We start from the raw sequence: 143,605 nt of genomic DNA, 5'->3' as shown, positions 1-143,605 counted from the left end.
TCTTCGCAGGTGCATCTTTGTTCCTAACTACATGTAGGCAGGTTGAAATGCATTGTTTTCCTGCCTTGGAGGACAAGTCATCAACAGAGACAGTGCTAGTATGAGTAGGAGCCAGGTTACAATGTATTGTGCCATCAAGAAGTGCAAGTAGTTGGCAAAAGTTCTGCAATATCTTTCTGGATTGAGTCAGCCGTATTTACAGTGAGGTTTAAGAGGATGGGTCACTTTGATTGCCAGATGTGTTTTCATGAAATGATGCCATGCTGGCTTTAAGGGTTAAAATAAGTCTCAAGGTCAAGTTGTATTTCACTATGAAAAGTACCCCCCACACAGCAGCTGTCACTCACTTTTGCTCATGGTCTTAACTTTCCTTGCATTTACCTTTGTTCCTTCCCCTCTACCCACTCCATCAGTGTCAGTGCTTTAAGACAGTCAGCTTTTAACTCCTCTTTTTCTTGCACCTTACCAAAGTGCCAGGTGTGTTGGTCCCCACAGGGGAAACTCCCAGCCCCCTCTCCAACCACTAACCTCAAAGCTTGCATGTAGTAACAATATGCATGTGGTTTGAAACATGCCCCATTTCTCTACCCCAGAGATCAGAGCCCACTCAGACCTTCTGGAGGACATGAAATGACAGCTGGACAAACATGTGGGGATTCCAAGCTTACCCCTCTGCTTGTTTCGTCTTTGGATATACATGTGCCATGTGTCTAAACTGTGTTTTCAGCCATAAGTTATCCACTTATTTACTGAAGTATGTCTTTGAGGCACTCTGCCATGCTCCTACCTGTGGTAGGTGGCCTTTGTCCTCTAGTTCGTGCCATTCTGGTGACCATACTTCTCCAGAGACCCTTGAAACTCAGGGCTTCTCTGAGTGCTGGTCTGACTCATTTTCTGCAATTATACTCCTTACATTACATGCTACAACCTGGGAACCTGGGAGCATGGAGCATGTAATGGGGGAGGAATGGAGCAGAAAGTAAGACAGGCAATAATGCACCCTGGCAAAATACATGGTACTGGGGTGCTTTCCTTTTAACAGCTATATGCTGAGCTGGATGTTTGGAAGGAGGGGTCATTTCAGTCACGTTGTGTCACGCCTCATCTGGAAGGCTCCTTGCCCTTGAGGTGGAAGAACAGATACCCCCAGCTCAGACAGGGACGTAGACCACATTCCTCAAAGGAAAGAGGTACTGTGCTTTTTTACTTCGCCTTTCTGAATGAGAAGAGGGAATGGAGGTCTTCAGCTTTTTTGCTGCTTATCTTGTGTCCCACTGAAGTCAGTCAAGTTAAGAGCTCTCACCAGGCCTTCCCAAATAGAAGCCTTTTTTGGTCTTCCCCCTCCTGAAGAACCCTTCTGAATGCAGCTGTGGTGCAGCTTCTCAAGGGTCAAGTCTCTGGCTTTGAGACTCTGCCTCTTCTCTGTCCCTGGCTTCTTCGGTGATCTGTAGCGCCTCTGCCTTGGAGAGCTCCTTTCTTGTCGTCAGCTCCCAGAAAGGGGAGGTGTTTTCTTCTACAAAATGGCAGGTCTGCATGCGGACACCCTAACCAGCATAGCAGCCTGCTCAGCTGCAAACAAACTGTCTTTATTGCATCACAGCCGTTCCCTGTGTTATGCCTTGGACTCCACTTTACTCTTCACTCTGTCCTCCCTGGGTCTCCCTTTCTCTCTCCCCAGCTCTTGCAGCCTCACTCTTTTTCCATAGGCCCAAGAAGCCACACTCAGGAGAAAACCATTACAAAATGACAGCATTAACCAGGACACTAAAACACCCCCAACCAAATTAAACATAAAGTTGTGGAGAAGCAATCAGGGAGCAGTCTCCGTGACCTGCTCCCAGGCTCAGACTACCATCTCCTCCTGCAGTGAAAAGGGCATCTAGACATCCTACCTATGAGACTATTAACAGCATCTACTTACATCAACACAGGCTCATGCTGGGGCCCCCACAAACTGTTCCCCCCTAGAGCTGCAGGCTAGACCTCAGCCCACTTGCCCTCTTCCATCACATCTTTACCATGGCTTGTTTTCTTCTCTCAAGCGTGCTCCAAGAGAGGAGAGAGAAAAGTACAGGCTCCCACAAGTTGTGCCCCTGCCTGGGCATACTAAAATAACAAATTAAACAACATAACATTTGCTGGTGCATAGTCTCACCACTTTCATGGCCCAATAGTGTTCTGGGGCTCAGCCTTTGTGCATCTGTGCCCTTGCATCTACCCTTTCTCTCCTGCCAGGTACCTTGCTCTTTCTCCCCAGGCCTCATCAGCCCCACTTACAACAAAACCACTACAAAACTAAAGCATTAACAGGGGACTAACACCCCCAATCAAATTCACCAGAATGTCCTGGGGGACTATTGCTTCATGGCACATTCCTTTGTTCATAGTCATGGTCTGTCCTAGGAAAGGTTTGCCGGTTTTACTACACTGGCCAACCTTCTCATTGTAGACACAGCTTATAGCACTGAAATTGCTTTAGTGGATACAACTTTCATCAGTTGCCTGAGTAAAAATAAGTCTTCTACAGTTGCTCTCCCATATGGAGTTTTGCTGATGCTTACCCTTAGTGAACATTCTCTATAACAGCAACAGTGAAGTGTAGACTTTTGTGAGGGGCCAGACAAAGCAAAGGCTGAGTTTCTATCACAGAATAGTCTGGTTGGAAGGGACCTCAGGAAATCACCTAGTCCAGCGCCCTGCTCAAGTAAAGATTTTTCAAAGTTCTGGTAGCATCAAACTCTACAGCATGAAGAGAGAAAGAACAGACAAGAATAGAGAAAAAATAATTTAATTTGTGAGTAGGGGAAAAATGGTTTCTACACAGAAGCTAAGACAAATAAAATAAAATAATGCTATTAATGATAAGAAGCTGCTTGATACACAGCTTTATGCCTGGGATACACATTACATTGAAGTAAAGCATAAACACAAGTCTGATTCACAGTAGCCACAAACAGTCCCTTTATATATCCCATTTGTAAATACTACACGGTGGGAGAACTGTCAAAAACAAATAATGATTTTTCTAGGCAGTGCCTTTTATTGGTTAAACTGCATGCTTGGGACTGACATAGACAAGTTTCTGAAGGCAGTGCCAAAACCCTTGCTTCTTGCATATTTCTTGGACCATCATGGTTACAGTATCACTCCAATATAAGCAGAACAAATATGGTGATTACACCTTTTGTGGCTAATAGGATATTAACCTTTTTGACCTATTCAGTTATTTTCCTATATAACTGCCTCTCTAGCGAGCTGAAAACCTGGTGCCTAACTTACCCCCTTTGCTCATGGGAGAATGAACCAATGTTACCTCTCAGCTCCGTGTTACTGGGAGACCCTGGCACAGGACGCAGCCTGTCTGACTCACAAAGAACCCCCCCCCCCCCCCCCCCTTTGCAGTATATCTGCTATCCATAGAAATTTCAAGTTGACTCCTAAGTGTCTGGTTACTCCCTAACCTTATGTTTTTCCTGATTATCAATCAGTTTCTTGAAATGTTCCAAACCAAATAACCCCTTGTCAAGAGAAAAGACAATGATTTACACTATTGAAAATGCTTCGAAAAAGCTGAACTGAGGGTATAAAAATCTGTAAAACAGCAGCAGAGTGTGTGTGTGCTTCAAGAGGAGAACTCTCTCTCACACCAGCTGCTGTATTCTCGAGAGTCTGGAAGAAACAGATCATCTCTCTTCAAGGATCGTGCTGAAAACTTTATCTGTCAACATTGCAACCCATGTGCCTTTGGCTGGTGAGATCCCAGTTCTCTCTCTCTCTCTCTTTTCTCTTTTCTCTTTTCTCTCTCTAGGCATAAATTTCTGAACCTGAACTGTATTATTTAAGCTTGAGCTAAGTTTCCCCAAATACTTAGTGAAACCAGGGTAATACTGTAATTGTTTGTGTTTGTTTTTCCTTTGCATGTCTATTACTATTAGTACCATTATATATTTCATATATTTAGCAATAAATAACTTTTATAATCAAACTGGTAGTAACTGGGTATATTTTTCCATCTCTACTTCTCCTTCCCCACTTGCTCTGCAGCAATGCTTCTTTTACCTAAGGTAAAGATCCCTGTGAAGCCCAAAAATACTGTGGGGTCTGCTCATCAAGAAGCTAAAGATTGGGACGTGCTGAGTTTGAAACACATAAGGGGATCAGCTTGTACAGGCTGATTGACCCAGTTTGACCCAGACATGCCCTAATGAACTGAATGCTGGCCTATGAGGGTGTCAGCTGGACACCCAGCCAGATTCACAGGGATTCTGTTTACCTGTGTGCTTGTGTTTGGCTTCAGTTTATTGTTGCTCTGATGAACTGATTCTTAGCATATAAGGGTGTCAGCCCGTCCATGCTGATCAACCCAGCTGGGTCAGGCGTGTCACGTTAATCTGTGTGTGTTTGTGTGTATGACTGATTTGGTGGTTGGAGGAACCCAGCCCCATTGAAACTGAGTCCTGCAAGATAGCTCCATTGGGGGTGAGGACTTGCAGAAGGAAGATATACAGCTCCGTATAGAAACACAAGTAACACAAGCAGTACATTGATAGAATTACCAAGACCCTAGAAACGTACCCCTAATAAATGAGCCCACCCCAAAGTGATGAGCAAATCTGGTAACAACAAAGAAAAATGAATTTTCAGAACACCCTAGACTTATATCTCCAGCTGTCCCACATCTACTGCAGTCCTGTCCCAGTCACGCGTTCTCATTCTGCTGTTAAAGTTAGTTGTGGTGGATGCCCTTTCTTCCCCTCCTGCCAGAGGTAGTCCTGAAATCATGCAGAGTTTGTGACAGCAGCTAAGAGCCTTCTTTGGAAGGTCCTTCAGAGTGCAATGAGGCACCATAGAGTTCCCCAGATTTACGCTATGCAGAGAACATTTGAATTAGCTGGGGAACAAGACCTGTCATAAAAGCACCTTGGTGTGAACTACTTCCTGTGTAAATGACTGGCTGAGTCCCAGATCTTCCTCATAGTCAAACCTGTGAGCAAGCCATTCCTTCACTGGTACCAATTTGAAAGCTGATTTGTTTTCAGTTTGCATTTCTCGTCCTTCCATGCAGGTAGCAGAGGTCCTGAAACCAAAAGCCCACTCAGGTCTGCAAGAAAGGGTGTGAGCAGGTAGGAGAGCTCTTGTGTTTGTCTTTGTGTGCCTGGTTCCCAGCATCTGATGGTAGGTGGCCTGTGTAGGAGTGTGGTCGCTTGAATGGGAAATACTGGAAAAGAGAGGCACTTGTGACTTAGGGTTTCTTGGTGTGCCAGTCCAACTCACTTTTTTTCTGCAATTGTACTCAATAAAATGCTCCATGTAGCGAAGGTTTATGAAGCAGCTTCTGAGGAAAACAGAACACAAAGACAGGCAATAATGCATCCTAACAGAATATGTGCTGCTAAGGTTTCTTCTTTTCAGTAGAGAAGTGCTGAGACTGGTGTTTCAGAGGAGGTTTCAGTTGAGTCAGGCCCAGCCCCTGCCTCACCTGGCAGCACCCCCCTGCACCTGAGGTAGACCAAGAGAAATGCCCAAGCTTGGAAAAGCACGTGGAGCACCTTCCTCAGCTCACAGAGGTACTGAGCCCTTTTGTTTGCATTTTTAAACCAGAAAATCACATAGAAATTCATAGCAATTTAAACTTTTTGCTGGTTACCTTTGTGTTTCTTGAAAATGTGTTGGATTAAGACAGAAAGAAATGCAAAACTCTAGGACTGTTGGTTCTGAGATGATAACTTTTATTAGACCAACTAAGAAATTGCAAAAAAATATATATCTTTTTCTGCATGCTTTCAGGCACACTTGCCCTTCCTCAGGCGCAAGGAAAATTAAAGATAGTAAAAAGTCCCCATAGGTAGAAAATAAACTTCATTTTTGCACAAGAGGAAGCTGAAAGTAGAAGTTTGTTTCTCTGGGTCCATGACAGTGTCTTTGTGAGTTGCGCTTTGACATGCAGATAAGGCAGAATTCCTTCCCTGGTGGTGTTAGATGGCAGAAAGGCAGGGAGATGCAGAAATCTTTCTTGTTGTTCAGCAATGAATTTTAATTTAAATTCAGCTAAAATTCAGCATCTTCCTTGTTTCAGGGATATATTTGGTAGCCATGTTAGTCTGAGACAAAAAGAAATGTAAAACTCTAGAACTCTTGGTTCAGAGATGATACTTTTTATTAGACTGTGGCATCCCTAGTGGGCAGGGTGAGTACCACACCATCCCCCTTTACCGGAGCGCCCCAAAACTCATCTGCCATGACTTGATGTTAATGGAAAAAGGAGGGGTTCAGTGGAGTTCTTCCCGGGTGTCCCGGTGACGGGAGTACTCACATTTTTTTTTGTGACATGATGTTCCTCAGGGCTCCACCTCCCCTACACCCCATCCACTCGCCAACTGCTTGAGCGTTGGTCTCACTGTTCCGTCACTCACTGTAAGCTGCTTTAGTAAGGGGTTCAGTGTCAGATTTGGCACTGGTCAGTTGCCCGGATGTTAAGGCACCTGAAGCCCCAGACCCTGGTGCCAGAGGGCTAGGCAGGTGTTATCTTGCACCTCTCTCTCTCTCTCTCTCTCTCTCTCAGCAAGAGAGATGCTCCTAGGATTTCCACAACTGGGGCAGCCAGGGACCAATCCTCCCTAGCCTAGCTCAGGGACGCTGCTCACCCTGCTCCAGGTTCAGGCACAGCACCTGCAGCAACATTCCTGTCAGATACCGGAGTCCCTGCCTGCCCAGTGTACTCCCTGCTGGCTTTCTCCCTTGCTCCACTTCCCCTGCCGGCTTCTGGCGGGGTTTTTAAACTGCCCGCGGCTGCAATTAACCCGGGGCTTCCCCACCTCGGGACCAGCTGTTTAAAGAGCCAGCATAATGCTGGCTCGCGTGGCTGTGGCTCCAGTTCCAGCTCCAGCCATGCACCAAAAGGTGAGTTTCCTGGGGTGTGGGCAGTCTGTTTGTTCCCCACAGGGGCTCTCAGAGTTCCCCCCAGCCAGCTTAGGGCTTGTGGGGGCTTCTCACCACCACATAGACCAAATAAGAAATCGCAAAAAAAAAATATTTTTCTGCAAGCTTTTGGGTACACATGCCCTTCCTAAGGCTCAGGGAAAATTAAAGATGGCAAAAAGTAAACTTCATTTTTGCACAAAGGAAGCTGAAGGTGCTCTAACAAATGATGCTACTAAGGTTCCTTCCTTCCAACAGAGATGGTCTGAGGCTGATTTTTTGAAGGAGGTGTCAGTTGGGTCAGGCCTGGCCCCTGCCTCATGCAGCAGCCCTGCACTTGAGGTAGAAGAACAGAAATGCCCAAGCTTGGAAAAGAAGGGAAAACCCCTTCCTCAGCTCACAGAGGTACCATGCCCTTTTGCTTCCTCTCTTTGAACTAGAAATTTGTATTCATCCTTTTCATCATTATATTTGTGTTCCTCTGAAGTCTGTTGGGTTGAGCTTGCATCTAGCCATCTACAAGGGTGAGTAAATATTTAGATACACAGAATGCGGTGGGAGCTGAGGTCAATTTAAATGGGTAGCCCCTAACCTGGGTGACATAGTTAAAGTTGTAGAGTAGCTACTTGGTTCATTTGCTGGAGGGCTACTCCAGACTAACCTCTGGGCAATTGAAATCAGGATCTGGCTGACCGAGGCTTGCTTCATTCATTGCAGACTTAATACTAATTTAGGTGTGTCCAGTGGGGTGCCCCTTTAAGATGAAATCTAGCAGCTTTTTGTCCCTGGACTCAGTCCTCTGCTCTGTGGGAAAGAAGCCACTCCTCATTAGCTCACTGTCATCTGGCCTTCAGAGAGGGTGACAAAATAAAGAACTGTTTCTTCTTATCACTTGTGAGCTTCCTAATGCTCCAGGTCCACATCACCAGTGTAGAAGGAGCAGGGGATTCCCCATGTCTTGTCCACTCCAACTCAGTCAAAAATTGTTTCCACAGATTAAAGTTTTTGCCCTGGCAACAGAAATTAAAATTAAAAAAAACCACCTGGCAGTAAAGTAGTACTGAAAGGGCAGGAAGGTAAAATTGTTCTGATGTGCCCCTAGCGCATTTTATTAGTTATAGTATAATAAGTCATTGCATGGTAAATCACCCCCATGTTACTTATGTAGCCATCTTAAACTAAGAAAGAAAAATTAAACAAGCAACACTTTTAGCAACTAAATGCTGAGTATGCGTACAAGGGCCCGAAGTATTGTATTTTCACCTGTTTGCATTTATGTTGCCTTTCACTTGTGGCATGTGACCAAATTCAAAATACAGATATTATTTTCTGGCTGACACTAACACAGCCACTACCTCTTTTCCCCTAGATTCTGCCCTTTTCAGCCCTGTCTCCCTGAAAATGCCTGCAGGGATCCTGAAGTATGTTCTGAAGTTCATGAGATTTCAGACTCTTACGAATGCACTTCCTCCCTGCTACCTGGCACAGAGAGTGCTATGTGGTGGTTGGGTCTGGACTCCAAATCACAACAGCTGCATTACTGTGTTTGGGAAATGCTTTTCTCTCCACTCCCTTAGCAGTGCTCTCTTTCATTTGCTCGTGTGTGAGTTCTGCATAGTATTTCCTGCTCATTCAGTGTTCTTTGTGTGAGTGGCACAGGATAGTCCCAAACACAGGTGGTGCCAGGTTTAGGTTTTATGGACTTGTGTTATGTGCAATCTCTTGCACTCCTATAATACTTAGTCTTTGAGAGCGAACTTCCAAACTAAAGAGTCCGTGTGACTGTATCTGGGCTCTGATATGAGAAAGTATTGGCTAATCCAAGTGAGTGAAACAATGTTTAAAACAGTCTAATTGTAGGCATTCCACTTAGTAACCAGGAAGTATAGAATATTGTTAGTGGCTATGGATTGGATGAATACACATATTAGCAGAAAATTCTGCCACAGCTGGTCTTCAAAACAGCACTAGCTCATGTCCTTGGCCTCCAGCATTGCCCTGCGATCCATCAATTGGATCCTACACAGGTGTTTCCTGGTTTAATGCTTTGCAAACTGGCCTGCTCAGTGTGGTCTCACTAGTCACCTCATGGAATTACTTGTTTCAAGACATGGAGAGAAAGATCAAGAATGTACTTGGCCATGGCCAGCAGGATGAGATCCTGAGCAGGGACATCCAGTCTCTATGGAACCATTAGTGGCTGAATGATGAGGTAAAACTCATCCAATGGGAATTAGTTTGCTTGTGCACAGATTAAACAGTATGCCCCAAACTTCATTCAAACTTGTTTGCAAGGCTATTTTCTGATTCTTGCCTTGATCCTGCAGAAAGATGTAAATTTGGGCAGACAGGAAATCCAACATGACCTCCTTTTTTTTTTCTCTCTTCTCAAAGTGGGTAGTAAAGCACTGAAACAGGTTACCTACCAGAGAGGTTGTGGACTCTCCATCCTTGGAGGTTTTGAACACCCGGCTAGGCAAAGTCTTGACTGGGATGATATAGTTGGGGATGGTCCTACTTTGAGCGGAAGGTTGGACTAGATGTGACCTCCTGAGGTCCCTCCCAACCCTCATTTTCTATGATTCTATTAAATATGTTCCCTCATGTGCAGGTGATCAATTTTTACATGAATCTTCAGGTGGAGAGAAATAAGAAGCAGGGGTTTCCAGTGCTTCATGCTTTCGGTACTTTTTTCTACCCTGAACTAATTTCTGGAGGTTATGAAGTATTGGGAAGGTGGACAAAAAATGTGGATATATTCAGTAAGGACCTCATCTTGGTGCAGATTCATCTCCAGGTGCACTAGGAATTACTGATGAGTCAAATTGGCCCTTCCTTTGAAAACAAAAGCCTTTTGGTTTTAGCTTCTTTTCTTTTCCAGTTCAGTCTGATATGGTTAATTCCTGTCCTTCCATAACAGGTGATAGATGTCAGAAGAAAGACCATTAAATATTTAGACTCCCTGGGTCAAGATGGCCACCAGATATGTGAAACTTTGTAGTAAGTAAATGCTTCCTGCATGCATTCCAGACACTTCTCTCCTAGGAGAAGGACTTTCCAGAATCATTAGCTGGAATGGGAATTTCTTATTAGCACAAGACTTGCCCTTGGAAGACAGAAATCTCCATTCCCAATGTATTTACTCTCATTTTCCCTCAAGAAACTCTAGTAACTTATATTCTGCAATCTTCCCAATGGGCTCACTGCTGAGAATACAGCTGGAATTCTGGGACTGTACAGGTGTCACGTGGCACAAATGAGTGCCCTGTAAATCACTATTCTGCAGAGCACTGCAGTTGCCTGTGCTTACCAGGGGGACCTCAGTGTCCATATCAGTGCCAAAATTAGCATGTGCAATCATAGCCATGATGAAACCCCTGAGCTTGTTGTTCAGAGTGAGGTGCCAGTCATTCTGCTGGTCCCAGTGTCTTCTTTGTCTTGAGAGGGTGGAATCATGGCCTATTACTTGGCCCTTAGGGTATAGTGTGTCACAACCCAAAGTTGTGAGTTTTTGTTTGTGTGCGCTTTGGCAACGCTAAATTATGTTCCCGCCAAATTTACAGCTTCCTTGCACGGCGGAGTTCTCTGCTGCGGGAGAGAATTCCGGTGCAACGGGGAATTTCCCGCCAAATTTGCAGCTTCTTTGCATGGTGCATCTTTTGCATCTTTTGCATCTCAGAGATGCACGGTGCAAAGGAGTTCCCGCCATTTGTATGGGAGTTCGTGCCACATTAGTGGACAACTCTAATATATGCATACATGGTGGCCAGCGATTGGCTTGCTAGCCGTATAAAAGGCTTGGGTGGCTTCCGCCCAAGCCGGAGAGAGAGGAAAACTGGAGAGAGAGAAAACTCGCCAGGAGGAGGAGACTTCACACTGTGTGAAGATCTCTAAGCGATGTGGACACTTACGGACGCAATGCGCCTCTCTTAAGAAGGCAACAGAGGTCTAAATAGCCTTTGGCCTCTCCCCGTCACCGAGCGCAATCCTAGACGTATCCCTTTCCTAAAAAAACCCAAGCCAGATCCGCGGAGCCTTAACAACTCCGTGGTAGAGGGAACCGAACCAAGCCCACGGAGCTTTAATAACTCCGGGGAAGATTAGTGCCGTACAAACCCACGGAGATTCAGCCACTCCAGAGGGAACTGAACCCACGGAGTCTTAACAACTCTGGGGGAACTGAATCCACGGAGCCTCGACAACTCCGGGGAAAAGAGCTGACTTGTCGTAATCCTCCAACAGGGATTCAAGCGGAGCTGTGCCTGGAAAGCTATCCAGCCTACACCACTACCATCTTTTGGTGTAAGTAAACAATCTTTTAATCAACCACTACGCGTCTGTAATCAATTCTAGTTCGCCGCGGTCTTCTCCGGCCCCGCGTGCCTGGGCTGCTGGCCACAGCTCGCGTGCGCAAAGACGGGCCCCGGCTCGCCCCCGGTCGGCCCTCACATGGCGACAAGGATGGGATCAGGAGAAAACACGTTAGAATTAGAATTGGTTAAGAACTGCCCTTGGCGCAATAACCAATGCCAAGTGAAAAGCTTTGAGGAACTGGAGGTGCATATCGCTTACCACCAGGCGGGCGGAATGGGTGAGAGATTTGTGAACGGACTCCTGTCGCTAAAAGGAGAAGAGGGAGTCTCCAAAGACGGAGCCCCGAGGGAGAGGGAAGTGTTTTTGCTCCCTGCGGCGTTCGGGTGTATAATGAGAGACGAGCGGGTCCTGTTCAGACCCCTCGATACTGTGTCCCTCGCCGGACCCAACCCGGCGGGCGAAACGAACCCAACTTTCACCTGGGAATGTGCCCGATGCCTACGATATGCTCGGGAGAGTGAAGAACTGGAGTCAATCGGCCGGTTCCCTCCCTTCATGGCGGCTAGATTGAGGGGTCGCGAGCTACCATCCGAGCTCTGCGAAGACCTGGAAGCGGAGGAACGAGCCTCAGATGAGAGGGTGACCCCATGGTACAACAAGGGGGGAGAATGTAGTACAACTTTTTGTACTGTGATGAATCTAATGCAAAAGAATTTAAGTTTAAAAACCCAGCTGCAGATGGCCATTCAAGCGGTCAAAGAAATGGCTGAGAAAAAGGAGCCTGAAATGCCAGTCCAAGATGGCGCCGAGCAAGAGGGAGACTGCGTGGAAGAACTGGAAAAGAAGGGTGGAGCTTCGGAAGAACCCGCGAGAGTTCGGTCAGCGACTCCGCCCATCGACACAGCATCGTCGCCGGCAACCCCGCCTAGCGACACAGTGACACCTCTACCAACTATGCCTTCCTGCCAACGAAGGAGAGAGTCAAGCGGAGGAGTGCATCCGCCCCTCCTGCCTGAAGCAGTAACAGCAGCAGTGACCCCTGCGGCAGCAGTTCAGCCTGTAACAACATCAACTCCCGAAGGAGCAGCTTATTCTACAACAACAACTAACCGAGTTGCTACCACCTACTATGCTCGCACCAGAGCTGAATTGCAGGATTTGTGTAGAGCATCAAGAATCCAACCAGAAGAGACTCTAGCTGTATGGTTAGGACGCTTAGTCATGGAACTTGGATCCGACCTGCTGAATCAAGAAGAAGCAAGCTTCCTAGTCAGACAAGCTTCATGGAGTAGAGGACATGTCACCGACATCGACATGATAACAGTTAATACTCACTGGCCTATTCCACTACCCACGCTTGTTGCAGGACTAATTAGTCAGAAAGCCCACGTGTGGCATGCAGGATGGCCAGAATATACTGGCGCAGAGCATCTTATGCTAGCAATCATCGGCGTCTCGTACTGTGCCTGGAACCCCAGAGCATGTGCGCTGGGACTGACATCACTCCAGCGAATAAGACCATGGCCTCATTGTCACCTACGAGATCCTGGAACCGTTCCACTAACCGTTCACAGCCTAGACAGTTGCCTCGAGGTTTATGGGCGAAAGAACATCGTCGTCCTCCAGATTCTGCTCAGTCCAATGGTAAACCAACCTGTGAGCAATCTTCTTTGTCAGTTTTCACGACTGCATATCCTGATGGAGCCAAGGTTATCTCTTGATCGGGACTCTCAACACCCGACCGGACCTCAAGGCACCAGACGTCGTGAATCCGATCTTCCACCACTGCCACCGAGAACCCTAGAGGAGCGATACATGTTTGGATTTCTCCTACAGCGTTCCGGACTCAATAAGCAGCAGCTTCAGATTTTAGGAGACACAGGCCAATGGCAATTGGCTTATGAGTTAGGTTTTCGTTATTTAGAGGAACCAGATGACAAATCCTCAATGATTTCATCCAATTGAAAATATAAGAGAGAATGGTTCCATAAAAATTGTGTAAATTTGTTGAATAAGATCATTAATCTATTTTTTGAGAGTTTTTGTTTACAGATCCGAGATTCAGAGTGCGTGGCGAAGAGGAGCCCTGAGAAGGATGACATCACCGGAAGAGATGAGGGCCTGACGTATGACTTTGCCATGACACCTACTGAAGCCCTGATCGTGCATTTTGTTATGAATCAGATTATGTGTTTGTGTTAATTGTTGATTCTTGATTATTATGTAACTCAAACCCAGGACAGCAAATTTTATGTTTGTTTATTTGTTTGTTTGTTTGCTTGTCTGCTCATTTGACGATTTACAACAAGGTTCTAGATCACTAGAAGAGTATGCCATAATTTAGCTATGCTCTCAGCAAGGGGGGATGTCACAACCCAAAGTTGTGAGTTTTTGTTTGTGTGCGCTTTGGCAACGCTAAATTATGTTCCCGACAAATTTACAGCTTCCTTGCACGGCGGAGTTCTCTGCTGCGGGAGAGAATTCCGGTGCAATGGGGAATTTCCCGCCAAATTTGCAGCTTCTTTGCATGGTGCATCTTTTGCATCTTTTGCATCTCAGAGATGCACGGTGTAAAGGAGTTCCCGCCATTTGTATGGGAGTTCGTGCCACATTAGTGGACAACTCTAATATATGCATACGTGGTGGCTAGCGATTGGCTTGCTAACCATATAAAAGGCTTGGGTGGCTTCCGCCCAAGCCGAAGAGAGAGGAAAACTGGAGAGAGAGAAAACTCGCCAGGAGGAGGAGACTTCGCGCTGTGTGAAGATCTCTAAGCGATGTGGACACTTACGGACGCAACGTGCCTCTCTTAAGAAGGCAACAGAGGTCTAAATAGCCTTTGGCCTCTCCCCGTCGCCGAGCGCAATCCTAGACATATCCCTTTCCTAAAAAAACCCAAGCCAGATCCGCGGAGCCTTAACAACTCCGTGGTAGAGGGAACCGAACCAAGCCCACGGAGCTTTAATAACTCCGGGGAAGATTAGTGCCGTACGAACCCACGGAGATTCAGCCACTCCGGAGGGAACCGAACCCACGGAGTCTTAACAACTCTGGGGGAATTGAATCCACGGAGCCTCGACAACTCCGGGGAAAAGAGCTGACTTGTCGTAATCCTCCAACAGGGATTCAAGCGGAGCTGTGCCTGGAAAGCTATCCAGCCTACACCACTACCATCTTTTGGTGTAAGTAAACAATCTTTTAATCAACCACTACGCGTCCGTAATCAATTCTAGTTCGCCGCGGTCTTCTCCGGCCCCGCGTGCTCGGGCTGCTGGCCACAGCTCGCGAGCGCAAAGATGGGGCCTGGCTCACCCCCGGTCAGCCCGCATATAGTGAATTTCTGTCATGGGTCTGCTGCTCAAGACTGAAACAATGTCAAGTTGTTGAATAGACGGTATTACTAGTGGACTCTAATCAAGCAGTGTCCTGCTGCTACTGGAAAAGGTTTGAATTGGTAACCAGTTCCAGCATTGTGATCCAGTACTGTACTTTTGTTATCATACTCAACCCCCTGGCACAAGCACAGTAAGTTCTACAGATCTGTCAGGCTGTGCCTCTTTAAATCCAAGGGGAGACTGAAGATGTACTCATTTGGCAAAGCTTGCCATAGCTGTGCCCTGTTATGTGGTCATGATGTTGATGGAAAGGCTTTCAGTTCCTTTAAAACAGTGGTCACCAACCCAGGGATCCCAATCTACAGGTAGATCCAGGAGCCTCTTTTGGTAGATCCTGGGCTGGGGGGACAGCTGGGGATGCGTGCACATGCACAACCACCACCCCCAGCTCCAGCAGGTCAATTTGTGGGGGAGGGAAGGGGCAAGGGCCAGATCGAGGCCCCCGTGGTGAGCGGCGACTGTGCAGTCCAGCCAGGAGCAGGGGAAGGTAAGTGGGTCCCCAGCCTGGCTGGGTGGTAGGAGGATTGGAGCCTAGGGTGGGGCTCCCTCCCCATCTCTGCGGAGGTGGCAGAGGCTGCTGGCACTCTGCCTTGAGTCCCACTGCAGCTGACCACATGTTGTTGCTGCTGAGCTCAGCAGTGGGGATTCACATGGTGGTGGCCCATGGCCCAGCTGGGACTGGGAAGATCTGGTCATCCAGGGGCACAGGAGAGGCTGTGGGGAGGGGGAGCACAGTAGGTCATGGGATGCCCTTTAGTTCCAAAAAGTGATTTTTACCATACAAAGGTTGGAGGCCACTGATTTAAAAAGTTTTAAACACTCCCAGAGAGTTAAAGCAGTGGTCTCCAACCTTTTTATAGTAAAGTCCCATAAGAAGGTTTAAGTTACTGTAGCCCACTTGCAGCATTTGGGCCTTCACCCCCTCTTTTACCTCTTTGAAATTAAGTCACCTTCCAAGCCTCATTAAACAGAAAATAGTATAGTCCACAAACTCCACATATGCTGCACTGACAAGTTATATACAGTTTTTAGTATGTAGAATGTGTTCTGTATCGTGCCTGCCACTCATTGTCCCTCTGCACCTGGAATCATTATCTTCCTTAGAGTCTATTAACCCCCCACCCCTGAATTCTACTTCCGCTTCCACAGCTAGCAAGTGATTTCTGAGGAAAAGATTTACAACAGCTTAGAACAAAGAGCACCTGCTTGTAAGCTGTTTTCCTGACAGATTTGCCAACCCAAGGAACTTTTTTTTTTTTTTTTTTTTTTTTTTTTTTTTTTTTACTGATGACCTGCAAACTTTTTACTGGCAACCAAACTTTTTAACTAACCTAGGTTTGTATTGACATATTTACAATGTAAATTCAATCATTCTGGCAGGTCCTGCACAACAGCAACAGGGCTGTTAAGCCAGGGACTAACCTAGGGGTTGAAAACCAACCATAGTAAATAAAAGTTTGCTGGTTAGTAAAAAGTTTGCAGATCAATAGTAAAAAGAAATCTTGTACTGATAACCATGCTTAATTTCACCAATGGTTTTAAAATATGCTGCTCCCACTCTAGGGACTTTCTATTCCCCCCATAATCTGATACCCACAACTGCACTGTACTCCATGCTGCTTCCCTCTCCAAACCCACCCCCCAACTTTACTCTGGCCAGCCCTGTTCCTCTCATCCTGGCATGGACCCCCACCCATTGCCTCTCTCCCTATCGGCACCATAACTCTGTCCTGCCTGCAACATCCCCTCTCTGTACTACCTGGGGCTGTGTGACCCTGACTGTGAGGCAGTGGTATAGGTAGGTGAGAGGGCACAGCAGTGGCAGCACATGGCTGGTGGGGAGGAAGCTATGGAGACTCCTTTGGGTCACAAAGCCCTGGCAGAGCTCCCTGAAGGATTCTGTGCCCCCGCTTGGACCAGGTAGTGCTGTCTTGCTTTGTCTGTCCATCAATGCTTCACTGCCAGCCTCCATCAATCATTAGAGCTCTATTCAAGCTCACGGGTGCTTAATTTTTATAGACAGCTCCATTTTTTAAGGACCTTATGGACAGGTGATTTTAGCCTTTTTTTATGGACTGTTCCTGCATTTCCAGACAGGTGGCAACCCTGCTTCTTGGTTTGAATTGGAGATGTAGTACATTACAGTAGCCTCATAGATAATGTTGAGCTCATACTAACTTGTGATTTGAAATCTCAGCTGTCATATGCAAAACTTTAGGATTGTACAGATTTCCTTTTGAAATGATACCACATTGTACAGCCTTTCTTCTTAGCACCTGTAGTCATTGGCAGGTTATTTGTAGAGATAGTCCATCCAAGAGCTATACAAACTGTTGGCTTCACACATGAAGATGCCTGACACTTCTTTAACTTTTTGCAGAGCCAGTACCTACTGAAAGAAAGTAAAACCAAGAGGAATATAGAGATCTGTCTTTCAGAGAGAACCCTCTACATCATGAACTCACATGTATGTTAGCATTGTTTGTCCACAAATGTCTTTGAAGTGTAACAGTTGGAGGCAAGTTTATGGACTAAGGGACAGAGATCACCACTGGTGGTTACAGGCAGTTTCTGTCCAGGATCTGGTTTTCTATGCATCACCTTTGTGTTTGTGCTAGGATGATGCTGTGGACGAGTTTGAAGGCTTGATAAAGTCCTTGTATTATGGCAGCTGTACACAAAGCTGTCTACAGCATAAAGTCACCTTGGGAACAAAAGATCTAAGTCATGGCTTATTTGAAAGGTGCATTTTTTTTAATGAAACAGTTCTAGCTTGAGTGGGACTTACATGGCTGATTTTTCTTGACAATCATTTGATGCAACTTGGCCACAACCTTTTGCAAGCCACACAGTTCAAGAAGCACAGTTCTAATTCATCATGCATAGAGTGCCACTGTCATACCCTCCCCTTCCCCTGCAAAGACTAAGTAGCGTTGCTGGATTCTACTTGTCAAGCCTGGTGTGTATGCAAAGCGGTTGTAATGCTACATCTGCTGAATGTCAGAAGGTTGGGCTGAAGATTCATGGCAGTTACTGGGAATAGTAAACTCCATGACAGATCTCATTCATCAGCTGTTCTTGGATGTGTCATGAAAGATTGGGGCAGTGGGGCTCCTGGGACCTGATCCTGAAGGACAGCACCTCCGGGTACCTGATCTGGACTTGGGGCTTGTGTCTGTGGGCTCAGAGCAGGGAGTCCCAAGGGCTTGCTTTGCTTTGCAGTGTGAACCATGAACCCCAGCATCCCCAGCCTGGGGTAGCTGGAGAGCACAAGCAGCTCCAGGCTATGAGAATCACCCCATGACTGAACAGACATCCACAGCAGTGAAGTGACACAAACTATTCATAGGAATCCTCATGCTCACATTTTTGGGCCCTGGGGTTGTGGTGGGGGGGCATGGACATCTGTTCACTCCCATTTTGGGCTACCACAAATATTTTCCTGGTGTGGCAAGGGTGGTGTCTGTCTGCAGCCCCAGAACTCTAACTTCCTTGCTCTGAGCAGCTGGATAACAAGCTGAGACAGGATTTCTTCTCCACAAGTCCCATTGAAATCCAATGCCAAAGCTGGCCCTTCATTAGCTTGAACTCTACAGAGGCAGACACCAGGAAGTGATGGTGAGAGGGACAGAATTAAATTGATGTCTCCACTCCAAGTTGTTTTTGGTGGAGTCTATAAGTCCCAGGTGGTACCAGGGCCCTGTTGTGCTGGGCAGTGTCCAAGGCAGGAATTGACATCCTTATGGATGCAATGTAGGAGACATGGGAGCATGAAGCATCAGCCTGGTGTAGTTACATGGGTTTAAACTTGGTGTGCTGGGGTAGGCCCATGAATATGCTAGGAGCATACTGAGGATATGCAATCCTGCACCTGTGCCTGACAACAAGCAGGTTTGAAGTGGGATGGAGGAACTTGTGTGCAACCTTTTCTCGCTCTCGCTCTCTCTGCCCCCCCCGCACCTTCCCTGAGTCTTAGGAGATTCCCCACAGTTGAATGGTAGTGACTGTGGGATATTTACCTGTAAATATGCAGACTGTATCTCCAGGGACAAGCCCATCATTTTTACTCAGGTGAGCGAAGCTCATAAATAACTTGATGCTTCGGGCAAGTAACTTCTTTTCTTGCCTCTTGTCCAATTCCTGGACCATAAAGTCTCTGGGGCAACAGCGTTGAGGGTGGGGTGAGGAGATGGTGAGTTGTGGCCATGGGCCTTGTCTACACCTCATCTGCCACCACTGCAGAGCTATCTAACTGCATGCAGATCCATTTCCTTCTGGTGACTCGCCTGGGGTTCTATCAGCCAACCCCTTGTGTAGACCTGGCCTTGCTACTGTAGTAGCAAGAGATGAGCCTTTGCAGGGCTGTGCATAGATTCATAGATGCTAGGGTCAGAATGGACCTCAACAGATCATCGAGTCTGACCCCCTGCCTAGGCAGGAAAGATAGCTGGGGTCAGATGACCCCAGCCAGATGCCTATTCAGCCTTCTCTTAAAGACCCCCAAGGTAGGGGAGAGCACCATGTCCCTTAGAAGCCCACCCAAATTTTGACCACCATGTAATTGCTTGGCCACTTTCTGATGCCCATTTGCCAAGAACAGCCTGTCCAGCTCCTCTGAGACAAAGTGCTGAAGCTGAGAGATTAGGAGTATGGTTGAGGCTTCAGTCAGGATCTTTCCTGGGTGAATGTTAGCTTTCAGGTGCTCCAGGCTTGTTAGCTATCAATTGTTGACCCAGGTGCTGCCATTTACAGTTGACATTTGCCTGGGCTTTACATTTTCTATGTGTTTAGCAGAGAAGAAAATCTAATAGCATCAAATATAGCTTCATGGAAAGTGGCGAATGTTGGTTGTTCATAAAAACGCGTAATGTGAATGTAACATATGTAAGAGCATGAGGAACCGGGGGGAGTCTGCAGAGCTTGTTAATTTGGACTGGAACTCCCCAAAACCCCCAGAAGCTAGGGGGAGGTGGGGGCACGGAAAAAGGAGGAGGACACTTGAGACTGGAGTTAGAGGAAGAGGGAGAGCAGCCTTCACATGAAACCTGGTCAGCCCTACACAGAGGAGTACACAGTGGAGTTGGCTCAGTTAGCTGCCTTGGTCAGCCAGGACTGTGTGAGCTGGACTCAGACTTGGGGGCAGCTGCAGGCTGCCATTTTAGTGCTCTGGGGGCTAAAGGCTTATTTGGGGACAACTCTGGAGGTGTGGGGGGAATTTAATGTGCTAAGTGTCTGTTACAGCTTTGATGTTTCTTCACCTTTTACCTGTTTCCCCCCCTTTGGCCTGTTGGCTTGTGACCCTAACCCCTATGATTTTTCTATATAAAAGTGGGAACTCGTACTTGCTGCTTGTGCAGGTAGCAGATTTAATCCTGCTTAGTTACTGTGCAGTAAGGCATGTGTAGATGCCTTACTGCGCAGTGACACTGTATGTGTGGAGTAACCAAGTCAGTGCACACACAGCATTACTGCACTGTAATGCCTACACCTGTAGATGCCGGTCTAAAAACTGCTTACTGTGCAGTCAATGTTTTTAGACCTCAGTAAGTGACCGCATATTAAATGCATGTGTAGATACGCCTTTTATGTCTAATAGAAATTGGTTTTTTAATCTTTTTTAGCACCAGGTGCCTTACTTCCGCAGGAAGATGGTGTGGGAAATACTCCACCAACAGTTGCTGTGATTTCAGGAGTTGTTTTCTCTGTTTGGAGAATAGAAGATCTGTTTGATTCCTGAAAATGGTTTTGCAATGATCCTACGAAGATGACATTTAATCTCTTCAGTTGTAACAAAATCTTAATGAAGCCCTTATGCCTGGAGTTTAATATTTGTTTTTAGAATCTATTGAATGCAAGCTGTATATTTCTTTCTTGTATTAAAATGTGTGTTTCACTTACGTAAGGAGTCTTACCTGAGCTCAAATCTCTAGCAAGAGAATGTGGATGCATTTGAAGTTACCATTTTAAAAAATATATGTATTTTTGCATAGCAAAGACATTTCCCACTCGCTTCCTTGAAATCTGCCTGTTTCCTTCCATTAGGAGGTTGCAAAAAAATAGAAAAGCCACCAATAAGCTGTGTAGCAAGACCAAGTTCTTTTGCTGCCTTTTCACGCCTGAAATGTATGCATTGTCAAGCTGGAACCCTGACTAGCAAATACCTCATGAAGATACTAGGGTGAATTAAAATGAGAGACTGTGTTGGCTTACTTGCTCAGGGGAGCAAATTTGGCCAACATAGAGCTCTATGCTACTGCAAATACCCAGGCTTGTGTGCAAACTGGCTGTGCACTGTATTTTCCTACATATAGCACACACCATTTTTTTCCCCAAATCATCCCCTTCAAACTGGGGTGTGTGCTTTAAGCAGGGAAGCTATTTTCTTCCCTGGAAAAAAAGCAAGGCTGTGCCACTGGACAGCTGCCAAGATGGAGGCGTCTTGTGTTAAGTGTCTCATGGCCATAGCTGTTGGCTGAGCACTGCAGCTTCGCCTAAAGCAGCAAGTGACCTGCTGTTAGTATCTTGATGAGTCTTGTAAAATGGAAACTCTGCTTTATTTATGGGAACTTATATAAAGATGTAGCAGTCCTGGTACTGCCCTTGGAAAAATCTGGGGCCTAACCTTAGTTGACACAGAGTAAGTTCTCCTGGAAACAGAGCGTGTCCAGGAAGAATGGAGGTGACAATCTGGATGAGGCAGCTGACAGGAGAAACTTCTTGGTACCACATTGCCTGAACACTCAATGTTCCCAGGGGGGATGTTCTCTGTCATTCAGTTGGCCATGACTTTTGAAAAGCCTTTCTTTTCTGCAGTCTGCCTTCTAGAAACAAGGTGGGTGTTTGATTTGAGGTGGTTATACTCAGGAAAATATGGTAAACAGATGTGCAACTCTTCTAAGACTGCACTGAGCACTTGCCCTGCCACAGTTATGTGGGTTCACAACAATGCAATGTGTCCTTCCTGGGCCTGACTCTCAGATCTCAGACTGCTCTAGCGTGGCCAGGACTGCTTTTACGTAAGTGCTTTGTAAGCCACCTTATTCTGCCAAGGGAAGACTTGAAGTCAGATGGTGCTTTAATTGTCTGGTTCATCACTGCTATTGGGTGCAATCTCCTTCCCCTCTTGTCATCCTACCTGTGCACACTGTCTCCCTCGGTACCTTCACCCATCAATATAAGCTCTGTTTACTTGCAAACAGTGGCTTGCAACTCAGAGCTGTGCCAGGAAACATGTGGTGGCCAACTGGTTGAGCAGTTCATGTGTGCAAGAGGTTCCAGTCCTGCCTGTTGTAGCTTTCTGAAGGCAAGACCATTAGTTGTTCTGGGACAGGGCACCTTTTTAGAAGCATCACCCTAAGACCAAAGCACCAGGTTTAATATCTGACCTTTGTATCTGTGAGTGCAGAGATTTGTTCTGAAAATCCCCTTACCTCCTCAGGGCTGCCAGAGAAGGAATTGTGCAAGTTAAGGGTCCTTGTGTGCAACAACCCACATGCTAAATGCTCCGACTGCTTTGACACTTGTGTGCATAACAATAAGATTGCTTGTCCCAGTAAGGCCTAGGGGTAAACTCTGGGCTCATTGGGATGGAGAAACCCACTGGTATCACTGTGTTCCTAGAATTACACCATAGTACAACTCCTTGTGTGAGCAGTCTTAACCCAGACTAGAAGTGACCTGTTCCAACTGAGGTTCTGGTGCAGTGGGGGGCATATAAACTACACTGGGAAAAGGTTCCATCCTGAAATAAGGGTCCATGTGGACTCCATTGTTTGAACTGCAGTGGTAAAATGAGACGTAGCCATTTCCCTGTGTGCAGAAGCTCCTATGGTGAACACCCATGTGTTGATGAGGTCAGTTTTCCTTCCTCTCATCTGTTCCACCTGCCATGTTCTCCCCCTTCTACAGCTCCTGTTCACCTGGAAATATCCTCCTGAGCTGAGTAGGCCATTTCATACCTTGCTGAGTTCCTTGCACTGTGGAGGGTTGAGTCCATACATGCTCACGTTAGTCCCTGGAGCGGAGCATGGAGATTGGACCTACTCTCCTTGCTTCCCTTTGCTGTCCCCAGCCTGTAGAAACTGATGTGTTCCTCCGTGCTTCCCCCCATTCCTTCCTCCTTGTGCTGCTGTTTGAGCATAGACACATGCCATAGGGTTTGCATATGAGCAAAAATGAATTGCAATGTTACATTCTTAAGCTGCTCTTAGGAGACAAATGATCTACCAATCTTTTACTGCTATCTTACACGCCCTCGAGCCTTCACTCAGATATGGAACACAATCCCCCAGCTCAGGTAGGCCATGCTGAATAAAGGATTTGTTTTTAAACTTTTGGCAACTTGAAAGTGATAAAAAGATGTATTAGCTTTGATTGCTGATGGTAAGTCACTGAAACATAGTTGTCTAGTTTTGCATTGACCTCTTCCCTCAGCACTTTTGGTGCCCATTCCTTGCACACAGCTGCCCTCTTTCTGGGGATATGTGGATCATGATTCATATTCATTTGGGTGGCAGGTTGAGCTTGAGATGGTCCTTCTTATGCTCCTGGTGAGGTAGAGTGCTGGCCTGTTGCCTACCCACCCCTCCAGTGACAGCCATGTCCTTGCAGCAGTGATGTTGGCCGTGCTCTCAGTTTTGGTAGATTGCTTTGCTGTAAATTGTGTGTGGCCATAAAGCACTTGGTTTCAGCCTATTTTGGCTTGGTTTGCACAAAAAGTGGCATCAGTTTATTTAGTTAAAGCAATGACAACCCCTGGATGCATGGACAGTCTCTCATGCACACGTGATAAATGGTACATATCAGTCTTAAGGAGCAGCCTATGCCAGCACACACAGAGACACCTCCCCCCCTACCCCCCATAAAGCCGTTGTCCTGGAAGGGACCTCCAGAGGTCACATCTAGTCCATCTAGCCCAGGGGCGGGTAAAATGCTGCCCGCGGGCCAGATGCGGCCCACCAGGCCATCCTATCTGGCCCGCGGGGCCCCTAAAAAATTTAGAAAATTAATATTTCTCTGCCCCAGCTGCCTGTCATGCAGCCCTCGATGGCTTGCCAAAATTTAGTAAGCGGCCCTCCGCCCAAAATAATTGCCCGCCCCTGATCTAGCCTGAGGCAGGATCATTCCCATCCCAACCATCCCAGACAAATCCATGATCTAAATGTTTAATAATGCGACTGTCAACCCTGACACAATACATGACAGATCATCCCAACTTGCCATGGGGAAAGCACTGCAGACATCATCCTGCTTCTATAAAAGATTGTTATTGCATGCCATGCTCAAGAGTTCCTGGGTAGAGGGCCACTCTCCCCCCACACCTCCCCACCCCATCTCTCCCCTCCCCAAGAGTCTTTACCAATCTGATCATGGGGTAAATGTCTTCCTGCCCGCTAATATGACATCAGAGTGGAGGGGCAAAACCCTCTTTAATGACAGTGGCACAAAAGGGGCCAAGCGCAATGCAGCCGATCCAGGGCAGTCAGCCACCTTCATCATGCCCAAGCACTGACCTTGCTGAATGCCTTCACTCATGTAAGGCTGACAGGACTCATCCAGAGGGTTCCCAGAATTGCTGCATGCTCTATTTGCTCTGGGCCAAAAGCTCTGGGGTAAAACCTGGCAGAACATTTCCTCAGCTGAATGTTTTGTTTAAAAAAAAATAAAAATTGGAAACAAGTTGATGCCAAAGCTTTTCAATGCCTTCATGATGGGTCTTGGACGTATCCAGAATGGGGACCAAAAAAATAAATAAATAAAGTCACACTAGTTTAAGTCAAATTTTTTTGAAATACACACTTAACATTTTGATAGTGTGTGAAGCATTTAATGTTGCCATCTGTTTTATTAAAGATTTTAAAGCCTCTGCAGAGTCAAAAACCAAATGGTTGTTTTGAGCCAAAACTTTTTTTTTATTTCTCTATTGGCTAAAAAAATGTCCAAAACTCAGCCTTTTAGGGTGTCCCAAATGGCTCCCTTCTTCCGAAACACCCAGAAAGCTGTTGACTTGGTCCTCCACACATCTCTGTTGGGGGGTCAAAGCCGCACAGAGCACCCCAAAGCTGTGGCACAACCCATTTTCTACCCCTCCTACTGCCACCTGCTTTTGGAGCATGTTGTGGCTCTTCTCTTGGGGCTTTTGGCTGCCTGGCCTAGGTAGGGTATATGGCCCCAGTCAGGAATGGAGTCAGATGAGAAGCCTCACCCACCTCATCATGGTCCATCACCCCCACCCACAGCCAGGCTGGTGGCCTACACGTATCCACCATCACTGTCCTAGCCGCTTAAACAAAACAAAATAAATACCAAGATCAGGCTCTGGTTAGCTGGATATATTTCTTTTCTTTTTTTTTCACATAACACTGTTTGCAGTAGAGGAAACTGGCATTGCAGTCTGTTGGTACAATGGTATGTTCACGTAAACCAGTACATGTTCATCCCTTAGCGTAGAAACTTCTAATGGCGTGTACCCTATCAAAACTCAGGAGTTCTTCTCCAATCCTTTCTCTCTCTGTTTTGTCTTTTTTATCAGCATTTTTTCTTTTCTTTTTTTTTTTTTTTTATAAACTTTTTTTTTTTCAAGATTTATCCAAAGGAAAGGCCATTGGCGCTCAGCTCGCAGAAAGAGAGTACAGAAGAATCGATGCACGCTTGGGTGGGTGCTTTCTCCCGCCTGCCTCGCAGCTGACTTGGTCTAGATTTTTTTTTTCCAACTCGTTTTTATTAAAAAAATAAAAAAATGCTCCAACTATCAGTTTTACAAGGCATACAAAATCTCTAAAAGGGAAACACAAGAGCAAGGTGCTGAGGTACAAAAACACCTGAGGTAGTTTTTTTTTCTTTTTATGTGTGTGTGTCTGCGTGTGTGTGTTTTTCTTCTTTTAACAAAATTTGCAATTTTCAGACCCTGGGCCAACAACCTCTTGTCAATGACTGTTTTAATTCCCCTTGCCTCCCATCCCCCGGTTAACAAAAAAAATAGAGGAGAAAGACGCAACTTTTCCCTGATCCTGGTGGCAGTGTCCTCGTGGGAAGGATGAAGACTAAACTTGGCTAGTCTCAGGTGGGGCGGGGGGTATTGCGGTTTCATGTGTGTGTGTGTGTGTGTGTGTGTGTTGGGTTTGGTTGGGGTTTTTTTCCAAAATGCTAGAACAGGTACCATGGTGACGTGGGCTGTTGATAACCAAAGTGGAAGTTGTGGCTGGGTGTTTCTGTTTTCTGCGGTGTGTTGCTTAGAGCACTGGTTTGATGACAGTGGAACTGAGAGAGAGCAAAAGAGAGAGCAGGAGAGAGGAAAAAGGACAGGATGCAAAACCAGTTCGGTATCCGTGAAGCAACAAGAAAAGAGTGAGTGAGCTGGAGAGAGAAAGAGAGACAGAGGGAAAAGAGAGAGAGAGAGAGAGAGAGAGAGAGAGAGAGAGAGATTCCTCTTTTAAGAGACGGTATCCCTTCTGTTGGCACAGACAGGCACTCCAAACGGCACATGGCTCGTGCTGCTCTTCCTAACGCCCTTTGAGAAATCGCCACTGCTTACCCACCTTGAATTTTGCTGCTGGCAATCCTAAAGCTCCAGTCTACTGTAGGTTAGAGATCCAAATATACTAGGTTCTTTCCTCAGATGTCTAGAAAAGTCTGCTTCTTCTAAAAAAAAAAAAAAAAAAAAAAAAAAAAAAAAAAACCCAAAAATGAAAACACCCCTCCCAAAGAAAACAAATACAAAATTAAAAATAAAAAAATTAACCTTTTCCTTTAAAAAAAAAAAATTAAATCGGAGTTAGTTTAGTTATTGATATATTAATTCTAAAATATATTAATACTGCGAATGCTGCTGTGTGCACTGCGGACCCCGCAACGTAAAATCTTCTCATCTAGTATGTACATACATGTACAGAGAAGGGTTCCTACAAGAGTTGTCAAGAGGTTGGTTTCAAAAATCTCTGCCTATGTTAGTCCAACTAAAGGGATAGCGTCGGTAGTGAATAGAGTAACATGGAGGCTGTGGATTGGAAGAGTCTGCAGAGCCCGGGATGGGGCAGGCTGCCCTGCCCCGCTGTGCGGCTTCTTCATTGTGAATGGATCTGAACCCCTCCCCTCCCCACGCACTGAGTCCTCTGCAGAGCCCAGCCTTGGGCAGACTGTCATGCCTCAGGATGGTCTTTGGTTTGCTCCCCAATCTGTCGTTCCGTCAGGTGTTGGAAGGGCTACATTCATCAGTTGTTGCTGGCTGGCACTGTGGGAGCCTCACTTGCTACGGTGTGAGGAAGGGGCCCCCTGAGCGTGTTTCTGCTCCTGCTGTTTCACGTGCTGTACGATTTCCCTGATCTTGCGCTGTGCAGTCTGTGGACAAAGTGAGAGAGGTAGCGGTCAAGACACAATCAGCTCCCCCAGGCTCTGCTGGGCTAGGTCTGAGCCCCCCAGCCTGTGCCAGGTGCTTGCATGGGGAACTGGTAGGTGGAACTGAACATGCTTTTCATGGGCTGACCTCCCCCTACTGCGAGGCCCTTTGGCCTTCTCCTACTTTACATCCTGAGCCACTGCTTGGGGCAACCATCTGCAGGGGTGTCCACACTCCCTAATGCAGCCAACTTTGCTTCCAACATAGGCAATGTTCCTAGAACTGTAACTTATTTAAAAATGGCTAAGGAACTTTGGTGTCACTACAATACAGCTGTTCACTTGCAGATGGTAGCAGGGGCCTCCAATGTGTGGGGCCTCTAGTGACTGCACCAAGCTACATGCCTTGAAACTGGTTGATGGTAGAAGACCAGGTATGTAGAATTTAGATGATGGTTTGGGTATGGTATGGGATGGAATGGGATGGGATGGTTTGGATAGGGGTGATCCTGCCTTAGGCAGGGAGTTGGACTAGATGACCTATGGAGGTCCCTTCCAGCCCTACTCTCTGACTCTACAAGAGGTGGTAGAATCTCCATCCTTGGAGGTTTTTAAGACCCAGCTAGACAAAGCATTAGGTGGGATGATCTAGTTGGGGCTGGTCTGCTTTGAGTCCCGACTAGATGACCTCCTGAGGTTGGACTAGATGACTTCCTGAGGTCCCTTCCAACCCCCATTGTCTATGATTCTGTGACTCAATGACTGCTTAGTGCCTATAAGAAGCCAGAGATTCCATACTTCTATGACAGGGATAAGGACAAGGGATGTGTATGGAGAATAAAGACTTGATCCAGGCTGCCCAGGGTCTGACAGATTCCTTCTTTGGAATTAAATAGTGTGTGTTTCCCCCCCCCCCCCCCCCCCAAAAAAAAAAAAAAAAAAAAAAGAATCAAACAGCTGTACCTGACTGGCAAAAAAATGCCCGATGATTTTAACAATGACTTCCTCGTTCTCATCAGGAGTTTGGTCACGTGGGACAATAACTTCCGCACTTGTTAAGTTCTGCAGTTCATTCACCTGTAAGAGAAGCAGCTTGTATGAACCTCACCAAGGGTCCTTCCCCATGGTGCTCGCACTGAACTATGAGCCTTGTCTGTGCTTTCATGTGCTATGGCTGAGTCTGAGAGTGCAGCCCTGGCAGTCCCAACAGCAGCAGAGCTGGCTGAGGTCAGTTCTGGTTTTTGTGGGAGGTTTTGGAAAGGCAGTGTCCCTCCCGTGAACTGTGCCCTGTTATGCAGGGTTCCCTAGGGGCATGCGAGGCATAGTCCAGGGCAATGGTCCATATATAGAGGCTCAGGGTCCTATGGCCTGGACAGCAACAGATGGAAGAAGTGTTGGCTGTGTGCAGTTTCTGTGCAAAACCTACTTAGTTGAGCTTTCCTCTAGGCACTTGCACACATGTGTGTGTTCAGAGCCCTGAAAAGCTAAACAGGATCAACTCCACTACTGGGGCCACTTGTGGGTCCCAGTTGGATGGGACATAAGCACATCATCCCCTCTCTAATGAAGGATGCTACCCTAGAAGGCATAGCACTATGACTAATGGCTCGACAGTGCCACCATGTGGCCAGCAAGTCCAGGGAAGAAGTCAGCATGTTTCTTGTGTCTGGGACAGAGTGAGGCCATTCATACTAATACCCAGCAAAAGCTGGAACCATGGGCTGCGGCTCAGGGACCAGCATGGATTCTGGATGAGGCTGCAAGCTGGTGTCAATTTCTTGCCATTGCTGGAAAATGCCCATGGGTTTTTATGCCGGTTTGCATGAAGCTGAATGTTGCTAGGGAGAATGCGATTCGGGTTGATCTGTCAACCAGGGGTTTGAGTAGACCTTTAACTTCCCTCCTGATAAAGAGAACTGGTTGGAGGCCCAGCTGCAAAGCCTGCAACCATCCCTGACTGAGCCCAGACATGTCCTTTGCTTTTGTTATCTTTTCTTCCAATGCTCACCTGCTCCCCAGAAAGCCCTCGGAGAGCCATGGATACACTGGTCTTTGCAAGTATGCGTGAGATCACCACTGTTCATCATTCTTATACTGTTGCCTTCTCCATGCCTGAAGATGGCACTGCCAGGCCCCCGCACCATCCCCCTGGAAGATGCACAGCATCTGCACAATGCTGGGATGAATTGAGGGTATAAGGTTTTGGCACAGACTTTAGTGGAAAAGGCCACGAAAGCAGCCACACTGCCTAGCTCTGGAGTGGGTGATGCTACTACATGTGCTGCAGCCCAGAACTCAGCTTCTTGGGAGAGTCCAGGATTGGGGAAAGGAGTGAGGAAGAACTACAGCCAGAATCCTGTTTCACCTAGGGGATGACCAGATCACAGCTTGAGACAAAATTCCTAGTTCCCGAACTCTTGGCTAGGATGGATCCATTTCTCCCTCTGAACGTAGCAGCCCCGGTTGCTGTTTGTCTGACTGAAGCAGCTGGGGCACCTCCCACAGCCCAAGCAGGGTATACAGTCAGAGCTGATACCGTGTGTGAGAGGTGGAACAGCCTAACACAAACCTTAGTGTCTGTGTGGTGCCCCATCTCCCACAGCCCCTGCTTGGGCTTGCCACTCTGTGCTGGCAGGCCGACGTACCGTTTTGCCACCTTTGCCTATCACGCGGCCGGCTGCAGAGGAAGGCACCTTGATGTGGGCTTCAAGCTTCACCTCTTCTTTCGGGTTAAAGAAGTTTTCTTCTTTCAGTTTTCCAAATATTCGGCCCTGGGCCTGGAAAGGAAGAGCAGGCAGTAAATTACTGGAGCATTTGACACTAGGCCCCACAGTGGTACGCCTGTGTCCGAGGGGCAGGGAGAGAGTGGATCTTGGCCCCTGTCATGGTGGATGTCAACCTATTTGTCCACATTGGATAGGTGGAAGAGTGGACTAGTGGGCAGCACTGGGCTGGGACTCTGAAGACAACATCAATTTTCAGTTGTCCTATGCTGTATGTGAGATTGGGCCATACCGTAGAAGTGCTCAGACCTCAGCAGCTACCTGAAGGGGCCCGGTTTTTCAAAGCTGCAGCTCCTGGGTGCTGGGCACCTGGGGAAATCCTGCCCTTAGCATCTCTGGGCCTCATCCCCAGCCCGCACCAATACTGCTTTCCACTTGGCTTGGCTAGATGGGGAGGCCAAGATGCCCAAAGGGACTTGGGCTTCTGGGAGAAAGTCCTGAAAGGTGCTGAGGCACTGTGACACCCCGTGAAACTCTGCCCTACTGAAGACCTCTGTCCTGAACCAGCTCCCCTGGGTCCCTAAGGCAATGGGTGGGGAGACTGGCAGCTCAGGTAGGTATGGTATGCCAGCCAGCATTGACCAGCAAGGGCAGAGTTTGGGCACCCACAGCCAGAGACAAAAATCAGCTCTAGCCAGGCAGGTGCCTCCTGCACTGCAAACACTCTCCTAGAGCTGCCACCTGAGTCTGGATTTCCTGCTGCTCAGTCTTGACCTTTCTGGTTCACAGACCTGCTCAAGCTGGCTTTAAACCATCAAGCTTGGGTACCACTGCCAGTCTAGCTGTGGGAGCACAGGCCTGCCACAGCCTGGGACTCAGATCCCTTATCTCCCAGGCTGTAGGAGTTTCCCCACCTCTCACTGCCTCTAGAGCCAACTGCCAGGGGAGGGGCTGACCCAAAGTTTTCAGAGCTAAACTCAACATCTGGGCAGTTTTCCCTGGCTTCTCCAGGCCTGTGAAAATTTGAGCTCTGGGATACACTGTACAAAGCCACAGATCATGAACACCCCTCTCCACAAGTGCCTGCATTGCACTGACCTTGAACTGGGCTTCCGGTGGCCCAGTGATGATGACCATCCTCTCACTGGCATCTGGCCCTTCTGCTGGGGCGATCTGCCAGCAACAGAAAGGAAAGTGTGATGCATGAGGACAGCCCCAGTGATGCCTCCCAGCCCCAGCATCCACCCACAGGGGTGTCCCAGCCATGGGCCCTCTCAAGCCTAAGGATCAAGAGTGCAGGCATGTAGTGAGTGCAGAGAAGTCCCTCCTGGGGTTTTGAAAGCCTGATAACAGTCTTGAGTGGTGCTGAACTGAAGCTGAGCAACAAATGCCATTTCCCTCCAGACAAACTTAGACATAAATTACTACCCTCACAAAGAGAGTAGTGAAGCACTGGAATAGGGTACCTGTTCTGTCAAGAGAAGAGAATACTGTGGGGAGAGGGGGAGCAGGGGGAGGTGAATAGCAGCCTTCAACTACCTGAAGGGTGGTTGCAAAGAGGATGGAGCTGGACTGTTCTCAGTGGTGGCAGATGATGGAACAAGGAGCAATGGGCTCAAGTTGCAGTAAGGGAATTTGAGGTTAGATATTAGGAAAAATTCTCTCATGAGGAGGGTAGTAAAGCCCTAGAACAGGTTACCCAGGGAGGTTGTGGAATCTGCATCCTTGGAGGCTTTTAAGACCTGGATAGACAGTCTCAGCTGGGATGATCTAGTTAGGGATGGTCCTACTTTGAGCAGGTGGTTGGACTAGATATGACCTTTTGAAGTCCCTTCCAACCCCCATTTTCTATGATTCTAGGTTGCGATGTGTGGTCAGCTGTGCAACCTCTTGGCTTCTACTGAATTCAGGGAGAAGGATGATCTCCCACTGATCTCAGGGGGAAATGAACTGGGCTACTGTTCATGGTGAGCAGTGTTTGCAGAAACAAAACCTACCAGTGCTGCTGTCTCAAAAAGAAAACAAGGAGACAGCCCAATTGCGTTTGTTGTGCTACTCACAATGCCCTAAATAAGGGAAGATTTCTAAGTTTGCTTACAACTCATGCTGAGAGACCAGCTTTATTGCTCAGAACACACCACAACCTGACTCAGCCCCCTCATGGGGGACACACTACCTGACCCATCCCATGGTGGCCCCCTGCGTGGCTGCGTGCGAGTGTGTGTGTGTGTGTCCAGGTCCATATGCGTGCACAAGCATCTCTCTGCATCCCAGAGCTGCTGCGCAAGAGTATCAGCTACCTGGTACATAGCAGCCAGCAGCTTTCCTGGGCCCCAACCTGCTTCACATGTGGCACACACACGTGTTTGTATGTTTACACGAGTGGGAGGTTAGCTGTGGATGGAAAGCATTTGATCTCTGGACACTGAAAACTGGGATGGTCAGTGAAGGGAAATGGGCAAACAGCACCTCTTTCTCTCTCGCTCTTTCAAGGGCTGTATGCTAGTGGAAGGGGGCAGTCCCCACTGCCAACCTTTGTTCAACAGACAAAGCCTATAGAAGAAGCCCATTCCTCATAGGAGACTGAAGGCTGCACCCAGAGGCTTGGCTTGTTTCGCCCTCAGGGTCTGGCTGGCAGTGAGCAGAATACACCCAGCACCAGGGAGGAACAGTTTGCAAAGCAATTCAACGAGCGGGTATTGCATTTTGTGCCCCTTGATACTGGGTCTTCCTGGGAGCAGGGGCCTAAAGGGATCAGTACCTACCTCCTACCTGACAGTGGTGGGCAATGAGAGCAAAACCTGCTCCCAAGCTAGAAAGAGGGCTGGACAGCAGGGAACACACAGATGGAGCTCTCCACCTGGCTGTCAGGCTGCTCTAGAAAATCCAGCCTGACTGGCGTATGCAAGTACCCTCCAAGTACCATTCAGTTCCAGGTGGGCATGCATGTTGGTACCCTCCCTGCTCTGCCATAACTGTCCATGCTCCTTTATAACCATGCCAGACATGGAAATAACTGGTCAATGCATGTTCAGAGGATCCTGGAACAGAACAAGACCTATACTGCAGGAGAAACCACAGCACCCCACAGGCCTGGCTAATGTGACCTCGGGACCAAATTCCTTCCTGAGCCCAAATCTAGCAACTGGTTTGATGCTGAGCAGGGCATAAAACCAGAAAGGCCTTGAATCTTCTAACTGGCAGGAGCATCAGGACGCTGAGGCAAAATCCTCCAGCCACAGCTGTGTCCCAGTGCTTCAGAGGAAGGTGAGGTACCTGCTTCCTTTGGGAGGGAAAAAAATCCCCTCCTGGCCCCAACAAGTGATCAGCAGGACTGTCCAACTCCAGAGTTACTGCATCCCAGCATCCCCGCACCATGTGATTCTCTCCCACTGCACCCCATACTGTACCATACTGGCAACCTGTGCTATGCTACATGGGGTCCCCTTGAGCCTCACAGCTGCAGGTTCTCTCAACCCCACTGCCAGGGTGAGGTCAGGCAGTGCAAGCCAGAGAATGGAGGGGGAGCCTGAGGACTGCGGTGGCAGAAACTGCTGGAGTGTTGGGGGGTAGCAGTGCCCAGACTGGAAGCCTGGGGCCACATATTAACCCCATGGGCCATGAAGTGAACAGCCCTGCCCTAAAGCATGGGATTACCAGAGAGCTTCCAAACTACAAGGGAGATACATCTGTGCTCCAACCTGGGGGCTACAACTGCATGACACCACACATCACACTTGCACACTTGGCTGAAATGAGAACACCCTGTCCCAGCACACCAATTCTTTCATGACCTTGCTGGGCTCAATCTTAATGCAACAGAAGATGTACAGACCCATCTGGAGTTCCTGCAGGGTGCTGCAAGACAGGCAGCACAGGGAGGGGAAGGTGACCACAAGCTCATGCTTCTTTACCTTAATAGAGGCTCCAGCAAATCTTGCCAGCTGTTTAATGTGTTGGCCCTTCTTCCCAATAATGGCACCCACGGCCTGTGTCGGGATGAATAAATTCACAACCTCCTGTTCCGGTAGCTGGGAGGGAGAGACATGACAAAAAGGCATTTCAGGGACAGGAAAATGAAGGACTTGAGCTTTCCCCACCACCGGGGGGGCGGGGAGGAAACGTATGGTTCAAGGGTTCCTCCAATGTACGCAGCAGCTCTCTGTGGGAGCAACAACCTCTGCATGTTGGCTGGTTATAAAGACTTGGATGTCAGAGATACCACATCCTATTTGGGTACCTACGTGTCTGAATCCACCCTGCGATTTTTTAAGGGGACAGGCAACCCATGGAGGGCACAGAGCTGCTGCAGAGAGGCAGGGGATCTGCAGGCATGGTGTAATGCATGGACTGACAGTGCAGGAAAGAGCACCGCTGCAACCTGGAAGGCAGGTGAGCAAACAACCTCCATCCACACAGCCATGTGAACCTCTTCTGCTGCCCCCAGTGCTCAGAGCCACCAAGAATGAAGCATGTGGAGTGAGGGCCAAAGGGGCTATTTTAAGCATCCAGGCTGACTCCTAACCAGCACCGTGCTGACTCTGACAGCACACCCAAGACTTGTGCATGAGCTGCAGCAGAAAATTCCTGATCTTGGCACCAAGGCAGCCAGGAAGACATGGAGGTAAAGGCCCTTCACAGAGCTACGACAAGCTGAGGCTGCCCCCTTGAGCTGGTGTCCAGGATTCTCGGCTTTAAAAAACCTCTTTAAACCTAGCTTGGGGACGGGAGTCTCAGCCCCCTACCTGTGAAGCCAAAGCAAGGTTTGCCGAAGAAGTTTTAGAAGATCTGGAGAGAATGCTTGGACAGCGTGTTCCCCTCCTGCCAGCATGGCCCCAGGAGACGAGAAATACTTGAGAGGCCCTGTCACTGTGCATCTGCTTACAGGACATGCCTGCAGGTGGGACAGTCCCAGGTCATGCTGCCCTGCACTAAAGACACTTGCAGCAAGGAAGGACCTGGGGCTGCACACCTACAGCTAGCAGCAATAGGACTACTCAGCACCAGTCAGGATGAAATGAGGCACTGAGTTGGCTGGAGGGGGGGGTGGGGGGCTTGACTAGTTAATGGCTCTGATAACTATCAGATAACTGAAGATAACTATACCCCCTTGCAAGGTTAACTGAAAAGGCCAGCTACCTAAGTTCACTGGTTTGTTAAAGTGCTTGGCAACCTTTCAAGGGGGAAAGGTGTTTGCGATTATGGCCAAGTATCAGTGTATCTGCATAACTGCAGGCTTAGCACATAACCTGTTTGAAGCATGCCCTGCATTAAACCTGCTCCTCTGTGACATCTATTCTTCAGAGCCAGCCACAAAAGGGCTGGGTAGGTTCATAGCCAGTGTCTGATCAAAGTTTCCTTGAGGGTCCATGCCAAAGTTGAATCTTTCCCCCAGCCCCAGCCTTATCCTTAGCTTGGACTTACCCTCTGTCTTCCTCTCAGATTCCTCATGGGTGGCCCCTGATCTTGGCTTGCTCTTTGGACTTTGGTTCTGGTTCAAATCCCCAGCTTTCAATTCTGTCCTAACCACTGACCTGGATTGCCTATGCCCCCATCTCTGACAGTACCAAAATATAATACTAGTAGGCACACAACCCATTAAGCCACATACTCATTGTACACAACTGAGAGACAGCAGTCTCAGAAGAACTGGTCCCTGCACAGGCTTTATTTTAGATACACACTCAGAGAAGTCAACCAGGAGAGGGAGAATCCAATCTGGCTCCTTTGAAATCAGTGACAAAACTCTCCTGGATGCCTTCATCTGGCTCTACTTTACCATAGCAGCTCAAAGAAGTCAAACAGGGCACATGATAGAAAGAAACACATCAAGATGCCACATCAGCAATGAGATGTGGAATAACTGTGATACAGACTTTCATCTGGGGTCAGCATCCAGTATCGCCCAGATGGGCATCTCTTTAACATCAACTGGTTATGTTCCAAATCCACGAAAACCAGCAAATCCATCACTGAAACTTAACACGCTGACAATTGTAATGTGCACCCACGCAATGGAAAAGCTTCAGGTCACACTTGTCTGCTTCTGTGAAGTGTATGAAATGTTTGGACTCACTGCCAGCTTAATGAAAATCAAGATCCTTTACCAACCCATGCAAACCAACCAGCTGCTCCTCCACTTGTTAGAATCAGAGGTCAATCCTTAGAGACTGCCCTACCTGGGTAGCCACCTTTCCCAAAAAGTAAACATAGACAACACTATTCAACATAAAATCTGGATAAAATCTGCCAGTGCTGCCTTTAGACATCTCTGAAATCATGTCTTTAACGATCATGATATTGGGACCCAATCAAACCTCTTATCTACCAGGATATTGCCATCCTCACCTTGTTGCATGGTTGTGAAACTTGAATGACATATTGGAAACACCTGAAAGCTCTGTAATGTTACTATCAGCCATATGGTTTGAACAGAGCTGATCCTGCCTCAGGCAGGGGGTTGGATTAGATGTGACCTCTGGGGCTCCTTTTCAGCCACTCTGTTCTGTGATTCTACACATGTCTTCGGAAAATCCTCCATATCAACTGGAAGGACAGAAGAATGAATGCCTGTTCCAGCTGACTCCACCACCGGCATCAAAGCCATGTTTATATGGCACCAGCTTCATTGGACAGGACATGTCATAAGGATGCCAGACAACTGGCTCCCAAATCAGGCCTTATACTCCCAGCTCACCAATGGTCGCTACTGTAGCGGTGGGCAAAAGAAGAGATTCCAAGACACCTTGAAAGGCAATCTGAAGAAATGTGACACTGAAGCACTGAATCACCCCAGTGGTTTTGAGCATAGATGAGAGATATCAAGGGAAACAGCTCACCTGACATCACTTGGATTTCTTCCTTCCTCCTTGAACTACTTGCCATATCTGCATTCAAACATCCAGATCTCAGATCAACCTCGTTAGTCATCTACAGACTCACTGATGACTTCCCAAATATTTACCGGGAGTCTGTCATCCTCATGTTGAAAGGCTGCCACCACTAGCACCAACAAGATGCAACAGGAAAAATAATTGTTTCCTTACAGATCCTGGACCTGGTCTCCCAGCTTATCCATGAATGATGCCCTGAGGTGAGCAGGATTTCTCAGCACTGTGGGGTCATGCCTCATAGGAAATGTCATACCGCAGGTGTATAAATGACACTTCTGTCATCCACCATCTGAAATGCCCAGCACTGAGAAGACTGGGACTCATGGAAACCAGCACTCTCTGAACCTGGTTGCAGCAGACTCCTGCTCTTCAGACTCCCCCCTACTCACCTTTCCCTCTCTAAGGATCATCACCTTGTTGTGGTGGAGAGGTCTGCATGTTCCAATGACCCCGAGAGCGATGCTGTCTGGAGGTTATGCTCCTGGTAGGACTACCCATGGCAGTAAGGTTGAGAGGGAGGTTCCAGACAAAGAGTAATCTAAGAAGTCCTCAGCAGTGGAGCAGGTGAAGGAAGGCTGTGGCCCCAACAGCTGTGAAGGTGGAAGAAGGCTGCAATGGAAAAGTGGCCTCAGCCATTGTGGTTCACCATGCCACTGAACCCGACCACCAACTGCCAAGACCACGTGGACTTGACTGTGCACTGAAGTCCCCACGCTAAACGTGCCACGCACAGGCTTCCGTCAGGGTGGAGAACCTGAACAAAGGTTCTCCACCAACCCTCTCCAGGCCAGCTGAACATCCCTTGCGCTATCTGCGTAAACAGGGAGGCTCTGGAGTACGTGGAGCACTTTCCATATCTTGGCAACCACCGCTTTCAATGGGCTATCATCAATGAAAAAGTCCAGCACCGGGTCAACTGTGCCAGTGCTGCTTTCTACAAGCTGTGACAATGTGTCTTAGAAAATAGAGATCTTCGAAAGTTGATGAAGGTCCTGGTTTTTAAGGCTGTCGTGCTGACCACCTGGCATCGAATCCTGGCGATCAAATGGGAGGATTGCTGGACCAGCACGAGAATGCTTCACGAAGCTGTGTCCACCAGCATCGAAGCCTTGCTCTTGAGAAATCAACTCCGATGGACAGGCCACTACGTCTGGATGTCCGAGAACCGCCTCCCTCGCCAGATTCTCTTCTCTCAGCTCTCCACTGACCAACACACAAAGGGCAGCCAAAGGAAATGATACAAAGACACATTCAAGGTCACCCTCAAGCACAGAGGCATCGACACCAATGGCTGGGAGAAGCAAGCTGCTGACCGTTCAGCGTGATGCCAACTGGTCCACAAAGGCGCACGTCACCTCGAGGACCCAAAACTTGATACTGAGGTGGCGGCAAAGGAAGGAGAAGACAACCAACCTGAGGCTGCAAATCCCACTCACCCATGCAACAACATGCCCCCATTGCTGACAAACATGTAAATCCAAAATCAGGCTCCTCAGTCACCAACAGACCCATCAAGCCTGACGGATGTCATCCTTGACTTCGAGGGACTGCCACCGATGACTCACCTTTCATATGACAAGGTTGCAAAAAGATCACTTTGACATTTAAGGCTCTGAGGCTGTGAAGGTCAGGGCAGACCAGTGTGACAAGGGAGCCTGTCTTGCCTCAGGCACAGCCATCATGTACCTTGCCAGTCCCAGAGATGCTATGAGATGCATAAGGAACACGCAGCTAGGAACACATCATGATCCCTGCCAGAGGTACCCCAGGTCATTTGCTGTATCAGCAACCATGGCTGGTCATGGCACTGAGTGACTCTAGATGCACAGCCATTCCCATGTCATTCCACCAGGTCCTTGGGAGGCCGAATAATGGTCCTGCCTGACTGATCCTCAGATTACCCCACCAAAATGACTTACCTAGGATATCAGAATGCAAAAGCCATATTGATCAACTCAGCTCTCTGCTCCCTTGTACTGACACGCACCTAATTCCATGTCTCACCACACTCACGCTCAGTGTTGCTACTGAACAGCAGATCTATGAGCACAACACCAGCAATTGCGAGGCTGTGCATAGCTCTTCACTTGCTCATGCATGTGATGCTCAGATCCTTCCTAGCAGTGTGGGAGCTCCCCTCCCAGTGCTCTGCTGTGGCTGGCTGGCTGGCTGGGTTGGCAGTGAGGACAGGCTGCCTTCCTCATCAGGCCAGATCAGCACCCTGCTGCAAATTCCTGAAGAGAGTCTGCACGGCTGCAAGAGAGGGGGCAGGAGAAAGGGCTGGAAGGGAACACAGTGTCGCTCCTGCACTGGGGTGGAGTGACAGAGATCTCACCCTGCCACAGCTGATGAGATCCCAGCTCAGGTCTGACTGCCAGATCAGTCTATCTGTCATATGTCAAAGTACAGATGTCATTTGCAAGTGGCAAGAGCAGCCCCAGAGTGCATGGTTCTTACTCTGCATGGGCTTCACTTTTCCCTGCTTCTCCTCATTTCAGTGATCTTATGTGGAGGCAGTTCCATGTGCTTGCTCTAAAGCCACAAGTGCCCTGGCTTTCTGGGTACCCATGGCCAACACTGGTACACCACCAACATCAGCACAGATTCTGGCTCATACTCAATAGACTTGCCACTTTTCAATCAAACTCCCAATGAATCTTCCAGAAGCATTTCTCACCACTGACAACAGTGCTGGCCTGAGACACTGTCTTCCCTATTTGTCCTGCACTGTTCCTCTCCATGGCCCTGTGCAACATTTAGTTGTTTAAAACCAATAATTGATGCATTTTAAAATGCTGTGCACGGGTCAGTGACGCGACAACTACCTGCAACAGGACATGGCCTCTGTCCTCCATGCTACAGGCAAAGTTACAGGACAGAGGGGGTGGTCAGGTCATATCCATTAGGACTGGCAGCTGGTAACTGTACTGCCTTGCTCTTGACCAGTCAGGGTCTCCCAAAAGAGGCATAATAAACTCCTTTAGTTGCCTTTGGCAGGGGTGGAGGGAGAAGGGGGAGTGAAGTCGTAACAGCCTTGGCTCTGCATGCTGGCAGCAGGTGCTATGGCTGTCGCTCTTGAGCAGCACAGGCTCTTGTAGCTGCAGCTGGGGGACTGGCCGGTTACACGCTGGCTGCAGCAGCCCCGCAGCAAAGACTCCCCAGGTGCCCTGTTTGCTCCCCCACCAGAGGAACTACTGAAAGCGGGGCTGCACCTCCCACAGCAAAGCCTCACAAGGGAGTCTCCGTGCTAACCTCCCCCTCATCGTTACATTCCTGCCTCCCAACAGCACCATAGCATGGAAGCAAGAGAGAAACAAACAGCACCTACAGAACAAACATCACATCCCCTAGCCTGAAGAAAACACTGCGACTGTCCTCGTTCACGGGACCCCCTTGCCGAGAGCAGGCTGCATGAGAGGTTGGGTTTGCAAATGCCTGTTGTTCCCCTGTTTTGGCCAAGGCTGTGATCTTATCCCATCGTGAGCTTCAGTGTGGATCCACATTTACTGGTAGGAGGGGAAGCCAAGCTGAGGGACACTAATCTGAACAGCTACAGAAGATGTTCTGCCTCAGCTCTACCACAATGGCTCCTGGCAAGGGCAGGTTACACTAGGGGTTACACTAAGCTGGAACAAAGCCGCAGTCTGGACTAAACAGCCACAATAGCATCTCGGCCAGCATGCTCCCTGCACTTCCACTTTACAGCCTTCCCCTGCTCAGTGTAACTTCCCCATATAGAGAGGTCCTGCTGCCTCTGCCCTAGGGGTTGGCCTGCTTCAAATGTGTCAGGCTCCAAACCTCTGTGATAACACTGGAACAAGCCTGGGTGCAGACTAGCTGCTGGCAGGTGCCAGACAGGACCCAGGGCAGATTCCTCTCTTCCAAAGGGCTCTGCCCAGTTTCATGCCAAAGGGGCCCTAACCTAAAGTTTGCTCCTTTCCCTCGGGGATTGGACCGCTGCCAGTGTTGGCTGCTTGCCTCTGAAGACTGGTCCCTTATTGGGATGCCTAGGAGCTGAACATCAAGCTCCTGCTTTTGGAAGCCTGGCTCTTGTTCTTTCCAGACATCTCCCACATCCCATCTAGCTCTGCACAGGAGTCCAAATCCAGCCCATTTCTCCACTGGGATGGTATGAAGTGTCTGGGGAGCACAAATATTTGCCTGAACATGCAAGCCCATGCTGTACTGTGCCCATAGCTTGACACATCATCAGGGAAGCTCCTGGTAGGGAAGCAGTGAACCTGGAAAGGGCACGAGCACTAGCAGAGGTGGGAAAGCAGCAGACACAAGCAGCTAGGAGCAACAAAAGGAGCAGGAAGAGTAAGACCTGAGAGGCGATCCATGTGCCCCCACAGCAGGCAAAAGTTGTTTGTGTCATGAAGTGTCCTTCCCCCACCCCACCCCCTGGACCAGAGTGCCCAGAGGCCAGAAGACAGAGGCTGTTTTCTCTAGGCTGCTGGCACAAATGGGCTATGCGAAATGTGTGGCCAGTGAAAAGAGCAAGCAACAAAGCCCCAGAGTGATGGGGATGAGCCTGGCGCTAGCGCCAAGGCACACCTAGGCACAGGGAAGGCACATAGGCTGTGCCAAGGAGCACCGGGAACTCTGCAGCCTCAATTCCAATGGCTGAGTCTCTGCTGCCGGGAGGGCACCACCTCCCGCTACACCAGCTGCAAAGCCGCAGGCTGAAGGGAAGGGATTGCAAAGAAGCAGCACAGCCCTGGCCTTCCCGTGGCAGAGAAGCATTGTGGCTAAGCGAGGAGGGAGAGTGCCGGCACGGCAGGGAGAGGTGTGGCACTTACGGAGTGCTGGTGTGGGAACGCGCCAGCCGGAGAGGCTCCGTACAGACCCGAGAGGTATGCCGGGGGGCTCTATGGCAGGAAAGAAAAGGACAGTCAGTGATTGTCACCAGCCACTGCAGCCTACTGACAACTCTCCGCTCTGCTCCATGGGTGCCAGCACTGCCCTGGGTGCCAGCACGCTGGCCTCCCAGCTCCCTTGCGGGGAATGAGGCCATGCCCCCTCACGTTTGCTAGCACAGTGGGGGCTCTAAGCCCAAGTCCAAGGAAGAACTAAACGACCTGCTGCTGCCCCTCTGGTAGAAATTCCTCTGCCCCACCCCACACCCAGCAACTGAAAGCTGTGGGACTCATGCAGTGTTGCGAATACCCCCCCCCCCTTCCTTCGGAGGTCATTGCAGCACAGGAGCCTCGGGGGACTTTTTGAAGCCCCTAAAGCAGGTGAAAAATCCTCTCTGCTCAGAGGCATGCCCCTTCCCTGCTCTCCCCCACACCTGAGTTTCCCCACTGTCTGGGGTGGGGAAGTACCAGAGCCCTTTCTGCTCCCTGCACTGGGCTCAGCTGGGGACAGGGACAAGGGTAGCAGGGATGGATGGGAATCCCTTTCCACTTCTCCATGCCTCCTCTCGGCAGGGTAAAGGAAGCTATTCTCCTGCCACCCTGCTGCTGCTGTCCCCTCCCTAGCTGAGCCCAGGATCCAGGCAACCCAGTTGGCTCTGGAGCTTCCCTGCCCAGGAGCAGTGTGGAAAGCAGCAGCAACTAGCAGGGGAGTTTGGGGGTGGAGGAAAAAGGGGAAGAGAGGGGACCCGCCTCTCAGCAGGAAGGGGAGGGGAGGGGGGATTTTCACTTGCTTTAGGGACTTGAAGTCCCCAGCACTCTCCAGTGCAATCTGCCCACAATAATGGGGACAGAGGGGGGTGGGAGCAGAGAGTACAGCCCACTTTGCAGCCTGGGCTGTTGCTCCTGCACCCCCCCCCCCTTTGGGAAATCCTGGATCCACCCCTGGCTTCATGCAAATTCACATATAACCACTGACAACAATGAAGAGATGCAGGCTCCCACCAGTCCAAGACCTGCTTTGCCAACCTGACACATGCACCTGAAGGCACCCACAGACCAGCATCTATGGATCAGCATCTCTCAATGGTTCATGTGACTGGGCTTCAGGTAGGGGTGCTCCCGTTACACTGCCAGTCCCCCAAGCCCTTTATGCTGTCCTTTCAATGGAGTGCTTGCTCTTTCCTTCTAGCACAACTGTGACAGGGGACAAGCCTGCAGAGACCCACCCACCCAGGACATTATGCAGCTGCCACTTGGTTAGATGCACACATGCTTCAGGAAAGGTCCATGAGACTGAGTCAGGTCCATCAGTAAGGATCCATAAAACTTTCCGTCAGGCCGTATTCCATCTCTGGCATCCAAGCTGTCTGGAAGCAGGGCAGCAAGGGAGGGGTGGAGGACAGATATTTGCTTTTGGTTCAAAACAGAAGCACTCCCTAACCCTCGGACCCCACAGCCTGCTGAGGGCAGCCACTGAAATCCCCCTCAGAAAGAAACAAAGCCAACCAGTACCAAAGGAAGGGCAGAAACAAGCCCTGCCCCCTTCTAGCCCATCTCTGCAGAAGCTGGGTGAGGGGTGCCATGAAGGAGATTGGCACCAGTCCCTGAGCAAGAAGAAAGCCCAAGTCCTCTTAGGTGCACAACAGGTCTTGTTCAGGCTGGCCCTGTTCCCACTAAACTCCTTTCCCTTGGGGAAGACTGGCTCTACCCTCAGCCTGTGGTCGGGCTGGGCAGCGGGAGTCCTGCCCTCCACTGGGATGACCAATTGCAGTGTTGTCACAGCATGAGCTCTTCTGGGTGGCAGTGTTTGCACAGGGTCCCACAACTCCCACAGCAACACCAGCAATACATTTTCTGAGTGGGAACACTGAGACACAGTCTAGGTGGCTCACCAAGGTCACATAGCAGGTAAGTGGCCATAGCCAAGAACAGAACCAGGAGTCCTGGCAGCCTCGTCAGTGCCAGCCCACTGGGCTAAGGGAGAGTACGATACACTAGGAATTATTAATGCAAAAGGGACCTGTTGCCCATGGATGTTTTATGTAAATCCCACAGACAAATGCCATTTACCACAAAGATAATGGCCATTATTCACTGCTTTTGCTGTCTAATGGGGCACTTCTCCATTCATCTTGAATGCTTTGAAGGTATACAGACCAAGGGCACGTGAAGTGGTCAGGTATTGACAAATAAACAACTTGCATTCACGGGATGTGTACACACGCACACACACACACACACACACACACACGTGCGCATGCATGCATAGGATATTGCCTCTATGACAAACCCACAGCAGATCTGCTGAACCAGCCTCACCTGTCTTTATATGCATGTAATGAATTATCTTTTTTGCAGTCTCCTCAATTGTAGGGTACCTTGTCATATTTTATGCTTTAAAGTTGCACCTGTTTATAGAGTGGTGAATTACAGTATTGTTTAAAGTTTTCTTTGATATTCACCCTAAAGTTCTGTATAGCTTCACTGTTATCTGAACTTTTCATTTTGTTGGTGTTTGTGATATCAACTGGCCTTGCCTCTTGCAAGCAGCTTATGGCCTTGTGTTTGCTCACATTATGTTTCTTTCCTTTTCTATCACTGTGAGAAGTTTTTCTAGCACAACATAGTAATAGTTTTGTTGCCAGCTTAAATTAATTGAACTTGGCACTAACCAGAGGGATGAAATGATTGGATATGTTAATGAAAGGTGATAAAGGAGACCAATGGACAATGCACAGAGTAAGACACGGGAAAAAGGCCAAATTAAGAGGTGTGCTCATGATGGGTCTGTTGAGCAAAGAAAAAACTTGGGATTGGGTGAGATCACTGTACTAAGTGCGTTTCTCTCCCTGAACATAGAAACTGCTAAGATAGTACTTGTTGTACTAATTAAGTTAGACTTTGAATTTAGGACACTAAGTTGTCTGTGTTCATATTTCACGTTCCATTTAAGGATTAATTGTGCTTTAACAATCCCTAAGCACTATTTGCTGGACAGTGGTGCTATCAGTACCCTTGCTGAGCTCTCTCACTCAGGTTGCAGCCAGGGAAGTTGATATTAGGAATTACTTTCTTATGAGAAGAGCACTAAAGCACTGAAACAGGTTACCAGAGAGGTTGTGGACTCTCCACCCTTGTAGGTTTTTAAGACCCAGCTAGATAGTCTTGGCTGGAATGATCTAGCTGGGACTGGTCCTGCTCTGAACAGGGGTCTGGACTAGATGTGACCTCCTGTGGTCCCTTCCAACCCTCATCGTCTGTGATTCTATAACTAGTGCTGACCTGAGGCAGCCTCCAGGTTCGGGCTTCCTAGTATATAACTCACTAATGCAAGAAGTCTTTGTCTGAACACAGAGCATGCTGGTCCTGTAGCAGCAAAGACTGGAAACAAACTTTCTTCTGGTCCCTGGTTTATACAAGGTACCATTTGTGTGTGCCAGCAACTTTTCTAAGGTTTGATCCAGAAACCAAAGTAAGCCCCCACCCAGTTCCTTTAGTGACTGTATGTACTAAAACCAGAATTCAGGATCTGGTAGTGAGTGGCAGTCATGGAACGACAGAAAATGAGAGTTAGAAGAGCCCTCAGGAGGTCACATCTACTCTAACCCCCTGCTCAAAGAAGAACCATGCCCAATTAGATCATCCCAGCCAAAGTTTGTCTAGCTAGATCTTAAAAACCTTCAAGTGGGAGATTCAACACCCTCTCTGTTCCAGTGTTTTACTATCTTCCTAGTGAGAAAGTGTTTCTGAATATCTAAATTTCCCTTGCTGCAGATTGAGACCGTAGGCTCCTTCTGTTATTCTCATCTGCTCCTGCAGAGCTGTGGGCTACAGAGCTGGGATCTTTAACGAAGCTTGTACATGAGCAATTATTTTGTTTCTCAACAAAACGGTCAAAGTTGCAAAGATGGAAGAGTACTGAGCAGCCTCACTAAATTGAGACTGTGCACGAACCTGCCAAAATGTGACTGACGACTTCATAACAAAAAGGGAAAGTACTTTGTTGACAAGGTTCTGGCCCAGGAACTGAAATGGGTTTATTTTATTTCAGTACAGATGAGGGCAGAGGTGGATGATGAAAACTCTTTTGGTTTCTTGATGAATGACACTTCATGTGTCAACGTGCAGTGGTCGGGACACGTGGCCAACTGGAGTGTGGCTGTGCAGTGTTCTATTGTATCTTCACAGAGCTTAGGGCGAGACAGAACTATCAAATCACCTCATCTGACCTAAAGTCAGAGATCACATCCTGTGACACCTCCTATGTCAGACTTCCTGTATGACACAGGCTATTACATTTCTCACCAGTTACTTAAGCCTAGCAGTTTTTGCTTGGCCAAATGGATTTTCCACAGCCATCCAGTCCAGATCTGAATCCATCAAGAGAAGGCCAAGCCACCTTTCCCTTTGAGAGTCTGTCCTATTGGTTAATTGTCTGTAGAGTTAAAAACACATGCTTTATTCTAGCTCATAAAGCTTCAGCTTCCAGCCATTGGCTCTTGTTCTGCTCGTCTCTGCTAGACTAAAAGCCCCTTCCGTTCCCCATGTCTTTGCCCTGTGAAGGTACTTGAATGCTGTAATCAATCATATCCCTATCAACTTTTTGAGCCTTTTAATAGACACATCTCCTGAAACCGGTCACTGAAGGGCAGCTCCTCCAGCCCTCAAACCAGCCCCATGGTTCTTTTCTTCACCCTTCCCACTTTTTCAACATTCTATTTGAAAAGTGAATGCCAGAACTGGATGAAGCCTTGGTCTTGACCATGGGGGTGAGCACTGAGAGGAGGGGTCCAAGGGGTCCAAGTGCAGGTGGGGCCCTCTCCCCCACGTTTGTACAATATAGCTGCACTCATTTATTGCCATTCTCTGCTGCCATGGCTAATTCTTGCCTTGCAAACTGACCATTTTTGCTTATGCAATGGAAGGTACATAGAGCTAAAAGCAACCACTTGGCTGCTCCCACAGCTGCTTGGAACAGTTATGCTAACTCTTACAAGACATCCAGCTCTTGCAGGAGCTGTGCTAGTTACCCTGGCTGGTATTAATCTCCTCTTGGTGCTTTTCCACTCTGTGTTTAACTGATTTCTCTTACATGATATGTGCATAGCCAATGGACACACTCAGGGCAAATCTGAGAGTGTAGTGATGAAGTTGCATACCCCCCACCCTGCTTGGATTCCTGCTCCACTCAAACTTCAAAACCAACAGCCTGGGAGAGGCAGCAGAATTTCTACTCAGGCAGCAGTGAGGGAGTCAATTGAGTTAATGAGCTCATTGTCATCTACCTGACTCCTGTTAATCTCTCTCTACTCCACAGGTGTTAATGACCCTCTCTCCTTTTTAAAATGATCTTGATGCTTCATTATGCAGACTACAGGCAGTCCTCGATTTATGACTTCAAGTTCCAATGAACGGCATTTACAACCTTTATTATCAGACACCCTGTTTCGAGTTCCAACACAGGTTTCAACTTTAGCACACTTGAAACAGCTGTGGCCAGCTGGTACATCTGTTTTGGTGGTCTGGGAGGTCATGGGGGAGCGTGTGCCCCCAGATCTGTGCAGGGCAAGTGGGGCCAGGGCTGCACCACACTGCACTCCGGGTGGGCATGGCGGCACTGGTAGCCGGAGCTATGCTCTGCTGCCACTGGCCCAGTGGGGGGGTGCAGGACGGAACTGCAGCTCATTCGGGGGCACGTGGAGGGGGAGGGCAGCTCTCACCACTTCGTGCCTCTCATCTGGAGGCAGCACAACAGCTCTGTCCTGAACCCGCCCCACTCCAGCTGGGCGAGCAGCAGAAGGGCACAGCCCTCCCTCCCAGTGCTGCCACACCCACCTAGAGCAAGCCACGGCTTCATCCCATGTCCCACTGCCCTGGCTGGTCTAGCAACTGCAGGGCATAGACCCCACTTCCCAGCACCGCTGCGCCCACCTGGAACGCACCACAGTGCAGCGCCAACCCTGCCTGCCCCACACAGATCAGGGCACATGCCCCTCCCCTCCCCACCCCATACCCACCCAAACCAGTGGCGTGCAGTGGCAGAAGCTACCCCCACACTCCCCGTACAAGCTGCGCCTTCGTCCCATGCCCCCCCTGCCCCAGCTGGGCAGTGCTTGCCCCAGCCCCTGTCCTAATCCCTCCTTGGATGCCAAGGCATTGATCTGCCCCTTCCCCTTCTACCACACCAGACTTACAAGCTGGATACAACTGTATCAAGCGTCATAAAGGAACCAATCCCCAATTTGTAACATTGTTCCTATGGGAAAATTGGTTCCAAGTTATGAGGTTTTGACTTATGACACATTTGGTTCCTGAAAACCATGTCGCAAGTCTGAGGACTACCTGTATCCTTTCGTTTACAATGTTGCTGTCTGTTGGCCATTCCCGAGAATGTCTCCCTTCTAGGTCACAACCCCACACACTGTTTGAGAGTAGATTTTGTTTTACAAATCTGAATAAGAGATGACCATTTAACTATAAGTACAGGACCAATGAAACAATCTCTTTTGACTATTTTGACTACTATTGCCTATTTTGCTGTGTTTTTTAAACTTAATATATAATCTAGAAAATTAGCACACCTTCCAATATAGTTGTGTGTGTTTCTCCTTTGATCCTAAACTGAATAATACAGTGATAGGCTCCTAGCACATTAGTAAAGCTCAATAGTTTCTCTTTAACTGGAGAAAAATGAGTTGCTGTATATGTGATGCTCTACCACACTACCTTCATGCCCTACCCCTCACCTTTTCAAAATCTGCCCCAGGATACACTATTCTAAAGGAAGGTAAGCATTTACATGCACAGTTCACTATTACACACAGGCACAAGTACACCAGAGCAGCAGATGTGTACACATCATGCACACACACACACACACACACTCTACACATACACCCAATATTTTAATTCTTTTTTGCATCGCATCCATAGAATCTAAGCTCCAAATGCCGGAAAATTCATCATTCCTCTCAGACTGCTTAGCTACTATGACTTTCAGAAACAACAACAGCAGTAAAATACGTTTTTTTCCTTCACTCTAAATACATTCACAGTATAAGAACCATCATATTTATTAGTGTGTTAAAAATGCACCAAGGAGTTGATAATGGATTAAGCTACAAGAGTTAAATAGCACCACTGAGATTTCCTGAGGCTGCTGCTATGAAATAAATATTCAACCCCAGCAAATCAAACTGATAGGGCAGCTTCCACTGTACATCATTACCATGTGCTCTTTGTACTTTATTCATATTTGCTAAACAGAAACATTAGGAGGGCAATCCCTTTGAACACGCAGACATTCATTGTGTGCGTGTGTACATGTGCATCTATGGGAAAGAGCACATGAGGCTCAGCATCCCTCGCAGATCTGCTGCTGTGGTGCTTACAGAGCTCTGTGGGAAAAGCAGAGATAATGGAGCCAGGAGCTTGCAGAGCATGTTCTAAAGAAGTTGTGGGATCTGGATCCATGGGATTATTCAAGAGCAGGTTAGAAAAAAAACTTGCCTGGGATGGATTTGTCAGGGATGATCCTGTCTAGAGCAGGGGGCTGAACTAGATGACTTTACGAGGTCCCTTCCAGCCCAACTTTGCTATGATCCTACGTGCTTCAGCAGGAAAACTCTCTCTCAGGTATAATACTCAAGGCACGAATGATCAGTTTCTAAACAAACCCCACTCAAGATGATTCAGAGGGGCTAGGGACAGACATTAAAAAAGCCAGACCCTAAAGTGATTCGGCCTTTGCAGGTTAGTCTGACCCACCTAGGCTGAATCGGTTTGTAAGAGGACAAACAGTCTCTCAGGACTGGGGGAATGCAAGCACTGTGTGTGCTGGGGGGGCGTGGCCAGTCCCGGTTTAACTGGCCAGATAGGGGTTTAATTCTCTCTCCTCTGCCCCACCCACAAGGACCTGAGCCAGGTCTGCAGGCCATTCCCCCTCACTGCAGCAGCAGCGGGGCACCATGGTCCCCAAAGCAGAGGGGAGCAAGGAGGAGAGCTAGTCTCCCCTCTACCTCCGCTGGCAGGTAGGTCTGCTCGCTGTCACCGCTGCACTTGCTTCCTGTGGGGGAATAAATCCCCTGCTGTCCCCTCCACTGGATGCCAGATGGAGGGGGAATAACCCCTGTCCCTGCCTCCCCAAAGGGGCCCTGCTGGCCAGCATCTGGCCATGCCCCCACCCCGCCACTTCAGCAGGAGGGGGCAGCAGCCCCTGTCATAATGTCACAGAGCACGAGACTCTTCCCAGCGGGGGGCTGCACTCTGGGGCAGGCAAAGCTGCGGCGGGCTGTGCGCTGAACCACCAGTGTCCTGACTGAGCCAGAGCCCTCCAAGCCCCCTGCAGTGCCACTGTGTTCTGCAGCAGCTCTGCCAGCCCTGCAGTGTGGCTCCCCACTGGGAAGAGGCTAGCGCTTGGGAAAACTGTGGCAGGGCTACTGCCCGCTTCTGCTCCAGCAGCTGGGCGTTGACAGGGCCAGACACTGCCGGCACAACCCTGGGAGGTGGGGGCAGGGAGTGGGTTTATTCCCTGCTCTGCCCCCAGGGCACTGCAGCTGGGTCTGCCCAGCCTGGCCACAGCTGCCAATCAGCCTGTGCTCGGGGCCAGCCCCCTCCCGGCAGGAGGGGGCTTATTCTGCCAGACGCTACCTTAAGTGAAGACCGAGCAGCAGCTGTGGCCAGGCCAGGCAGACCTGGCTGTGGTGCCCCAGGGGCAGAGCAGGAAATAACTCCACTCCCTGCCCTACCCAGGGGCCCTGCTGGCAGTGTCTGGCCCCACCTCCACCCAGCTGCTGGAGCAAGGTGGGAGCGACTTTGACAGGAGCTGCTCCCATCACAGTTCCCCCAAGCGTGAGCCTCTTCCTAGCAGGGGGCTGCACTGCGGGACCGGCAGAGATGCAGTGCAGCACGGTGGCACTGCAGGGGGCTTGGAGGGCTCTGGCGCGCTGCAGACGCTGCCACGGCTCTGCCTATCCCACAGCACATCCCCCCACCAGAAAGAAGCTAGTGCTCTGCGACATTCTTGGGGGCAGCAGTCCCTGTCATAAAGGCCCTGCCCCCTCCCGCTGCAGCGATGGGGCAGGAGCATGGCCACACACCGGCTGGCAGGGCCCCTTGGGAGGGGCAGGGAGGGATTATTCCCCCTCCCTCCAGTGTCTGGTGGAGAGGACAGCAGGGGGCTTATTCCCTCACAGGGAGCAAGCATGGCAGCGACAGCAAGCAGACCCAGCTGCCAGTGTGGGTAGAGGGGAGACTAACCGTCTTCCCAGCCCCGCTCTGCCTCAGGTGCCATGGTGCCCCACTGCTGCCTCAGGGAGGGGGGGGAGCGCCCAGCAGACTCTTGCTGGTGGGAGACAGGGGGGAATTAAACCCCACTCCGGGCAGACCCCCGCCCCTGCCTGTCCCTGCTCTGGCTGGGGAGCAGAGAGGCGGGGCCAGCCCTTCTGGACTGGAACAGAGAGTCCAGCCCAGACAGTAGGGGTGTGCGAAATGGGCCGTATTCAGTTCAGATTCAGATTCAGCCTGAATCGGGGACAGTGATTCAATTCATTGGATTCGGATCACTGTCCCGATTCGATTCGGCCGAATCCAGATCTGAAGATTTGATGCTGATTCAGATAATCAGCAATTTGGCCATGAACACAGTTTTAAATGTTTTTTCTACGTACATCGAGGTACCAGGCACGGCTCATGAACGTTGTGATGCTGGGGTGCATGAAGCATCCCACAGAAGTGCAGGGGGGCCCCCCACAGGCTTGGCAGTGGACATACTTCTGGTCCACTTCCAGGTCTGCCACCAAGTACTCAGGGGGACCCCAGGTGCCTCCCCAGAGCCAGGAGGCACCAGTCACCGAGCTAGGGGCCATGGGGGTCCCCCCGCACACACTCCCCAGTGGACCCGGAAGTGCTTTTGGTCCGTTTCCAGGTCCACTGCTGACCACGCTGGGGACCCACCCACACTCCCATGGAATGTTCCATCCACCCCACCATCTCAGCATTCACGAGCCACCTGGTACTTTGAGGTATGTAGAAAAAAACATTTAAAGCTGTGTCTGTGTCCAAATCACTGAATCTTTCCAAATCTCTCCAAATCAATTCAGAGGGTTCTGATTCGATTCAGAGAGATTAAAGGTTCTCCTGATTCAATTTGGATTCTGAGATTCAGCTGCTGAATCGGGCAGTATCTCCACCAAGTCGAATCAGTAACCGAAGCTTCACACAGCCCCACCAGAGCGCATGCCGGGATGGTGGGGGAGTCTGGCTTAAGTTAAACCAGGAGAGGTCTGGGACAGACATTGCATAAACCAGTTTGAGCCAAATCAGTTAAGTCTGATGCTACATTCAACCAGGTTCATCTCAAACCAGTTTCGGTCATTTTGAAACTGGTTTATGTGTACTGCATGTCTGTTCTGTTACTAGTTTAAACCAATTTCTGATCACTTAAACTGGTTTATGTGTAATGTCTGTCCCTAGCCAGGATGTCCAGTGTTCTTATACAAGAGTGCCCACAGGAACCTCCCAACAAAGGGACATTGGCCTATCCACCAGAAGTTGAAATGAACATCTTCTCTGTGCCTCTCACGCAAGCTTGCAAAGCTGTAGCATCTCTTGCCACCACACACACGCGCACACAGGCCAAGCCTGCTAAGTTCTTACCGCAAAGGTATGGTAGGGGGCTGTGGCAGCAGCTCCATGGGCCCCAGCTGCAGAGGGAAGCATGGACAATCCCGTTGAGAAGATCCCAAGAGCACTAAGGTTGAGCCCCGGGATCAGGTTGGCTTGTTGCTAGAAATACAGACAGAAGATAGAAACAGGAAGACACGGAATGAACAGAGGAGAAAAACCACAGAGGCAAAATACCGAGCTGACTTCTACTGTCCTGGCCAAACAGCATCAATATGGCAGGGCCTGCCCTACATTGCCTTTGGGGGGACAACAGCCTTCTCCATGGCTGCAAACCACCCTGCAGCCATATGTGGCCTGGTCTCACTGAGGCCAGCTCTGGCTAGGGCTCTGAAGGTCTGAGGCCCCTGTAGGAAAGGGTGGAAGCAGCAAGAATAGGAGCTTACGCTGACGGCCACAATGTCATTCTCATAGGCTTCTCGCAACTTCTTCATGATTTCCACTTCAGCATTGGAGCAGGCGTCAATGTTGCCCTTCACTGTGATGGTCCGTTCAGGGTTATAAATGGTTAAATCCTGTAAACTAGCCAATTACATGAAAAAACAGTCAGTGAACCCTCACTCAACCCAAACAACAGAAAGAACAAGCAGCTTCTGTCATCCTGCTAAGACCAAAAGAAGTTGCTCTGTTGAGCCCTCTTCTCTCAGCAGCTATGGAGAGCCATATCCTACAGACCCCAGTCTGCCCCTCTGGCCAGCGCTGCTGGCCTTCTGTGTAAGGCAGCACATGTGGGAACAAGTGATTGGAACTATTTGTCCATTCCAAGTCTTCCCAACACATCCCTGCCATGGCTGTTCCTAAAAAGGAGAGCAAAAAGCCCAGGACTGCATCAAGCCACTGCAGCCAGCCAGTAGCCAACCTCCAGGAGCTCTCTGCTGGGCACCTCAGCATCCACCAGGATATCGGCACTTACGGAGAGATGGTGATCTTGGTCCCCGTGTCTTGCTCAATTTTCTTTAGGTTTCGTCCTTCTTTGCCAATCAGTCTCCCAACCAAGCTGTTGTGGGCTAAGATTTTCAAGGGAATCTCTTCAGCTCTAAGAGAAACACAAGGCATTCAGTGTTATGTTGCATGTTCTTTTCACTCAGCATGCGAGGGGCAGGGCCCCCCAACCCCTTAGCTCTGGCACCTCAGCATCCTTCAGGTTCGGTTTTCCTCTGGATTTTACCCAGCCCTCCCTCTTCCTGAACACAGGAACAAACAACAGACACTGAGGGGTGTTTTAGGGGCACAGCCAGGTACTCTACGTCAAAATGATCCTCACAATATCTACAACAGCTCAGAGCATGAACGGAGGCTGAAAATATGGTACCTATTTCCCTCCCTCCCAGAGGAGACCTCTGTAGAATCACAGGGAAAATGCTAGCTTTTCTCTCCATCAGGCTAGCAGGCCTGGTCAAAACTCCCTATGCTGTCATGACCTTCTCATCAGTCCTGGAAGAAGACAGCAGCCCTACGGGACAGGAAAGGAAGCAAAGGAAGATTTGAAAACAGTTCTAACTACCCGCCACATTTAGCTCCTTTAACATCATGGTGCTGCCAGCTCAGGTAGCACAGTTTGGTCTGACAGCAGGGGGTCCCATTTCAATGTAATGATTTGCCTTCAGGGTTAGTAAGACATTTGCTTTATCTCCAATGAGATCTGCCTAATGAGGGACAATTTTGCTTGGCATGAAAGGACTGTTTTGGATGAGCCTACAGAAATGCACATTTCTCAGATAAAGCCAAGGAACATGTAGCGCAACAGAGCATGGGGATGACCCCCTTCTGGACTGACTCTTCTCACAGAGGGCCCCCCTGCCCCCACAACACTGAGATATATATTTACATGCATTTTAACAAGGCTGCTAAATGTGAGAAGTTATTGATGGAAATGTAACTATTTAGAAAATTCTGACACCCATGAAAAATACTTTGTAGCACTCCAGCTGTGCATTCACAAAGATGTGCAAATTCTCAAATGACCAGAATAGTCTACAAAAAAAGTAAAAAAAAAAAAAATCATAGTGACATTTTCTTTTCTGTTGCAAAACCCATATATTTTTGATTCTTTAGCATGTGAACAGTCTAAATGATTTTTGTTATGTACTGACAGAAAATAGAGAAAGCTCCTTTAGCTAAATGTTTATGGCAGGAGGGGAAGGCAAAATATGCCTTATTCTGAAACACCAATTGCAAGCAGGGCTGGTCAAAAATTGGTAGGCATTTTCCATACAAAAAGTTCTAATCAAATGAAAAATTGTCATTTGCTTTGAAACATTTATAGGTTTTTTTCAGTGAAACAATAACTTAATGGATAATTTTCATTTTGAATCATGACTTTTCATTGAAAAAAGTCAACAAAAAGTTTTCAAGCAGCTATGGTTATCACCTCTTTGGTCCAGAGGGAAAGGGGGAGGAAAAGAATAGAAAGGGAGACTCCAAGGCAGAGATATCTCCCCCAAAATGATGATCTAATATCCATGACTTTGGATAACTTTTCTAAATAAATAGACAGATGTATCAAACCAAACCAGCCTCTTTCACAGGGCAATTGCAGTGTCTATCCCAATCCATCTTTCGGCTCTCTGAAGATGTATTTTCTAAGCTGACTGCCTTTTTCCATAGGTATTTGATTAAAATGAATTAATTCTTCATCATCTCTGTCTGCCTCCTTTCCCTCCTGGGTGTGGGTGTGTGGCAGTCTCCTGTAGAGGCGAGTAAAGCAGGTGGCATACTTACGATTTAGTCTCATCGGCTTCTTTCTGCATGATATCAAGGATCATGCGGCATGCCTCCGAGCACCCTTCTGGGGTGGCATGGATGGTGATTGGCTTCTCTGCAGCACCAGCATTCTCCTTACGATGGATGTCTACCCTACAGCGAGAGAAGCAGCACAGAGAAAGCACTGTGCATCAGGTTGATGTTGTCAAGAAGCATTTTAACAAAGCATAAAAAGCAAAGCCATCTCTTTGTTTTACAATCTGAACGTAACCATAAACCAGAAATTCACCATTATGCAGCTGAAGCCAGCTCAGCATCAATTCCCCCTGAAGGTGGTATCAGGCAGCTGGAACAGGGACTTGTCCCTATAATTTTGCAAAACCATGAAACCCTCACCAGACACGCTCAGCAGTCAGGAAAGGTTAGTTTCAAGGCCTGCTAAACCTCTGGAATGAACCTGGCCCATGTTCTGGGTGACCAGTGGCTCTGCTCTGAGCAAACCTAAAGCAGTTTATAACAAACATATGGTTTCAAGAGGCTTTGGCATCAAAGCAATTTCAGTTCAGGTTCTGCCCAAGTTTGCCTTCCAGATCTGGGTTCATTTGCCCTGGGGCATCAAAGCAAATGATTGAGGGGAAGGAGCTGCACCAATGCAGGTCAGACCAGAATACATTCTGCAGAAACGAAGGAGAGATTCCCTTCTCCCCACTGACTGGCATTATTGCTGGCTTTTGCATCCACAACCACAACATGGTAGGACTTCCCCATTCTGCTGCCCAAGAGCAGGGAGGGTACCTTTACAGCTGCTATTTAAAACCTGTCTTTCCAACAGTGCAAGTGATAGGTTAAAAACAAATAGATTCATCAGGAATTAGTAAAATGCAGGACATCCTCCCTCTGTAAACTACAACACCAAGCATCATGCAGGGGAATGTTCATGTTTAGACAACTTAAACACTACACACAAAGAAAAGGATCTGGCCTGTGGTTTTCTATAAGCTTTTATATGCTTCAAGGCACTTGGAGTTTAATAAGAGCTTTCACCCTTCACATACCAGCTCCTCTTTCAGTAGAGCTTGAATCCTAGGTTTACAGTCCTGACATCCATTGCCATGGATGGTCTTGATGCCACAGACACAAAATGACTTCCCACAATGGAACAGGCTAGCCTAGATATCCTCCAGGAGCAGATGAAATTGAGTGTTCTCCAAAAGAAGACCCAGTATCCCAAAATGCCCCTGGCCAATTAAGCAATTCATTAATTATTTCTCATTTGCTCAGACTAGAGATCTGTTTTCTGAGCAGCAGAACCATTTGACCTGGGGCTGGGGCAGACCTATGAAGAAGGGTGCAGCAGGTACCTCCCTCCTCCGTATGTGGCTCAACTCTGCTGGCCAGTGTGTGGGAGCCACCTCATGCCATTCCACCTTCAAGAACAAGAGGCTGGATCCTGCTCTTGGTATGGGGAGGGGGACCTTGTCCCAGCCCTCACAAGGTTTAAATAACTTAGCAGCAGCTGAGATATTTGCCTTGTAAACAGGATCACCTCTTTTCCAGGATCCCAAAATGATCACTAACTTACAAAATACCTGCAGTAAACTGAACAACTCAACTATACGACTGCAGGTTGGGTGAGTGTGGGGACCCTAGTGGACCCGGTACTGGCATCTGCTGATATGACTGCCAGGCTAACACTATCAGGGTTACTGATAGTCAGTAGACTTCAGAGTCCACAAGAAATTTTGCCCCAGCTGGTGCCTTCTTGGGGTCTATTTCCTTTTGAAGCACCTCTCAGAAATGGGACACTCCACATGAACTATGTAGCTTGTTCCTATATGAGAATGCCTGTATCCTGGTATGATCATGTGAGAGATAACAATGGATTTGGGAGAACAAAGCTTTGGCTTAAACACTAACAGGCTTGGGAAACAACCAACATGGGATGAAAAAATGGGAAGGAAACCAGAGTTAAATACATTCACAAACATTAATGCGATACATTTGAAAGATATCGCCAGCAGGAAAACACTTCTTGAAAACAAAAGATTAGATCAAGGAAAAAAAGTGTCAAATCTGGATCAGAGCCTAGGAACTGCAACCTATTCGCAGTACATCCATTTCAAGACAATGCACACTTGATCGAAAGCTGCCCTCCAGCACGCCTGTATCTCGTCTGCATGCTTTAGAATGGACACTCCACATCTTGACGTGTGCCCTCTGTGCAAAAGACCAGGTAGGCATTGCTCCTTGTTTCCAGGATTGCTGTTTTTTTTCAATACCTATGATTTCCTGGGTAGAGAACTGAGCTCTGATATCTCTCTGAGCCTCCCACATTTCCAAAGACATGCTGTGTGCTTGGTCACAGGATTGGCGAGATGGCACTTGCTCTGTGCTCCTCCCAGGGCTTTCGGTGTTCCTTAGAACCATTCAACGCTGCAAACTCTAGCATTCCACTTCTGGGTGTCAGCAGCATCTGGCTTTTTGGACTCTGCATTATCTTGGAAGTATCCCACATAAATTTATCAGAGGCCTGGGCCCCAGTTACTGACCCATTTTGAGAAGGGACTCCAAATCGTGTGGCCTCATGAGCTCATCTGAGCCAGAAGACAGTTTTTGATCAGACAGGAATTAGATTTAAACTAATGCATTTAGTCCCCTGCTAACTCACGGGTAGCAAAGGAGCTGCTCCACTCCAGGGTGGAGTTTGGGAATGGATGACACAGTCCATCCCCTGGTGGCAAAGGGACAGTAAGCATAAGGGGTGCCAGCTCAACACCTCTGAGAAGCAGGCTTCCTATTTCAGGGCCCAACTCCCCGAGCTGGAAGTTCTGGCTCAGATATGCTGTAATTGCCAGTGGCCAAGCACTGTTCCTTCCCTGCTCCCTACCTTCCACTAATGCCTCCTACAAATAAAAACAAGACAAAACACAATTGACCAAAAGTCATACAGAATAATCTGTTCTGCACTGGACCCAGATATGAGGTATGCTGGGGACCTACAGGCTATACATGGAGTCCTGTGGAAAGAAACAAAACCATTCAAGGTACTTACTTGGACTGGGTTTGCTTAGTAAGATTCTTTATGGTCAAGCCCTCCTTTCCTATGATCGCACCAACAAATTGCGTGGGGACCAGCATCCGCAGTGGGAAATCGAGCTGTTTGGGCTGTGAGGAGCCCCCCGGGGAGGGGCCCTGCTCCCTGGAAGAGTGTCCCCCACGGCGGGATCGCTGAAGGGGCTGAGGGGAGCTCACCTCTTCATCCGGGATGTAGGAAATCTTGAAGGAATAGTTCTCAAACTGGTGGCCACTGAGCTTCTCAATTGCTCTGGAAAGCAGAGAAAGGAACCAGGTTGTTAAGCCGTGACCCAGCTGCAGAGCTCCAAAGTTGGGGTATCTTAGAATCATAGACAATGAGGGTGGGAAGGGACCTCAGGAGGTCACATCTAGTCCAACCCCCCTGCTAAAAGCAGGACCAGCCCCAGTTAGATCATCCCAGCCAAGACTTTGTCTGCTCAGGTCTTAAAAACCTTCAAGGATGGAGTTTGCACCACATCTCTGGGTAGCCTGTTCCAATGCCTTACTACCCTCCCAGTAAGAAAATTCTTCCTAATATCTAACCTCAACTTCACTTGCTACAACTTGAGCCCTTGCTCCTTGTTCTGTCATCTGCCACCACTGAGAACAGTCCAGCTCCATCCTCTTTGGAACCTCGCTTCAGGTAGTTGAAGGATGCTACCAAATCCACTGCTTTCCACAAAGCCAGTCATCTCATCCTAGAAAGCAACCAGGTTGGTCAGACATGACTTGCTCTTGGTGAATCCATGCCGACTGTTCTTAGTCACCTTCTCCTCCAAGTGCTTAGAAATGGATTCCTTCAGGAACTGCTCCATGATTTTTCCAGGGACTGAGGGGAGGCTGACTAATCTATTGTTCCCTGGATCCTCTTTTTCCCTTTTTTAAATATGGGCACTATGTTTGCCCTTTTCCAATCATCAGGGACCTCTCCTGATAGCCATGAGTTTTGAGAGATGATAGCCAGTGGCTCTGCAATCATGTCAGCCAACTCTCTGAGCACCCTTGGGTGCATCCCGTCTGGCCCCATGGACTTGTATACATTCAGCTTTTCTAAATAGTTCCTAGCCTATTCTTTCACCACAGTTGCCTGCTCACCTCCTCCCCAAACTGTGCTGCCTGGTGCAGTAGTCTGGGAGCTGACCTTGCCTGTGAAGACTGAGGTGAAAAAGGCATTGAGCACTTCAGCCTTTTCTGCATCCTCTGTCACAAGGTTGCCTCCCCCATTCAGTAAGGGACCCACACTTTCCCTGCTCCTCCTCTTGTTACTGACACACACTTCTTTTGTTACCCTGCCCATCCCTTGCTAGCTGCAACTCCGATTGCACTTTGGCCTTCCTGACTTCATCCCTGGATGCCCGAGCAATGCTCTTTATACTCTTCTCCAGAAAAGGAACCATTTAGCTGACCAGGCCACAGTGGCTGTCCCCTGCTCCCAACTCCCTCTCCATCCAGCCTGCCAAATCAGGCATCTGCTCACGGACACCCACATGCTCAGTCCTAACCCAGTCTATGCTGTTCCTTTAAAATCACAGATGGCCCTAAATTGAGACCTAATATCTCCCACCACTCTGGCCTTAACCTCTCTTGGGAAAAGTAATTCGGAGACATCTGAATGCCTCAGGTAAAAACAGTATGTCCTGAGGTGTGTGGTGCCCTCTATGAGCCACATACAGATTTTTACAGACCTGGACTCATCTTGGCTACCAGAATTGGCCCTCTTAGCTGTGTTGCTGAGTCCTAGGTTCAAGCCCTGCTGTCGGAAATCCACCCACCCACTCAGTGCTCTCACTAGACGCCCAAAAAGGTGGCTCTGCAGCTCATGACAAACTTCCTTGGCCAGGAGGCTTGCATACCCCATATCTGGGCACTGCATACTCTAGTCCCCTGTAGTTGGGGCTGGACATGGACACTGCAGCTTGGGCTAGCTGATGCTTGGTGTAGACAAAGTCAGTGGAGCTGGACAAAGGGGGCACTGGCCTGGATTCTGACTCAGTAGCTTGCTCTTCGCCCCCACCAGGACTATACCTTCTTAATCAGCAGGGGCTCCAGGGCACCCACCACTGAGGGAGAGGCTGGAACACAGCAGCAGGAGGAGAACCCCCTGAGATATAGCTGTCAGAAGAAAGAAGGGTGGCTCCTGGGACCAGATGGAGCACACAGAAGTCAGACTCCTGCTCTACCCTTGGTGGCTGTACCCCCAACCAAATGCTGCATCCTCAAAAGTACCCTGGGAAATTCAATATGCATTGGCAACATGCCCCTGGAAATGAAGCATGCCCCATCCTCCCCTGCAGAGTCACAGGGGCCAGCTGTGCTGTCCCCACACAGCCTTGCACCTTCTATCATGAAACCCTGCTGGACTGTAGCAGTGAGGATGCTGTGGAACAGAAGGACGTTAGAGAAGGGCATTGTTTTATAGCGAACTGGATGCCTCCCTCAGCTGCAACCTCTCTGAGCAAACTAGGTGAGACGTGTGTTCACTCTCACCTACCTTGTTCTGAGAATCCAGTTACATCCTGCTAATAATGATCGTGCATGGGCTGCTCCATGGCTCCTGCTCAGAGGTGGTGGGGGGCTTCTGAACATCTCAAGCACAGAGACAAATTCCTCTCCTCTGGACAGGCAGCAGCAGCCCTCCCCTATCTGCAGGAGAAAGGATGGGACCAGACCACCACAGGCTGGGGTTTGCTAGAGTGGATTATTTTGGAGGTGTTTTACCCCCTTGCTTCATCTGGATCCATTGACAATGACTACAGCATTTTCCCAAAATCAAATGGATGGGAGCACGTTGGAGAAGATAGCTAAAGGCACAGCTTGGACAACCTTGCTATTTAAAGCAAAGGAGAAAAATGTAGAGACCTAGCTGAGCATTCTTTGGCAATATCAAATCTGCAGCATCCGTTAGAGCACAATTTTAATACAGGAAAGCACTGGGGAAAGGGGACAGCTTGTTAAGAAAAACAGTTGGTGAATGAAACTGCAGAGGCTGCGGAGGCAGGGAGCTGTTTTCCAGCCGCACCAGTAGGAAGGGAGTTGTGAACGGAGGCGATGGTGCTGACAGAGCTGAGGGCAAAGGAGAAGCCTATTGGAAAGTGAGGGAGCAGCCAGCCAGCCTGCACTGTGGGCAGCAGGTGGAAGCACATGGAACCAAGCTGGGAAGGACACGATCCTGCTGGGTTATAAGGCTCCTGAGACAGTCTTTTTTTTTTAAGGAGCAGCGATTTCGGGGGACTGCTAACACAGAACAGCTTCTGTATGTGAATCTCACCTCCAAAGGTCCCAGCTCTGACCCCTGCTCTCACCCTCCTCAGGACCTGCTGCCACAAGCAGCCCTTTGGTTTTCAAAGGTGCTACTCATGGAGTAAAGGGCTAAGCAGTGCAAGTAAGAGTGGCAGAATCATGCCCTAAGTTAAAGTCACTCAGTATACATGACCTAACCACTCCTTGGGGTTAACAGACTTAAGCTATTAAAAAAAAAAAGACAGAAATCAAGACGTTCTGTCAGGTTCTTCCAATAGACTTAATCGGAGACTAAAGATGGAGCTTTTCTGACTCTTATGGAGAATATCTACGTATCAGACAATGCCCTGGTACATTGCATGCGGCAAGTAAAGGCGGAAAAGGATCTTGGAGTCATTATTGACTCCAAGATGAACATGAGCCACCAATGCCAGACCGCAGCCAGCAAGGCCAGCCATACCTTGTCATGCATCCAAAGTTGCATCTCAAGCCGGTCCAGAAGGTGATCCTCCCCCTCTATGCAACTTTGGTCAGGCTGCAGTTGGAGTACTGCGTCCAGTACTGGGGGCCGCACTTCAAAAAGGATGTGGCCAGCCTGGAGAGGGTTCAGAGGAGGGCCACCTGCTTGGTGAGAGGACAGCAGGACAGGCCCTATAAGGAAAGACTGAGAGACCCGAACACATTCAGCCTCAGCAAGAGGAGGCTGAGGGGGGACCTGGTGGCTGCCTACAAACTCATCAGGGGAGATCAACAGCAAATAGGTAGAGCCCTTTTCTCCCCAGCACCACCTCAGATCACAAGGAACAATGGTAATAAGCTGATGGAGAATAGGTTTAGGTTAGAGACCAGAAGGCATTTTTTTTACAGTTAGGGTGGCCAAAATCTGGAACCAACTTCCCAGGGAAGTGGTCCTCGCCCCTACCTTGGGCAAATTCAAGAGGAGGTTGGACGATCACCTATCTGGGGTCTTGTGAACCCAGCATTCATTCCTGCCTGTGGCAGGGGGTCAGGCTAGATGATCTGTTCAGGTCCCTCCTGACCCTAGCTACTATGAAACTATAAGTTCATTTCTATAGCATCAGTAAGATATTGTACTTGGAAGTACTAGGGCTTTTCTAGTGACTGTTCTTCTAGGGTTGCTCTTTCCCTAGGTGTGGGGTGGAGCCATTTGGTGTTTTTTGTTGAAACCCTGCAGAGTTTTGGAAACAGGTACAGCTGGAGGCATGACAACTTCAAATTCCTCCTTCCACAACTTCTCACTTTTGCTATTTATAAGTGCTCTTGAGAATGTGTCACTGGAAGCAGCTCCTTGCCATCCCTCTATTTCACATTTAATGACTATGTTTGCAGTCTCATAGTCGCTTTCTTAAATCTGGGTGGTGGGCTTTGCAGTCAGGGTTCTGTACTAAGACTTGCACTCAGGTGGCCTTTTTCTATTACAACCAGTTTCCACCTAAATTAATATATATTCAATGTGAATGCTCACAACAGCAACCACAGCAAGGAAAACCAGCAGTCAGGATTTCTCCTTTGGCCCAGGCAGCATTCTGTTGTGTGGAAGCACATAGCACTGAATGATTTCCCTGCAGAAGGGAAGCCCTCAGTCCATGCAGACCATGTGCTGACAAATCTTAGAACCTTGGATAATCCCAAAAGGCAGCAGTACCGGTGCTTCTGTGGAAACTTGAAAATAAGAGTTACCAAAGCTTTTCTTATGTGTCCTCCAAGGATACCCAGTGTGGGGTCTTGCTTGGTGATGGGTTAGGGAAGAGATTTTCTGAAATGTAGTCACATGTTTATAAACCTGTGAGGCCTCCTTGTTCTGGGGCCTTTCCATTTGTATACTTGCAGGCACTTGCTTGAGTCCACCTGAGCAACTTGGCAGCAGAATGTGCCTCCTGCAGGACTTGTCTCAGACAGCTCAATCCAGCTGTTTTGATTCCTGTTCTTTCTCTTTGCTCCTGCAGAAAGCTGCAGCCTCTCATTCAGACTTCCCAAAAGCAGAGGACTACTGACTGTCACTTCCAGGTTCTCCACAATCCAGGGACAGAGACTTTGGTGCACAGCGGGAGCAGAGGTGATCCAGAAGTGACACGACCTACACACGCACCTGCCAAAATGGGATTCAGAGGTGCAGGGCTGTGCCTTTTCTGTTACCATTAGGACCCTTGGCTGTGTCCTGAACTCAAAATAAGTTTGCATCTGAGAGTCTAGATGTGCCCTTAGCTGCTTTCAGGGTGCAGGACTCATTTGATAGCTCTACCCATATGCATTTTGGAACTATACAATCTTTACTTTGGTTTTACAGCGGCTAGGCAGAAAGCAGGGGCAAGGGTGGCATGCTACAAACTAACTCATTCAGCAAGGCATAAGTTGTCCCATCTTCATGTTTATTGTACAATCTCTTTTGCATCCTGTCCTACACATGTATCGTCTTCTGCGTCATCCTGCTGCATGCTATCCGTTCTCACACAGACACATCCGGGTGACTGATTCACTTTGTATCCTACCTGAGAAAAAAAGATGCATTTCCCATTTTAGCTCTGGGAAACACCACTCTGACAATGAAGTAGGAGGACCAACAACAAAGCAAACGAAAGCAAAAACAGTTTTCTGTCATCCTCTGAGTTTTGTCCTCCAGCAGCCTGTTCACAAAAGGGCTTTGCTTTTATGTTATAACAGACCGTCTTCTGCAAAGTAGCTTTTTTTATTGTGTGCATGACATGCTTTTGTCCTGGGTACATTTGTGTTCACTGTGATTGCCTCTGCATTTATTGTGCACTGGTAAGGCCCCTGACTTTAGTTTACCAGTGCATTTTGTCTTCTGTTCTTGGTTTGTGTTTTAATAAAAGGCTCTTCTCTTCTCTACAGGTTCTTATACTGCCGTCATCACCACAGTCTGTCAGTGCTTTCCAGCAGTGGACTAAGGAAACGTGACTAAGATTTATTTGTCCCACAGCTTGTTAACCCTTTCATTCTGGGAGCAGAATCTTGGGTTCACATTTGGACCTTGCCACTATTGTCCGTGTTTTTGTAACTTTGAGGCTAGACTATTGCAATGCACTCTACCTCAGGCTGTCTTTGAGGTCTGTCCAGAAGCTGCAGTTCGCACAGAATGCAGCAGCCCACCTTCTAATGATTACTCTAGTGCTCCAGAGTCTATACTGGCTTCCAGTAACTTTTTTGGGTGCAATTAAAGGTGTTGGTTTGGACCTTACATACCTTTGTCCCTTATGTTCCAACATGATCTCTTATGTGAACCAAGAGCAAACTCTTGTGTAGGTGACTGTTCCTCAGCTCTGGAACCCCTTCCTCCTTGTCCAGCATGAGCCTGGACATCTTCCAAATTCTTCCTAACTTAAGTTAGATATTAGGAAGAATTTTCTCACTAGGAGGGTAGTAAAACACTGGAACAAGTAACCCAGAGAGGTGGTGCAACCTTCATCCTCGGAGGTTTTCAAAACCCAGCTAGACAAAGCTTCAGCTGGAATGATGTAGTTGGGGCTGGTCCTGCTTTGAGCAGGAGGTTGGACTAGATGTTACCTCCTGAAGTCCCTTCCAACCCTCACTGTCTACGATTCTATTTTCTTCTGGAAGCACTGCAAGGGCAGACTTTAGCAGCTGAGGATACATTTCAGGGCACTGTCTATGGAGCTTGTCCTCTGCAGGGCTGTCCTTGTGGGGATGCAAATTGGGGCCCATGTTTTGAGAGGCCCTGCGGAGCAGAGTGGCCGCAGCAACTCAGCACCGCTGCTCCCAGCTTCACGTATGGCCGCTTGCCCCCCACTCCCGCTGTCTCCGGCTTATCTGGGGCAGGTGGGGGCGGGGCCCCGCACAGGCTGATTTGCCCCAGGCCCCACACCCTGCTCAGGTCATCTCTAATTCTATCACATGTCATTTTATTTTAATATTTTTATCTGCTTCTTATTGTAAGGTGTACTGAGCCCCTCTTGGGGAGGGTGGCATATAAATTTAATCCAATAATCAATCAATAAACAAACTAGCTTGGTGAATACCCACAGTTCTTTGTCCTTCCCTTGCAATAGCTTTACTTTGACCTAGCTATCAGTTATACCATGAGCATTCCAATCTCTAATTAGCCCATTTGACAACCATTCATATTTATCTGCCTTGAATTTACTGTAGACCTCTGTAGCATGCTGGTCCATGGGCTGTCCGGGCAGCTAGTTTCTGGTAAAGAAAGCATGCTTTTCCTTAGCCACTGTGACTTGGATCAAAGCACTCGTGAGATTTTGACATGAGTTTATTTGACAAGCTGCCTTCATAACAATACACCTTCCTGCTTCGCTCTCCTCTTGACCTCGTAGAGGGGAAGAGCTCGGTCAGCTCTTCAGGCCAGTGCCTTGGGCCAAGGGTGTGTGAAGTCAGGGCTCTGCCTGCTCACCACTCCATCCTTCACCACCAGGACTGCACTCTCTCACGGGCCCATAGCCATGAACCAGCAGTCACCATACAGCTGTGTATAGAGAGGTGAAGTGTAGGTTCTCAATACAACTGAAAAGCCTCTTTGCTCCCTTTTGATACCTCAGTGTGAAGGTTAGACTCCAAGGAGAGCTAAGAAGAGTCTGGTTTTTATGTTCTGGACCTGGCTATGCTGTGTCACATGGCAGTAATGGAAGAAGGGGAAAGGTGAGGTTATCAACAGGAGGGAATAGCTGGAAGCTCACCCTGCACCACCAACTTTACCAGCTGTGCAATGCAAGCAAGAGGACGGACATACAAACCCGTATGTCAAGTGCAGTCTTTGGGACCTCCATGGAGTTGGCTTTGGAGAATGCCATGAGCTGAAGGGGTCCTGTGATGAAGAAACTATGCATGATTTTGCATGATTTGTGCAGAGACAAGAATAGCGGGTCCAAAGGGACAGGAAAGGAGGCTATGTTACAGGGGTGATGGACATGACCGTGAAGCCTGGAGTGGGGCATTTTCACCATGGTAGAAGAGGGGAAAACCCAACACTGAGAATAAGATGAAAGTACCGGTGGGCAACAAGGTGGAGGTCGCTGAGGTGAAGAGGAAATAGCACAGCTGTGATGCTGAACTCATCTTAAAATCAGTCTTCAGTCAGAAAGATACAGAAAATCAACTGGGAAAAGTAGGAAAGAGACAGAATAGAGTAATGACATAGAGAGCAACTCTAAGGAAGCCTGTGGACTTACAACAGTGAGGGAAGGGAGGGAAGGGTGGCGCCTTGGAGAATAACTGGTTCAGAAAGGCAAAAGCTTTCTTAGGTGGCAGCCTCTCTCATCTGATGCCCTACCTTCTGCCTGACTTCAGACTGACACAACTAATCACCTCTCTACCAACAATGGGAGAAAAATGAGGATGTGGGGCCAGCACTCCTCTTTCCTTTTTGAAGATATAACCAACTTTTTATCCTCTTCTGGCACTTCCCCAATTTATAATTCTCAGTGGTGCAGTAAGGTTATTTCCCAAGTCCCTTAAAGCCTATTGTTGGAGCAGAACATGGCCCTAAGGTTGAACTTCAAAGTCTATTACTGGCTCACTAATGTAATTAACAGTGAGAGCAAAAACAGGTTAACCTTTCAGAGAATAAAAGAACTGCAAGCAATACAAAGAGCTATAAAAATCAGATCTCACTAGGCAAATATTTTGGCTTTATTTTATACAGAGTGATGACATCAGAAACTTTTGATTGACCCACTTAGAGTTTAGAACAGCATCTGATGGAGTGTCTAACAAAATCAGACTTTCAAATGAATTCACATCACCTTGCATACAACCACTTGCAGCCACAATGAAAAACAGCCTATGAATCATAATGGAAAGGTTGAGACAGGTGGCAAATCAATAACTTAGGGGGAGGCATTTCAGAAAGTGAGTAAGAATCAGTATTAGATCCAGTCTTAATCCCCCATTCTCCAAAAGCTCCTGGCACATCATTCACTTCACTCCTGTGACCAGACCCACTGAAGTCAAAGGGATTATTCCCATAGGCCATGTTAAGGCCACATGCAGGCCACTCTAAGATTGGAGCCTGGAGCTAGCAGGAAGAGGAAGCAACACTTAATAAAGCTCACAGGTTACACTACAGTGTGGGGACAGAGTAATAACCCACAGAAGCCTAGAAATATTACAAAGAACTGGCAGAAACTACAAAATCAGACGCAGTTTGGAAATATGCTCCCAAAACATGTAGGAAAATCACCTTCCAACACTTGAAGAATGAAAAAAATAGGCTGAACACTGGGGAAAAGTTGCTGTCTGTTAGTCAGACACAGTCCCTTCACTTGGTGCTTCTAGAGAGGCACTCTTTCTGCCCTACCATGTCTGTCCTTCCCCTTCCCCGCAGTCACAGGGCAGACCACCATTAGCGTATTGCCTTAAGGAAAAAACATTACATCTGTCACAGACAAAAACGTCATTCATTAGATGGAAATAAACAAGCCCCTCACCAGTGACATGCAGTATGACCAAAGGTGAATACAAGGAAAGTCAGCTGACTTGGCAAACTCGTGGCCCCTGCCAAAAGCTTGGAAACATTGCCAGGAGAGAGAAACAAAAAGAGAGAGACAAAATAAGGGTAAAAGAAAACAGAGGCCACTTACACTTTTGCTTCTTCTTTTGTTGCATATGTTACGTTGACAACTGCCGTTTCTGTGTCTGTGTTGACTAAGGGAAAAGCAAAACACGCTGCATTAGCTCATGGAAGGAGGAGGCCTTCACCATTTTCCTCGGTCAAAGCTGCTATGGAGGTCAGCTGTTTCTGACAAGCTGGGAACCTGAACGGTCTTTGCAGCAAATGGCTGGTAGGGCAGACTGGCACAGAACCTGTACCCCAAAGAGGACCTTACATCTTCCCTGCAGTCCAGTCCTTTGCTGACTGCCAAAGGCTTGCAGATACCTGCTCAGGCCCCTGTACTGTGTCCAACGCAGGCGCGCCTGAGGAAATCCAACCAGCGTGGCTGTGTCCTGGCCCAGAGGCAAGAGGCCAAGAGGACCAACAAACAGCACTCCCCTTTTGCTGGCTTTCCCACTTCTGCACATGCAAGGATGAGGAGCATCTCCTCCCCTGGCACAGTGACATTCTTTCCTTTATGCCTTGGGCTAGCTTGGACATGCCCACCCCACCCCTGGGCTCTGTGCAAAGGCCCTGGGCTTTCCCCAGGCCTCTCCCCCATTTCCTCCTTCCATACATGGAGTGAGTGGGTGCTCAAGGGTTAATCTACAGGTAGCTGCATTTTCACAGCTCCTGTGTGAGGGTGCTTGTTCAGGAGCTATAAGGACACAAGCCTTGGGTTCCAATCCAGAACAGGCTTTTGTTTTACTCTGTGATTCTGGGCAGGTCACTGTGGCTCAGATTCTCCCTCTGAGCAGAACAGCCCTTAGATACCTCCCTGGAGGGCTGAGAGAATTCATGAACAGCTTTGCAACTGTCCAAAGCAAATTGCTCTACAAACTCTGGGCACTGATATCATGCAATCACAGCACCCCCTGATGATGGGTTTTACTCCACAGGCTAGTTCAGGAACTCCGGACAGATCCTGTGCTTAGGATACCGGTCCCTGGCACCTGCCCATGCCAGGACTTGATGCTGTGGCTACAGGGAAGAGTCCCTTCTGGGGAGGGAGAGCTGGTAGCTGGGCTGGCAGCTCTTTTCTTTAAAGTCTGGGTTTATATGTGGAGGCTGAGATTTGCAAAGCTGCCTGGTTATACAAGGTAGGTGTGAAATTCTGAGCCAGAGTGCCCAGATTTGAAGTCCTCACTCAGTTAAACATCCCACTGGGAGTTCTGCTTGGAGGAGAGCTGGGCCCACAGACCAGCAGGCTCCAGTTTAGCTTCTCTGAGGCTGCAAGCTGCTTCTTGGGATGTTTGAGCCTGCAGCACAGATCAGGATCTATCTGAAGCTCACATCTCCAAGGTTAGCCTGTAAGACTCCCTCTGCACTAATTTCTCAGTCACTGCCTGAAAATTACCCCCTGTTTTTATTCACATCCCGTAAGAGTGACCCCTGGAGTCCTGTAGGGTTGCATCAGATACATTTTTTTTTACAATCCAAAGCACGGAAAAATCTCATGACAAGCACATGACGAAACCACTACTCCTGCCTGCCATGTGGAACTGCTTCAAAAAAGGTCCAGCAGAAAAAGAAAATATAGCCCTGTCACACATGAAAGCTAAGCTTTTAGGTTATGATCTTGTTTAGCTACAAGGCCTTGGATCCCTGTGTGTGCATATGTATGCATGTGCGGGGAGAGGGGGGTGAAAGAGAGAAATTTCCTTGTCTTGTCTGTGTGCAATACCAGGCTTGCCACTCTTGGCTTTTGCCTAATTCAGCTATCACAATTGCACAAGAAAGCCCAAGCCCTGCCAGGCTCTCTGAAGGTGTGTGCAACTGGCCAACAGGTATGGGGCTGCTGGAGAAATTCAGCACTGCTGCTCAGCAGGTCTCAGCTCTGAGAGCAGGCAAGTGCCCTAAATGAATAGTGCAAGCTGCTTTAGTCTAAGGGTGCTAACACCAAGGGCTACTAGCAAAAACCAACCCAGCACCTGGCCTGGAGCTGGTCTGGTGCCTGCGCAGCGTGGGCAACCCCACACCTAGGAGCTAGGGAATATGGAAGAGACCTTTGTAGGGGTTGGTTCTGTGCATTTCCTGGAATCCCACTGGGTGTCTCATTGGCTTCTGGATTCCAAAAGCATATGCCATCCACAGCCTTCCTACCCTGTGGTCAAACAGCTGCTAGCCAGTTTGCTCTGTGCTCCACGAAAGCTGTTCACAGCCCAGGTAATGGGGCTTGTGGCCAAGGAAAAGCATTTTTACCTGGCCCAAAGTTACCAGGGAACAGATTTAACTTTTAAGATTTAACTCTTAAGATTGTCTATCTGAAAAGATGGATGGAGCTACTGGGAGAGCTGAACTCTCAGAGGCAATGGGCAGAGTCTTGTACCAGGAGAAGGGGAGTCCACACTCTGCTTTCTTACCTTGTTCCACATTCTCTACAGTCCCATACTGAGCTAAAAGGCCATCCAGCACCTGAAAGAGAAAGCAGCAAGCAATGCAAGTGAATCCAGCTCCGAGGGAAGTCTGGAGCTAAGGATGCAGCAATATGGATGCGTCTGCCTGGCCGGGAGGGAAAGCAGAGCAGAATCAGGCCCTCTCCACTCTACCCCCTGACAACTTCTGTGCCCACATTGCCCCTGCTTTTATCTAAGGCACATTGTCAGGGGTTCTGGGTGCTTCTGGGCTTGTGCCCTGTAGTCACATGTGGGGATTTCTGGCAGTTATTTGGGGGATTCCTCAGATAAATGACTGCCTGTGAACAGGGAGGGCTGGATCCCTAGCTCAGGAGGCCCATTCCTGTTCTACACTCCTACACAGAAGAATGGCCCGTTGCTGACCTTGTCTTTCTCTTGCCCAAATAACTGCTAATGGAGCCTGGCTGCTACTGTCCCTGCTTAGCTGCATGCTTGCAAAACTGGTGATCAAGTAAAAGAACACCAAGTACAGACCACCTTCCCAAGGACTCTCCACATGAGAAGACATGCAGATGCGAGACTAGCAGAGGTAGCATCGCTGTTTCTTCTAGTCAAAGCCACCTTCTGGAGATGGGGCACCTCAAGCTATATCCTCCCTCACCCACACTGTAAGATTCAGGATAGGAAGTACAGGATCTCAAGCCCCAGCACCCTCAACCACTGAAAAGCTGCCTAGCAGCAAGATGCAATAAGGGACATTCTGCCATTGCCCTAGAGCCTCAGTCTGTTCTTCTCTTCAGATTGTTGGGGAGGTGAAAAACAGGACAAAACTCAGCTCCCTCTTAGAGCTCTTGCCACAGCCCTGTACCTCCTATCCCAAGTTCAAGCCCCAACTCACTATATCCAGGGCAAACATGATAGTTCGCTACATGGACCTTTCAATGCTCACAAGAGCCAAGACCCCCACTTCAAGACTTTGGAAAGAAAGACATAGGCTTTAAAATGGTCTACAGAGTGGACAGCCAGTAGCACCTCAGTTCTCAGAATCTGGGACTAATCCTCCCCCTATGAAGGAAGGGAAAGTAAGGAAATAAACTAGAACATTCTTCAAAATGCAAGCATCTTGGAGGAGAGAAGGAACCAGCACTGGAGAGCTACTTACCTCCCACTGTAAGTGAGGGGGGATGTTCCGGATCTGAATTTTCCTGCTCCTGTAAGGAAAAACACCTGGATTACCACTCACGTGGGAAGCTAAGCCTACATTTTGGGGGCGTTTGTTCACTGGTGCTATCATCTCATGTTTCTGAGGAGCCTCTCAACCTTAAACCCCCTGTACATTGCTAGTGAGCTGCCATGTGGGGGTGAGCTGCCAGCAGCTGGTGAATTCCAATTAGTTGGCACTCTCCCTTGGTGTGAGCCCCCAAAGGACCTGGGCACAACAGCACTGAGTCTCTTCATGGGCTGACACCGTGCCACACCTCCCACCCCACCTGCGCATGGAGCCATTCGGGATAAGCCAGGTTATCTCTAGAACAGCCTCTCTGCCTTCATTCCCATGAAGAAAGCACAGCTCCTGCTGGGTCTGGCTTCCCGTAAACACCTCCCCGGTCACCTGTTGCACACCTGCCCTGCAGAGCCTCTGGAAGCACATACAGAAGCAGCCCCTATCCCAATCCAATCTGCCCACACACACTTTACAGAGCTGAAACACCCAAGCACCCACCCTTGCAGCCCCTCCTAGGCTCCCAGAAGCACTCTTGCACACTTGAAGTTTAACAAATTTGGGCTCTCAGGAACCAATGCATAAAACAGGCTTTATAGTCAGGGTTGAGCCTACACAAGTAACCCATGTCTGTTCCTCCAGATCCGTCCCTCAGACTGCCCACCACTCATTTCAGCCTTGTTCAGATGCAGCTTCAGCCAGCTTATTGCCCCCCTTTGCCCCAAGCTGCCATGGCCCTGGGACCAATGGCACTCCACCGTCTTGCTCCCGTGAAAGAAAGCAGAGCGTCACAAGAGCATGGACCCCTCTACTATCCCAGACACCCCACACAGAGCCAAGGCCAAGGACAGTCCCTAAGGGCTGAAGGAGCAACCACCCCAAACACCCACTGGGGACTCTCAGAAAGGAAGGCACAGCCACCAAACCCAGCAGCCCTGCCAGCCTGTGCTGGCGCCCAGTGGCTGGTGCTGTCACAGGCAGATGGGACAGCGGAAAACAGGGACTGCTGGCCAGTTCTTGCTGGGAGGTGGAAATTGCAGACAGCATCTATGTCACCCCTAGACTGACGGGAGCCCAGGTGGTGACCCCTGGACCCTGTACCACCCTTCTGGGTCTCACTCCCTTCACCACCAGGGAGTGCTCAGGGCTGAGCAACCAGATTTCCATCCATTCCAGGCACAACTCCTCCAGGGCTCCTGACTGCAGTCTCCTGGAAGGCTTGCGAGGATTTAGTGTTTCTATGTTCTACAAGCAAAAACCACAGTCTGGCCCCTCCTCTCTCCCTGCGTGGGCGGCATGGCCAGGGGGTTGTGGGTCCAGAGCCTCAACTTGCATTTACAACCAGGCTGATGATAAATTAACTTGGATTACAGAGTCACAGGCACTAATCCAGACTGGCCCTACCTATCTCTCTGCTGTTTGCAGCCCCCCAGCAGAGGAGCACATAAACTCTCTGCCTTGGCAAGACAGATGGAGCAGACTGCTGGGCCTCAGACCGCCAGGAAGTCTCTCTCCCTTCAGCCACTGTTAATTCCCCCTGATGAGTGGCAATGACTCACCCCCTGATGGATGAGTGTATATCTTCACTGCTGAGTTAACCCAGGTTCTCACTGCAGTGTTGCCCTTCCCCAACCCTTTGTAAACATACCCACATGCAAACATGACCTGCAGTGTTTTCAGATGAGGCTAGCTGCCTCTCTGAGGGGTAGCCTAGAGCTCTGGTGCTGCATTCACCTAGGCTGACAGCTTTTTAGTGAAGACTTGCTGCTGAAAGTCCTCCAGTGCTTTCCCTCAATTCTCCTCATGTGCCAGGAAGGACAGACAAGTTCTCTCATTGGGCTTGAAAAGAATCCTAGAGTGGCTCAGAAGACTGCAGCACAAAGAACCATGGGATGTGCCCCCCCTCCCCATCTTAGGGACACACTGGCAGCAACAGGAACTCAAGCACAGCTTTGTTGTGTGGCTGCTCCCACCTGGACTAGACAGGCCTGAGGTGCCAACCAGGAGGGTCAACTCTTCAGTGAGCGAGGACCCTGAGAGATGGGACAGCCCCACCACTGTCCAACAGGAGGGTAAAATCTCAAGACCACCCTCTCCATGGATGCAAGTCAATAGTTTTAACCATGTATTGTATAGCAAAGCCTGAAGCAAGGTAAAATACTGCATGGATTCTGTGGTCTAAATCTGAGAGCAGGATCCTTGCGACTTCACTCTTTTGCGTCTTCTGAGGAAGCCAGAAGGAAAGAAGTCAATGAAATCTATACCTAGGGCAGGCACGTACACTCACACAGCACCACAGGTACATTTGTTGGCAACCATCTGTCCTTCCCATTGGAGCCATGAGAAAGTCACCTGCCTCAAAATCCCCAATGATGGGTGCAGCAAGGAGAAAGACAAGATCAAGGAGGAATTAAGATGAGTGTGTCAAGCAGGTGATTAGTGAGAACAAATCGTTTCAGGACAAAGATGATTCCATGGCTGCTGCTGGAGATGCTGGAAGGGAACAAACAGGCTGTGAAAGGAAATGCCAGTTTATGCTGGGCAGTCAGCAGGCTTCAGTACAGAAGGACAGTGATGGGAGCAACAACAAAGTTTGGATGGACTCAGAACTTTGGATGAACTTTGAGTGTGGGAAACTTAAAGCCTGAGTGAAATGTCTATGGGGAAATTCTAGCAGCCTGCTAGGAAAGGAGGGGAGACTCAGTGTGATTCAATGGACACTGTCTTTATATTTAAGATCCTTCTGGTGAAATCCTGGCTCCAGTTGGTCAACAGGAGGTTTGGCACTGATCTCTGCAGGCTGGAGACGCACCTTTCTGTAAAAACATTTGTGTCTGAGCCAAAGATGGGAAATGAGAACATGCAACACTGGGACATGCAGTCAGAGCTGCTGAGAGATGTGGAACTGAGCTGTTAGAGCAAGCCCCCTACTGAGAACTTGTGCAAGTCTGACTTCCTAGACATATCACTCATCTGCTTGGGTGGTGGCAGAGTACTAATGGGTGGAGGATGGCGATGAGACACCAAAATGTCATGGCTAGCAGTCACAACTGACCGCACATTTCCTGAAGCCTGGGTATCTCCTAGAGCACATTCCTCTTGGCTTTCAGTCTTGGGCCAGAGCCCAGGGTTTTTCAGACTTCCCATTTAAACAATTGAGGAGCAAGAGCCGATGACATATCTAGTGACACTGCGTTTACTAATCAGCCCTCTGGGACAGACTGGTTGGACTCATCCCTGATGTTAGGACAACGCACGCTTTTGAAATGTCGCTACGATAAGAGCTGCAATGACACAGGTGGCTGAGTTCACTCAGAAGGGTGTACACCTCTGCCAGCTGCTTGTACAGCAGGCAAGACATATGAATGGGATGTGGAAGAAGGCTAGGCTGCAGCCCTACAGAGAAAGACCTAGGGTTACAGTGAGCTATAAGATAAATACAAGTCAACAGTGTGTTCTTGTTGCAAAAAAAACAACAGCATCCTGGGACATATTAACAGGAGTGTCACCTGCTAGATCAAGGGAAGTGATTCTTCCACTCTTTTCAGCACTGGTGAGGCCTCGCCTGGAGTACTGGGTTTGGGTCCCACACTTCAAGAAGGATGTGAATAGATTGGAAAGAGTCCAATGCAAAGCAACAAAAATGATTAGGGGCCTGGGAGACCAGACTTGTGAAGAAAGGCTGAAAGAACTAGGGTTATTCAACTTGGAAAAGAGAAGACTGAGGAGGGGATTTGATAACAGTCTCCAAATAGTTGAAGGGTGATTATAGAGAGGTTGGAGATGGGCATTTCTCTGTGGCTGTAGGGCACAGGACTGATCTCAAGATGCAGCAGGGGAAGTTTAGGTTGGAGATTAGGAACAGCTTTCTGACTATGAGGGTGGTAAGGCATTGGAACAGGCTACCTAGAGAAGCTGTGGACTCTCCACCCTTGAAAACTTTCAGAAGCCAGGTAGACAAACACCTGGCTGGGATGACTGAGTCAGGGATGATCCTGCCTTGAGCAGGGGGCTGGACTAGATGACCTTGTGAGGTCCCTTACAACCCTACTTTCCTATGTTCCTAAGAGTCACTGTTTATGATCCTCTGTCACTGGGCAGGGGACCCAGCGACAGAGTAGCCAAAGCTGCCACACTGGGCATTTGAACTTTATAGTGATTCAGTGAAATAGGTTCCTTCATTCAGACCTGATGGGGCTGAAAGCAGCACAGTGGTAGAGGGGTTAAGGTGTCTCACTAGAGGTGCACGTTCAAGTCCTGCTCTGGATTTGTGCTGGTCACTTGGGGTGGGGAGCCAAAGGCAGTGACTATGACAATCGTCACAATGCTCCTTTGTCTGCTGATGGCTACAGAAAATGGGGTGTCACATCAACAGCAGTCCAATGAGCCCCTGATTTCATTTCAACTGTGATATCATACATGGATGGGGGGAGAGAAAGAAGAGGGCCACCTGGGTGAAATGGCAGTGCTCCCAACTGGTGCCTATACAATGCCTTCCCCTTCTGCACTCCCCCAGATGGTACAGAACCAAGGTTGCACCCCAACATCCCACTGACCAGCAAGGATGGAGATGGGAAGGCAACCAAAAGCAGTGTGTTTCAGCAACCCCTTAGACTTCTTGGGGGCTGAAACACCTTGAAAAATCCTGTCCAGTCCCTGGGGAGCTCCTGCTTCTGGCATGGTGCTTCCATGGGCAGTAAAATTCCATGTCCCACAGTCACCGTTGTCTCACTAGCTCTGAAACGGGATTGAGTGGTGCCGCGGCCCCTGCAATTGCCACTGATCTCTGCTGAGATGCTGTTTGTCATATCTGAGGACTCTTGTCTTCAGGGAACCAAAACTATCAGGTCCTATGTCTCCTCCTACCACAGGGCACTTCAGGGAACTCTACTTCCTTTTCCCAGAAGCAAGACAAAACAACAGTTAAATCTGAACACTGAAAGTGCAGCGCTCAAAGGAAGCTCTTCCTGAGCTCTTTTTATTTTAATTTCTCCACAAAAACTAGATTTGCAAGCTGACAAAGCGTGCAGTACCTGGTTCAATGCCTCCCCTTCTGAGTGGTGTCAAAACAACCCTGTCAACAGAGCCAACGGGAACTCACCTCTTCCACAGGTGAGGAAAAAAAAAAAGAAAAAACTCCTTTTTCCTCTTTTCTCACCTCAAATATTTCACCTATCCCCTATTTCAGAGGTGGGAAATAAATTCTGCCCGGAGCCGCCCATGTAATGGAAATGGCTATTATGCACAACTCCTCTTGTTATCCGAGGCTAAGTGAACAAATAGACTTGCACGCTAAATCTGGACAAAGGGGAATTTAGGTGCCCTAGACACAGGCACAAGAATGACTCAGAGCTATGCAGCTATGCAGATGTGCAACCTGGGCACAGACAGGGTTAAATAGTGCCAGAATGAACATGCCAGGTAACGCACGGTAGCAAAATATTTTTACTAGCAAAGGCTATAGGAACCCATGACTTAAGATAAGCAACCCTCTCCGCCACAGCTTCTGTATGTGATACAGAGTTTACAGATCATTTTAAAACCTGGGGAGATGGCTTTCAAGGAGGTGGACACTGATTTTACCAAATCTGTTCACGGTGGGATTCTAACACTTTCCTCTAAAGCTGATACTGCTGGATGCAGGAGAGCAGAGGCTGAGTCGGCTGCAGCTGCATTCACATCCCTCTGCCTAGGAAAGCAGGCACCCAGATTCTCCCCTAGCTGTTACACACGGGCTTTCAAGAAGGTCTCTTTCCCTTGGGAACCGGTGGACAGCTCCAGTCACTCCAGCAGAGACGGGAACAGCTGCCTTCCCAGACGGTCAGAAAACCACGTCGACCCACTCTGCGTCTGACAAATCTGTTTCCCAAGGCTGTTTTGGCTGTGCTTTGAGGATGGACACAGGGGACCTTCTGTCAGGGGGTGCCTACAGGACACTCAGGATGCAAAGAACAGGCTGGATCTAGCAGACAATAGATCACAAATCAAAATGTTGCTTTGACTACAACAAAGGGTACCAAGGGAAGGTGCTGACAGGTGAAGTCAGAGAGGGTGCAGTGGCATAGCTGCATCCCACATTTAATTGTACCACACCCCAGAAGCCCCTAGGGACTTTAAACAAGTCCCTAAAACAGGTGAAAATCCTCTCACCCTTCCTGCTCAAAGGCACACTACCTTCACACCCTTTCCCACCTACCTTTCCCTACTCTTCCAGGGTGGGGAAGAACCAGAGCCCTTCCTGCCTTCACAAGTGGCAGGGAGGAGGCTGGGAGCAGGGGATGCAGTCACCCTTCTAGAGTGGCTTGCTGCTCCTGCACACCCCTTTGGGAAATCCTGGATCTGCCCCTGCTAGTGCTTGCAGCTGCTGTGGCCTGGAAATTACTGAAGTCAGGGGGTGCTCTGCATCCCTGAGCATCAGGTGCTTAAATAGGAGTGTGGAGGCCTGCCTCTAGGCTCAGAACTGATGAGGCTCTAAGGGAGGCAGCAGGGCAGATGTACAGACCTGAATGGAGAGGCTGGCTCAGCCAGCTGAGCTGTCTACTGAAGACCCACCTGCAGTGGGAGTTTTACCCTCGATATCCACAGGGCCAGGGGTTTGCTTCCCGGTGGTAGGTTACAGGTACATTCAACAGGTATGTTGGGATTTCCAAAGGATCCTAAGTCCTTTAATCAACGCAATTTACAAGATGATCCAACTTCCCCTGACTACTGTGAGCCTTAGCGAGAGTGCCTGCACTGCTTTTGATTTTCACTGGCTCTCTCTCCACGCTCTAATTAGGAATCTTTTGTTCATTTAGCCTGAAGCTGGGCAGGACGAGCCTGCTGAAGACCTCTGTTAAAGACAAGGAATGTGAGCTGCTTACCCCTGAAGAGAGGCTGATGGGCCTGCTGACAGCTCGCCACTAGGGTGGCCATCATAGAGGACATTCTGGTTTTCTGCTACTCTGTCCTCTATTGATACGAAACCTGACACCTTTATGTCCTCTATTTTCCTTTTCAAGAGAAAAATAGAGGACATAAAGGTGTTCGGTTTCATATCAATAGAGCACAGAGGACAACCCAACTATCCTCTATGGTGGCCACCCTACTCGCCACTCAAAGCAAAGGGGCATGGAGCAAGGAGTGAAAGCAGTGAAAGAGTGAAGGCAGCAGGGCAACAATTTCCAGTATAAAAAAGGGAGAGGATGTTTCAAAAACACAAGCCTGAGGCTGCAAGATAAAAACCCGCCTGCAAAGCAATTAGTCATAATCGCCAAAATATCCTGCCTGGTTTGTTTAAACCAAACCCTAATTTCATGTTTCCAGGCAGGGCGCAGCCTTCGAGGCTGAGCTTCTTCTAATCAAACCCTCCATGGGGAGCGCAGCAGGCTCTCACCTGCTGGGTCCAACAGGAGTTGCTCCCTTTAGGGCTGTTTGTAATTTATGACCACTGGCCATTCCTTGATCTGTGGGCTGCACTAAGAGGCAAATGAAGGACTTACTAAGCCTGAAATGAATCCATGCATAGTCAGCCGAAACACCACCGTGCAGCTCTTGCTGTCTGCGCCCCATGCCCTACAGACATCAGCTAGCTCCCCTCAGCCTAATCCAGGCACCATTTAGGAATGCTTAGGAATAGCAGGCACATGTTTCCTACGTCCAGCCTAGTGCCACCAGGATGGAAAAACTGCTTGGTAAGATGGGCCAGATCCTGATAACCTCACTCCAGGAGAGCGTGCCCTTTGCTCTCGACTCCCAGCTAGAGGGTGCCGGTGGGGTAGCAGCTCTGGCCCATCATGCCTCCTGCCTTTTGGAGGTGAGGGCATTGTGCTGGTCATTTTCCCAGGAAACCAACCAGGAGTTACTTTTAAAATGACTACTTGCCATTGTGGTACCTTCCTGGTGACAGAGGTCAATGTGTCTCAGGATGAGGGAGACCCTCCCCTTTCAGTGCTGGTAGGAATAGAGGCAGAAAGGGCCTCTATTCACTAGATCTAAATAGGAGTGTGGAGGCCTGCCTCTAGGCTCAGAACTGATGAGGCTCTAAGGGAGGCAGCAGGGCAGATGCACAGACCTGAATGGAGAGGCTGGCTCAGCCAGCTGAGCTGTCTACTGAAGGCCCACCTGCAGTGGGAGTTTTACCCTCGATATCCACAGGGCCAGGGGTTTGCTTCCCGGTGGTAGGTTACAGGTACATTCTCCTTCCCAGCTGCTGGCAATATGCGACAGCCTCGTATCAGGCATCTCTGGCTAGTTGGGCTGGGAAACATACTGGATTGTTCCGATTATAAATTGCCCCTGCAGTCAACCTCACGTTTTCAGGTTTAATTCTTGGAAAAAAACAGCCTTTTCCCTGAATAAGAACTTGAAGAACCACAAAGAAAAACAATGAGTGGCCACTGCCCTTATAAAATCCCACAGGAGAATTAAGTAACGAATGAAAGGGTTAGAACGCACTAAAAACACGAAATTAAAAGCTGCCCTGAAAAAATGTCCAATGCAATACTGCATGCAATTGCATGTATAGAAATACTCCCAGTAGCACAGCCCAGGCTGTAGAAGGCACAGTTATAGGTTGACCCCACATGTAAACAGAGTGCAAGTTCTTTCACAAAAAAATAAAGGTAGACTTATGATCAGAACAGTACGGTAATCTCAAGCTGAGACCAGTTTAGCCGTGGGTTTGGGTTCAAGTTGCTGACATGCTTCCTCCGCAGAGTCTTGTTGTCCATTGTTACTTACGTGACACCTGCTGGATTTTCAGGTTCTTCCCTAATCTGCCCTGCCAGCAGCCTTCCTCTGGGTCACTGTGTTTTATAGTAGCATTTATTGAGCAGGTCATTCAGCCCTACAAAAAGGAGCTGAAAAATCCTTCAAAGAAAGTAGAGCATCAAGGACTGTGAGTTGGGAGAAGTGAACACGTTCCCAAGCACACCAGAGGCTCTTGAATCAAGTTGCCAAGGTGATGTTGCTACCTAAGTTTGAATAAGAAAATACAGGCAGTGTTGCGGGGTGAGCTGCAGGCTTCTTCCCTGCTTTTTTCCCCTTATTCTCTTCGGCTGCCTGAGCCTTATGCTGGTTCATACCTGGTGTTGTATTCCAACGTTCATCATCCCAGTCTGGCTAAGTCCCTTCCTTATGACAGCAACAGCCAAGCATAGGCTTGGAATAGCTGCTATCACTTGCGACCCCCAGCTCTAGCTACAGTTTAGGCCTCCGAAAAGGAGCAATGATAGCTGGCCACCCCCAGAGCAAGCCAGCTCTCCTGTCTCCTCCTTCCCAATGAAGGCACTGCCTATGGCAGTTTAAATCCCTATCAAGACACTGCCCAAGGGGTGGGGATGCAGTCAACTGGCTGGGGGCATTGGGTCACCACTGATCTGCCGACAGCCAGGGGCACAGGCCTGAGGAGACCCTGGCAAACTGGCAGAAACAGCTCGTCCCAAACGGGCGAAGGGAGCCTGTGGTCTTGATCCACTAAAATCCATCAAAGTAACCAGCCCTTGTGTCCCTGACATGGGACAGCAGTGCTCCAAGGAAAAACAAAACCAGACCACACAAGGCCTGGATCAGGGAGGTGGGAAGAGACCGTAGAATAGTTTGGGAATCGTTAAGGTGACAGAAAAGGCAAGGTAGAGGGAAGTGGGACCTGGCCGTGTCCCTATAACAAGCAAAAACAGTCTGGCCATTAAGCATCATAGCTGGGGTGTCCTAAAGTACCCCAGCCAGTCCCAGCAGAGCCTCTCCTTCAGTATGATGAGCAACGGAGCCAGAAGCCTCACTCTACTTCCACTGCTTCAACGAATGCCCCGCATGGCCAAAGCAGGAACTGCCAGCCCTGAGTGAGCTCAGGTGGGTGCCTGAAACGCCAGGGCCACAGCAATCAGATGAGGAGCTCCTGGCTACCCTTTCTCAGAACAACAGGACAACTGGGCACTGGGCGACAGGAAAAGAAAACAAACACCCAAGTGATCTTTGAGGAAACACCTTTTCCTCAGGTCCTCACTAACCTGCGGGACTCGAGCTACCAGCTAGCACATCTGGTAGTTTCCAAAAGTTTCCATCACAGCCAAATCCAGACGGGATTTCCTTGGGGCACAGAAGAGGCATTTCCCTTTACCTAGGGCTCTGTCCCTGCTGGATTTCAAAGGGCTGCTGTAAATAATGATGTTGGAAAAACGCCCCCTCAAGCCACAAGAATGTTTTCAAATGCAAAGGGTGAGGTAATGCAAATAATGGGGTGACTCCCAGATCACATCAACACAACCCAGGCAGAAGGCAAGCAACTAGGGCCTGCTGGACACCAGAGATGAACCCACCCAAGAAGACAGGAGCCATGAGATGAACCTGGGACAACGGGAGCTGGGGAACAGATTTGAAGGGCCTGCACTTCTAGAATGCAGCTCATATCCGAATGAGGCCCAGCGGTAGGCATTCAATTAAAAACCTACCGTATCGCATCATGGATCCTAGCAAATGAGACCCACATGTTCAAGTTCTTGTCCCCCCCTCACCTACTGCCTTGGGGCCTTGAAATAATCCTGTTTACATGTGTAATTTTTAAATTGGCCTCTCCCCACCACAGCAAACCAACAGATGGCTTGGTGCTTGGTTAGCAGCTTTCCTTCTACCCTATGTTTTGTTTCTTCTTAGAGGCTGTCACCACAATTTCTTCTCTGCAGAGGACAGCTGCCGTTTTAGAGAAGTTTAAAAGGCAAGAAGCAATTCGGAGAGAGAGAAGCCTCTTTTCTCCTAACATGGGCCAGCTCCTTCAGTCTCAGGAAAAACCTCCATTAACTGCAGCCAGCATTGTCCCTGAATAAGTCCAAAGCCACTTGTGTGGCTTCCCTCCCGGCCATGGTGCATAGAGTAACATTTAGGGAAGGGACGCGTTGCTTCTTCATGATTACTCCTGTTTGCAGGAACTCCCCTGCTCAAGGAAATGGTGCTGTGGCTGCTAAGGCTTTCTGAAGGAAGTCAGAGCAACAGGCCAGTGGTCCTCTGCCTTATCACCTTGACCACCCATCACCAGGACCCAAACCCAGGTGTTTCCAGCATGTGAACACAAGCAGGCCTGTGCATCACAGTGAACTCTATGCACACCCCAGGTGTGCCAGGAATGGAGCATGCAGAAGGGTTTCTTCTCCCCACAACTATAGAAAGGAGATGTAATTAAAGTAACTGAAACTTAAATACTGCCGAAATTAACACCATTACACAGAGAGTTTCCTATTGACCTGAGAGCAACATTTGGCGCTGCACAAGAAACAGCTTTTTTGGGACAGATTTCACCAGCCTTTCTGACACCAAGCAGTGCCCAGGGCCCACAAGTGTGGGCTTGGCATGCTCCTTGGAGTTGGTAAGCAGAGGAATCAGTCTGGCCTGTGCATTCAAAGTCACACAACACTTTGGCCATTTACAAGAATAACCCCCAACCAAGGCCAAGGAACCAATTCATAGAATCAAACCCTGCCCTGTCCTCTGCTGCTCCAGGGAACCCAGCCCCAGCAGATCCACTGTTATTTGACTGGCATGGGCAGGACCTGAGGAGGAGACATAGAGTGTGTGGGCAGGACAGGGGGGTGGAGTTGGCTCCTGCTGAATGCAGAAAAAAATGAGCCTGCATTTCTAGGCCGAGAGAATGGCCTCTTCAAATCCCTACAATAGACCACGGTCTGCACACTGCAGTGCTGCTGGCACTGGACGTCCACATCTAGTGCTGAAAAGCCATGAGATGAATGCCTTCACCAGGAGGAGAGCCCCTGTCTGCCCAAGAAGGGGAAAGAGCAAAGCAAACCCAACCCCTACCCCCTACCTGCTCCCCATGTGAAACATCTGAAGGTGTGCGAGTCCAACCCTGTGAAGCACTGGGTGTTCTCTGTTCCCCCTGCGTGTGCTTCTGCTCTGGGTCATCCTTCCCTGGGGTAAGGGAGATGCACTGGAGTGATGGACTGATGCACCAGTACTGCCTACTTCCAAGGGAGCTCTTGACATTCAGGCAACTTCAGAAAGCCCCCTTACTCCTTTCAAGTGCAAACTCAGGAGGGAGGGGGAGGAGCAGCAGCTGTGAATGGGAAAGGGGTGAACTAGACAGCAGAGAGCCAGTGGGAAGGGGCAATGGAAGTAGGTGGGAGAAAGCAGCAGCAGCAAAAGTGAAAGTTAATGATGTGAAAAGGCAGAAAAAAGAGAGAGGGGGACAAAAATGAGGCATTTTGCAACCACCTCTGCACACAACATTGCTGGACCTGGGGAATGTTAAGAAATTCACAGAGAGCAGGATGCCAGCTCCTGTTCCCAGGCAAAGATCCCTGGAGTATCTCCTCCCTTTAACTTGAGCCTCATGCCTCCTGTGCTCCACCTGACCTTCCACCCCTGCGGTGCCAAGAACACAAGCCCCAAGCAGCCCTGGCTCAGGCCTGCTGGCTAGGCACAGATCTGTGGGTGCTGGGAAGTTGGAGAGCTGAGCTGGGCTGGCCTGCTCTAGTTGGGCTGGGTTCTAAACCTTTTGCTATGCCGGCTGGCCAGGAGCCCTACTCCGAGAGCTGGAACACTTTAGCCTAGATGCCATCAGTACAACCACCAGTAAAATCACCCTCGGCCCATGACATACCACAGACCCCACTTTTGACAACTGGGCTACACCCAGTATCCTCACCAGCCAGATTTTAGTAAACCCACACAAAGTTGAGGGTCTTCTCCTGCAGCTCCTTAACATGGGTCCAGCTTAATCTGTACAAGGCAGGAGCCTCTCAACATCCAGTTGTAGGAACCTGGATTGCAAGGCCTGGAGAATACCCTCAACTTCCTGTTCCCCATATGGCCCCCTTTTCCTTTACCAGAAGTGCCATTCAGGACCCATTTCCTGTTCCCACCCACTTTTGAGGGGTTTGGAGTACTCAAAGTGAAACAGCTGCTGAAATGCAAGCTTTCCTTTCTCACCCAGCCACCCCCTTCTGTCCTCTGCAACAAAGTGATGCTGATGCCACCTCAGTGATACTGCCCTGACAATTTATCCCAGGTGCTTTGTTGCAAAGGAGAGAAGGGGGTGGCTGGATGAGAAAGGAAGATTTGCATTTCAAGAACTGTTTCACCTTCAACCCCTCAAAGATGACTGGTGGGAACAGGAAACAGGTCTTGAACCCTAGCCAATGCAGCCACATCTCCTCAGCCCCACTCCTGAACATCCCACAAGGCCCAGTCTGCCAGCCTCTTTGCAATCAGTCCTCGTGCTCATTTGGTCCCCGCTCTCTCTTCTCCTTGTTCCGAGCCCATGTCTCAGACATCCCAGCACCTCCCACTGCGCTGTGTCTAGGGCTTCTAAGCTCCTGCAGCTCAAACCCCAGCTATTTCCCCACATCAGCACTTAAAGATGTTAAGCACCCAGTCCCTTCCTTTTATGTGTCCTACATTTTAGGGTGAGATTACACATTACAATTAGATCATGTTAAGAGCACTTAAATCTTGAATGATCACACATTAAGTGTCATTAACTAGTGCTGATTATCCTTTAGGCAATCAGGACGGAGTACTATGAGTACTCTGAGTCCTGATTGCCTTTTCCTCTAGACCAGTACAGCTACAACCTGGATATCTGACACAAGTATCCTTTAGGTGTCTTAAATTTATGCCACTTTGAGCCAGGATTATCTTTGAGCTCTGCTACCCAGCTTGAGTTAAGTTAAACTTCTGGATGTTCATTTGTGATAAAACCAACAACTTGCTGTTCTCCAGTATCCCAGGAGGCACTGTTCCCAGGTGGACTAGCTATCATCCATGATTCTATGGCCCTGAACTGACAGCTAGGAATAGTCAGGCAACAAGTGGGTGGGGAAGAGGTGAGGGGGGTAGAATTGGACAGGGAGAGAGGGAGTGGTAAGAAGGGAGTGGGTGGGTGGAGAGCTGCCAAGCTGCTGTCCCCTCCGACCACCCCCCCATAACCCCTAGATCACCCCATCCACCCCTGGGTCTGAGTAGTGCATATTAGAGAAGATATTAACCCTGAAAGTGTGACTGGTCACTAGAGATCCTGGTTTTCTCTGTCTGAAAATCCAAAATTCTGATTAAAACCCTCGCAAAATTATCTGATTAAAAACCCCCAAATCTTCATTTTTTTCATGAATGCAATGCCATTATATATATAAGTAACAGGTGAACACAATATTTTATTGATATATTTACAATTTTAAAGCAATTTGGAAGCCTACCAGTACTTCAATCATTATAATAAAATACATTCTAAATACCTATATATTTTGGAATTTGATTTTTTCACTATAGAAAAATCAAAGCTCTCCCTGACCGCTTCACTCACCAGGATGCAGGTCCAGCTGTGGCTGTTCCCACAGCTGCTTTGTGGAGCTAAGCAGCACTTACATGCTTTAGTTCCCTCAGCCCTGCTGGCCCCCACTCACTCCCTCCTGGCAGCAGCTCCCCCCTGCACCAGGCCATGGATCCAGATGAGGCTGTCCTGCCTGTTCTTTGTGGCTCTGAACAGTGCCAGCCCCTACTATTCAGCTCCCCGCACCTGTGCCCAGGCCCCAGCAGCCCCCATGCCCTTCCATGGAAACCCTGGACTGGGGGTCAGGGACTGGGCTGTACCTGCCTCTGGCTGGGCAAGCCTTTTCCCTTCCACACCATCTTCCCACTGCATAGACTGCTTCAGTGGGCAGGGGGGGCTCCAGGCCTGACTCTGGAGGCCACTTCTACCCGGAACACTCCCCCCCAAACCATCTCTCTCTCACACATTCCCCCCCACCGGCTGCCACCCCCAGCCCATCAGACACACACACAGACCCTCCTACCACCTCCACCCCCTCCCCATCACAGCCCCACTAAGTGGTTCCCAAGGAGGGCAAAACTAGCAAGGCCCTGGGCTGGGCAGGGCATCATACGGACTAGCCGTGCCACTCCTCTCCTCACCTCCCATCTCCTCCCTACAGTCTGCTGCGCAAAGCACCCCCAGCCACCACCTTCAGTGCTAGCCCCAGCAGAGGTGCCAGCAGTCACTAAAGATGCAGGCCAGTGGGATGTGGTGCAATGGTGTAGTGAGCAGCAGCTACCAACACAGCAGATGGGCAATGCTGCCCCCAGCATCCCAGCTGCAACCCCAGGCACTGCCCTAACTGGGCAGGTCCCTCAGCCCCTGCCCCCAGTCCTGCCCCGAGGGCTCCTGGCCTGGCAGGCAGGCAGGCAGGGGTGCAGCACATGCTTCATCCCACCCTCCCTCCCACACTGAGCTGTTGCCACTGCCGCCACAGCTGGGCAGTGCCCCCAGCCCTACTGGGATAAGGCAGCCCACAATCACCATGGACAGGGCGATTGACACCCACACACCCCTGCCCTGCCAGCTCTCCCCAAAAGCTCTACTTACCCCAAAGGCTACAGAAGGGAAAATAAGTCTGAGCTGGCCCTAGCTGACTCAGATTCTCAGGCCCTGCCCTTGCTCCCTCCAAACAGGGATTAGGGGTTTCCACCCTTTTGCAAGTTGCTTTTGTAGGCTGGAACTCTGCCAGCCTGCAGAGTGCTGTTTCCAAAGCGAGAAACCTGTGTTTTCCTGCTCAAAATCCATGCTTTTCTACTTTAAAGGGGAAGATCTGTTTTTTCATGGGAAAGGGAAAACTCAGATCCCTGTTGGTCACTATCACTAATTAACCTTAACACAGACTGACATTCCTTAGAATCAGCACATGTTAACTCTAACTTATTATCTCACCCCTACTGTAACTGTTATTCTCCTTCTTACTGTATTTTATTTATTATGCAGGTTAGAACTGCACAGGACCACCTTACGGGAAGATAGGAGACTAGGAAGCGGAGGTCGTCACAATGTTTCAGTTATCAGGACAATTTCCATTTCCCTGTTTGTGAAGTTCCTGTAAAATACCCTCATGCTCCTCCATTTCTGCACGTGACCTGTGACCCAGGCAGAATTTCTGGGAAGCTCCGAGATGAATCAGACAAACGGTTTCTGAAAAATAAAAGTGTTGTTCGGGGGGGGGGGGGAGGGGGGGGGGGGGAGTCTTTCAACTCTTCTGGTCACGTCATCTTTTGAAAGAAGCCTGATCCTTACACTGCACATTGGTTTCATTCACAAACCCTTGCTTAAGACAGTGTGCAGAGGGCTATTCTTGTAAATCAGGTTCCTTCTTTCTGGAGTTATTCACTTCAGACACCAGAACACACTAATTCTCTGTTAGCCTACCACAAACTTTACACCTGTTGCCAAACCCTTAATAAGCTCTAGACACGAGTACGAATGGCTGCTGCTCTGACCGCCCAAGCCAAACTCTGACGTGCTCAGTCACAGCAAGGACGTCCTTCCTCGGCGTGTGGTGCAAGGTTGTTTATTGGGATGGCTCACAAACCACAGGTCTACTCCAGGTGAGAAAGAATGGCATGGGTTGCACCATGTGCATGTTTCCTCCCATGCTGAACACACGCCTCTGGAAGACGTACAAATTCTCCACCAGCTTCTGCTCATTTCCTAGACATCACTAGGGATCGGCAAAAACTAGTGGGTCCCCCTCAAGTAGCACTTTTCAGTGGGGTTTTTCAGACAGTAAGGAGGGTAGGAGGCTATAAACTGGCCCCTGAAGATATGACAGACCAGTTCCCCACCAGCACAGCAATGTTTAGAAAGTTCACAGAAAGGCAGACTTAGACAAGTCATGCCTGGGTTCATAGCAGGCTTCGCTGCTTGTGAGCATCTGTGCTTGTGGGGGGCATGTGGGAGTGTGTACGCACATGCATAAAATGTGTATGGCGCGCAGGACTTTCAAGTTCTGTCCAGATACTGCCCAGCAAGCTTTGTTTTTTTCCTCAAGGAACTATTTAAAACCAATCTGTTAGTTTCCATGCTTGATAAACAACGGATGGACAACACGGCAAATAACTGTTCTGACTCTGTAGTGGAAGCAAGTTACACTGCAGTCCTGTTTACGACTGCTTTCCTAAAGCATCCATCAAAAAAAATCTATCTGCACCACTGTGGTTTAGTTCCTAGAACTCTTTAAAGAAAAATGATGTCTAATCCAAACCTTCCCACGTCTAAACAAAAATATCCTAGCCACAAAAAGTTGTGAGTAGTATAAAACAGACGCCACTGAAAGAGATTAATCAGAGCAGTCCTGTTCTAGTCACTACAGTGCGATGGCTCAAACAGCTGGACACAAAGTTTCTTTTTCTGTTGCTCTGAACAAAAGGAAGGCAAAATCTTTGTCCACTTCCACCTTGTGTGTCAATTATAGGAAACAGGTGTGGAAGAATGAGCACCACTGGGGAAGCAGAATGAAAGGAGAGAACGTAGAGAGAACTGTAAAGGAAAAAGCAGGGACTTTCACGGAACAGAAATGTATAAGCACAAGCAAACAAGATGGGAAAGACTAGAGAGAGTCAGAAAAAGATTGATCGACTAACTGCCTGCTGGACAAACTCATGTGGACCACCCCATCAAGAGGGAGGAATCTATTTGGGGACAGTCTCTGCTCTCACCCAAGTGCCAGCACCTGCGGCTTTCAATGGGAGCTATGGATGGGCAAACACAGCTAGAACCTGGCACTTAAAACTAACAGGAGAAAAGTAACGCTGAAGGGCAGAAGCCAAAACAAGAAACAGGAAGAACAGGAGGAAAAAGGGGAAAGAAGCATTAAAAATGAATAGGAGAATAAAGAAGAGGGGATGGGAGAAAAGGGAGGGGGGGGAGGAAAAGGATGCAGAGCTGGCAGCAGTGGGATTTTGATTCTTAACTGTGCTGTGGTGGAAGAGAAAATGAACAAATGAGGGACAGCCCAAAACATATCCATATGGGCACAGAGCGCAGCATGTGCAGGTGTCTTCCCACTGCAATTACACGATCTATAGCAAAGCACCAGCAGCATCATATCCTCTGACTAAGGCTTTCTAGAGGCAAGTGCGACTGAGTTGGCAAAGCTCCAACTGCTCTCGTGTGTGCAGATTACCAGTATCCCAATGTATTCTCCCCTTTGGCCACAAGAGGGAGGACGCCTCATGAAATCAGGCCAGAAAGCGCAGGCTTTGCGGTGACAAAACCACCATGGTGTAGGTGCCTTTTTGCCCAGATTGGAGCAGTCTTAGAGTGATGCTCACGTGCCTTGGGTGTCTGAAGACACGCTGGCCTCGAGTAAACACAGTGGAGGCCTTCAGTACTTTGGTCTACCTGCACCTCTTTGTCAGGTATTATCCCCTGGACTCAAACAGTGCTTTTAAAGTGAGGACCTTCATGCCCTTTTTATTTCAGTCTGGGGTCAACTGTGCTTAGACTTACTGAGAAGATACAAGGGGGATGAAGAAGCTGGAAGGAGGCTCTCTCACAGGCCAGACACAGTGGCAGCTCCTGTATTCCCTTCAGGGCATGGAGGGTAGAGCTCCTGGAAACAGCATTGGCTTCCAGGCTTTTGAAAGGTGACGTGACTACAGCCCTACTATGCATGGGTGAGTGATTTTATATACTAAAATTAAAATGTGTCTGGGGGTAAAACAATGGCTATGTTCCCCTCCCAGAAAGGAGCACATCAACACAACAATGAGTCTGCAGCCCTCTCAGGTTGTACTCCAATAGGACGCAACAAAGGAGCCATGAGTACTACATGTGTATGTGCATGAACCCACACAGCAGAGGCAACACAGCTGCTTCAGAGATAAGGCTGCATGAAGAGTCACAGTTATAGCGGGGGTTAAGTTCTGCTGTGGGGAGCCACATTGTCAAAGCTATTGGATGTGCTAGGAGGGTGCAGTGAAAGGCTAATGCGTCTGGGGCCAAATCCTCAGCTGGGGAAACACCCTGAGCTCCATGAAAGCTTGACAATCTGTCCCAAGGGCTTTGGTGCTGTGACCCATGCCCTGTCATCCCAGTCTCTGGAGGGACCTGCCTGTCTCCCTCCATCCTCTTTGCTCTTGAGCATTTCCAACCAGCTAACGCCTGGAGAATCCAGAAGACTGGCACAGCAGCGACCACTGCAACTTTTCAAACCAGCAGCCCATCCTTCACTTTACCCGAGGCCCCTGACTCCTGCACTGGATGGGAGGGTGTTCACCACAGGTGGTTAAACAGGTGTCAAGGGAGGATGCAGAGTGGTGCAGTTGCAGCCCCCTTATGCATCACACTGTGGAAGCAGCAGCCAGGGATATTGTAAATCCCTGAGGCAGGTAAGAATTCTGCCCTCTCCACCCCTTCCTACTAAGCAGCACCTCCCCTCCCTCTTCCACTGCTGTCCCTATGGTCTCTAGCTTTTTTTGAGGGCAGGGGATCTCCCAAATATCTCCTGCCCCACTCCAACCAGGCTACACAGGGAGCTGGGCTCAGTCTGGGAGAGCGGTGACAGCAGGCAGATCCCCTTCCTGCCCAGTCACCCTGGATGTTCCCTGCCAGCCCAGAAGCAGGTGCCAAGAGGGGGAACCCACCCACTGTGGCCACCGCTGCTACCACTGTCCTCAGCAAAGCTCAGTTTCCCATGCAGCTGTTCCCCACAGCTCCAGCTGGAGCTGGGCAGGAGGCAAGGACAGCAGTGGCATCAGGCAGGTCTCCCTTCCTTAAAGTCATTGTATAACTTAAGCTACTAGAGGCTACTGGAGGCACCAGACACCCCGAGATTAGCTGACAGTCCTTGCTTTACTGGCCCTCCTCAAGACAGAGAAAAGAAAGCAGCCAGGTTGGCAGGCAAAAGTAGAACAGATACACTCTCAGATTCGATGGCCAGGTGGGGTCACCCTAATCATCTAGGCCAGTGCTCAATGTTTTGTTCCTGTGAACCACATAAGTGGTATGTGGCCAGTCCACAGGCCAGATTGGACCCCACATGCCAGGACTGGACTCCAGAGCCATGCAACACCCCCACACACTGGGGTCAGGCCCTAGAGCCCTATGTTGCCCTCGCTTGGCCCCATGTACCAGGATCAGGCCCTGTGCACCTCATCCAATGTGCAGAGCCATGGCCTGTAGGGCTCCCCACAGACCCCATGACATAGCACCATAGGCTGGATTTTGCCCACGGGCCAGGAGTTGAGCACCCCTGATCTAGGCTGACCATCCTGGGAGCTAGGTGCTGGAAGTGGGACAGGGGGATAGAGAATGCAGCCAACCCTGCAGCACCAGTCACTGCTCCTGCACCTCACTTTTAAAAATCCTGGATCCACCAATGGTGGAAGTTAATGCCTCTCCAGTCAATTCCATAAAAATTTCCCAGTGTCACCCAAAACCATTTGTCTCCCCCCAGACAGCCACCACATGGCTGGATAGTTCCACACGGGTAGATAAGGCAGGCATGATCTATAGCGCTTAGTCCCTGGGAGAAATGCAAAACTGCCCTTCTCTTTACTCACCCCAGGTCAGTTGTCTTAAGAAAAAAGGGAAAAGGCCCTTCCAATGAGAAGAGGTGTGAGGGGAAGTACAGGTAAACTACCACGGAGAAAAAAGGCCTTGATCAGGCCAGGTTCTATCAGCACTCAGTGTCTGCCTGATTTTCCAGGGATTTGAAAACTCACTGCAAACCCTTTTGTGGTGGAAAATAGGACATTTGGGGTTGGGAGAAAGCATTATTTTAACAATTGAGGAAAAAATCCATCTGGGCTTTTTTCTTTCTTTTTTTTTTTTTAATGCAAGGGAATCGGGGGTGGAGTGGGGGAGAGAATTTTAAAAAGCTGTCAATTTGGCATCTGTTTCTTTCTCCTTGCTATGATTTTTAGGAGACTTTCACCTGACATTTTCTCAGCACATGGTACTTAAGAGACAAGAACTGAATATCTGCAAGGAACACCCTTGTGCCTACTCGTCCAGTGTGGCAGGTCACTAGCAGGAACTAAAAACACTGGGAAAAATCAATTAAACGTGAACCCTACTGTTCAATCACTGGGTTCCTTGGCCCATCAGATCCCAGGACACAGCAAAGAGGAAATGATATCACATCAAACTGATAGAGAGTTCTGCTGACACAGCTTAAGAAAACACCTCCCTCCTGGGTGAACAGAACTACTGCAAGCGAGGGCAGTGTGACTGCTGGGCAACTATGCACAACCCTTGGTGAAATGTGACCTCCTCTGCCCTGAGAAGGGGGAAGCAATAGAATACCGGCCACACTCTGAGAGAAGGCGTATCACTCCATGTGGACTTCAGGTCTCTTGGAAGATAAAAAAGGCAGCACTAGACTTGGCTTCGGATCTAGGAAGAAGGAATGCCTCTGAGATAAGTTCTGTGACCCAAAATAGTTCCACACAAGGAGCTGGTAAAACTATGCTCCCTCCTCCTATCAAAGGCAAAAGGGTCAATGCACAAGTTAACTCAAGGGACTGCAAGCCTGTGGGGGACAGGGACATTCAGAGGTGTCCTTCCTTTCTATTGAGCCTCACACGGCTGCCTTGGAAACCATGCTCCAGTGGAGATGTTAGCAAGCTGGGGCATAGTGCATGAGTAGGCTGTCCTAGACAAAGTGCAACCAAGTACCTGTTAAAGAACAGCAACTTCAGGCGTAAGGACTATGACACTAGTGCTGCCTACACAACTGCCCACAGGAGGCCAGCTACCAGGGTGCTACAGGCAGTGCAAATTGTGCAGTAGACCCAAGATAGGGATTTTTAATCCAGCATCACAAACCAGATTAAATGACACAGGGAAAAGTGCCTGTGCCTATCCCATAGAGCTGGCATCATCAGGACAACATGAGTCAAAGGTTTCTTAGTGTGGTCAAAGGCTTGCAGGCTGGTGCTTGAAAAGGGATCAATTGGTATAGTGCAGGGGTCGGCAAGATTTTTGAGCCAAGTGTCAAAAATGCCTGCAACTTCAATTTGTAAAATGGTGGGGAAGCCACAAAGGGCCCAAATCCTTGTTGTGGCAGTGCAGTTTTGGCCCCTTCTGCAAGGTGTGAGTGCCAAGCAAAATACCTTTGCGTGCCACACTCTGGCACGTGTGCCAGGAGTTGGGGGTTGCCTACCCTGGTATGGTAAACAGGTGCCATAACTACAGTGGGGCCAAGATTTTGGATGACTAGTTTATTCAATGCAAATGCAGGTCTGACGTGATTTGGTGGGGTCACGTCAAAAAGTAAGTTTTAGCCAAAAAGAAATTTTTAAAAAAGGAAGCGGTGTGGGGTGAAAGAAACTGGAAATTTTTTTATTTTTTTTTAAATGAAATCAAAAGTAGCCTACAGTTAAATTATGAAGCACATGAAAAAACCTGACGGAATTAAATTAAACATTTTGTTTGACCTGCAACGGGGGGGTGGGGGGGGGGTTCGTTTTTGGCAAGACAAATGCAGCTTTTTCATTTCTCTGCCCTTTCCTCTGCTTTTTACTGAAAATTTGATTTCCCAGCTCCAGCCTGAGCCATGCCTGGGCAGGCAGGGGGAGCTTTCCAGGAACACAAATGGCAGTGAGGCATCTACATTTTTTTTGTGCCTCTGGAAACCCCCGAAGCATTTGAGACTTTCAGAACTGCCTCGGTGGTCTCAGGTCTCCTCCTGAGACCACGGAGGCACAAATCGAACTGATTCTGTAGGTGCACAGATCCCACTTGTTCCCCAGACCACTCTGAGACTGCTCTTCCATGGCCCGAGCTGTAGCCAACCCACTCTACTGTCTGCATTCTGCTTCGAGCCAGATCCATCAAATCATATACCACTACCGCCATGAACATGCACCTCAGACACACTGCCCCTGGGGGTTAAAGGTCCTGCAGCTGACTACTGCTTCCTGTCCACAAAAGTGCTGACTGACCTGCTGCCAGCTGATTTTTCCTGCCTTGAGGAAACCATGCTCATATAGAAGATGACCTGTAGGGTGGCTTCTGCCTTCCGTAAGGATGATCAGATAAGGAAGACCTGCACAGGGGGTGTTAGAATATTTCTTTCCATCTAAGACAGTGGTTTTCAATCTGTGGACTGTGGACCCCTGGGGGTCCGCAAAAGATGACTATGATCAACCAAAGGTTTGCAAATACCCACACTTACAAATCAAAGGGGTCCGCACCTCTAGTTGTAATTTTTTAGGGATCCGCAAATGAAAAAAAGACTGAAAAGCCCTGGTCCAGCGGGGCTGTGCTAAATAGCACCATTTTGTTTCAACTTCCGTTTTGCCATTTTGACAGAACAGTTTTGTTCCGAGTTTTGTCCACTGTTCTGTTTCATTTCGGCAAAACTATTTTGCTGTTTCGACGTTTCACCCATAGGCTATAATGGGGAAGCACAAAACTGCCTATAACTCGGTCATTTCTTGCCTGATTTGGATGAAACTTGCAGGGATGGTAGCCCGTTCTGAGGCCATGAATCCTGCCAAGTTTCAAGGAGATTCAGGTGCAGTTTTGCAGAAATCCCTGCACCTAATTCTTGAAAGCAAAACTCATGTCACATGTGTGTATTAAGCCACAGCAGAGTGAAAACGCAGGCATGGTATCCACTGCTGAGGCCCTGAAGCCTGCCAGCTTTCAAGGAGATAGGTGCAGGCTTTTTTGGGAAACTGCACCTCAGGCTGCTGACAAGCAAAACTTGTGACATGGGTGACACTCTGTGCATTTTCCATTCCTCCCCCAGAGCACTGTGATTGGAAGGACCTCAGGGAAGAATGACAGTCACTGGCCAGCTATACAGTCAATATGAGAGCAGTCCCCTTCCTCGCCTCTTCCCCCTCCTTCTCCTTACTTTCCATTTCCCTGCAGGTAAGCGCAGCTTGAGCTTCGAACTTTTGAAACGTTTCAACTGCCCTTGTTTCGTTTTGAGGCTGTTTCGAAGCCCTTTGTTTCATTTTGATTTTGCTGTTTCGAGCTCGAAATGAGTCAAAACAGTGTCGAAACGAAACAGCCAGTAAAATTTTGCACAGCCCTATGGTCTAGGAGATGCTGCAAGCCTCCCAACACTTTTCGGAAAGCCATGGGGCTGAGGCCAGGCCCCGAAGTAGAGGAGTGCTGGAAAGGTCAGTCCCCATCTGGGAAGAGTGGAAATCCCCTGGAAGATGACCTGGGTGGAATGTGTCAAAGGAAGAGAGCTGAGGAGACACTGGGGTTCCCTCAGGGTGATGCAGCTAATGAGGTCATGGGCATTTCTAACCTGTACTGTGGCTTTTTGAGAAACCTGCTCAGGAACTTTAGATTTAGCAGAGTCAGCCAAGAGGACAGCAGGCAGATCAGAGCCCCACTGTGGGAACTAGCTCTACTACCTGACCTGGAAAAAGCCATCTTTGCCTGCCACCACGCACAGCCTTTGTGCAAAGATCAACTCAGATAAAACTCTGGAGGGCCACTGCCAGTTCTCCTGCCCAGCCCTAGGCACCAGATGCAATCATCACCACTCAGCTGCTGCAGCCAGGATCCTGTGCTTGCTATGAATGATAAAGTCCTGCCCAGGATTAAAGACTGATGCTAGCGGTGATAGTATCTTTACAGGACAGCAGGGTTTGGACTTGAGGCGAATCGGCACTCATAACCGTGAGGCCTGTGCCATTAGCATCTGGATTCTTTCGTTCAAAAAGGAGATTGCGAGGACTTTGACATGAGCTCCCGAGATGCATGCAGGGAGCCAGTTAGGAAGGACACCCCTTTGGACCGGAACAGACCTGAATCACATTAACAGCTTGATGGAGCCTGCTGGTGAAGAGACTTCATACCTGAACCTCCCCTGGAGGTCCATGGAAAACCTGCCATACAGTGAAAGTCAGGAGAACCTCGACCGCTGCAGATCCCAAGGGAAGTGAAGTGACCATGATTCTCAAACACCCATGTAGGGAAAAGGTTTCTGATTGTGGAATCAGCTTCTTTGGCTTCAGCAGAAGCAAGAAACCTGATGCTAGACCACAGGAAAGAGCAGGTCAGCCTAGATGATTACAGCAGCCCCATGCGGCCTTAGAATCTCAGAGTGGGTCCGTTCCACATCTGCCTGCCAGCGTTGCTGTCTTTTGGTAAGGAAAGGACTGTCAGGTAACCACGGGGTGTCTGCTATCTCCAGTTGTCTCTGGTAGCAGTCAAGGACCCCTCCGAGGGATCTATGGCAACCATATCTGTCAGTCCTATGAAGCGATTACCTCCACGGTACCTGAAGGCCACCAGGATCTGCTGGGTCTGTGACTCAGCCCCCCATTACGTGAACGATAAACAGGAACAGTACAAGGCATCAGCAGCAAACCCTTCTGTAAAGGAAACTGTCTTCAAATAAAGTGCTCAGGGCCTGACATGAGAACATGCTCTCTGACGTTATCTATCATAGGGACTTCTCTGGCCCCGCATCACCGTGGCACAGGGCAAGCACCTCTCAGTGGTTATTGTGGAAATGGCTGCGTCAGAGTCTGCCTCTCTACGGACAAGAAATCCGCCCATGTCTGCCCCGGCTGCATCACATCCTCCTGCCCACACCAGGCATTGTGGCAAGTGATGGCCTTACCAGCCGCCTACTCAGGTGGAGGAGAACTCCAGTGAGGTAACTGAAAGCCTGATGTCATTTGAAAGATCCTATCCACTTGAGACAAGTGCCTCACAGCATCTTTAGACACACAAATACCCTAGGAAGTCCGTCCCCATGAGCTTATCGGCCACTGCCTTGTGGACTGGTGGGAGGGAGAGAAAGCTGGTTCCACTCCTTGACATGACTGGGACCACAGAAGTAGGCTCATCTTTGCATCGTTGATACTTTATGGTACAACGTGTAACCCTTGAGAGCCTTAACTCCTTTGAGACAGACCCTAAAAGTGCTCTCTGCCACAGAGTGCAATCAATGAATAACACCTGCTGTATTTGATTGTACTGTCATTTTTTCTTCCCCCTTTCTTTAAGTGTTAAAGCTCCTCTGCTCTGGAAAGGTCAGTGAGAGGCAAAGGCAGTCTCCTTTTTTCCTTTCAGTCCTGGTAATTTTTCCAAAGCCAAGGAGCTTTGAAATGTTACAGTATGAGGAAAAAAGGGGGTAGAGGCTGAGAAAAAGTGAAGGGAAAACAGACGTGGATTGCATTTATTGAATGAACTCCAGGGGAACAAAAGAGAGGAAGGAACAGATAGACAGCAAAAGCAGCAAACATTCTACATTTTCACAAATAAATGACTAAATAGATGACTGCATGGTCCCACTTCAAACCCACAAGATGGAAATAAAACAGGGACTTTGAAACTTCTCCCCAGAACTGCTTCTCCCTCTGGCAGCAGGTCCCTCAGTAAAACCAGCCAGCTCACATAGTATTCTTTATCAGCAAACCTAATAACATGACAGTGTCACCAGGTCTGTTTTGCAGAGAGAGAAACTGAGGCACAGGGAGGGAAAGCGACTTGCTTGAAGGCCTCCCAGCAGGACAGTTGGGAGTCTAGAGAAAGCCGCCAGCTTCTGCATCCCCAGGGCAGGTCCACTCCTTCCCTGTGATGGCCTGACAGGTCCACTTCCTCTTGGATGCTGCGAGCCAGGCAGGAGCCCAGCATCAAGACCTGGGGCCTCCCCTTCTCCATCAGCTTACTCCACAAGTTGTGTAGAGACAGGAAGTGACCCCACTGCTGTAGGAGGGGCGGGGGAGCCAGATGCACTGGGTCCCAACCAGCTGAGCTGACGGGCATAAAAAGCCCAGAACCCATGTTCCTAACCTCTCTTTCACCCCACAAGGAAGGAGATGGGGCTCTTTGTGAGCTGGGAGGGAGGGGGAGCATGCCTCTGGGAATACAGCATGGCTTAAACAGCAATGCCCGGGTCGGTCGTGCAAGGAGACCTTGGCTCACAGCACAGCTGGCCCGGGAAGCCTGCCCTGCCTCCAGCTGACTGCAAATCCAAACACGAGTCTCCCTCAGCGAAGAAATGCTGAGCGAGGAAGCGTGCAAGGCAAGGGAAAGCTGCTGCGAAATAAAAGCCCTGCCTAGCAGCTTGACGGCACAGAGCAAGGTGTGGCCTGCTCCCTGCCTGCTAGCCTGGGCCGGGAAGGCCAGCCTGACAGCCCGGTGGGGAAGCGCAGTGCAGCCCGGCCTGGCCGAGAGGCAACCGACAGTCGGCAGCAATGCAGAGGACAGTTCAGGAAATGAGTCAACCAACCTTCGTTCCCTCCTCTACAGCAGGAAACCGTCGAGCGGAAGACACCCACAAACAAAACCAGGTCACACCAGGAGAAAAGGCCAGCGCAGGGGCCGAACAAAGGAAGGCTTCTCTTCACATGCAAACCACTCCTTGGTGGGTCAAGAGGTTACAGCGATGCCGTGGGTGTGGTGTAGGGCTGTACCCAAGGAGGGGTGGGAGGGGAGAGGTCTTGCCCAGCTGGGTTTAACACTCCAGACTAGCATTGGTTGCTCCACATTATTTCTCACCTGGCAATGCTCCTTTGACAGGTTTGGGCACTTCACAGCCCCTGGCGGGAAGCCCTCCTCAGCTGCTGAGGCCAACAGGGCATTTACAGCCTCAGTTCAGAAGCCCAAATCCCCGCTTGCTGGCTCTGGGCTGTACAAACACGGGACTGGAGACAAGCACATGCAATATGTGCTGACCCAGCACAGCCTGAGCAAGTCCTCAGCATGGGTGGGAGAGGGAATCCCTTTTACCATGGCAGGAGGCAGTAGCAGATCCAGCCTGTGGCCTTGGGACTGGAGAATCCCAGATGGGGCTTGCACAGACCCATGCTGGGTCAAGGGCAGAGGGCACATGGGGTAGAAGGGCTGTACAGGGAGCTGGCCTGAAGCAAGAGGTTACACATCCCCAAGGCTGGGCTCCCCAGGCCCCAGTGCCCACCACACCTTGTACAACAGCAGATCAGCCACTGCTCTTGGGGAAGGGTCAGGCCCAACTCCGTCACCTGGGCCTACACTAGAAACAGAGGCATGAGGCTGCTTGTGTCAGACTGGGCTCCAGCTGTGGCCATAAGAGTGGCAGGAAAGTGTGCTGGGGCCCTGCTGACGTCTGGCGCTATCAGTCCTGAGGAAAGAGAGGGCAGGGTCCTTTCACAGAGACTGGGACATGCTAAGCGGGTGCCTGCTGATACATGCCACACCTGGAGAAGCACTGATGATGCTTCTCAGGGGCATCCCTTTGTAGCTGGTCTTGAGCTGTCGGGCCAGGGTGAGCCAGAGAGCAGCTGCTGGGGCAACTCCAGAGCAGGTTCCCACCCAGGCCTGGCATGCGTCGGTAGACATGAGTGGACAAGCATGTTCAGGGACACACCAGTTGCAACAAGTTCCTACCACAGTGTCAACATGCTCTGGTTGTCTACACACAGTGTTTGGCCAACATGTGAAGTACTTTACAACCAGAAGAGTTAAGGCGGTACAATGCCTCATGTGGGGGTAGTTCCACCAGCATCAAGGCGCCTTAAACTGGTACAGATGATTGTTTTTGTGGAGACAGGTCCCCTGGTACAACACACCTTTACGCTGGTACAGCAGCCTCCTGGCAAAAGCAGTTGTTCCAGGTGAACCCAGAGCAATCTAGTTAACATGGTACAACGGGGGGGGCCGCCACAGTGGCCTGCCCACGCAGCTAGGGCCAAAACAGCTTCATAACCAGGTTTCTCTACAATGGCATTTCATACCTGCTGTGGAAATGACCTTCGTGTCTTCTACAGCCATGAATAAATGCACCCCACTTTTACTAATATGCTAGGCAGCTTCATCAAAAATCATTAAGCCTGAACTGTAACTAGTCAAATCCATGAACAAAGTCCCTTCTGGGAGACACGACTACTGTCATTTTCACCTTGCTGTGTACTCCAGCGGTCACCTAACACCTCTAAACTACCTCGCCTTATCCCAGAATTGGTTACACTCTGATGATCAAGGGTAATGGACTACAGGAAGCTGGCTAGCAAAGGTACCACAGCCATAGCAAAGGGCTAGCATGCCAGGTGGTATACTATGAACCTCAGAAACGTACTGGCTCCTATAACATTTGCGTCATTCATCTTCCTTTCAAATTCTTGGCTCAAAGCATTATGCTGACATGCCTTATACCCCTTCATGCACTGGATGCTTCCCATAGAGATCAGGGACACCCTGACACTTGGCTTGGTCAACCCAGAAGTCATTACTTAGCAGATCACTGACCTGCTTGCTTACAGGCTGGCATGGACTGGGCCCCTAGTCACTGATGCTGCAGAGTTATGCCCAGGGAACAGAGGGTCTTCTTAAGGCTCAACCTGGCCTGGAAGCAACTAAAGCAGGAAACTGAAGAGGATGCTGTTGTTGCTCTCCTGCCCCAAAGGAACAAAAAGAGGTGGCAGGAACAGCTTCCTTTATGCTTAGGGGGCGGGGTGGACAGACTCTCTGCACAGCCTGTCCAGAGTGGGATTGTCCGATAACAACACGATTTGATCTTGCCTGTGCACACCACAGAGAACACCTCTATACACACATGACAACGTTCTGCCACACAACAGGCTGGAAATGCAGACTACAGGGCAACATGATCTGAAATTTGACCCCTAAATTGATATTTGGTAGAAACAAGCTTGTTATTACAAAAATAACTCACAGAAACAGTGCCACTGTTTTTTTTTGTTTTGTTTTGTTGGGTTTTTTTTTGGGGGGGGGGGGGGGTTCATTTTGTTCCAATGAATACAACTGCCTTAAGCCAAAAGAGATCTTTCAGCCAAGCCTAAAACCCAATTATTGCAACACCAACTGCAAAACCAATTAGGAGATGAAGTGAAAGTGAAAGATACTTCATTGATTTCTTTGCACATTCTCAGGAAGGGCACACCATCTGGATTTTAAACTCTTTCCCCTGCAATGCTCTCAAGTGCTATTTGGGAAACGGGCAATGAAACATGCTCATTTAGAGCATGTGACTTCTCTTGATCAGCAATGAAACAGTTAACAAAACTGACATTTTAATCACGGTCAGGTTTCTGAGTGGAGATACACAAGCAACTGTACCTCTGAGCACTGCTGTTTCAGGCTGTCGGCAGACTCAAGCACGGATTACACACTGCTCATGTTTTGACGATTTCCTTGAAATCATGCAGGTTAGCTTAAATTCTGGAGCAGAAAAAGGCAGAATATATAGGCTCACCCAGCCACTGCCACACAGTCCCTAAGCTTTATCAGAAGCCAAAGGGTATAGCAATTTTATTGCAGGAAGTCCTGTGCTAAAGCAGTATCACAATATTGCTAAGGACAACTCATCACTCAGGACCATTTCTCTCATCCCCACAATCTGGAGATATATTTCAGTTAAAAAGCGCAAAGTTGGTAACGCCTTTCTGCCCACAGAGTGTTCTCTTTAGGTACCAAACCAATACTGCACTGGGCTTTGAATGCAGTCCAGAAGTTCAGCTGCTGAATAGGTGCAATGGTGGATGCAAATAGGTACCCATTGTTTTCCACCTGAGCTTTATCTCAAAAAGAAAACTCTGCATCTGCAGTACTGGAGGCTACACATTGTGACAGAACCTCCATTCATGTTCATTGCTTTTAAAACTCTCTGTCCTGCCACCAAGAAATCAAAGAAAGATTGCCATTGCCCAAGCCATGGAAAGGGACAATGTTCATTCCACACAAGTGAATCCTGGTTTTGGTATTCATCATTCTGTATCGCTCGGAGATCTAATTATTTTTGGTGGAGGGAGAAGGGAAGAGATTAGAGCTCTGTTTGCAAGTAAGAGAAGGCACATCAGCTACCTATGCAGTTAGCAGAGCTAATGCACACCGGAAACACCCAGAGCAGAGAACTTGAGACAACATCCGAGCACATTCTCAGGGGAGAGAGAAATGCGAAGTATTTTTACACCCTCTTCCTCGCTTTCTTCCTCAAAGGGAGACTTCTAGCTTGGAAAAGGAGGGAAGCTTTCAAAATCAAGGTTCAGACTAGTAAAGAAGGAATACACTTTTCTTCATGTGCACTCACCTTGCATGTACAAAGGAAAGACAGGTAGCTTCAGTCTGCTGCTGGGACACAGCTTCTGCCCTGCTCAGACAGGCTCCCGTGAAAGAGGAGATGCACTCACACTCATAGGCTTACCCCATGCCAGCTCCCATACCCACTGCAAAGGCCACCTACCTCCACACGCTAAACAGAGCAGCAATGGAAGTGCTGATTAAACTGGTCCCTCAGAGCTGCTGTCATGCAGCTGTGCTGACCCCTCCGCTTGCCCTGTCTTCAGCTTCCCAAAAAACAAGGCTCCCAGTCAGGCAGAGCAGAGACATTGTCTAGCACTCCCTAGACTCTGTGTGGGCCCCCACACCCCATCCACCTTCCCTGGGGAGCTGGGCTCTCAGTGATGTCCCAATTCAGTCCTCCCCCAGGAGGCTGGGGGCAGCAGACACAGCAGTAGGGGCTGTGGGGTGCAAGGCAGAGCAAGAGGCTCCTCTGGCAGCTCCCCAGCCTGCCCTCCAGGATCTCCTTCTCTCTGCCAGGCCAGGAGTTTTTCCCTTTGTGCTCTGAAGCCACATAGTCTCACAGCCAGACCAGCTCCCTGGCACCTGGAGGGGAGGAGGAGATGGAAAAGCCTCTGATACAGAGGGTCCTTCACAACCTGCTGGCAAGATACCACCTGGTGTGCACCATCATTGCCATCACCACCCCCCGCCAGGCCAAAGACTCTTGCCTTTAGCTCCAAGGACTCTGCTCAGTTTCCTCTCTCAGGACCACAGAGTAATGGGGTCCTGCAAGAGGAGATCACCCCCCAGCCACACTGAGGCCAGGGTGGGAAACCAGCTCAGTGTCACATGGAAACTGGGCTGGGGTATGTGTGTCCCCCTCAGAGTGCAGAATGAGGAAGTCCTAGCCCTTGTTGCTGTCTGCTGTGGAGCTCCCAGCTTGTCCCCTACCCCAATGATGCTCCCCATTCAGAGAGGGCCCCATGAAGGAGGAGACCTCACAGACTCACCCTGTGCCAGCTCCCATGTCCACAGCTAAGGCCAGCCAGCCTCTCTCAGGCCAGCACTCTATTAAACATCCCCAGCCCCACATCAGTGCTTCCCCACCAGCCTCATAATGCAAAGCTGAATTATGGCAAAGGGCCCAGCTGGGGAGCTTTGCACTCAGGACTGCACTGACTTTGGCCCATATCAAAACTGTGCTACTGGTGAGGCACTGGCTGCAGCTGGCAGTAAGGCTGACCACTAACCCCTACTATATGGCATCAGAGCACACGGTGGTTACCATTACACATCTGATGCCTAGAGGCAGGGCACCATGCTGTAACAGGGATCCTAGAAGACAATACTGCCACCATTCCAGTCCAGGACACAAAAACATCATGGTTACACATTTATGCTCCAGGAGTGTTCAGGGAGGTGGGCAGTACTAAGGCTCCATTGTTCTGGATGCTGCCCGCTACACAAAAAAAGACAGCCTTGCATACCCCCAACACGTGGTTATTCAGAGGCTGGCTGGCCACGCTTGTCAGGCCAAATGATACTAGGCTTATGGGAGCTGACAAGAATCACAGCTGCCTTTGGCAAGTCATAACCCTAACAGGCAGACAAAGCCTGGAGACAAACCATGGATTCTCAAACCAACATACACCTGAGGACTAAGCAGGAGAAACAGGCTTTCACTCAGAATGTTTGGCATGCCCATGGGTCAGGCTCCAGTCCACCGACTGGGTACGTCAATAGATTTAGGTGCCTAAGTGTGCTTCTGTTCATGAAAAGCTGTTAATGCAAAAGGTAGGTGGGTTCTCCTCTTCCCTGCTGCTGCTTTATGACTCAAGGCTAAGCAGAGGGTGTGTTACAGCAATAAAAGCATTAATGGGTTCATATCTCAGGGGCTTAAACAGGGTGGAACAGAAATCGCACCTAGGCACCTAAGTCCACGTATGCCAATATGTGCAATAAAGTCTGGCTCCAAAAGGCTAACAAAGCACCCAAGTTGAATTGCTCAGCTTGAATAACAAAATAAGTGAATGGGAGCAGGGCACGGACATGTTTGCATCCACCTGCCTATTTGATCACTAAATCTTTTGCTCTCCTGACAAGTCAAATGTACACAAAGGTGTATCATTAGTTCAAAAGGCACTGAAACTGGGAGCAAGAAAAAGTAACATAAACAGACGGCCTTCTACCGCAAAAAAAGTAGTGTGCCAGCATGGCATGGATTCTGCTAGAACACTGAAGCAGAAGCAAAAGCATCTCTTGTGCTCTTCCCCATCTCTCACTTTGCAGTGCGATTTAAGAGGAAAGCACTCTTTTCATCCATCGCCCAAGCAGTGAGACAGGCACACAACAACAAGCAACTGCAACCCGGAAAGCGTGCAGGGCCTACCCTGACACAGTAATCTTGTTCTCATTCAGTCCAGCTGTGCCAGTTCCTTGAATTCTCTACAGAGAAATCTCTTTAAAAATCTCAGCCTGAAGAGTTTGGGGTCCTCAGTTCCAAGTGTACTTCATGGGACTGGGTGTTCATAGCCTTTCGGCGGCACTAGAAAGCTCAGCCACAGATCCTAAGTTTTGCTTTTGTGGGATATTTTCTCTGATGCTGGTTTGCTGGGACACAGTGTACCCTCTGTGAGGCTGCTGCCCTGGTTGTCAAAGGCTGGAATCTCACTCTGCATCAAAGAACCACACACAGCTGGCTAAGCATGTAAACACACATGCACACAGACACCCCCACACCAGTTATTCTGCTCTACACAGAAATCACTTCAGTTCTGTTCTGGGATCCAGCTGCTGTTGTGTTTCTCCCATTCAGGGTTTGGATGCCCACCTCTCCCCCCTTTTGCATCTTCCACACATGTGCCAAAATTGGGAAAGCAGCTGGCAGAGGATGGAAAGCAGAAAACCAAGAAGAGCCACCCCTTTCTCCTGCAAACATGGAACTGTGTCCTACCACTCAGGAGCCTGCAGCCCCAGCCCTAACTCTTGTGCCCTCTGGCCTCAGCAAAATTGAGCTGTGGTCCTATCCCCACCTCTCCTATGAGTACCTGCTTGATGAGGAAGTGGGCAGAGTCAGGGTTCCAGACTTCTCAACCACTTGAGTTGCGTTTAACGGGAAAGGTTTGGCTTCACATTTTCAGAAAAATCATGTTGTGCAAGGAACATGCAGCACAACCTGGCTGGCCAGAACAGAAGAGGGGTCCCTCGGAAGGGAGGTACCCTGCCCAGCTCAGCAGGATGGTACCAACCTGGGAACAGACTGTATGAAGCTCAGAGAGCCTGGAGCACAAAGCTGCTTCAGGGCCACGAGAACCTGAACACTATCCCTAGTGGCTGGTCTGAAGGAACTTGGATCAACACAGGTGCTGCCTAAAATGCCTAGAACAGAAGAGCCAATTCAAAGGGGGGAGGGGTTCAGCACATTTGACAAACAGGCTGTAAGCGTGCACACATAAGCAGCAGAAACCGTTCACAAGGCATGAGAAGAGCCCGCAAAACCGCCCTCCTCTGTCACGGGCACACTGGCACTGATGGGCACAGACCCCCACTGAGTACAGCCAGGCACTTGTGTCATCCCATCCTCAATTTCATTCAGCAACAGATGCCACAGGCCAGCCCACCTTTGCAAGGGCACCACCTGCTCTTCTTCTCTGCTGCAGCTACCATGAGCTTAAGCAAAGGATGCATAAAGAAGGCACAAGTGAAGGAAGATGCACATGGGCTAACCCCCACAGCCCCTCTCTGAACCTGTAACTGGGACCTATTGCACTGTTAACCAGCAGGGTAATTTCAGCCTTCCTGATATCTTCAGCACCTGGCTCTTCATTAATAGGATGGAGAGAAGGCCCAGAGGCTAGGCAGGATTCTGCTCTTCCTTTACTGATGGAAATCAGGAGCAGCTGCAGTGCAGTCAGTGGAGTTGCACAAACGTCAGTCTACAGTGACCAAGAAGAGTGCCCCCAGCTCCTTTTGGAGTGGATCTGCCCACACCCTCAATTTCTCCGGTAGAAAGCACCACCTCCACCCACTTCCCCACTGCTTGTTGAGAATGCAGATACGGTCCCTTCACATCATACATCCCACCCAGACATACCACTCTCATGACCGCAGCCCAGGTCTAGGAAAGGAAGGTCACTTCCATTACCAGCTGGCCTCCCAAGGCTTTCCATCATTAGTACATGGATTATTCTCAGCTTTGCTCTGCTCCACATTTATTCAACTTACCAGCTTTTCACAGCATCTCAGTAAGTAGACTTCATCCACTGCTGAGTGTACAAGCAAGTGAAATCCCCCTCTAAATGGACAGAAAGAGTGCCAATTTTAGAGGATGGCAAGAGATGAAGTTGAGAGGGTCTTATCTCACCCCCTTGGAATAGAAATAAATAGGAATTCCCCCAGTGCTAACAGTAGTAGGATTAAACCCAAAGAGTAATATACAAACTGAGAGAACACTAGGTAGAGAGTGGTAGGTAGTGAAGATGCCAACCCACATCATCTTTCACCAGTGCCCCATAAGGTATCAATGCACATGCTGAAATACATTTTTTGCCCCCTTCTTGCTGTCAGGAAGCAGAATTTGTGGAACAACATTGGGCTTATTTGTGGAACAACTTTGGGCTTATTTGAGGAACAACTTTGGGCTTATTTGCCTGGAAGGCAGCAGTGACTGCCATGCCTTGCCTCTATAGGCAATCACAGACCCTGTTACAGCTGATGGCTGTTCTAGCTGCTCGGCATTCTGGCTCAATGCAATTAAGCTGCTCAGTGGAGTAAGCCAGCTGGAAAGAATGGAAGCCACCACCCAAGGCACTGGAACCCATTCAAGGCCAAACAGAAATCAAGCTATGAGGGCATGGGACCTTATAGTTTCATAGTTGGTAGGGTCAGAAGGGACCTGAGCAGATCATCAAGTCCAACCGCCTGCCATGGCAGGAAAAAGTACTGGGGTCAAACGACCCCAGCAAGGTGTTCATCTAGCCTCCTCTTAAAGACCCCCAGAGTAGGAGCCAGACCTGCCCGGCTTTGAAACCTCCCCTAATTGTTCATGTCCTGGGGAAACAGCCCCTGGCAGGAGAGCTGGGCTTGCAACAGAGACACACCAGCCAGTGCACCTGGAAAAGCACTTTTCATAGACCATGCGGAGGCACTGAAACGACCCCCCTGCTGGCCTAGGCATCCAAGATCCAAGGTGATCCAAGATCCACAATCAGGGATGTAGAGGACAGCCCTAAAGCAAGCAACAAGATGTCCGTTAGAATGGCAGTCTGGCCTCCAGCAGATGCCAGGGCCATTACAGCACAGGGCAGTGACAACCAGGTGCTGTGGAGTTTTGTCTGTGAGATCTGGTGGGTAGGACGGGGCTGTTCTTTACTGACTCTCCTCTTTCCTTCGAAGTCTCTGAGAGCTATTCTCCAACCATCCCTGCTGCAGCTACCAGCAGCTGCCAGTAGCCTGCTCCCCCGATATCAGGGGTCTCTGTTACGTTAAAGGAACATTGATGCAGACAGCTTCCAAAGTGCCCTTCTGCACTGGATTACACAATAAGGGGGTGGGGGCTGAGATACTGGCAGGTGCTCGAGCCCTGCCTGCCTCAGCATGCCCCATCCCTCACCTGTGTCAAGGGAAAACAATATAGCTGGGGCAAAGCTGTGCTGGCCACAGCCCCAAGTTGCCCAGGGTCTTGTCCCTGCCCATGCAGTGGCTGGGTGGGCAGCACAGGTGGTGAGGACCCCCAGGCATCAGTGCAATGCTGCTCACTGTGTCTCATTCTCCTCCTGCCCAAGTATGTCCATGTCTTGGCTGGGGCTGTCTCCCTACAGATGGGAGAAGCCAGGAGTGAGCTCGGAGGGATTAACAATAATGTGGTCCTGGAGTGGTGACCTATCCCCTTCCAGCAGGGAGGCCAGAGACCACTGCACTGCACTGCTCTCCGCCTCAGTGCTTGCATCTCTGTGGCCTGTCAGTGTCTACCACAACCTCCTTTCACTCTCTCTGATCTGAGGCACCGATGTTCAGCCTCATTTCAGTGCTGGAGAGGGACGATATGACCCCGGCCTGCCCCAAGTCCTCCTCTGGCTTCTCTGCATGCAGAGCCCGCAGCTCTGTGCTCAGCTTGGTTAGCTCGGCTATGGACACCTCACTGCCCCATGGCAAAAGCCTCCACTCTGCCCCCACTGTAACCAAAATGATCTCCACTGGGGCCATTACAACAGGGCTCAATGCCACAGCTGACCCTACTGCTGCCACATGTGCTTGCTGGTTCCAGCCAATCCCGGCCTGGCTGCCACCCTCCCGGGAAAGTCTGATCTCACCCTCTTGAGAGGTGTCCTGCTCCCTCCCCCTGGCCACCCACTGCCCACATTGGGAAGGTGTCCCATGCTCAAAAACACCCCTTCCCTGCTTGACTTGTGGAGCTATTCCTAGACCGGGTGCAGAATTTAATCCAAACTAAACAAACAGCAAATGCCACAGCACATCCCTTTGCTTCACAGTGTCAGAAATAATCCTGGAAAAACTTGCCTCTAAATTGGGTCCCTGCTGACAGCCAGCCCTATAAATAGAAAGGAAACGAGGCAGCTGGTTCATGGCCCAACATTATCTGACAATGGGTGCCATGCATCCCCTGGATTGATTTGGCTTGGGGAGCAAAGAAGTTTCCTCAACCAGCAGGCACAGCATTGGCAAGGATCTGCAGGGTGGCTGTCCCTCTTCGAAGCCTACAAGTACGTTCAATAGCAGGAGCCCCCCAAGGCTGCACTGCAAGACCGGGAGCTCTCTCCCACTCCTTATGCCATCTCATCTCTGGGCACTGATGCCAGCTTCTGGACAAGCTGTTTGGCACCACAGCAGCAACAGTGCAAGCAGTGCACCACGGGCCATGAACCCAGAGCCACTGCTGGGCCAAAGAATGAGCCTGACTGACCAGGGAGGATGCAAGTGTGCCAGGAAACTGAAGGCTCCAGTTCATGTTGATGCCTGGCTCAGCCCCCTGCAAAAAAGGTGGCTAGAGGCCTGAATAGGAACATGGGATCCTCCTGTTCTGCATCAGCTCTTTTCTAGTCCCTTCACTGCCACTCTTCTGCAAAGAAAATGGGTGAAAACCCACAGAGACACATACAACTGTCCACCCAGCAAAGTGAAAGGACCATTACCTGCCATCGTGACACCAGCCAGGGTCATCAAGTTATCAGCAAGGACTGAACAGGGGGCATCTGGGAGGAAACACAGAAGCCTCTGTCAGAACTCCCCATGTTGGAAGGGGTGGATCTCGTGGCAGACAGCAGCCATCACAGGGGAGTCAACAGAGCGCACGCGCACCCGTGATCCCAGGCAGCTTCTGCCAGATCCACGTGGCAGGGCACAAAGCGCACCCTGGGAAGGCACCAGCTGCAAAAGGAGCTCAGGCAACCAGCCGAAGGTGTAAGTCATGTCTACGCACTTTTCTGCTATCTGCTGGGTGTTGGCAGCAGCCTCCTCTCAAAGAAGGAGCTAACACACAGAGAGGGTGGAGGTACTTTCTGTGTTACTACTAGCCCTCTAGACATGCAGGCCATTTTGGCCCAGTGACTTACCCAATACCCTAGCAGAGAGCTAGGAAGAACCGCCCAAGTGCCTGAGCACTGATCACATCTCTCAGGCTCTGTTTCGGCAAACAGAGAAGAAAGATTTGGCTTACAGATGGTGACAACCATGGAGGTAGGCTCCTATCCTAGCACCTTCATAGGGAAGAAAGTCTGTTTCCAAAAGGTGGAAAGGTCTTTGATCTTTTCCAGAAAGAGGCAGAGGGCATCCCCACCCCTAGCTAACACCCTTACTCCCTCTTCCCTGGATGGCATGCAGAAGCAGAGGCCTCTCCATGAGGATGGCACCGCTGGGAGGAACAGACAATGTTAAGGACTCCTGGATACAAGACTGACAAAGCAGGTTGGAGGAGATGAGGGCAAGACCAGGAGATGGGTGCCTGGAAAAGGAGCCTCACAGAAAATGCCACAAAGGCCCACAGATGACCCGGACATAAAACCAAGACTTCAAAGAGGAGGCATGGGCCACACCAGTAGTCTAAGCAGTGTGCACCAACTGCCGCAAGTAGTGTAAGTCAACATGTTCTTTCCTCCCCTGCTCTCCTGCTGCTGGCCCTCAAGACAAGAGCTTGTGGCGTGTTCCTTTCTCTGGCTCCCTGCAGGCTGAGCCAGCCCAGTGGAGGCATTGGTGCAGTCAATACAGCAGCTGCACAGGCTCCCCCCATTCAGCCAGCAGACTGTCTCCTAATCACCACTCTTGTCAGGCCTTGAGAGAGGGTGCTGACATAGAAGAGGATCACCTGAGCCTACATCCGATGCCCTATGCTCACTGGAAAAGGCCATGTAGAATGAAGCCCTCGCTGGAGCCAGCTGGGGGCCGATGAGTCTATTTCACAGCCACTTAATGAGGCTTCAAAATCTGCTTCTGACACTGGAAGCGAAACAAAACCCTCCAGACCTCTCCAGACCCAAAATTCTTTACAGAAAGAGCTGGCCTTGGCCACCTAAAATGGGCCAGCCATCTTCTGCTTTGTGCAGGCAGCCCAGCACAGTCGCTATAGCTCGCACCTTCGAGAAGTGGGAACCCAGGAAAAGATATCTACAGGTGCAGATATCTGGGCCTAGGACCAGGATCTCTCTACAGCTTCTCCCCAGCTTGTGCTTCAGAGCCAGGACAGTGGGGCTGTTTGATTTCAGAAGGGCTGGTTTCCTTCGCACTGTGCTTTGTGACGCTGCAGTGATCTCCTGGCAGCCCTCAGGGAGTGACAACCAAGCAAAGCAAAGAAGATGGCCAAGGCTGTCACACGTAATGCACTTCCCAGCTGCTCCAGCGTCTCTTGACTATCCCTCCACTTCCCACCAAGAGACCCTTGTGGTTCTCAGCTCCCTGCCTCAAATGAAACAGGAGGCGACTCCTGGAGCACTGCCTCGCTCTGGACCCTGCAGCTGCTCCAAGCTACCCACAGCCGCGGCAAGCTGGGGATACGTCCCTGGCAGCGGACGCGATGGGCGAGCACTGAGGGCAGATTGTTCTCAGGGCTTACTCCTCCCTAGCGGCTGCTTTCCATTTCTAACAGCAGATGACACCAAGCCTCCAGCAGTGGCCGCGGAGATAGCAAGTAACCGTGACTGCTGCAACACTTTCTCTCTATTGGTTGACCAGACACACAGGACATGGTGGCTGCAGCACTTGTGGCCCAGTTATGCCCTTTGCTCTAATGACAGGAAGGGACTGCTCTTTGGGCAAAAATCCCAGGAAGGCTCGCACTAGCCCATTTCTGAGGGAGGGAGGAGAGAGTCCCCGAAACAAATGAACATTGGGAAAAGTGTCATCTCCTAGCATTTGCAAGTGACAGGCTGGATGGAGCGTGCGAGGTCTGGTGCCAGGACATTCGAACCAGCGATTTTAAAATCAGTGGCTAAACAGACACAAGTCAGGCTGCATCCTGCTCCATTCCCTGGACCCTTCCCTGGCTGGAGAACCTGGGTGCTGCTGATCTGACCCCTTGTAGGTAACAGGCCCCTCCATGGCTGTGGCTGACACTGCTAGCACTACAGTGACCACTGGCAGCTCCCCCAGCCCTTCTGGCCTCGCCACCAGAAACAGGAAGAACCCGCCACCCCCTGGCCTTGAGAGACAGCCTTGAGTTCCCCGGAGCGTGCATACTGCAAACCTGTCAGCAACCGCTCTGAGCAAGAGGGAGCCATGCCTGGCTCCAGGACCAGGTGGCTCCGCTTGGGTTCCCTCCGGCACTCGCTAGGCTGGTACAAACAGAGCCCAGGCCCTGCTGGGAAAGCAGCACATGGAAGGCTTGGGCCCAGAAACCCCAAGCGAGTGGCAGGCAGAGAGAAGAGCCGGTCTTGCCAGCCCCGGCTGCACCGCAGCTCTCGAGTGCAGCTTGACAGAAACAAAGCAAACGCGGGAGGAAACACACCCGCTGACCACTTCCGGCTCGGGGAAGCTCCTGCCTGTTCATTGGCAGCAGGTGTCTCGGCGTAGGCCAACAGCTCAAACCGTGACTCTTCAGCTGCCACGACTCGGCATCTGCTTGAGCAGGAAAAGCCGCGTAGCTGCTGTGCCCGGTCTCCACCCTGCTCTGCCCTGAGATGGAACTATGTGCAGGCTTTGGCTGTTGCTGGCTCTCCAAGAACCTCCTAGGAGGTACATCTGGAGCATGGCTGCTCCCCTGCAAAGCTGCACCCTGAAGTGCACAGGCTTTAACCCTACACCAGGTCACCTCTAAAGGGACAGACAGACAATGGTCCCACCCTGACTAAAATTTAAAAGATCAGCTTCCCAAACACCAGGGACAGAAATGAGTGAAGGAAAGGAGCTCTCTGGGGGATTAAAGCCCCCTCCCCTTTCTCACCCCACACACACATTTTATTCCAGCATTTGAGGGGTGCCAGGGAGATGGCACCTGGCCACCGAAACCAAATCGCGTTTGAGGGAAGCCAGGAAGTTTGGACACACGCTGCCGTTTCAGCTCAGCCCAGATGCACAGGGACTGTTGCCTGCGCTGTTTATATGAGCGCATCACCGATGCCAGTGAAGAGCAACAGGCTGATGGTCCACGAGCCCTGCATTTGGACACATGATGGTTTAAACATCCCTCTGCCGATGTGAAAGTCCTTCCTGAACTGCCGTGCGATGCCCACCCCCACCAGCCTCTCACTCAATGCTCTCACTCTCCTGCCTCCGTTCCAATGCCAGCCTCAGGTCTCCCCTCCCAGAGCAGCTGTGCAGAGTCGTTCCCCCGCACTGCTGCTACCCCCCTGAGATATGCTCAGAAATCCAGCTCCGGGTCTTCTGCACGTCTCCAAGGCACTGGCAGATGGGAGGCACAGACCCGGAGGAAGATTCATAAAGCTTTACAGATGCATTAATGAGTCCATAAAGCCCTGGTTTGTCCACTAGCTGAAAGCCGGACAGAGCAGAGGGGAAGCTCTTGGAGAGGTTTGTGGTACTCAGGGGCTCAACTGCTGCCTGCCTATGAGCCCCATGGGGCTCCTTCATCATGTGCTAAATGTAAGTGCCCAGCAGCATTTTCTGAGGTACAGGAGATCACCCGTATAGTATGCCTTCTGCCCCACTCCACGCACCCCCACAGGGAGTCAAGCATTGCACTGGGCTATGCCCTCACTCCTCTTGCAAGCCGTCCTGGGGCCCTGTGGGTGTGCAGTGCAGCCAGGGGGCCACAGCGTGAAAACAAAGTGCAAGGAGACCCAGCACATGTGGGCAGGTGGCAAGGAGCCCCACAGTGCTGGCTGCTCTGCTCCAGCTGTACCTGGACAGGCTTGGCTCATTGCGCTGGCCACCCTGCAAGTGGCCTGGAGAGCTGGGGGCGGTGCAGCAGGGGAGCACAGGGACTGTGCCGGAGCCAGGCCACTGCCTGTGGGCAGGGCAGACGTCAGCAAAGCAATCTGGGTCTGACCCGCTAATGGGATTGAAATGAACAATCTCCCTAATGCCACCTAGGCTTAGCAGGCGCTGGCCAGGCATTTTTACAGCCCAGCAGCTGGCTTTCTGGCATGGAGACTGCAGCCCTTTCTGCACAGCTGGGTCACCAACTACCGTGCACTGCGACAGGTTTCACCCAGTGCTTAAAGGGATAACTGCCCTGTTTCTATCTGCACCAAGTATTTTGGGAAGGAAGGTGCGAAGAAGCCATTTTTTCCCTCCTCTGAAAGGCCTTTCCAAGCTTTCAAACATTAAGTGGTCTCTCAGAGTGGCATGGTAACTACAGAGTGGGGAGAGGGTAGGCTTTTCCAGCTCTCCTCATGGTTTCTCTAACACCCAGACGGGCAAAAAACTAAGCAGGAACAAACCTAAAGCTGACACATGGGAAACCCTCCAATTCCTTCAAGCACCAGAAGATTCAAAGCCAGAAGCAAATGTGGTGCTAAAATACCGGAGGGATATAAAATCTGATGCATCAGGGCAAGCACCATTCTGAGTCATGGGGCGAGAAGGTCATTCCCCAGTAGTAGGCAGTTCATTGTGAGGGACAGGCATCCATAACCACCCAACCCTAGGAGTCATGTCCTGAGGCCCCGATTCTGTGGGACAACCCTGTGGCCCACCCAGCGCCCGGGGAGATCGGAGCCTGGGTTCCTTGCCTTGCTGACATTTGGCCTCTTCCCCTGCCAGCTGGTGAGGAAAGAAACCATCCTCAAAGCCAAGCCTGTCTAATCAGGTGGAAAAGCTGCCTGGTTCACAAAGCAGCTGGCAGACCCTCACTCTGCGAGAGGAAGAGACCCCTCCATGCAGGGAGACTGTGCCAAGGCAAAAAAGTTGAATCTCACTATTTTGAGAAAAGCACTGAAAACTGAGGTCTGAGCCAAACAGAGAGAAAGGGGTGTTAATTCACACTTAGGGACAACAGAGCAGCCAGGCTCAGCCACCTCACGGCCCTAAGGGCTGGGCCTCTGCCTCAGCTACTGACTTCAGTGGATCTATGAGGATCTACAGCTGCTGGGGATCAGTCCCTGATGCTAATCAGGACCCCCCCCCCCCCCCTTGCAACACGAGAAAAGGCAACAACAGGGGAAGGGGAATGAGGGCCTCCCTGTGGGAGGGGAGCAGCGCCAAACCTCACTGTGGTCCACTCTGCACTGGGTGAGCACAGGGTGCACAGAGAAAGCTCCTTTCCCTGCGCCAAGGCACCTGATCCCGGTTCCTTCCCCAGCTGCCCCTTACTCTGTGCCTTGCGCCAACACTGCCAACGACACCCAGGTGGGTAGGAAAAGAAAGCAGAGCAGCATTCAAGGCAGATGTGTGCCATCCTCACATTTTAATTTCCTGGACATAAAGCTGATACAGATACGTAGGTATGCACAAAGGTACCTGTGTAGGTATTTATTAGAAGACCTAAGCTATACAAAAAACAAACAAACAAAAACCACATGCACTCCATGGGGCAAACCCTATGCCCTGTGTGGAAACAGGCCCCATCATCGCCCACTCTGGCTGTTAATGCATCAGGATTTGAGGGGACAAGAGAACAGAAAACAGCATGGGGTAGAAAGGGGCATGGAAATGAGCAGTTGTAGCCTGTGGGGCAAAAGGACTGCATTTCTACCTGTCATACTATCCTGATGCAACTTTTCACCTGTCACCCTAACTGGACCTCCCACATAACTGAGACCCAGAAACTTCTGCAGCAAACCCAGAACTTCTCCTCGAGCAACAGATCACTGAAGACACCCAGCCTCAATTTAATGGCCGTACACCCCCTCAGGGAACATCTACGCCAGCCCCACTGGGGGGGGGGGGGGGGAGCTCTCCACACTGCTCCTGTAAAATTGGCTAAGCTCTCTGGGCCCTGCTCCAAACCCCAAAACATGGCAGCGAGGACACTTCAGGGGCATCCCCAGCCACTGATGTCAAGAACCTGAGGGGGGAAGACAGGCACAAGGAGCCTAAGTCACTTACAGGCTTTTGAAAATGTTACCCCTCTGGGGTACCCAAATGTGCACAACGATAGACTAGAGGAGCAGCGCCCGTGCACCCAGCCCTAGCCTCTGCTAATGTCCATAGTTCACCCAGCCCTTGCATTCCCGAGCTCAGTCATCCTTGAAGGTCTTGGACCCCATGGTACCTGATGCCAGAGGAAACCCAAGGGACAGTTTACTGCTATATGCTGTAGAAAAAAAAAAAGTGCCTGCTTGGGCCCATGTCCCTCTTCCTCCTGGGCATGCCCTTTTGATGCTGGAAGGAGAAAGATGCATCCTCTGCTGAGAATGGCAAAATGCTAGTGGCATTAAAAACTGAGGGCAGAAACTGAGGCCAGCTTCTCAGATGTGTAATTTTCTGTAATTTCCAGAGATCCACAGTGAGGATTTTGGACCAGAAAAGGACCATACATTCCTCCTCTAGGCCCTCTCCTTCTCTTTCCCCCCTCCCTCTTTCTTCACGTCCTGCCTCAGCCCCGTGGCTCTGTCTGTCTCCAAACCTCACTAATGACTACGGTTCTGCACAGCCCCCACCAGGGGGGCATCAGCAGTCTAACTTCAGGAGGCAGGCAAAAGCAAACACCCCAAGCTCGTATCATGACAACCCCAGCAGTCGTGGGGCTTCTGTCCTGTTTTGCAGCAGGCTGCTGGGCTTAAAAATCAGTAACAACAGCCATGCTGCAGGGGACTGCAGTTTACGGAAAAATACTTAATTGTAACTTACAATTAGCACTGCAATAGTTAGTCAACCTCAGCACAGGAACGTAGATAAACACAAGAATTGTGTTTTTCTACATTTTTCCATGCATGTACTGTGCTCTTACTTTCTCTTCCCTCTCCTAGATGCCTGCCTGCCTTTGACTCTCACTGTCCTTACACATTTCTTTGTTCCTTCTTTGTACCCCAGCTCCTGCCTTCATTCCCCAGTCGCAGGCCAGGCTAGTTCTCCCCTCCTGCCCACACCCCAGGATGAGTTCCCAGAGTGCACTGCAATCTGGCTCCGCTCGGTCTCGCAGGCTGTAAGGGCACTGCACAGCTAGTCCCACGTTTCAGCAGATCAGCTTTGGTTTCAAATAGGTTAAACAGTTATGTGCCAAAGCCAGGAATCAGAAATGCAGCCTAGTCCTGCTACCCATTAGAAAGGGAAGGTTAGTGCGGCCCAACGTCTGACATTTCCCAAACCGGCGCATATCACCAGATCCCCAGATGCTGGGGGGAGCAAATTCTACATACAAAAAGCCAGAAGAGAAATCTCATCGCTGGCCATCTGTAGCAGTGGAGGGTTCAGTTCTCAGGATAATGGCAGATGGCAACCTCCACCTGCAGGGATGAAGCCAGGGCCACCTCCCACATGCCAGTACTTCTGTCTCTCTCATTGCAAAGCTTTACCTGGCAATTCACTCGGATCCACAGCTGCTTTCCCTCTGACCTTGCTTACGCTCTGTCCGCACATCCTGGGCTGTACTGCTATGCAAGCCCATTTGGGGGGCTTTTTGTCACCACTGCTAAGCACCCTCCATGCATGAACTAAGCAGCTAGGCAAAGCATTCCTGATACTTGGAGGCCTGGGAAGCCTAATTCTGAACAGACTGCAATTAGTCTGGGATGTCCTAGACCTGGAATCTCTAACACCCTCTGAGCTCCTTTTTAGCTGCAGTACAGAGTTGAGATAGAAAGAGGCACCTTCCTACTCAACACAAAAGTCAGAGTAAGCAACATGCCTCTTCCTACCAACACCTCAGCCCCCGCACCTGTATGCTCGTCATTTCTGCTCACTGTACAGAGACCACCAGGAGTGCATTAATACAGCAGAGCCAACAGCTACACAGGTGAAAAAGCCTAGGTTTGGGGGGGGGGGGGGAAATGGCAGTGGCAGAAGGGTGCTCTGTTAATTGGTTTCCTCCACCTCCACCAAAAAATCTACAGGGCTGTCAGCTGTCCCCAGAAAACCACAATAAAATAGCCCCCAAATGGGGGGAGGGGAAAATGAATGAGGTTTAAGCAATTGTTTTTTGGGTTTTTTTTAAACAAAAAAAAGTACTGAAGCAACCGCCCACCACCATGAAACCTACCCAGGTCCTCAGGGTTTTTGTGGGATGGAATATGCAGGGCAAAGTATTACTTGAAACTGGAGCCTTGCACTTCTCAAATTAAAGCACAAGAGTTTCCAGGCTACTCACTAGTTAGGGCTCCTACAGTTCCTTTTACCTACACCCTTAGACACCCATATGCTTTTACCAAATTCTATACTTTTTGAAGCACCCTGTCTGTAACGAAATTTGGAGCAAGACAAAGCAAATAGACTAAAACCACTTAGAGCATTGCTGATCCAACTGGAGAGCAGTGAGGGTCCTTTCAAAATTCTGAATTCAACCATCAATTTTTGTTCCTCAAATTCAAAAATGTTCCACCATTTTTATGTACAAATTCAACAGTCTCATTCACAAAAACAGAAAGGGGGGATGGGGGGCAATCTGGATCTTCAGTTTAAAACGCTGAAGAGAAGGAATGTAGCTTTGCATTCCCCCAATTAGGTGCCAGCCTCATTCTCCTGTTCTAGGCTTTATCTTTGGCCTTTGCACTTGAGATCAGTTCTGCTGGCTAAGGAATGGAAAAATCCCATAGCTCCTCTGAATCCTGTTTTGATTTTGTTCTTGTGTGGTTCCAGTTCTTTGTTGTTAATCAGATCACGCCGGATCTCTACTGAGACTATGACACTATCATGGCTGGGCTGTAATCCCAAATCTCCTTCAATTGCTTTGTAAATTCAGTGTTTCCTCATTGAGGAAAATGCGTGGCTGTGTTTTAATGAAAATCTTCCTCGTGGCTTAGTACAACTCCCCACAAACCAACCAGACTCAAATGTTTGCACACGCGGCATCTTTGGGAACCTTCTCCTCAGTCCTAGCCCACCACGAAAGCAGTGGCAGTGGCTAAAAAGGTGCAAGCTTCTACAATGTGTTTTAAAATTAAGCTAGAAATTGTTGCTTTCTCAGCAATGATCATGATGAGCATCTGCCTACCAGAAATTTAAGGCACCTGCATCCAAAATGCAGTCTTATATATTTCACCTTAGTGCCACGTGCTCAACAGTGGGGGAAAAAGGCAGTTCTGTCCTACTCTGCATTGCTCTGTCCTACTCTGTGTTGGGTGGCAACCGTGGCATAACATTTGGAGTTTTATTTTTTGTATGTAGAATCAACAGCGTTAAGCAGCTAGAAATTTCCCCCAGTCTGATGCTTGCAGCCATGACTAGGTCATTTGTCACGTTTGACCAACTCATCTCTCATCAATTCTAATGGCAGCTGTTTTAATTCTTTACTTATTTTTAATCCTCTGATTTCCTGCCCTCCCCACATCATCTCGTAGAAGTCAGAAAGGTCCATATCTGTTTAGAAGACAGTATCCATCCTGAGCAGAAGGATTCAAACATTTCTCTAAATTTCTCGTCGTGTGCTACATTGAACACAATGTTACAAGCATAAAGAAATATGAAGCTTTCTCATCAAACTTCTGCCTTTCAGTGGCTTTAATGGAATAATCACTAGCTGAGCTTTGTGAAATTTGAGGTGTCAAAGAACTATGCTTTAAAATGATGCCAGTGTTGAAAAGCTGCTGGGAATCATGGAAATGGAATGTGATGTAGCTTTGTAGCTACCACAGTGCTACAACACTGAAAATGACTCTTCCAGTAACGTCCTATACTGTGCTTTTAAAAAAAAAAAAAAAAAAAAATCTGCTTACATTAATCTAAATGCAGGCAATCCATTTCCTGTCACCACCTACAGCTTTAGGCAAGAGAATAAATCTATACATTGAATTTTCATAATCATGAATCACCTAGCTGCAGTATTGACCAGCAGCTTTTACAGTCATTATTGTGGGAATCAAGAACAATTCCCTAGGCCAATTCTACAAGATATCACTGGTGCCTATGGCAGCACCCTGAGGTACACTGAACTACTCTAGAGGGCCTGCTGCCTAAACTAGAAGCATTGTAGCCACCGTGGTAGACAGGCTAAATAGCTGATGGGCAGGCTCAAAAGCACTATGAGCACTATCGCAGAGCAGTGCAGATTAGCCCACCCCTTGCATCCTGCAGAGGCACACCTATACTGAATTCAGTGTCGTTAAAGATGAAAAGCCCATCTTCATCTTAGAAATGAAGTAGCCAGTTACAAAGCCATGTTACGAGGTGCTCCCTACCTAACTTACAAGAGCGTACAGTGCTCACTTACACAGTTCGTATCACCAATATCCCATGACAGCTAATTCCACTCACTAGCCATGTTTTGCTCTTCATTAATCCAAAAGGTCCAAGAGGCATAACAAGTACCTTCACTTTCTCTTCATTCACTGTTCAGAGTGAGTTAATCCTGGCAGATTCACCCTTAAAATAGGTCCAAACACTTCTGCTATGAAAAAAGTTCAGATATCCACAGAGGTAGATCCAGAGGGGACATGATGATGTGACTGACCCCCATTATCACACCACGCTAGGCCCCAGTAGCCAGTACCACCGCGGCACTATGCAGGGGCCCAACAGATGCAGTGTCAGCACGCAAGGGGCCGGCGGTGGTGAGGGCTAGGGCTGGGGCCAGGCCTGAGCAGGTCCAAAGCCCCAGCCCCATCCCGGCGCTGCCAATGGCCCTGGCCCCAGCCAGCACCACTGCTGCCACCTACCCCAGCCTAGTGCTTTTGCTGCTGGGACAGGCGACAGCGATGGTGCTGGCTGGGGCTGTTGGCAGCACCGGTATAGGGGCAGGCCCCGAACTCATTCTGACACTGCCAACAACCCCGGCCTGGCATCCCAGTGCTGCCAAAGACCCCGGCCACATGCTGCCAGCAGGCCCCGGGCTCGCGGGACCCGGACCTGCCAGCACCGCCGCCACCCGCTCCAGCCCTGTGCAACCCCAACCTCAGCCCGGTGCCGCCACTGGCCCCATCCCGGCACTGGCGATGGCCTGGCTGCAGCTCCAGCCCCGTGCTGCCAACAGGCCCTGGCCCAGCTCCAGCCCCAGCCCTGTGGTGCCCACAGCCGGGCTCCAGCCCCAGCCCCAGCCTCATGCTGCCCACAGCCGGGCTCCAGCCCCAGCCCCAGCCTCATGCTGCCGGGAGGCCCTGGCCCTGGCCCCGCGCTGCCCACAACCCCAGCCCCAGCATCCTGCCACATACTCCCTGCCCTTGTTTTGTTTTTCTGGCATGCCGGCACTCTGGCACCTTCCAGGGTAGGCATTGTGGGGGTTTTCGACACTCCGGCCAAAAAACGTTACCTACCCCTGGTCTAGCCCATGGCGCCTCCCGCCACCCCGGGCATGCAGCAGGTCTGGGGCAGCTCCACGGCTGGACTGCCTTTCTAGGCAGACCAGGTAGCAGTGGCTCCTTCCAGCTGCTGCCACTGCTGGCCCCAGCTCCATGGTACTGGTGGGGACCTGTGTGCACAACCCCAACCCTGGCCTGCCCCACATACCTGCTTCAGACTCACCCACCCATGCTGAGCAGTGGCAGCAGCAGTGGCAGCTAGGCAGAAGCTGCTGCTGGGAGCAAGGAAAGAGCAGCCCCTCCCCTTTCCCCGCTGCCAGGTCCTTCTTGCTGCAGCCACCTGCCCAGGCTGCCCTGCAGCTCCTCTGCACTGCCACTGCCACCCTGCTGGCTGGCCCAGAGGCAGTGGTCATGGTGGCAGAGAGGAACTGCAGGTCAGTCAAGGCATGGGCTCTGGGAAGCTGCAACAAGAAGGACCCAGCAGCAGTGAGGGGGAGGGACTGCTTTCCCCCCCCATACCAAGCAGCAGTTTCTGCTCAGCCACTACCACTGGGCGGGTGGTCCAGAACAGGAGTGGGGCAAGCCGGGGGCAGGGCTGAGCACGTGGGTTCCAGCAGATCCACTCTGGGTGGGTTGGGGTCGGGGCTGTGCACATGGGTTCCAGCTTGTCTGCTCTGGCTGCAGCGAGTCTGGAGCAGGCACAGAGTGGGTTGGGGTCGGAGCTGTGCACATGGGCTCCAGCTAGTCCACTCCAGCCAAGGCAAATCCAGAGCAGGCATGGGGCAGGCTGGGGTTGGGGTTGGGGTTGGAGCTGGGGCTGTGCGCTGTTGCTGGTGGCGGGGAGGAGCTGCAGGGCACATGGGCTGTTGGGCGGGCCCATGGCAGCTCTCCAGAATTGCCTATGGGGCCCATGGGCCCAAATACTTGCCTTCCCCTGAACTATACTGTTCTCAGTGGTAGCAGATGACAGAACAAGAAGCAACAGTCTCAAGCTGCAGCAAGGGAAGGTGAAGTTAGATATTAGGAAAAACTCTCATGAGGAGGGTAGTAAAGAACTGGAACAAGTTACTCAGAGAGGTGGTGGCATCTCCATCCTTGGAGGCAAAGGCCCACCTAGACAAAGCCTTGGCTGGATGATCTAGTTGGGGCTGGTCCTGCTTTGAGCAGGGCGTTGGACTAGATGTGACCTCCTGCTTCCAACCCTCATTGTCGGTGATTCTATGATCTGTTCCCTTTATGCAAGTGTTTCAGAAGGACAGCGTTAAATAGCTTATGAAAAACAGAGAGAGAGAGATCAAAACAAACTCAAGGCAACAAAATATCAGACAGGGTTTGTTTTTTTCCTCCCCCTAAGGATGAACAACCCCTAAACCAAGGTAGTCCTACTTGCTAGAAAGCTGGTTTGGAATCTAGTTTGGCAGGCTGCGTGGCTGGGCATGTCAGGGTGGGGCCCAGGGTGGGAGGGCTCTCACAGCCCCCTCAGCTAACTGAGCAAAACCTCTGAAATATTAGCAGAGAAGCCTGGAGAGGACACCACAGCCTTACTGCCCCTGTACACCCAGGACAGCACAGAGAGTTTCCCTCCTGACATGACAGCTGGAAATGGCTTTTAGTCACTTCACAGCTGTAACAATGACATTAAAAAGGAAAGAAAGGTGTTTTGCCCTGTCAGGGCCAGAAATAAATCTGTTGTTTGAATCAAAGCAGCATAGCACTGGCCACTGAATAAAGGGGACAGGCACAAGCCTATGTTCTTTTTGAGCAGGTAGATAGGCTGGCAGCCGAGGGCAGATGAGGAAATTTTCTGACATCAGTCCAATGTGATTCCTCATCGGTATTTCCATATAAAAGTTAATCTGCACTTCCCTACCCAAACCTGCCATGGACTCATGGTCTGTACCCACCCAAAAGTATGGCACACAGGTCAGATCCTATTCCACTTATCAGGTCCACTTAGGTGCATAAATGAGATCCTATTCTGCTACCCCTGAAAAAGGGTGAATGTTTAAGGCAGCTTCCTCCAGCTCTCTGCTTGTCCTGTTTTAGCCTTAGGAGCTTGAGCAGCACAGAAAAGGATCCCATTTAAACACCTAGAAAGAAGAACAGGATCTGGCTCACAGCTTGTATGCCCATCCACAGAACAAGGAATAGATTTGCAGCCTGTGCACCCAATTCCAGAGCACAACTGTAGGCATGTGACCTGCATACCCACCCCATAATGGGAAGTAGGCAAGGGGCCTGTTTACTCTTCCCAAAGTCTGGCACGGACACCTGGCACGCACATCAATCCCAAATAATGGCCTGTATGCACCCAATTACAGCATGGCATATATACATAGCCTGTACACCTACCCTAGGGCATGGCATAAACAGATGAGTTGGTACATCCCCTCCTCGATTTGGCACATGACCTGTACACTCACCCCCACAGTATGGCACAGAGACTCGGCATATACACTCACCAGCAGACACGTGGCCTGAATCAGAGGCTGGTATCAAGACTTTTGAGAAACAAAAATAAATAAATCCCTAGACACTCCCATAGGGACAGGCAATATGACCCAGAGTGGTGGCTGAGGCTACACATCATGAACCCCACAGTTGTCTGCTACACAACAAGCAATGATACCATAGGCTAGATACCAGGGCATCCTGCCCCTCACAGACCAGCCAGCCCATGGAGATAAGGGAGAACGCTGCTGAAGAGCACAGCCACCTGCTCAAAAGGGCAGTCTACAGGGAATCACATGCTTGGAGGCAGGTCTCTTCTTCAAGAGGGGACAGTGGTGCACATGTGCACATTTCAGCCAATCTGTTATTCCTAGCTGCTGTGAACAGCATTTCACCAGCACGCGGGGCCTGAGCTGTTTTAGGTTACAGCTATCTGACACCCATCTTGGTCACCAGGGTACACTCAAATGTACATTTGGAGCTACAGAAGGAGGCCAGGAAATGGCAGCACATTACGAACACAGGTGGATCAGGAGCCATCCTCCCATAGGGCAAAGCCTTTAGGAGAGCTCAGTAATGAGAAGTTTTGAATGGGACGGCATTTCCCAAGGAAATTCCCCACCAGTTCCATCTAGAAATGGGGCAAAGAAAAGGCTGCTGTCCCCAGCAGAAAGATACTTGGACTCTGCCCAAGGGGACCACAGCCACAACACTGCTTCCCAGAGTGGTGACTATAGCCAGGCCCTGCCTGGGCAAGCTGCAGAGGGGATCTGCCTATGGAAGGGCTCCTAAAGACAGTTCTGACCCTTGCTGCCAGGAATACCTGCAGTAGAAGAGATGCTGTCCCTTGGCACTGGGCAACAGCCTGGAGCTGTACATGGAGTGCCAGTCCTTCTGTCCTGCTCCACACCGACAAGGAGCCCCTTGGGGTTCGGCTCCAGCCAGAAGATGTCCAGTTGCAGGGGACTGAAACTATACATGGTTCAGAAACAGCATCTGACCATAAAGCACTGCCATGAATTACTACCTAAAGCAGGGGCAGGCAACGTATTTTGGCTGGAGTGCCAAAAAAAACCACAGTGTCTACCTTGGAAGATGCCAGAGTGCCAACATGCCTGGTGCAGCTGTTTGCAGCCTCATGGCTGCAGCTGACCCAAGGAGCCTGGTCTGCTTGTAGTAGGGCTTGCAGCCTCCCAGCCACCTGCTGGGAGCAGCCTGGGCTCCGTGGCTAGCAGCAGCTGCTTAGAGCCGGGGCTGTCAGTGGCATGCCGAGCAAAATGGCTTTGTGTGCCATGCTCAGCATGCATGCTGGGGGTTGCTGACCCCTGATCTAGAGGCACATATGGCAAATAATGCCTGCTGAGGGCTTCAAAGTTCCTGTACCTTTGGGTATTAAGCTGCACTTCAAAGCATCAACCATGCTTTGCCATCTCTTCTTCTCCATACACATCCCCCTTCCACCCCAGTCACTCCCTCCTTTGCTTCCTGATATAAAGAGTGTCCAGATCCTTGCAGTTGACTAGCATGTCTAAGGCCAGGCCCCCATTTACAGGCTTTACAGCTCAGCTCCACTGGGCAAGAATGTGATTCTTTACAACACAGATAGGCTGCAAAAGTCCTAGCAGAGATTCACTTACAGCTTGTTTGGCTCATTGACGTGGAATAAGCTATACTTGCAAAAATACTTCTTTGGCCACCATATCTGCATCTCCAACTGCTCCATATAGCTGTCCCTGCAGAACTATTCCAGCAATGTCTCAGTATAAATCAGGCCTAGACTTTTGTGCAATCAGCAGCAGCAAAGATGGGCACCACAAATACCTGAAACATTTCTTCCTTTATGCTTTCCCTAGACAGATCTTTGTGGTAAGTCAGGGGAGTCTTCTGTAACCCCAACACCACTCACATTTGTACACACACCCACATGCAAGAACCACTGAAAAGTCAAGGCTAGATTGCCTCTTTCAGGGGTGGAATTTTGAACCCCATGGACTGACCCTTGAAAAGAAACTGGTCACAGGTACAGTATAATAGGTGGCACCTCATATGGAAAATCTGTGATGATAAAAGCAGATAGATACATTTTCCACTTATAGGCCATGTCTAACCACAACAGGGCATAACTTTGGAAAAATAAGACCTCACCCAGTTACACAGACAGCAAAACAACTCTCACTGCTGGCAAAAGGAATCATGTGAAAAGTTTTTATCTTTACTGCAGAGCAAGGAAGAGGGATCTTGGTTATTGGGCAACCAAAAATGCAAAACAAAGGAGGGCTAATCTCCATACACCTGGGAAACAGCAGCTGGCTACACGTGCGGAAAGTAAAACAAATGGGAAGAAAAAAAAAACAAACCACACACTGGCCAGTCCAAGGGCTATTCAAGGCTGCATGGAACAGAGCAGCACCCTACTCTTGAGCAAAGACCACAGTGCGAGTGTGAAAATGGGGCTTGTTTACATCAGGAATACAGGCTATCATAGCATCCCTCCTGCTGATCCAGCCTTGCATTCATGTACAATTAGTACTAGGAAGTTAGTAACATTTCTTTTAAAAGGATTTCTTTTTAGAGGCATGAATGTGACTGGTACAAATTAGGGTGAAATTTAGCAAAGAGTCCAACTAAAGAAGGGTAAGCTATAAGACTAGTACTTGTACACATGGGATAGACAGACAGACAAACTGACTCTCTCTCTGCTCAGTACTGATTTTCCACACTCCAAACTCCCATTGCAGTTTGCATTCAAGGAATTTGATGAGCCAGCAGAGCAGGATTGGGCCCACAGATATCCCAGCACATGTTTATCAGAAAAGCTTTTTTTTTTTTCCCCCCTGATAAGCTTAACAAGGAAGCATAAAAGTCAGAACTCTGGCTACAAGCTGCAAAAGTGTCCATTAACTCCCACTGGAGTCTGAACCCTGTGGCTCTATAATTCTTTAAGGGAGTTTATTTCACAGCACTCAACTTCCAACTGTTATCAGATTCACCCTTATAAAATGCACAGAGTGCTGCAGCTCTGAGTAGGAGAATATTAATGGTGAATACCTATGAAGTCCTTTGACTCTGCTTCCACCCTGGCTTCTTCCCTGTACCTTTTTCCAGAACCCAGATTTTCAACGTGCCAAAAAAACACCACTCTGCAATACCAATAAGCGGCTGCACTCTGATCTGCTTCCATGGAAAAGCACTACTCTTGTGTCCCCAATAGCAGAGATAGAGGCAGCGATTAGGTGAGTGACGATAACACTCAACGACGTCTACACTTTCAAGGAAGATGTCGGGGTCTTTCTCTACATACTCCACTGGGAAAACAAGGCAAGGATCCTCTGGTGCCATCCTGAATTCAGTACCACTGACTCACCTGAGCTTCACTGCCAAATGCTGTTGTAGAACTCGGCGAGCAACTAACTCTGAAGCAACTTGCACAGTGTCATCATTCACTTGAGGCTTGGGACGTCAATGTTACTTCCTAAGTGGCTCTTTCTCTCTGGTGGGGAGAGGAGGTTATTTGGGAAGCCTGAGGTTTTTTATCGCATCCACTTCACGCTGCTCAGCGCCATTTGCTCTTTGCCAGACATGCACACCTGCCATTGAGCTGACCCAGCAAACATCAGGCCTCTGTTAAGAAAGAGCCTTAGATCTCTGCTCTCTGCGAAGCAAGCCGGCTCCTCCCTCTTCCTCCCCAGGCTGGTTCATTCAGTAACTGCCATGTCACAAAAGCCACATGGCACTATTTCCTTCTTGAACTGCCTAATGCTATCAAAAGCCATTCATAAAGACATTATGCTCCTACCGCGGTCAGTTGGGAGTTCACGGCTCCATAATTACCAGTTGGCTCAAGCCTGTTAATTTTCGAGCTTTGTTCATGGCTCCTCCGCAATTGAAATTTGGGACCCCTGATCTGCTTGGGAAAAAGCTTGCACAGACTAGCAACTACCTGTATGGGCTCAAGAACAAGATGCTAATCCTGCCCCCAAATGCCTACAGTCTGGGAACCACATAGCCCTGGGTAAACATGTGATACGTGGCTCCACAGTCCCAGCCTAGATTTTCCACTGGACAGTGCATACAGCAGCATCCACTCTACAGCCACGTATGCTAACTTGAAAGCCTGATGGGGAGGGCAGTGCCGTGACCCCGCTTCTCTCTCACTCTACCTGTGCTTGATGAAGCCCTGTGGACCAGCTCAGAATTAACCCTGGCCCTGAAGAACTCCCCAGGTGACACAGAGCCAACACAATGGCTCCAGGCCAGCCACCCACCCCTCCCCACAGCAAGGGCTCTGGCCAGAACCAGGCAAGCCCCAAAGCAGGTCCTTTGCAACTTGGCTGAGCACAGCACAGGTGGGGGAAATGGGCAGAAGCCAGATGGTGGTGGGATCCCTAAAGGAACTGAGAGGAGGAATGATCAAGAAGGTACCTATAAAGGGCAGCTTCAGGGAGAGGCCAGGGGAGGAATAAGATGGTACCTGTGAACCAAGTGGAGACAAGGGCAAGGCTTCTTAAGGGAGAAGACCACATTCCCCCTCATGTAAGGAGAGCAAACAGAAGAGATGACAAACCAGCAGAAAAAGGAGTGAGGGGTGCCTGGGACACCAGGCTAGAGACCAAGTCAAAAACTAGCAAAGGGGAGGCAGCAGGTGAGGAAGTAGCTCTCACCAGGTCAGCTCCCTTCTCTGCAAGACCCCTGTAGGACCAGGGACAAAGCAGAGGAAGTAGCTTTAAGGAGAAAAGCAAGGGAAGTGGGTGAGAGGGCTGGGGCTCCATGGCAGGGCTCCCAGGGGGCAAGTAGAAAGGAGAACCAGCTGACAAGGACAGCAGCTGGCAGGGATCCTGCAGGTTTCTCCAGTCTGCCCAGCCCTGGGAGCAGAAGCAGAGGAGGCAGCTGGGGACACAGAGGGAGGAAGGCAGCTGAGGGAAGACAGTGAGGTTGTGATGGCAGAACAGAGAGGGCCACAGACACCCGGCAGACTCCAGGGAAGGGGCAAAGAGCAATGCAAAAGGTACGAAGGGCCAGCTGGAAGGACAGGGAGTGGCCAGCACAGTGAGCTGAGCTGAAGCTAGGGCTCTGATGACCCTCCTCAGGGGAGGCTGGCAAAGCCAGCTGGGGCTGACAGGCAGCGTGGTTGAGTGAGAGGTGTCAAGGAAGGTCTGACAGAAAGCAATGAAGGCAGAGAGAAGCACAGCTCTGAGCTTGCACCCGCACCACAGCTGATCTGTTCACAGCAGAAGGAAATAGCAGAAGAGAGGTGCCAGCCATGCCACGATCTGCAGAAGGGGACTGCTACCCTCACAGCACAAATCCAGGCACAGCCAGAGCTCCCGGAGCCAGACTCTTCCTTCCCATTTCATTGCTAAGCCAGGCAGCCAGCAGCATCTCCCCTTCTGCCTGCTGCTCTATGCCACCTTGCGAGAGCCACCACTGGGGAGCGTTCATGCCACATGGCACCATTCCCTTCATAATGCCTTAACCTGGGCTGCAGCAGTTCCCACAGCAATGCCAGGCAACACTGGGCAGGGGGGAAAGGGGCAAGATGCACAGCACATCATCAGCATCCAGCACCTTTTATTTCAGCATTAAATTGCTACTGTTGCCATTCTCTGCCTTTCTGCCCTCTGCATTTCAGCTGGGGAAGTAGGAGAGCCAGCTGTACCCAACAGATCCCTGAATCTGAAACTCACAAGGGCATTTCTCCTCTGAGCAAATTTTCTGTACATGTCACTTCTACACTCAAGTCCTGAGCTATGAAACTAGCTCTCTGGGCAACCCACTCTAACATCCAAGTGATGGCAACTGGGCATTCCTATCACTGTCTGCAGCTTGCACTGTGGTAACACCAGCCAGGGCTGATACCCACTTCGGCCAATGCATGACAAGGGAAACTCCCTGCCCCAGAGAGCTTGCAGTCTGAATGGACCAAACAGAAATGACTGGGGGAAGAGAACACGTTACTGCTATCCTTGATTCGAGAGAAGTTCCTATCGATGAGCTATATATAAATAGAGCTGAATATAAGAGAATGACATCACCGCCCAGAGTTATAACATACCAGACAGATTCCTTCTGGAAGGAGTCAAGTTCCTCCAAATTATAAATGCCAACATTTTGCTGGGTTGGGAGGGGATACTGAAGTTATACATTAGTCCTAAACGTTACCAAATAAAGGGGCTTTAGTTGTTTTCTCCCCTCTCCAGCCCTCTGCAAAAGAATGTCCATTCTAGATGTACAGCGAACCCTATTTCATGCAGCCAGGTAAGAAACTGGTAAAAGAAGATCACTTTGCAGCAATGGCAGCTAACAAAATTATGGTGTAGGGCTACAGGAAGTTCTGTATAGCAGCTACCTAGGACAGGACCAAAGGCAGTTCTTAGGAAAAAAAAGTTTCCTTGTAGCTCTCCAGTCTCTGCTGTAAATCCAGGTTACTGCCCATATAAAATTTCCAGCAACCCTGTGCTTAATTGCCTTGATTAAGTTAATTAACATCATACAATGGCTTTTCTTAATTTAGGCTTGGCATTTACCACAGCTTCTTGCAACAAACTATCCAATGCAATTTGAGCCCTCTCCAGTTTGGTCACATCTTCGCAACTTTATAAAAAGAAGAGATTTCTGAAAGCAATAAAGGTGGGGCCATCAAAGGCAGCACAATTTCAACTCCCTTTCCTCTCAATTCTACTGCAAAACTTACACCTTAGCAGTAAAACAAAGGAGGAAAAGGGGGAACAAAGTCAAGAACAAAGCAAACTGGAAGGAAGAAAACCTACTGCCGTGACAAGCAGTGTACTTTGCTGAGCAACTTTTGGGGCAGCAGAAACATAGCCATGGCTTTTTCCTCAGTTCTCATCAACCTTTCAGCTCCTGCTCCCCCAGGTAAGGCATTTAGAGAAGAAGATCTCACACTGCTTCTTCGGAACTATACTTTTTTCTTCCTGTTCCCATCTCATAACCCACCTGATTGTAACAGGTTAACCCACCTATCCGCAAACATAAGCTTTCACTGTAAGGAGGGCAGGGGAGATATGCACACAACAGATAAAGCTGAGAGATTCACACATCTGTTTCTGACAGCTTCTCCAAGGGTTTCCCTTTCTGTCTTAACCCAGCAGGGGGGAAACTATGTTTTTTAAAAATAAACTGCAGATTCAGGGGCTGAAACATTTTTCTGTTCATCGGATAGCTTTATGGGGGGGGGGGTGGAAATAGGTGTTGGCATGCAGATCTATCCCCTCCCCCCCCCCAATAAATATTACACTTATAAAGTTCCATACCATGTCTATATAGAATGACAGTGGGACAAGCAAATTAATACCACACTAGAAATTTAAAAACACTTCTTCAGCAGTAGGTGAAAGATTTTTTTTTAAAGATAAAAACTCCTTATCTTGTGGGGGGGGGAGCTAAAACAGAAGGACAAAAGGTAATGTCAAATAAACCAGCGTTTGGAAATGAAGAAAACAACTTGAAAAAAGCACTACATTTCACCAGTTAAAAATGGACAAGACTAAAATTGTACGTGATGAAATAACACTGAGTGGAGACAAGGTCTGTGAAAAAAAAATTAAGCAGCAGCATTCAAGCTTTTTATTCCTCCATTTGAGAATCTCATGTGATAATTCCTGCAGTTTCTTCCCACAGTACCATACATAAAAAATTGCAACTATTCTCTCTCCCTGTTAACAACATGTGGAAAGCCAGAATGAAGTTCATGATCAAAAAAAAAAAAAATAAGACCTTAAAAATAATGCTGAAAGAACACTGCAATTTGGCTGCCTAAAATAGAACACATACATGCCACCAAATGAAAATTACAAGTTTGCTAGCAACCAGGGAAATTGTAAAGTAAAAGATTTTTTTTTTTTAATATTTTAATGATAGTAAACTTGGGGGAGGAAATGCATATTTTCAGTGCGACAAAGGTGTTAGCTATTTTGTTTGCCTAAAATAATAATACTTAGCATAGGCAGCAACTCACATCTGCAAAACATGGGGCAAATACCCACTAAATAAATTTCACTACAACCCTGCATGGTAGGTACACGCGTGCTGTCTCATTCTTTAATAGCCGAATAACTCAAATTTAATTGCGCCTAAATTGAGCCCTGTGCAAAAAAGCAAATAAAATTCAAATGATTTTCTTTATACCATCAGACACACTCTCAAGATGGAGACATGCTGCAATGAGGTTCAATTCCCCTAGTCTCTGTAAGATCCTCTTCCAGCCCATGTCAATACTCTTTCTCTCGTAACAATCCTGGTTAAGTTTTGTATCACAGAATGCCCAGGGTCTGTCCCGCTCATTTCTAGAATTCCAGCGGTGGAGCTGACATTTAAATCTTTGATTAACATTTGAAAAATGTTGCTTGAATGGGCTTTGAAAAAGTAACACATTCACGGATCAGCCAAGTCAGGTTTTTCTTTCATTGTATCCCACGCAACATCACTTTTGTATGTGGAGAGGACAGCGCAGAGGAAAAGGAAAGAGGGAGAAACTAAAGATGTAAGAGGTCTGTCAGTCTCTCCTGACTGGACTTCCCTTCCCTTGATGAGAGCTGAACTTCCTTGGCTAAAACAGTAACATGATTTACATGTAAGATGATCCTTTATGTCACAATTCTGCATGTCAAGGACAAACTGAACCAAACAACTGGATGGTCATTATATTAGCCTATTGGCAGCCCACTCTTCTTTGTGTCATGTCCTTCTGCCCCTTGGTATGCCACAACTGAAGCATTTAACAAGCCTTGCTGTCCCAAGACTCTGCCTATCTTCCACCCTAAGAGTCCTGCCTATTTTTTAAAAGAATATTGCTTTACTTCAAACAGCTACCATGAAAATGAATCATGGAAATTGCACACAAAGCTGAGACCATCGCCTCTAACCATTTTGGGCAAGTGCTCTCACAGTTGTGAACAGTCGTTTTTTCAGACTGGAATGGTGATTCACATTTAAGCATCATATAGTTAGAAAAAGTTTCGATGGGGAAAAATCACTTCCAAAATGTACAGCTTCCCCCATTTAGGCAAAAACACAGAGATCTGTACAATCTTCCTCAGTAAATAGAGCAAATGGCCAATTTTTTTTTTTTTTAACTTTTGTGCAATTTTCTATCAGAATTGATCTGCATACACCATGTTAATGTTCCTTTTCCTGTTAAAAACAACAGCAAATTATTTAACGAGGGCTTCAAATGTTGCAGAGACACGTTAACTTTCTCCCTCGCATTCTCTAATACGATATTTAAAAAGCAGGTAAGATCTGAGGAGAATTACTTTTGAGAAATATCATTACTCCTCGAGCCATCCTAAGATTAGCTCCACAAGTGAAATTTTGGCAGGTATTCTTTGCCTCTATCTCTTGTGCAACTGGCTCTATATCCACAGAAAACAATAAAAGGGGATGCCCAGAACATGCCACGTGCATGGGAGGATTTTTAAAGTTGAAAGACTTCACTAAAAGTCGTTGCCTTTTTTTCTTTTTTTTAAATAAACCTGGAAAGTTATTGTACATTTTTAAATGAAAATTACATTAGGCAGACTTGATTTTAAAAACGAGATGGGTATACATTAGACATTTTCTTTTTCTTTTTTTTTTTTCCTTTTTTTTTTTTACGTAAATCAGAACAGGCATCCACCACCAGTTTGCTATTCAATAGCACAAATAAAATATTTTAAATGGTCTAAATATTTAAATATTTTAGAAATTTGGTATTAAATTAGAATTAAAGATTCTTCTCATTCTCTTGCTCAGTCCATTGTTCTACATGTTCCTGGTGCTCTTGTTTTTCACACTTAAAAATAATGTAGAAGCTTAAAACAAAAGAGCAATAAAGACGCTAAGAATTAAAAGCATTATGGTAACACTAAATTGAATTACTTGCTATATTATCACTCTTTACCAAATTGATCTGTTTTATTTCTGCCAAATACACACTACATTAGATTTAACATTGTAGTGATTTTTTTGTTTTTTTCAGTATTTCACAAAAAATGCATAATTGTTTAATATTTATTAATATTAATCAGGTATTCAGTGACTATAATTAATAATCATAGTTTCAAACTATAACAAATCTCAATTAAAAGCACAGTTGCAAAATTTCTTTTAAATGTTACATTTCCAATTCAGCAGATTCTTGAAACAGGCTGAAAACATCCTATTTTAACCAAATAATGTATTCTTTGTTTCTAATGGATTTAAAATTGATGTTATAATAAAGTGGGTTTTTAAAAACTGAGTTTGCCTATACACAATGTTGTACATACAAATAAATACAATTGGGATACTGTTTTCTTTAACATTCCTATAGGAGACAAAAATAATTTGCATGAGAGAGAGAACACAATTGCTGGGCTTTAACTCATGAAAGGCAAAGTCATAGACTTTCCTGCAGTACTTCATGATATTCCCCCCCACCAGCTCGCTCACCTCCAACAGGTCTGTGTTACCACGTGGAGGTGTGCAGAAATCAATTTGCAGAGCTGCATCTAACCCTTTTACACTATTTTTTAAGCTATGTAAACACCTTTGGATTAGAATGGATGTCATTTTAATTTGTATTTTTTGGGGGGTGGGAAATAAATAAAAGCAAAACAGTTCCTGAAGACACTCAAGAAAATTCTATTAACTAAACCTAGCAGTAGGAATGAATCTTACTGTCTGCACATCCAGAGAGATTTCAAACACATTTTAACAGACATCTTATCATGTTTCCCTTCTTCAATTAAATCCAACACAAAACCATTCAAATGCTGCACTCCCAGTCCAAACATGTCACAGCATAAAGTGTGTCAACCAAAACCAATAAAGCATAAAACAAACCTGGACCCAAAACATTTTAGAATATTTTATATAAACTCAGCTTGGATCAAATCTAGGGATCAGGAGAGGTGCCCCCTGGGTATATTCACTACATTATGGTCACATGGTATTAAAACGATAGGAGAGTAACATCATCTATATAAAATGGAAAGTCCTCAAATACTACACATCTAATTAAAAACAATCCCCCTCCAAAGCCAAGGGGAATTTTGCCTGAATCCTGCGAGCACAGGGCAAGAGCAGCAAAATTTGGGCAACTCCTAAAAGCTACATGGGAGATTTGCCTTGATACAGAAATTCCACAAACACTAGAATACATCAAGGGGCACCTATTGAAAAACCACAGGCACAACTGTGAGAGCCCATATTCCAGGTCAAAATAACGTAATAAAAAACAGGATGAAAAGTACAACCTTATTGATACACCACTAGACTGACAAAGTACATAAAACACAGCCCAACTATATTTTTAGAGAGGGGGGTAGGGAAAGACAAGATTTAAATCAGATTTCAACAATTAAAAGAAATCAAGGTTCCAAGCTGAAGTAGAGAACTTGGGCGCAGCTGAAAGGAGAGTAAAATTAAAGGGCTGTGGAGGGGGGCAACAAAAATACGAACATTTTTCTCTGGACTGTGCAGTGATTTTTTTCCCCCCCATAGGTAACATTAGGACCTCCCCTCCCTCACCACCCCCTCTTCCCTCCCACAGTTACTAAGGCTGCAGTAAGGATGAAATCACAGTTCACATCTTTTTTCTTAATGCAACATGAAGTAACAGACGTGGAAACTAAGCCTTCCCCAGAGACCTGTGCTTCTAACTCACAGGGATCTAACCTCTGTCATTCTAACAAAAGTCCTAAAAGTGCAAGAACGCCGAGAAAAAGTTATTGAAGAGATTTAGTTGCTTCGAAACACTATGTATGGCTTTTTCCCCCCTTTGGGGGGTTTTTTGTTTTGTTGTTTTAGGTAGAATTGTGCGTGTTCATTGTAGAAGAAACCCCAACACTGTCACATCCTTCACATATGTGCATTAGGAGCCATGTCATACATGCTGCCAAACATTAACCATTTCTCACGGAGCTTTGACTGTACACGCTTACTTCCCATGTATTTTGAAAATACTACTTGAAAAACCACCACACTGAAAACCTCCAGTATGAGACTGAAATAGCAGCAGCACCAAGTTAACACATTTGAGAGTCCTGTATGCAGTCTGTATACTTAGCCTGCATTTCCACTGAATCACAAAACATGGACATTTTACACAGACACGTGCTCAAAAAACATTGCAGCTATACAATAAATTCTAGGCTTCCTCCCCACACACACACTTAATTAAAAATATAAATAAATTACACATCCTACATATCCTGAGATTCAATCTTCTAAACACCTGGTAAAAAGGTTCAAGTCAAGGATCCTTCAAATGACCAAAGTAATTGTAAATACGTGAAAAGGAAGGGGAGACCTCCCGTTGGTAAAAGCAAAACCCTGCGTTCCGTTTTGTAACGCTTCTGTACAAAGCTCGCATCAAATGCAAACAACACATCCCAAGCCTTGGAACTACTGCAGTATCTAGCAGGCAACAAAGGTATTTTCAAGGAGAAACTGGTGTTGAAGTTTTCATCTTCCTGCCTATCGCTGGGGAGATTCAGAGCAGGAAAAGACCCAGTAAGACTGCACATTCAGAAGTGCCCTGCCATATTTGATCCCATCACTCTTTAAGGGTTGTGACGTCAGTCTCTCGTGGCACTTTCTTTGGATTCAATACATGGGATGAGAAGAGGATTTCTCCCCTGCTCAAAAAGTTTCACCAACATGGGACACAGTCCCACGTTAACAGACCAGAACTCGCTCTCTCTCTCAAAAAAGAAAAAAAAAAAGAAGAAGAAAAACTCGAGTCAAAATGGTACACGCAACTTTCTCCCTTCCAAATGCAGTTTAAATATTATTACCATCCCTGCAAGAGATGGCCCAAGCCAGGCCTTCCAGGGTGTGGGGGGGGAATAAATTAAAAAAAACAAAACAAAAAAAACCCCACAACCACTCCTGCTGGAACCATTTGAATTGCTAGACCTCTGTATCTGTTACATTGCCCGTAGCTGTATTTCTGAAGATTAAAAACTGCCTGCCCCTACGTTAGCAGCAAACCTTGTCAGTTTACAGAAGTTTGTGCTAAACAGCTGCCCCAGTAGAACAATAACAGTTGCTTCTATTGCCAGCATTAGAACAACGTCTAAAATCAAATCCGAGTTGGGAGGATCAAGGGCTTCGCCTTAATTTCCTCCCAACCCAAATGGCCACCAAAAAAAAGAAAAAACAAAAACAAACAAACAAAAAAAAACCCCACCAAACAAAAAAAAATAAAAAAGGCTTTTATGAACGCGTCACATCTCAAATCAGGAGAGCCACCAAGGGGAGACATGTCACTGCCCGCAGCCGGAATAAAAATGAAGGCAAAGACAATGCAACCCGGGGGTTAGCGGCAGCTTCACCTGCGCGCACAGAGAGCGCTCCATCTAGGCTGCACCGCATTTGGTGCCACCCTGGGGTGGTCCCGCTCCCGCACCCCACCCTGGCGCCTCCACCAGACCAGCCTTTCGGGAGGCTCGGGCCAGGCCGCCATGGCCCCGCAACCTGGCTTGGAGCAGCTGGGGCTCTCCGGAGCCGAGCCAAGGTGCTGTGGCCCCCAGCGCCTGGTGGGCAGGCCGGCATGGAGGACACAGCCCGCATCACGCCGCCCGCCAGCGGTGCTCAGCCATGGCAGAGCCCGAAAAACAACAAAACCCAACCCCCCCCCCCCCCCCCCCACGGGCAGCACCGGGGGCTGGGGGGGATTTCAGCGGGTAGGGTCAGGAGGGAGCCGTGGGGCCAGGCTGGCGCTGCCAGGGCGCGCTTCGGGCACGGGGGGGGGGCTGCTAGAGACTTTTCCAAGTCGGTAAACAAGTCCCAGCGGCTGGACAGCCCGAGCCGGGCGCCGCTGTGCCTCGGGTGGCCCATAATGAAAGTAAAAACGCAGCTGTCCCCAGCCCCGCCGGTGCCCCCGGGGCAGGGCAGGGGCAGGGGCAGGGGCAGGAGCCGCGGGGGAGGGCGCGGGCTTTACCTCAGCTTCTTGGGGACGGAGTAGTCCACCTCCATGACTTTGCCATGCAGCTCCACTTTACCTGCAACACACAAGCAGGCGCTCAGCACCTCCCGCAGCCGGGGCCGAGCGGGGATGCCGGGGGGCTCCTGGCGCGGCCCTCCCCGCGGGCCGGGGGCGGGGGGCGCGGGGCGCGGGCGGGCGGGCGGCAGGAGGCAGGAGGAGGAGGAGGAGGGCGGCAGGGAGGCTCCCCCACGCGCGCCGCGGCGCTGGCCTGGCGCGGCCCCCCCGGCCCCGCTCGGCCGCGGCTTGCTCGGCGCCCCGGGCGAGCCGGGCCAGGGCACCTCGTAGACAGGCGGCCGGGCGCGGGGGGCGGCGCGGGGGCCGGCCGGGGGGGCGGCGCGGGGCCCCAGCGCCTCGCAATAAAATCGGAGAAAAAAATCGGGAAAAAATGCAGCGCGGTGCACGGCGCGGCGGCGGCGGCACATGCCCGGCCCCGCGCGGCGGCCCGCCCGCCCGGCCCCACGCTCACCGGACAGCGCGTCGATGGCGCGGATGGCCCAGTTCTGGTCCGGGTAGTCCACGAAGGCGTAGCCGGACTTGAGCAGCACCGGGCCGGCCAGCGGCAGCTCGCGCTCCCCGAAGAGCCGCTCCAGGTCGGCGGCGGTGGCGGCGGCGCTCAGGTTGCCGATGTACAGCTTGTTCATGCTCCGGCGCTGCATGGGGGCCGCGCACCGCCGCGGAGCCCCGCGCACCCCGCACCGCCGCCTGCAACCGCGCCGGGCAGCAGGCGGGCGGGCGGGCGGGGCCCGGCAGCGCCGCCTCCTCCCGCGCCGCCGGGAAGAGCCGGGCGTGGCCGCGGGGCTCCGCCCGGCCCCGGCCCCGGCCCCGGCCCCGGCGCGGAGCCACCTGGGGTCGGCGGCAGGGAGCCGGGCCGGGCTGCGCAAGAGGAGCCCGAGGCGGGGAGCGCGGAGGATGGAGCGCGGGGTGACAGAGCGAGGAGCAACGGGCTCAAGTGGCAGCAAGGGGAGCCGGGCTCCGAGATCAGGATGAACTTTCCAATGGGCGGGGAAGCGCCGGGCCAGGCTGCCCGCAGAGGTGGGGGTGACTCCATCCCTGGAGGCTTTGAAGACCCGGCCAGACAAAGCTTTGACTGGGATGAGGTCCTTGGGGCTGCTTCTGCTTGGAACCGGGGGTTGGACTCGCTGTGACCTCCCCTCCAGCCCTATGACTGTCCTGTCCCCAGGCCTCCTTCGGCTGGGTGGAGGGCAGCTGTGCCCTTACACCTCCGCCCCCAGCCCTGGTTTCTCTTCCAGTCCCCTGAAGAAGAAACCACCTGATGCGCACTTGGTGGCCCCGGCTCGCAGGGGCTTTCAGCCCTCACTCCCCATGCACATCACGTAGGCCTGCACCACTGGGGTCTTGGGGAGTTCATTCCAGGAGAGAAAACGGCCCCCGTTTTTTCTGTCCTCCACCAAGCAAGTGGAAGCTCACAGCCTGCATTTTTGAAGGGGTGCCTTGAGTCCAAGGAGCAAGCCTGGGGTCTCCAAAAGTTGAGGATCCCAGCCTCTACATTTGGGGCTCATTCCTGTTTTTGATTACTCTCTTCAGAGCAGAACCAAACTGTCCCTTAGAAGAAGCTCTGGAGAAGGGGCAGGCGCGAAAGCCCAGCTCCACAAGAGGCGGCCACATAGGTTTCCTTGAAGAACATGACAAAGGGACACCAGTGGCTCATTCTGCCAAGCTCCTGCCCACCTGAATATCTGAAGAACAGTAACGCACATTCACTGTGTTTAAGAGCTCAGTGGCAGGTGGCTGTGCTATCTACCAGATTTGTAGAGTCTGAATCCAAACTGGACCATTATGAGCATCTACCCTGACTGTCTTCGTGACACCAGGCAGAGAATGTCACCTAGTGTCTCCTGCACCAGGTCTGTCATCGCTGGATGAACTAAAATATATCCTCTAGAAAGATATCTGGCCATGACTTGGACTCATTATCTGCACCGTTAAAAAAAAATTCTTGTCTGAATTGGTTTATGTTGACTTTCAGGCACTGGATCCAGTTATACCCTAATGTACTGGCTTAAAAGAGGCCTCTTTAACAGCTGGGCGATTGCCATACTGAGGACTAAGAGAAAAAAAAAGTGTAATTCTTACGTCATCTGCTTTTTCTTAAAGAAAAATATTCAAGGATGGCCTCACTGAGGTCTAGAAGTGTGTTCATTCTCTGTAGGTTTTCAGGCTTGATCCAAAGCCCGTGGGAGCAAATGGAAAGATTTCCTTAGACTTGGACAGGCTTGCGATCTGGCCTTATGTGCCGATTAAGAAGTTTCTTCCAGCAAAGGTTCACTGGATGGCAGAAAGAAGAATGCCTTCACAGAGCTACCATGCATGATGCATTCAGTGGTCCCTCCTTTCTCACGCAGCCCATGTCCTGTCATCAAACCAGAGGGAGAATTCTGCCTTGTTTGGATGTCTTGAATGAGCTATTGAAGTGAAGGGTTCTTCCTTAGCTGAATTCGGGAAAGACTCAGATGAGCTTTCACCGAGAGAATTCATAAAAGGGCACTATCATAACTTCCTTCACAACGAAGGGCAGGTAAAGACAATTAAATTAAAACAAGTTGAGCAACAGATGTGAGCAAGTCCATAACCCCCAAATGCTTTTGCTTGATTGCTTCCATGGTCTGCTGCAAAGTAAGTCATGTACAGGTCTGCGTGTGGTGATCCTGCACTAAGCAGACACCTTGGCTATGGCTTTTGAGTCTTCTCAGCAGTGTGTGCACAGGAAATGTGCCGTGAGGAGCATGGCTATGTGTTGGTAGTTCATCATCCACCCAATGATTCTGCTTTAAGATGACCAAAAAAAAAAAGGCAAGCAAGAAAACTAAAGTTTGGGTTCTTTATCCATCTCATCCAGACTATCTCTTTCAAAGCTGGACAGATGCAAAGTGCAATAGTAAGCCTCTTAGGTAGCTGCTTTGTTCTTCTAGATTCAGTCACTTCCACTTGGAATTGAAGCTTTTCTAGTTTCTCTTATTTCCGTTTCTTCCTGCCTATCCTTTATACTGTAGGAAAATGGATCATTACATGGATCTGTTTAATGGCAGGTCTTGACTTTGCCCTTTTGCAAGAAGTCCAAGGCAAGATCTTTGCAGAAGGGAGGCTGCATCATAACTGGAGGCTATAACAAAAGATCCCAGAAAAATTTTTTTTGGAAGGGAAAAGGAGGTTCTGATGAGTTCTGAGAGTCAATTTCCCATTCAGTAGAGCCAGCTAAAGATTAAGGGGAGTCATTTCTGTCTTCCTACTTCTTCAGTTTGCACTTGTGCTGCTAGACAGATTTTGAAAACTCTGCTCTCATCTGGTCAATCTCATTCATGTCTTTCCCCTCTCCTGGTAAACTCTGATAGGAAGGAGATGATGCACTTGATGGATTAAGAATAGCAGTGATGGATGCTTGACACCATGCACATAGCAGAAATAGATGGGATTAGGCTGTGGTGATGTGAAGCTGGAAGAATCCCTCTGTCTCCAATTTCTTCTTCTTTGCTTTCTGTGCAGTTTCAGCTATTCTACCATATATCCCTGGGAGCAGTAGCTAGGCCATCTACAGATGGAGGCAACTTCAATTTCATAGATTCACAAAACAATAGGGAAATCAGGTGAGAAAGGGCCTCCAGAGATCATTTAGTCCAATGCCCTGCCTGAGACCAGATCCTCCCAAGCAAATCCTTCTCTACCCTATTACTAAAACTGCACAGGCAACTCAACTCACGCAACCACCAAGCTTAGTATGGTTTAAGTAGGGGGACAGCAGTGACTAATGTCCTGCTGCTGGAAGGATTATTAAAATATGTTTGAGAGATCCCAGAAAGAAGGCCATGCCCCCACTGCAGAGGAAGGAACACCCTCCCCCCCCAAGCCCACACCAGTCCAAACAGGGGATAATATTCCTTCCTGACCCTGAAAGAAGAGACAAGACCCTCTAGCCAGGAACCTCTGGGTTTTCGTCCCAACAGAAGCATTGACACAGCCCAGTCAAAATCCTCAGCCTTGGCTGTAGCCAAGACCCTGCTTCTGAGAAAGGTGAAATAAAACCCTGACGTGCAATAACAGAAGGGGAAATAAATTCCTTCCCCACCCCAGATGGCAAACAGTAAAGCCCAGAAGCCTAAGAAATCCCCACAGTAGAATATAGGTATTGATACACCTAGATCACACCTGACCAATATTATCCAACCTCTTGTTGGGAGCTGCTGCAGCTCTTAAGTGGCCTGTCGTATCTCTGACCAATGCATCACCCATACATCCCCTTTATCTTAGACCCATTTTACACTGAACACAGCATTGGAAAGTTCACTGGAGCTTTGGTGAAACTAACCCTCAAGCAGCTGATGTGAAGTGGCTCCTCCAGAAATGCGACCTTAACCATTGCAAGAATTTCCCACTTTCCCATTAGAGAAACACTACACAAGCAAAGAATGACCCATTTTTTTTAGTAACCCAAGTGACTAGATAATCCCTCCAAGGCCCTTTGCTTCTGGTGTTTTACTTAATGGAAAGATTGTTGTATCTTGACTCCTCTCAACACACTATGGCAAGACTAGTCTACTTATTAAAATGCAAAGAAATGTGTCAAAAGTAATTTTGAGTGAAATTGCTTCATCAGAATATTGAATAATTGATAACCCAATATCTGAATGCCCTCTTTGTTGTGTGTATAACAAATGCATTAATTTACTGTAACAATAATATCTCATTGTGTTTTAAAAAATAGCTGTAATTGAAAGCAGTGTCTTCTTTTCCAGTGAGAAGCTATCCATAATTTGGACGGACTAACAGATGAGAGATTCATCCTTTATTTCAGCAAGTGAAACCATTTCCATGAGAAAGCTGCAGAGGAGGTTCTTGGAGTAATTAACGTTCAGCCTGTTGTAATATTAGGCTACGGGCTACACCTCAGTATGCTTTGGTAAATGGATGTATCCGTCATATGAAAGTCATCACTTTCCCTACAATTTCTCCCTGTCCCCAGACAACCTGTATTTTTTTGGCCTTCTTGGAGTCAGGTGTAACTGACACAGTTTCTTAAAGACAATTTCTCTTACCATGCTATACCTCAGAGGCTTCTTTCTTTCCCCAAAGCTATGTCTCTGGCAGGTTTGGCTAAAAATACTCTCATTCCCATGGCTTGCTTGTTGCAGAGAATGGCATTTGTCAGAAGAGTGGCCTGATGGAGGAACCACTTCAAGTCGGCTGGTCTGATTGTACCATGGAGCAGCAATCCCACAGTGCATCAAGGGTCTGTCTAATGCAACTGCCCCTACTTGGAGCCTTCTCTTATTCCCTCTGCAATCTATCAGCATTCCCTGCTTTCTTGCTGGGGTGTTTTTTGATTAGAAAGAAACTCTTATACTACCAGGAATCCCTCAACACCACAAGGAGCAGAGTTTCCTGCAGATTGAAAGCCAAGCCTAGTCCTTCTGCGTAGCTATTGGGGAGGGTCACCACCTTTTTTCCTGAGGATCCTGGAGCTCTGTAGGAATGTGAGGGCAGGGAGCAGTTATCCCCCCATGAATGAAGATGGGTGAGGGTGCCTGGCTACCCCATGAAGTCAGCAGAAAGGGAGGCCTTTGTCCCTCCTGTCTGACTCCTAGAACAACAAGGCACTTGGGGGTGTTATCGCTTAAGCAGATGGGGCTCAGGAGGGAATGGGGACATATGGGGGCACATGGGTAGGGTGTGAATGCAGGGCATGTGCAGCAACCATCCTGGGATGGGGAACAATAGGTTCACAAGCTATGCCCCCTGCCTAGATGCTTCCAGCCATTGGGAGAAGAGGCGGCAACATAAATGTTCTATAAACACATTAGAAGCAAAAGGAAAATGAGAGACAATATAGGTCCAGAGTTTAACAGGCAAGGAGAGTTAATAATGGCTGATGCAGATGAAAGTGAACTATTCAATACTTCCATGAAAAAAATTAAATTGCGACCAGACACATAATGCAACTAATTTTAACAAGAGCATAAGCCAGGATAAGGACAGACCAGCTCAAACAGTATCTGAAGGAGATGCAGGGCCTGATGAAATTCATCCTACAGTACATCAGGAAGAAGCTGAAGCAATCTCTGAACCACTAATGGTGATATCTGAGAACTTGTGAAGGACAATGCAAGACCCAGAGAATGAAGAAAGAGCAACAATCATCTACCTTTAAAAAGGGGGACAAGCAGGACCCAGGGAATCAGACCAGTGAGCCTCACTTCAATCCAGAGAAAGGTCCTGGAACAAGTTTATTAAACAATTATTTAATGAGCATCTTGAGGTGAAAAAGAAAATCCCACATGGGATTGCCAAGAAAAATCTTATCAAACCAATCCTTCTTTGATGGATAACTAGGCTCATGGATAAGGGGGAGGCAGTAGATATGGGATATTTTGAATTTAGCACAGC

At 49.2% G+C, this 143,605-nt stretch overlaps 1 protein-coding gene and 1 long non-coding RNA gene across 3 annotated transcripts; one reads left to right on the top strand and one right to left on the bottom strand.

The window, feature by feature from the left end:
* Nucleotides 1-24,943: 24,943 nt before the first annotated feature.
* On the bottom strand, nucleotides 24,944-137,946 carry IGF2BP2 (insulin like growth factor 2 mRNA binding protein 2). Of its 2 annotated transcripts, XM_059730795.1 has the most exons (16): nucleotides 137,676-137,946; nucleotides 137,165-137,225; nucleotides 71,257-71,305; nucleotides 70,101-70,152; nucleotides 67,727-67,790; nucleotides 57,874-58,146; nucleotides 54,840-54,974; nucleotides 53,032-53,154; nucleotides 52,505-52,640; nucleotides 52,092-52,220; nucleotides 41,379-41,447; nucleotides 33,598-33,714; nucleotides 30,782-30,856; nucleotides 29,606-29,737; nucleotides 27,924-28,037; nucleotides 24,944-26,963 (listed from the first exon to the last, which is right to left on the bottom strand). In XM_059730795.1, exons 1-16 carry the CDS (start codon nucleotides 137,863-137,865, stop codon nucleotides 26,868-26,870), a joined length of 1,815 nt encoding a protein of 604 aa, XP_059586778.1. In that variant the 5' UTR covers nucleotides 137,866-137,946; the 3' UTR covers nucleotides 24,944-26,867. The 2 variants fall into 2 exon arrangements, with proteins under 2 accessions (XP_059586778.1, XP_059586779.1); XM_059730796.1 differs by lacking the exon at nucleotides 41,379-41,447.
* LOC109283679 (uncharacterized) lies at nucleotides 137,943-142,256 on the top strand. Its single transcript, XR_002090951.2, has 2 exons — nucleotides 137,943-139,745; nucleotides 141,958-142,256. It is a non-coding gene; the product is annotated as an uncharacterized LOC109283679 (long non-coding RNA).
* Nucleotides 142,257-143,605: the final 1,349 nt, after the last annotated feature.

Source organism: Alligator mississippiensis, chromosome 7 (genome assembly GCF_030867095.1).
Source record: "Alligator mississippiensis isolate rAllMis1 chromosome 7, rAllMis1, whole genome shotgun sequence".
Lineage (NCBI taxonomy): Eukaryota > Metazoa > Chordata > Crocodylia > Alligatoridae > Alligator > Alligator mississippiensis.
Note: the sequence above shows the minus strand (reverse complement) of the source record. Positions and strands in the feature narration are given on the sequence as shown.

Bases quoted from the DNA above. Each gene is read 5' to 3' on its own strand.
- IGF2BP2 (XM_059730795.1), bottom strand. From the start codon at position 137,865: ATGCAGCGCCGGAGCATGAACAAGCTGTACATCGGCAACCTGAGCGCC. The intron at 71,306-137,164 runs GTAAAGCCCGCG...TTTTCCTTACAG, and splicing joins TCCGTCCCCAAGAAGCTGAG to GAGCAGGAAAATTCAGATCC. The intron at 67,791-70,100 runs GTAAGAAAGCAG...CTTTTCCCTTAG, and splicing joins TGTAGAGAATGTGGAACAAG to TCAACACAGACACAGAAACG.